This window comes from Cupressus sempervirens, chromosome 6 (assembly GCF_028749045.1).
Source record: "Cupressus sempervirens isolate cs-2001-9-10 chromosome 6, ASM2874904v1, whole genome shotgun sequence".
Lineage (NCBI taxonomy): Eukaryota > Viridiplantae > Streptophyta > Pinopsida > Cupressales > Cupressaceae > Cupressus > Cupressus sempervirens.
Window position 1 is genome coordinate 278,413,641 of NC_143123.1, and position 144,179 is coordinate 278,557,819.

At 36.4% G+C, this 144,179-nt stretch overlaps 1 protein-coding gene across 1 annotated transcript; it reads left to right on the plus strand.

Annotated features, from left to right (window-relative positions):
* Positions 1 to 1,478: 1,478 nt before the first annotated feature.
* LOC149552308 (ubiquitin family protein) lies at positions 1,479 to 97,714 on the plus strand. Its single transcript, XM_089787829.1, has 6 exons — positions 1,479 to 1,775; positions 60,543 to 60,687; positions 96,370 to 96,484; positions 96,565 to 96,628; positions 96,807 to 96,972; positions 97,076 to 97,714. The coding sequence occupies exons 1-6, from the start codon at positions 1,513 to 1,515 to the stop codon at positions 97,316 to 97,318; spliced, it is 996 nt and encodes a 331-aa protein (XP_089643955.1). The 5' UTR covers positions 1,479 to 1,512; the 3' UTR covers positions 97,319 to 97,714.
* The last annotated feature ends 46,465 nt before the right edge of the window (positions 97,715 to 144,179 follow it).

Here is a 144,179-nt window from a genome sequence, read left to right on the forward strand (position 1 = left end):
AGCTAAGAACCAACTCTCACCAACTTTATTGTGAGACTGGGCGTTGGAAGAGGCCAAAGGAGGCTTGGGAAGAGAGAATTTGCAGATTCTGCAATTCTGGGAAAGTGGAAACTGAACAACACTTTATTATGGAATGTGAGGCCTACAAGGATAGTAGAGATAAATTTGTGGATACTATATGTGACAATTTTTGGCATAACCTATTCAACAAAGAGTACATTAAGCAATTGGGTGGACTCATCATCATCCTACACAAGAAGCGAACAGTGCTACTTAAGTTTGCTTGAGTTGTCTTGCTGTCCCATAGGCTATTTTTAGCCTCGTGGACATTAAATTTTTATCTATCTATCTTTCCTTTATGGTTGGTACACATGTTTCCAGAATGCTAATTTGATGGATGATAATACCCTACATTAAGGAATGAATTTTTGGTCCATTCACAGAAGTTAAAATTTTCAATTCCACACCCTATCCATTTAAAATTTGTAGAAATTACAAACTTTTTGCATTGCATCTAGCGTGCCTCTGAATGGGAGTTGCTGATTATAACAGTGTTCATGAATTTTCAGGAAAAGAAGTCCTCTTGTTGACGGTTAATCCCACTCTTTGTTGACCAATTTTTATCTTCTAATGTTCGCATCATCACAACAAATTGTTTGAAGAGAGGTGTTGATGACTGTCACGCTTTCCTCAGATTTTTCATTCTTAATTAACATTTGTTTATCTCCATTGGTAGGACAATTAACCTTCCGATAAGAATTTGTAACATGCAAATCCTCGTATAGTTTCGAGGCGTTACCTACAATAGTTGAGCAAGTGTGATTTTCCAACAATCTTTTATCATTGCAAGTTTAAATGTGCTTGTTGGAGATATTAACCCTTCGTTGTATTCACAGTTGAAAACTACTCAATGAATCCTGTACTCTAAAGTTTACGAAAATGATTCCAAAAATTTTGACATCTTTGGGGCCCTATCGAGCTTATGAATTTTTGTAGGTTGAGCAACTACAGTTTTCTAAAGTCAGTGTCTGCTTAGGCTACGAGATCACACATAGTTATTAGCAGTTGGCCAACATGCATGACGATACCCGCTACAATGCAATTTAATGTTGTGCCCAGTCTTGCCCGTGCCCGGCTCCCGACTGGTTTGCCATGATGGAAGGGGAATGAGGAAATGTGATGTGACGGATATGCCACTGTCATTTATTTCGCTCTTTGCAATTGTTAAACACTTAATTCATGTGTACCATAGAAAGATTTTTACTTTCTTAATTTAAATTTAAAATACCTAAAATCTAAAAAAAATTAGTATCAACCAATGAAAAATTTAGAATTAGTATATAATATTGAGATTTTTTTAATATTGTCTTTCAAACTTTACAATATGATTTATGTATTGTAGGCAAAAATAAATTGAGGGTGCAAAAGAAAACGTTAGTTCCCTCCCTTTTAAAGGGCAGGGACTAATAATACAAGAGAGTTGTGTGCATTGGAGCCCTGATCGTTTGGTGGATGGTAAATATGGAGGGAAGTAGTAGCGGCAGCTCGTCAAGCGCATCGGAAGAGGAATTGACAGTGGTGGTTAAATGGAGTGGAAGAGAGTACAGAGTGCGGATGAGCCGGGACGAGAGCGTTGTGGAGTTGAAGAGGCGTATATGCGAACTCACTACTGTCCTCCCTAAGCGCCAGAAGCTTCTTTCCCCTCACAAATTCACCGATGTCACTCTCCTCTCTTCCCTTCCTATCAAATCCTCCCTTAAAATCACCATGATGGGGTCAGCACTTGCCTCCTCCTTTTCGCGCTTTTATTCTCTTTTCTGCCTCGACAACATATCAAATATTAATGCAATCAGAAAATAGATGTTTTAGCAGGTTATTGCAGAACTTTAGCAAAATAGTATTTCAATATTTGATGGCAGAACAACAATTGTTCCAAGTTAATGAAATTTTAATATTATGAACATGAGGTTTTCACCGTCCATGGTACGGAGCGAGAAACATTTCTAGGTATGAATATGTTATTTTTATTTAGACCAGCGTACAGATCATCCGCATTATCAAATGAAGAAGCAAAGATGGAAGATTCAAATAAAACAAAACTTTGATAGAAACGAAGCATACACAGTCATATTCATAAGCATTTCTTACATTAATTTAATTACTAATCATTTATTATTTTCAACAAGTTAAGTTTTTTAATGAACGCGCAATTTGTTGGGATTTTTGCCCTGGACGATCTCACAGCCTCCATATCGTTGAGTGTTGAGTCGCTATTGCCCTCGGAGGGATTGGAAGTGTGGTCTCGCTCGCTGAACTATATTATATGTCCAATGAGTTTACATTTAAAAAGAAGGTGAGAGATGTTGGTACTTTTTGAAATATTTAGTACGAAGAGTACATTGACATTTTGTAGCTATGCATTGGCAAGACACCTACAGATGAGATTAGTTGCTTTTGTAGCGGTATCAATTACAGTACCACTGTGAATGATTTCCTCATCGTTTGTATCTGCTGTATCCATAGTCATAAAGCACATTTATACATTCAAAAAGGCTGTCTCTTTGAATTTAATTGCTCTGACATACATCATAATCTGTGCCATTTATTACTTAATTGTTGGTCCTTCCTGGACAGAAGTCCAAAGTTGCCATGAAGCTCAACTTTGGTTTTGGCTCAGTTTGATTTCAATAGTTTTTCTTTTCTTCAAGAAAACAAAATACGTGAGCTTAACTCCCTCTTAGAGGCGGAGGAAATGTCGTTTGCAAGGACACTTACGCGATAAAGATGATGGAGGAAGTGGGTAGTGTGTAAAATGCAAATTTCAAATTAATCCGGGCCATAAAGAGGTTGTTATTCAAGATAGTTTAATGGTATTATCATTTGGGTATACTCTGAGAGAACGATAATATTGATGTAGATTTTCATTTTCACTCATAATTTAAGCCTTTATTTGAATTTTGACCAACAGAAATGGTTAGCAAGTGAAGTTCCTCTTCTTCCAAATTTATTTAGGGTCATCTACCTACATGGTTTGTATCTAGTAAGGGTATGCATGGTGGAGTCTGGTGAATATTTGTGACACATTGCCAAGTGAAAGTATCCTCGGGGTTTCAGTCAATGGCTTCCTCTCATGTAGAGGCTCTAAGTTGTCTTGATCCTTTAGTTTTTAGTTTGGTCATGTAACAAATTCTTTGACAAGATCATTAGGTTTTATTATTCAATTGTTATTTTGTTGACATTATATAACCTACTGACTGCTGTGCTCTTTTATGTTTGTTTTCTAGAGGCTATTGCTTGTTATATTTCCCTAATAGAGATGACAAACGGTTGTGTATAACAGTGTTCAAACTTTTGATATGGAAGCAAAGGAGCATCTTAGCTTAGTGGTAGATAGCATCCTTCAACTTTGAGGATTGTGTTTTGGTTATAAGTCACGTGATAAGTTTATTAGCAAGATCATTATGTTTTTTTCAATTCCATTGTTAGTCTGTTGGAGTTATACAACCTTTTGGCTTCTGTACCTTTTTAATGTTTATTCTTCAGAGGCCATTGCTTTCCCTAACAGATCACTATGGTTAGTGTCTAACAATGTTTCAGCTTTTTGTTTTGAAGCAAAGGAAGATCTTAGTTTAATGGTAGATGACATCCTTAAACTTCGGGGATTGCTTTTTGTTTATCACTCCTGTAACAAGTCATTACATATTATAATTGCGTTGGTAGCTTGTGTAGTATCTTGATCTGGATATTTACTGATTTTTCCTTTTCCTGATATAATCAGCAATAAAACTTTGCAGATAATTTCCAGCACAATTGTAAACAGTAGAAATACCAACCGACACTTATCCAGCCTCTTCTTGAATACAATATCAGACTCAAATATAAAAAAATGTAATACGAGATATTCAATTAAACCAGAAGCTTCCCCACAGGTAATATTCCGTTATTTCCAAAATAACACTCAAGATTTGAACACATAACCATGTGTTACAAACCAGAAAGATTAAACCAGCAAACTCTTATAACTCCTTAAAATACATTATTGCATTTTACAACAGCAATACTATAACCAGTACAAAAAAACCAATCCTAAATATAGATTTAACAGTCAGATTGGAATGCTAGAATAAGAACCTGTAAGTGCAAATGAAACCCCTGAAATGATATTGCCTGGGATAATGGGTTTGTGTCCACTGTCTGCCAGCATGAGGGGCTACGTTCTCAAACTAGCTGAAAGCTAAAGCTTTCTGAAAACTCTCACAAGAGAGAAAACTGAACTGAATAATAAAATCAAGCATGCCCAACAATGAGCCAGTCCCCCTTTAATACACAAACCAAGACTCTTCGGCTCCTCTCTGGTTTTCGTCCTATTCCCTCGCGGCTCTTCAACTTCCCTAAGGTATTTCGTCTTGTTCCTCCTTGACCCTTGTCCTTTCTATAACATTAAATTGACCTTTTTAATATTTTGTGTCTATGTCTCAGTGTCAATTTTAATATTATATAGAATAAGACTTCAATATTTCTAATGTCCCTAAATGAAACATTACAGCTTGTAGGAGTTACATAACTCGCTGATTCCTGTGCCTTGTATGTTTAGTTTGTAGAGGTTATTGCTTGACATATTTCCCCACTAGAGATAATGAATGGATGGTGTATGACAGACTATTTCAAATTATGTATGGATGCAAAGAAGCATCTTAGTACATGGTCTTTTTAAACTGTGGGGATTACTTTTTGTTTATAATTCATGTTACATATGTTTTGTCTTTGATGCATGTTTTTAAAATTCTAACAGGAAACTTGTTAATAATGAAGACGAACATGTCAATATGATATCAGGATCTACTTCTTTTCGGCAGTGAATTAAGGTCTTTCTTTGTATATTGTTTTTTGGCTGGTTGCAAAAGAATTATATCATAGCAATCTATCCAACCAAGATAAAATGATTTCAAATTTTTATGGAAATACTTATTATAACAAGAAAAGTCTATTACAGCTTGAAAACCTTGCTTCGTCTAAGGTGAGAGGGGATAGTCTTCCTGCAGACTGACCTTACATGTTGACTTCTATATGAAGCTAATAGAAGTTGACCAAATTGTGCCTTAAAAACTTGCTGCCATCCATGATCATCTCAATGGGTAGAGTGCCTAAAAGCCGACTTCCTTTTTGGTTTAGGAAGTTTAGTGAGCTAAAATAAAGTTTAAAAATCAGATATGGTAGAAATGTAGTGTCGTGAGCGATAAGCAACATATTGTACTCGTGTCAAAGTCTGGGAAGAGCTATGTTTGTTTAAGACAGAAAATTAACAAATTGAGGTGACACAGAGCAAATAAGTTATAACAACATATCTATCACATTTCTTGGGATTGGGTTTTACCGAAGTCCTCCTAAAGTCCGTTTAAATACCCCGAAAAGACTTTAGTCACTTTTTTGTTGGAGGTACAGGAGGGGAGTGGAATAGCTGATCCCAAGGATAGGGCCTTTCCATACTAGGGAACTGATTAAGTAACCGAATTCAACTTGAAGTTATTGAGTGAAAAATGGCATGACATCTTCTAAAGACAGTTTCATCAATTTAGTTCTACCAAAAAAAATGCATAAATAATAATCTATAGCATTGAATTGACAGGAGGACATCATCAAGAGACATGATCAACACTTTTGTTTCTGCAAAAAAAGATGCTTAAACTGTAATATACAGTATTGAATTTTTTAAAGATTTCTCTTAAACAACTGGCTTGTGGTGGGGTATTAACCAACCGAAAACTTTGTGCATGACAGAATATTATGATCTCCAAATGAATTGGGATCTCCTTTGGTAGCAAACTTTATGAACTCTCATCCTCGACCTGCTTTCAATCATGAGGCAATAAATGCGGTGTGTTTTACTGATTCTTTTCGATCCTTTTTCACATAATTATAGAAAGCCTTCTCATATCCTTATTTGGATCTCTTGAGAAAGGTATTGACCCTTGGAGTTGCACAATGCAAAGATGACTTCTAGAAATTATTCTACCAAAATCTTGAGAAGCATGTCGGTCTATTTTTTAATAACCTCCAACAGAGCAACCTTTGGTCAATTTTCTATCAATAAACAGAACTAAGAGACCAACTTGAGATTCTGAAAGCAAAACATTCAAATTTCTAAGAAGCTATTTCCTAAGCATCAGATGGCCCGTTAGAGTGCCATTGAAGAAAGTTGGACATTATATTTCAAACAGCTCATGCTCTTATAAATCGAGTTGAACTTGAAAGTTTGGATACCATAGCACAGCCAATAATGTTTCTAAGCTAAAAGGGAAATTTGAAACCTTATTTTTACCAAATAGGTTTGGATTGGATGGAAAAAATGGCATGTGGAATTATTCTCTACCATTTTCACTACAACTTCTTAGAAGAGGCAGTGCTTTAGCTCTTACACTGGGGAGTGCCAAAATGTACGATCACATGCCTTAACAAATCTGTTTCACTACTCGTTGTTTGTCCCAAATGAAGCTCACGAGTGCCCCCTCCAGAATTTAACAGGCTGATAAAGAGTGAAAAAGAAAAGAGGAAATAGATGTGCCTTGTTGCCTCAATTTTATCAACATTTGTAACTATCTTGACAAGCCGGAGATTGAGAACAATTCAAGCTGAGTGGGGGATTGCTAAAATTGTATGTTCACATGCCATAAAGGAATCTGTTTGGCTCCGCCTGTCTGTCCCAAAGAGATCTCATGAGCACCCTCTCCAGGATTTAATAGGCTGTTAGAGAGAGAAACAGAAAATATGACAAATAGACATGCCTTGTTGCCACAACTTTATTAACATTTGTAACTTTCTTGGTAAGCAAGAGATTGAGAATATCCAAGCTTGACTATTTTTACTAAACCAAGTGCGGGAGTTTCCTCTTTGAAGTTCCTTACATTTACCTAGTCACAAGAATGTGATAGCAAATAGCTGAATCATTCTCCAAAGAGGGTGTTGGCTATACCTAATCATCCAATGTTCACCCAAAAGAAAAAGCGAGTTAAAACAACTAAGAGAGAAGGGAATTCAAAAACAAGTTAAATTCAGAGAGAAGGGAAATCAAAAGCAAGTTAAATTCAGCTAAAACCTTTTCCATTTTATTTTTCCAGCTGGGTAATAATTTAAGATACATGTCTGATTGACTGCATATTTCCACAATAAGTTCATCAGAAGTTAAATTTACCAATTAATGGAGTATAGATTTGACTTGTGGACCTTTATGAGCTTGTCACCATCCCAAATTCTTGAATTGGACAGCAAAAATCATACGTAACCAAGGTGCATGTGGGTAGTCCTAGTGGATTAGCCTGCACAAATGTTTAAAATCTGAACGCAATCCATTTACATCTTTGCTTATGGAAAAAAGCAAGTCCTATATTCCAACCATTCCAACAATTAAGTCTTATTGGCTCCTACCGTAGTTTTGCTAAAATCTATCATGACTTTGATGCATGGGCTGTAACATAACTTTACATTTTACACCTTATACAGGCTCAAAATTGTAAGAAGAAATGAAAGATGACAATTTGAATTTGCATTTTAACCAACTGCCTGATTTAGCTTTAATCAAACAACTATTCAAAGGTAAAATAAGCTAAAGTGTCCTATTATTTATCTGAATTCAATCATATACTTGTGAGCATTGAAGACTTCGTTTTTACTAAGTTTATCAAGAATGATCCCACTCTTGGTAAATCTAATTTGCTCTTTTATGAATATCTATGTGCGGAGAAGGGAATTCACCACCCTTGAGATTGATAAAATTTCAAGGGACAAATCAACCCATGTGCCACCTCACTTAACTAGTGCTCTGGTGAGCTAGGGTGATCGATCAACTTAGTTACAATTCAACCTTTAATGTGAATGCAAAACGTCTAAAACGAAAATAACTTGATGCTACTGAAAGATACAAATATTTAGTCTACTAGAAACAAAAGAGCTATTGATCAAGACTATTTGGTGGATTCTGCTAAATCACTGTCCTAGATGCCTGTGCGAGTCTAGGACTATAACTTGGATAAAGGACAAGATCAACAAGTACAAAATGAATAACCAAACTAATAGATTTAATATTGCAATTGACTTAAATAACAAAAAAGTAATCTTTAAATCGAAAACAACTATTCTAAAATAAGAAAAGGGAGAAGAAATGTCTTACAACCCAGAGGTAGAAGAATCCCAAGAAGTCAGCCATTTCCTCCTTCAATCTTGCACACACGATGACAGGAGAAACGTTGGTTTGTTTGCTTTAGAGGCCTATTGAAGTCGGACCCTTGTTTTGGTGCTTTCATCTCCATGCACAACCAAGATATGATATATGATAAACCGATAAATGATAACGATAATCAACAAAGAGAGACAATACTCAAAATTCAATGATAATAAAATGAAAGCAAGTGGATTTGAGATAACTCCTATTTGAAGCCAAGAAGCCAAAGCTTGGTGGATTGAAGGTGAGAATACTCGTGTGCATGATGGAGAGTGCTAGAGTAGTGATACAACAAGAGCAACAAGCTGTAGAAACTATCCCAATGGTGAAGAAGTTTCAAAGATAGCTCATGAGAGTGATTTAAATAGCCAAGAGTGTTCAAGAGAGGGAAAATGAGGCAAAAGATGAAGTTAAAATCAGCTAGGAAGAATCCCAACGTTGGTGGCTTTCTAAGAGAGGTGTTACACTAGCAAAATCAACAAGTGTAACATCTCAAAGACCACCTTTGGCTTGCAGATCCATGGGACAAGTGTGTGCTACACAAATGTCTTTGCAACACACATATGCGCTGAACCAAACAGACCACATGGTTGAGAATTCAAGCAAGAGGAGATGACGTGGCAAGTGGTATAAGATGGAGGCTTGGGTAGAAATTTGATTTCTGGCTAAAGTAAAGGCATTATGCAATGAAGAATTGGTACAATTTATGACATTACATTTTGCCCCAATTTAGTGAGCGGTGCCATTAATGGAATGTGAGCAATAGTAGAGAAAGAGAGATTTTACTAAGGTGCAAAGGGGAAGCAAAGTCCTCAATCAACTTAGAGTTGACCCCATGGAAACAACTTGAACCTTTATTCAGCTACATCGTAACATGTAGACAAGCATGTTTGAAGAAAGAGATGAAGATGATTAGATATAGAGCATAAGATAGTGATAACTGAGATTATATTGGTATGGTTGCAAGTTGTGCAATGCTAGATATGATAGGGCCATTTTAGATTGCGCTAGTATGAGTAGCAAGTTGTTTTATGCTAGGTAGTTGTATGATAGAGCAACTCCAGATCTCGTACGTACAAGATATGTTATGCTAGATAGTTGTAACAAGGGGACAAAAGATTTCAATAGTGGTTTGTTCCCAATGAAAACATATACCATAGATAGTGGATTGGCCCCCACGAACGCAGATACAATAGATTATTTTTTTAATTTGTTTTGGAAATGCAAGTAATGTAGATATAATACTCCCCTCCTTAGAATGGAATGTGTTGCATAGATTGTGGTATGGTTCATTCTAAGGAGACAAAAGATATTGTTGCATGTGAACATAGTGAAATGTTTCAATGGAATGTCACCCCACAACAGGTGACACATAATATTCATAACATTTACAAAACAAGAATAGATAGGCAGATTTGATTATTTAGTGTTAGAACCGAAGTAATTAATTTTTTTAAGTATATAGCTGCATATGGGTATTTCATCACAGTGTCAAAGTTTTCAGATCTAGAGAAGATCACATGAAGATAGATAAAATAAAATTTGGGTCAACATGGAAGAAAGCTTAAATGCCCCCAATGCTTTTCATCATACCCCAACATTGAAAACCAAGATATGACAAATAGAAGGAAAATGTAACATGGATGAAGTGTAAGACAAATAACCCTTTATTTTCAAGTACCAATATAGTAACTTGGGTCCTTTAGAGAGGAACACCATTAAAAGACAAGTATTAGGGAACACAATTTGTCATGCTCTAATCTACAAATAAAGGAGGGAATTGCCTTAATGATCCTCCACCAATAGGTCCTTGTTCTCCCAATCTTGATCCTATGGGGAGAGAGGCCAAGGTTGAAGAGGAATAACTGCTACGGCAGCCCTGGGTGCCTCATCGACAACCAAAACCAAGGATGAGGCTCCCTCACTGTTCTCATGCTAAAGCTCCACTGAGAAAGGGTGAGGGATCATGTAAAGATCACTGCCAATGTCAGAATATCCTTAAGTGAATCAAACATACAAGTCTCATAGGATACAAATGACTCGAGGTTAGATAGGAGGAGCCACATCGTTGACCTTTGTTAAAGGGCAGTGCAAAATTCAAGAGAAGACGAGGCCTTCTTCACAACAAGCACACATGCATATATTGGATGGAGGAGGTACCTTCTTATCCACTATAGTGGGTCTAAGAACCTTAGGATAGATAGGATGAGGATCGACAGATGGCATAGGCTAGGCGGACATAAATGCATTGGGCACCACCTACATATGCAACATGTTAATTGGTTGAGGAAATAGAGGGATATCGGGCATTAAGGCAATGACCAGTGGATGGTGAGATGAAGAGATGAAGAGTTGGACCCATTTAGGGTAAGGCCCATTAGCAATCCCTAGAGTAGTAGGACGTAAAACAACATATGAAGTAAGATTAGATATTGAAACAATAGGAGTAGCGATAGGTGCAAATGCAATCGACACACACATAGGACTAGTAACTCACTCTTCATCACTTGTGGCACCTTGCGCTCCAAGGCTCTTGCATTGCTGATGATGCTTACGCTTGTGTACTAGTTGGTTTAAGCGAAGGTGTAGATTGGAATGAGAAGTGTGTGAAGGCTCGATAGTATCTTGATCCATTGGGAGTGGTCAATGCCATGAGCGACAAAGAGCAAGGCCCCCGTAATGAAGTTGGGGGTGCTATTGATGCGGCACTTATAAACTTAGTTGAGGATGCCCTTCCTCGTTTTGCTCTAAGAGTAGTAAGAGGAACAGAGGGTGCTCTCAGAGGCTAAGAGATAGGTGCCAAGAGAGATGGATGAGCACGTGGTGAACTCTTATTCTTACCATAAACGACAGAATGAGGGATGTTTGCAAGGATGGGAAGCTTGAATTAAGGGCGAGCCTTGGACTTATGCAGCTTTTGTGCCTTTCCTTTGTTTTTGTTAGGCACACTTCCAAGAAAGGAGGCACTTCTAGAGAGAGAGCAAGGTCTTTGGGAGATGAAGAGATTTACTGTGAGGAACATGCTTTCCTTTAGCCCTTGTTGAAGAGGGAACGAGGGATGAAACATGTTACAGAGTAGGGGTAGGGTGAGATATAGGGATGAAGACAAGAGGGGCCATGAATTCTACAAATTTGTATGAAAGTTTCTTGGGTTTATATATGTTATATGCTTTGAATGATAGATCCTTTTAGGGAAGAAAGGGCCCTACCAAAGTAGGCCAAAAATAATTTAACATAAAGCTCCCACAAGATACAAAGGGCCAGTATTGAGTATTTTGGATAGTGTGCACAACATCCTTGTTGGAAAACTATAAGCATTTGTGAACCATCGAAGGGATTGCTCCCATAGATACCAACATACCTAGCTTTTCTCAAAAGAGGTATGACTTGGGAATGACATTGCCTTGGGTTCACAAGGACTATCAAGGTAGTTGATTCTAAAGAGAGAAGGCATAGCCCATTGGGTGTTTAGATGGTGCCCTTGCACTCATCGTATCTTGTATGATGCAACCCATTAATAAAGAGGACTTTCTTTGTAATGACATTGACTCTGTATGTGATCAACCATAACACCTCTTACGACATTTTCATTGGTTTGTGTAGGGATGTATAGTAGAGAAGGCTCTTTGTAGTAGGGGGTATCTAGAGGTGTAAATGATATGTTGATGTTACATTACCTTTGGTTATGGGGTGAGATAGGAGTGATAGTCACTGTGTTAATGAATCGATTATCACTCGATAGAGGGGGAGAAGATAGTGATGCAAAAATATAGTTTTGATTTTGGTTCATATCCGCCAAAATGTGAAGTGAATTTGCCACCCATGAGATTGTTAAAATCTCAAGGGATGAATCAACCCTTGTGCCGCTTCACTCAACTAGCACTCTGGTGAGCTAGGGAGATCAATTAATTTAATTGAGCTTTAATGTGAATGCAAAACATTTAAAATGAAAGTAACTTTTATGCTATTGAAAGATAAAAGTATTTAGTCTTTTGGAAAAGAAAGAGCTTTTGATCAAGACTATCTGATGGATTTTGCCAATTCCTTTCTTGGATCTTGTATGAGCCCGAAACTACAACATGGATTTAGGATACCATTGCAGCATGTGTGTGTCTTGTACGAACATGGTACAAGAACCAAGACCAACATTTACAAAATCAGCCAGAATACAAAACCAAAAGGGCAATGAACTTAAAGAATAGAAAGCAATCTATAGAGCAAAAGAATCAGTATTCTAAAGTAAGGAAAGGGAGAAGGAAGAGCTTAAAAACTGGAGGTAGAATAATCCCTTAGTAATCAAGAGATATGTCTCCAGCCCTTTGAGACATGTCTCGGAGATGGAGACGCATCTTTGAGACTTGACATGTACTTAAAGGCGTAAAAAAGGGGCAAAAACTTCATCTCAAAGTCTCTAGCCATACCCAAGTCTCTCACCATGCCATTCTCCACCCCTTTGAAAGATTTCTTGAAGATGGAGACGTGCCTTTGAGACTTGACATGCACCCAGTGTTGGAGTTTGTAGCTGTGATAGAAATCTTCATCTTTGGATGTTAATTCCGTTATAGTCACCTTCAGCTGAAAAGGACATTATGATAATTGTAATATTAAATATAAAGACATGTGTCATTTTACATTCGTTAAGGCATGGAAATTCGTAGAGTTGTATTTGTAATAAAGAGTTATGTTTAGGAAATTGAAGAGACCTTCGGGTGGGATGTGAAGAGTCTCTCTTTAAGATATATATTGCATCAAGCGATAGGCATTTTACACTTGAACTTTTATGATCAATAAAATGATATTTTTTGTTGTATGGCTGGGTTTTTCCCTTCATTCTAGAAGGGCTTTCCCAGGATATTTCTAGTGTTTATTGTTTCAGTCTTGGCTCTTTCTTATTGTTGTTTAATCATCTTATTTTCTGGGCTCAAAATCTAACACCCAAAGACATAAACAATGGGCAGAGACTTCATCTCAAAATCCCTAGCCATACCCAAGTCTCCCACCATGTCATTGAAATAGGACACCCTAGATATGATTTGGACCAAGTCTGATTTTTGCTTGGTATTTTTCTTTTCTGGCATTTTTTGAGGTTTTATATTTTTTTCGTTTTTGATGATAATGTGCAAGGAAAGATAATCTAAAAAAAGAAATATTGGAAACTACACAATCTCCTAATTTCTGACACTTAACAGGAACCAACCAATTTTTTTTCCGTTTATTTTCAATTCCTTCAAACAGTACACTGCGAAACCATACAGGGGAAATATCTGATGTCATATGCTAGCAACCTTGGCAAATTTATTCAATATTCATTTTCAGAAATTGCTGGTAATGATGAAATGCTGAAGCCGCCTGATTATTCGACTGATTTCATGCTGCTGTGTGCTGACTAGGTCTGATACGCCCTTGCTAAGTCTGATATAATGCTGTACAGCCTGCTACAGTCTTTCTGCGATCAACAAACCACTGCAAAATCACTGTTGAGCCTTTGCTAAGGGTTTACTTGCAGTAGCATTAAGAAATTATACAAAATCTGCCCAATTCACTGCTAGGTATCCAAGCTGTGAGCAAACAAATTGATTCTTTGGTGTTGTACGCCTTAGCCAGTAAGTGAAACATGATAGATGATGTTCCAGTAACTCTGATCTGCTAAAATTCACTGATATCTGCCTCTCTTTAACTCAGTTTTGAACATTTTCTTCACAATTTTGGCCGGTTATAAATATCCTACATGTAACAGTTTTCGTTTAGAATCCCTTAGGTTATTCGATAGATCCCACACTTGTAGGCTTCCAAATCTCTAAGGGTTTTCGTTTTCAGATACAAATCAACTGGAAAACACCTTCAGAGAGCTCTCCGCAATTGTTGTGGTGTAAAAAACGATTTCTCGATAATAGATATTAAAAACAGCTCTCCAACATTTTATAAATTTTGATTTTTTCCTCCAAATGCAATTCCGAGATTAGGCTTTTTTATTCACCCTTTTAATCATAAAGATGTTTTGTTTCATTTAATCCCCTACCTAGGGATTCAAACTTCATGAGAGGTCATATCCATTGCTCAAAGTCCCCTTTCAAAGTTATAATATAAGTTATGTGTGTAGGAAATGGTGTCAAGCCAACTACTTTATTATAATCACTTATTATTATTATTTAATCAAGTCAAACATAGGAAATAATTAAATTATTGCTACAATTATTTGTAGCTCGCTCATCATGGAATCTGATTTGAATTTTGTCTAATGCCCTTGTTCATTGATATTGTCTAATCAACGCGGGCTAAGTGTCCTAAAAAACAGGTCATGTGTCAGAAGTGTCCAAGATGATCTCGAAGGTCTTCTATTGTGTCCCCACTCCCAATTCATCCCCCAAAATTGGGATTCCTCATAAAATCTAGGAGAGTACCCAAGATCAGTCAAATAGGCTCTCTAAGCCCTGTTATGTTGTCACAAGCCCCTAAAATTGTTCCCTATCCATTTCATTGGCCTACAAGGCCCCACTAATAGGCCAATTCTTCTAGCTAGTACTAATATTAAGGGAAGCATAAAAATGGGGACATTAGAGTTTGCTCTCCTTGAAGATTGCTTGTCCTTGAGCAAAGCCAATACAATCTCCAACCCATAAAGTGATCCAAATTGGAATCAAGAATCTCCCATGGTCCCAAATTATCTCCAGGAAAAAACCACCACTCTAACACTCTATCACTTTGATCATAATTGAAATGTCATGTCGCCAAGCCAACATACCTCCATGCTCGAGTTCACTCACATCAATTTATAACAAATGTCCGCGAAGAAAGACCAACAAAGGAATGTGATGAACTCTTGTTGGCCAATAAGTCAACACATAAAGTCTCCTAGTACTGTTGTCATAACCTTGGCTAGTAAAACAAAAGGTGCCAAAGGTGTCATCATACTAGTGCAAATCACAAGAATCCATCTCATATTCATATAACTTGAATACTCATACCCTTACTCTATCCAAAATTGGTCCTGGATGCACAAGAAGCCTTCACTGCATCACCCCACTAATGCTATCAACCAGACTCCACCTAAAGCTGAATCGTGCCATATGATCCTATTGAATATTGCCAAAAGTACAAAATCCATCAACTCTTTGTTACTAGTATGACAGGTGTTGACAACCTGTAGACTACAAGTCATGTTGTAGGGCTTAAACTTGGCCCTAGTTTAAACCAAACAATTGTCAATAACGCGTTGGGATCTGAAGAACTAATAGGTGGCAGTCAACCAATATCTATAACTAGCTTAAGATGAGCTGCAATATCATCATATGCCAATGACCTTTGTAACCTACAGGGCATATCAACTGGAAACAATACCATTGCAAAATGTCTATCATGCAGGAATACAATACTCACAACAACAAGTGCTTCTTCAGGAGGCATAGAGCTTCTTATGGATGTTTAAACAAAGTCCTCTGCACATGTTGCCAAAGACAAAAGTAGTGCCTAACAATGAGAATGTTCTCACAAGTGTATATCAACAGACTCTCAAATCCTTATGGCTAGTGGCCTCCATGATCGAAAACACCCATGCACCAAGGACTCTCTGGGCGACTAGCAAACACATATTCTCCCACTACCAAGTCATAAGTCACAATTTGCTTGCAATGAACACATCAATGCCCTTAAATCATCAACCATGGCAACATCTTGTTGAAACCTTTTCACACCATTACTCCATTGGAAATGGGGACCCCCTCTATTGCTCGTTATTGTTAGGTTCAACAAATTTTGGCATTGCTCTGCGCAATTTAGAGCTTTAAAAGATTGAAGAATGTTTCAAAAAAACCAAATGGCCAAGGTGTGATTTTAAAGTGAGAATGTTAAAATTGAAGTTTGTTGGGGTCATGTTATAATGGTTTGAACATAAAATCCTAAGTGTATTTAAATTTTGGCTAGTCAATTTGTTCGAAATAACATGTGAAGGCATATTTTATGCTCAAGGGTCAGGGTCCTAAAAATTCTTATAAAAATTGATTTTTATGTTCAAAATAGCCAAAACCCTAAGGAAAATCATTTTTTCTTTATAAAAATACACAATTTTTTTGGACTATACATCAATTTCCCTTCATATTTTGATCAAACTTTGAACTCAACATCCATTTTCCCCTTCATATTTTGATATTTTCAAAAACAAATTAAGTATTGGAGGTCAAAATCCAAGCATACGATGAATTTCCACGACTTTGGATAATGTTTGCTTGAAATTTTTTGAAGTCTTTGAAAAATCCAAAAAAGGGGTGATTCTCCCCAAAATGTGAGCTTTAAAATTTTGTGTAGTCTGGAAATTGTCCAAACTAGAGTCGTTTTTTCGTGGAGGAAGTTTGGAACCTGAAACTTTTTCCTAAAGTTTGGGATTTGACTAGAAAGGGGTCATTTTTCCCCCAAGACCAATAGTGGAATATGATTTTATTTCTAAGTCTAGGAATTGTCTAGAGTAGGGTTGTTTTTCCCTAGGTGGCAAGTATAGATTCCAAATAATATTTGAAGTGCCAAATTTGTCCTAACGTGAGTTGATTTTCCCTTGGAACCAAGTATGGAATGTGAAATTTTTTCTAAGAGTTGGAGATGTCTGGACTAGGATGCTTTCTCCCTAAAGAGGAGTTTGGAATGTGTGATTTTTTTTCGAAGTGTTGGAAATGTTTGAACTAGGGCATTTTTCTCCCTCAAGAGGAGTTTGGAGTGTGGAATTTTTTCTAGTGTTGGAAATGTTTGGACTAGAGTGATTTTTCCCCCAAGAGGAGTTTGGAATGTGGAATTTTTGTATGTATGAGAATTATTTGGACTAGGGACGTATTTTCCCTTTAAGGTTGAGATGTAAGGATTTTTTTTAAGTGTGGAACTTGTCCCAGCTAGGGCCAAATTTCCCTCAAAAACTATTTTGTGAAATTTTTCTCATTACTAAGGTTGTCCCAACTTGGACCAATTTTCCCCTTTGAAGTGTTAGTGTAGTTTATTACACTGTTAATAATGTAGTACAGTGATTAGGTTAAATAATTGGAGACACAGTCTGACACAGTTAAACTGTTTAACTTATTTCTGCCATTTCCACCACTTCATTTAAATACCTATCAAATGTAATACCATACACATTAAAAATAAAAGAATATTATATCTATATTCATAACAATTGGTATCAGAGCGGTCTTCGGTCTCCTTCAACGCTGTGACTAATCAATAAATATCTGTGTATTTAAATTGATTATTTCTTCTTTTGTTTACATTTGCAAAAAGAAATTGCAGTTTAGCAACAAGTATTAAATTTTAGTGGAGTTATTAGAAGAAATAAAAAATATATTTTCTTAAGGAGATTGTGGTTGGCACATTAGATAAATATTCTGGTTTTAGTTTTCATACATGGAAAATGAAAATTCAATTGCAATTGATGAATAAAAATTAATGGGGAATAGTTATTGGAAAAGAAGGTCCACTTATAGATGCAAGTAAGTTATTAGATTGGAGTAGCAGAGATGATAAAGCCAAGGCTATAATTGGTCTAGCACTTTTTGAGTCTGAGTTGCATCACATAGACTTGGACAAAATATCAAGTGAAATTTGGGAGGATTTGAATAAGTTGTTTGGAACAAAAGCACTTAAATGCAAAATTTTCTTTAAAGCTTCAACTATTCAGATTTAAAATGGAAGACGAAATAACAATGGAAAATCACATAAGTGATTTGAGGTCTCTTCTCAGACAACTAGCCAAAGTCAAGGCTCAAGTAGATGATGACGATGCTAAAGCTATATTGTTAAATAGTCTGTCTGCAAAATATAATAATGTTGCTTTTACCCTTAGCCAAATAACTTCTCATAAATTAGAAAATATGATTTTAGCACTTTTAGTAGAAGAAACAAGAACAAATGCAAATGATTCAGAAGGTGTTTCTCAAGTAGAAAATGTTTAATATGCTAAAAAATATAACAAAAGATCAAACACAAGAAATTAGGAAATTAAGTGTTATTATTGTAAGCAAAATGGTCACATAGCTTGGTCTTGCAAAATCTATGCTAGAGATGTTCTTAATGGAAACATTCAAGATGAAGGTAATATTACTTGTGTTGAAAATGAGGACTCATCAAATGATGAAGCCAAGCTATGATTTTTTTAGCAACATTGGAGAAGTATTATAAACCTTCATTCTCGGAGGTTGATGTCACATGAGGATGGAGGATTTTTAGTCATCTCAAGTTCGCTTCTCATTTTGAGATTGTATTTTTCTTAGGAAGCATTTTTAGTTTTCTTGTTTTAGTCTATTCCTATTATGGATGACATATTTGAAGATACATGTTTTGCGAAGTTTTATTTCTGGAGGCAGGTAAGGGGTTTTCTGTAGAGTTCAATAAGGATGGTTGTCCAGTAGCTTGTGAGGCTTTGTTTCAGGAGGTATGAAGGGAGAACTGGGGAATCTTAGATAGGGGCCACACCTTTATGAGGGTTATGAGATAATTTGATGGAACTCCTCTTGATTCAGGATTTGTTTCTTCAAATTTTTTTTTGACAAAGATGTGTATACATTTTGCATTTTGCAAATTTTAAATTGTAAAATTTAAGGATGGGTTTCTCAAAAGATAAATCATGTGATACAGTTGTAGGAACAATGCAATAAGGTGGAGCGGGCGGGGGGAGGGGGGGGGCGCGGTGGTGGGGGAACTGTTAGTGTAGTTTATTACATTGATGATAATGTATTACAGTGATTAGGATAAATAGTTGGAGAGACAATTTTACACAATTAAACTGTTTAACTTATTTCTGCTGTCTCCACCACTTCATTTAAATAACTATCAAATGTAATACCATACACATTGAAAATAAAAGAATATTATATCTATTTTCATAATATTAAGGTATGAGATGAACATAATTGTTTCTAAGAATGACTACTTGCCCTTACTCTGATCGATTTTCCCACATTGCATGGATGCATTTAAAATGTGAATGAGTGTTTGGATGAATGAAGATTATGGACTTGGCCAAATTTGGAGAGTCCCATCATGGATCAATTTTCCTCTATTGAAAATTATTTCATTATTTAGTTAGAATGTGTGAGGGAAACTAATAAAATAAAGTTAGAAGCTTCTAGAGAGGAGACTTTCTTTTATTCCACATGCTTATGGGAAGCAAAGAAGAGGTAAAAACAAGTATAAAAGGAAGGGTGCTGCTGTTATAGACCAAAGAGCCAAAAATCAGAATTGGCGAGGCTTACTCGAATCGTGAATTGCCTATGAATCGACAAAGTGAAAAAAACCCTTGAAATTTAAAGATATTAACGATTTAAAACTTATTTAGTGCACCCTTTATTGAATATAACTTAAAAACACTATAACATCATCAAGTAGAAGATAACATATATAAACAAGAAACCTAATTGATAAATCCATCACATACGTAAAATGTAAATTATAGCTTAAGTAAATAGAAATCATAGGATCATAATGAGTCATGACATAGATGTATAGAAATATAAATGTTGTCAAATCATAAATGTATGTAAGATGAAGATCCATAAAACCAATGACATCAAATCATAAACGTATGTAAGATGAAGATCCATGAAACGTATGTCTATTTGTAAACAAAATGAAAAAACAAGGCTCTAGCTCAAGTCTCATCATCATCTTCAGGCTCGATTGTAGCCTTAGCCTCAACCTCTGAGTACCCTGTATGCCTTCTACAAAGGTGTCTAAGGTAGGTCCTAGAGGACCAATGAGCCATAGCCCCTTGCATGTGAGATGGGTGCATGAACATCACTAGGGCCCGTGTTTGTGGCGTGCTCTGTGCATGCACGTGTGGGTTTGCCAATGCCCGAACATGCTTTAGCCTCCTCTTTTGCCACGACCACAGCCTCAACCTCTCAATCGACTTGGTCAACCCACTCATGGTCTTCCTTAGTGAAGATTGCTGCATCTGTAGCCTTAGTGAGCCACTCTGACTCTAGATCAATCTCCTTTAGAATGATCGGAGAGGAGTCAACGACCAAAATCTGTTTGGTCCTAAGGCGGAGTTTGTAATGAACAAATACAAGATCATTCAACCTCTACACAGACAACCCGTTTCGCTTCTTCGAGTGGATATGTTTGAACATGGAACAACTGTGCTCACATCCAGAAGCACAACTAAGCTGACTCAAAATACAGATGACAATCTTATGAAGATATGGGTTGATTGCCCAAACATTTGCCACCATCTATCTGAAATAAGGGAAAAGGAAAACAATTATTCTTATTTACAAGCGCAACTTTAAGGCTAAATTACAAAATAAAAAATTAAAATGCACAAGTTGTAATAATTAACTTTAAGAATATATTATTTTTACCTGACTGTAATAATGTGTGAGCCTCTATGGCTATCTTGCTAGAGAAAAGCGCCCTCCTTATTATTGAATTTTTTCAGCCCAATGGTTGCAGCTGAGGCACTGCCATTAGTACTCAACCTCTGCATTACTGTGTATAGGCTGGTTAGAACCTCCTCAGCTGCCCTGAAGTCAGGAAGGAAACAATATGTTGGATTAAGGTAATAGGTAGTTGCATGGATGGGCTTATGGAGCTGATTCTGCCATCTCCTATCAATAATGTCCCAAATGGGGCCATACTTCTTTGACACTCTTGCATACTGAGCTCGAATGGCCTCCTTGGCCCTATCCATGCCCTCATATATGTAGCATATAGAGGGCTTCTCCTTATTAGCAGTTCGTAGGAGAGATACAAGGGGCTCACTGATTTGCATATAATGTAAAAAAATATTTGAGTCAAAACTAAATTATAAAACTAAATTAATAATACTAAATGTTAAATTGTAAGAAATTTACCTTGATTATTTCTTGAGTAGGTGCCCAAAAACCATCCTCATTAAAGAGGTATTTCCCCACATCTATCCCCGCGGTGGTCATAGCATAGGAAGAGGAAACAAACTCCTCCCCAACAATCATGCGTCTCAATTCGTCCCTTGATGTCATCAAACACTTCAGTGTGATAAAAATTTGAGGCAAACCTCGTGATGCCCAGACAAGCTAACTCTCTATTTTTTGTGTATTTCCTCATTGTGGCGAGGACAAATGCATGATTGTATATAAACTTGCATATATTTTTGGCCCTTTCCACGCATGATTTAATCCATTCAATCTTTACAATGTCCTCCAACACGAGGTCAAGACAATGTGCGACACAAAGAGTCCAAAATATTGTGGGGTGCCTCTCCATCAATAGTTTACTTGTAACAATTTTAATTTAAGTAGAATTTCACACATGTTACGAAACTTAGAATTAGAAAAGTTCGAAATTTGATAAGTCACCACTTGCATCACATGTTCCTCAATAACTCACACGAACGTGACGTTTTTGACATGAGAAGAAGCATCAATAGATTTGATGAACATGGTGGATCCTACAAAATTTAAAGAGTGAAACATTAAATTATTATGGACCATCAACAAATCAGCAATCAATAAATCAAAATTTAATTTATTCAATCATAATTCACAATGCATGTAGGAAAGTAGAATGATCAATCACCTCCATAAGAAACAAGAAAATTGAGGAATGTTCTTCCCCTCCCATTTGTCCAATCATTAGTCATGATGGTGCAATCTTTTACGGTCCATTTCTTTTGGTGGTCCACTAGCTCAAATTTCATGTCCTCTACCATTTCATCTAAGAGGTAGCCACTCAACTCAGCCTTAGTAGGGGCTTTAAAGTTTGGACCACAAATAGTTACGACATTTATCATGCCTTGCCAATAAGGACTCTTGTCACAAATACATTATGATTAGAAATTTAGAGGACAAGTCATTATGTAATATCAAATATGAATCATTGATTACAACTTACACAAGTACAAATAATTAAAAAAGAGAACAAATAAAAAAGAGTTAATTAATAACTACCTCACTGCAATAAATGCAATGTTGCAAAAGTACCAAAACTTGCACAAATTTGTTTCCTGGCAGCATCATGAATCTCCTTGTTCAAACTACCCATGCTCTCAAGTGAGGGTTGTGAGCCAGGAGTAGTGCGTGGCACAAAGTAACTATCCAATCTAGACCTCCGCACTCTAGGCTAAAATATAATAGGCCTAGGCTCAATATATGAATGACTCCCACTAGGACAAGAACTAGCACTACCACTATGACAAAAGGGAGGCCTAGAAGAACCCTCTCCAACACAACCTACGGATGCGGATGCGGATGTGGGAGCATGGGAGCCAATAGCACCTAACTGGTCAAGTTGTCTTTTCTTATTTAACTTATCTTGTTCCAATGCCTCTAATGCCATATAACATTTTTGTTTTGCCTTAGTAGTTTGTTTAGTGCACACAGGAATATCATGTCCAGGTATGGTTGCAATATGGTATTTGAATCTATAGATGCCACCCAAGTTTATTTCTTTACAAAAGCAACATTTTGTTTGATATTCTGTTCTTCCTAAAAATTCTTCGGTATAGATCCAAGCCTCATTCTTTTTAGGCATTGTGGAAAATGAAAGTTAAGGCTGCTGCAATAATAGAAATCCATTAAAAACTTAAACTAAAAAAAAACAGCAAACCCTACATTATTTTTGAGCAGATTGTACAATGTAAAATTAAATAGATGTTTGCAAATTTGTTATAAAAACATTATAGGGTTTGCAAGATTGCACTTGCAATTTAGTCAAAAAACATGTAACAACTATAACACATTCAAAATTTATAAATGATTGTTTTTTTTGACAAAAGAACAAAAAATACACTAACATACAAAAAAAAATCAACACTTACCTCTTGCAAATGAGTTGAGTATTGGTATTGGTTCCTTAATGCTCCCAATGCAATCTTATGGCCTCCCAAATTGATTTTTGATCTTCTCGATGCTCTTCTTTCTTGCTATTTGCAACCCTATGGTTTCTCTTTTCTCTTCTTCGCTCTCACTTTTCCTCTCTTCTTCTCATGCTAAACAATTAGAAGGCCCTTTAGGGTTATAAGAAAGAGGAAAGAAAAAATTTTATTTTATAAAAATATCTATTTTTTATGTTTTTAGTCATCCCATTCCCTAGTTGCAGCCGATTTCATGTGCCGATTCAGGTGTTTTTTGACAATTTTTGCCTGAATCAGTGATTTAGGTGATTCATGCGATTTTTGACCCAAAATCCGCTGATCCAATTTACTGACTTACCAGAAATTGCCCAGCTTTGCTTGGATTGTGGAATTGGAACAATCACCTGAATCACGACAATTCTTGTTACTCTGTTATAGACAAAAATATTTCTGGAAGACAAAGGCAAGACAAGCTGAATTCTGAAGCAAGATTCCACAAAGGGTACTTTCTTCCTTGAATTGTCCCACTTCCTCCAACTTCTTCTTCCATCCATGGTTTTTGGTGATATGAAGGCAACTCTTCATAAGATATTGGAAGACATTGAAGGGAACAAGAACAAGGATTTTTCAGACAAAATATGCAGACTCCTGAAGGTGGACAATTTTTTTGGAAAAGCATAGAAATTCATTAAGTGCCCAAACTGCCATGCACTTGTTCTAATCAATTCCCCATCCTTAGACATCGATTTGGAAACAATTTGAGGGTCAGATGTGAGGTATGCAATCCCAGATCTGCAAATTACACATACAGGAGCAATTTTGTTTGAAAATGCTTGTCTGCAGATAGTTCAGTGACCAAATGCCACTCTTTCCAATCATTTTCAGTCACTAAGGCATTAAGGTGAGAGTGCTACGAATAAATTTCTGAGGACTATGTCTTAGATTTACTTTTTTTGCATGTAAAACTGGGTTTGTCTATGTTTACAATCTGATCCAAAAGTTATTGCAGACCTTTTCCATCTTTCTCAATATCACTTTGCAGCCATAAAATGACTCAAATAGGGGCAATTTTCAAAAAAATCATATAAATTAACTAAGCGCCCAAATCATTCCAAACTTGTTTGCAGATCAATCCACACACCAAAACCTGCCATTTCCAATTGGTTTCAGTTACTTGGGGTCTCAGGTAAAGCTGCTACATGCGAAAGTCTGAGGACTAGGTCTGAAAATCGAATTTCTCCACCTAAAAATGGGTTTGTTTTGTGATGGTCATTTGATTTAAAATTGTTGCAGACTTTATGGTGGCATCTTCAGGCTCATTTCGAGCCGTTTTGAAGTCTGAAAACCTTGAGTTGCAAATCCAGTTCTGCAGTTATAAAGAACAGGGGCGATTTCCTTTAAGATTCACAGTAAATTCCCAGTCCTTCCAACTCATAAATTTGACATTGCTGGGTATTTCTGAGGTTATTAGGCATCAAAACACTAAGTTTGATACTTGGGTTCATTCACAAAGGAACAATTGTAGGTATGTCGTCATCCATTTCATGGTTGGCTTTAATGGTGAACATGGTTTTAACGCATGATCAATTGGTTCATTATGCACTAATGAATCCATGGACATGAAGTATGATTAGTTTTAAGCTCTGAGATCATCTTAAGAAGGATTGAATCAAAATTACATACTTGTCTTCAAAAGTTTAAACTTTCCAAATAACTACTTCGTTGACATGATTGGATTGTTGTTTGTTTTCAAGGTCATAAGGGAGTCCCGTCATAAGGGAGTCCCAAGTCATCACTAGGAATTAATTTCACAAGATAATATTATAGATCTAAGGACATTAGCATAACTAGTTTTGCAATGTCCTCATTTTTGAGTTGTGGCAGAGTTGATGGATTTAGTCTATCATTAGGTCCTTGTAGGCTGAAACTGGTGACCTTGTTGTAGAGTTATTAGGCTCTCCAGTGGCCAATGGTGGGTTTTGGCTCCATTTTGAGGGACTTACTATTTATAGTAAGTCAACACATGGTTCCAAAGAGCTTAGATGAGTTAGAAAAGTTGAGTGATGCTCTTAGTTTTTATTTTTGGCTTCTAGTTTGGGCTCCAAGAATCTTGGAGGGAGCGTAGATTTTTAGTAAGTCACCCCATCATGTTCAATCATCATTTTTCTTCATCAGGATCACTCTTGTGCTGTTAGATTTCAATTCTAATGCTTCTACATTCATTTTTGCAAGAGGGGTGAATTATGATTATTATTTAATTAAATACACTAAGGTTGTTATTTTTGTTGGTATTGTATATTGGGTCACCTTAGTGTCATAGCTCGTTGGAACTGGGTTGAAAAGCTTTAAATCTTGGGCACAAGAAACAATGGCCCTGTGTGTCAAACACTTGAGTCCCAATATAACTGACACTCACATTTAGTTGCATTGCAAAGATAGTAACAGCCATAGGTGTTGGTGACACAACCATCTCCATCCTCTGTTGAGTTGTCCTAGTTGTGTCGATACTCTAACTGATCTAACTTGTAGTTGCTAATCCCATTTGCAAAAGATGGTGCTAACCCATCCAACAACAAATGGTATGATCTCGAAGTTGATCCACATCAATGAATCAATAAGTCATCCGGGTGTGAATTAAAGGAGAAATGATGAGCATTCACTACTAATAACTTGTGAAAAAATGTTCCAATCTCTGTTAGTGGTTCATCACTGACAACTCGAGAATCAAAAGATGGCTCCAATCTTTGACCCCGAAGAATTGGTCAGGCAGGATCCTAGATAACCCTCTCAACAAACCCAACCACAAAATACCCGTAGGGAAGCATTGTAGCCAAGGTCTGTACAATGTTTCCCACCAGATGTCGAATACCGCAAGAACCTTAAATGAGTGTACCCTCAAAAGTTTTGTATGGTCCCTCCTACAATTTCGAACTCACAAGCAAATACTCCAAAAATGACTGTGTGCTGTAGAAATTATATGAAGAAGCATCAACTTGCTCCCTTGCAATCCACAACTGATCCCTCTGAAATTGTGGCACCACCGTCTATTGCTATAAGCTGTATGAGATGAAGTAATAGATTGGCTTTTGGCAAAAGGAAACAAATCCCCATGAGAGTTTTTCTCCAAATTAGATGATACCGTGCCCAAGTCTTGTGAAGTAGGAGTAGTTTTAGGAACTGGGATAAAACTCTCTGAGGAATCTACTATAAGACTCTCAATAACTTGTCTTGTATCATCTGTCAGTGTGCTAGCTACTGGGGGAACTGGTACAACAAGAAGCTCTTTGTAGTCCTCCTCTAATGCACTCATCTCATTTGTAACTACTGCACTAATATCAAGGATGGATGTAATTGGATCCTCATTAAATACATCATCCCTATCCATAGAAGTCAACTCACCACCATCCACCTCTATATCTAGCTGAATTGGATCTAGGGCTGGCGTAGACTGTACACTCTTTAACTCCATAATCACCTCTCTCAACTGCAGCTGCAACTCCTGGAGAGCCAATTGGGTGCTCTCCAACACCCCATAAGTCACCTTAAGCTCATTGATGAGCTCAACCACCTCCTCCTTTTTCCTAGCAATTCCTCATAACAAGTGCTACCTCAATCAAGAAGGTAATCCTTTTTAGCTACCAACTGTGAATAATTATGCTCAAGATCCAACCTCTTGAAGTAAATGAACCTTTGCTAGGGAAAAGAAACTACCATTGTGCTCATCTGACATAGGAGCACCCCAACCAAATACAACTTACATTTGTCGGATAGGATCATAACGCGTAAGAGCCGAAAAGATAACACTATTGCTCACCTTTAGTTGTTTGGTCACACGATGTCTCTGCATACCTTTGTTCCTATGTAAGCTTTTTGATTGACTAACTGCTCTGTAATAGGAATCTATATCCTCACTAGCCACCTCATGATCACTCTCCTCATGTGCACTAACAACCTCGCATATGTTGATCAATAAGTTACAACCATTGGGCACCTCTACCAATACCTCCTCTAAAGAAGTGGAAGCCATTGATGTATCGAACTCCTCATATGTCTTTGCGCCCCCTTATTTGTAAGTCCCTGTTAATCATGATCGTAAGTCCTATCATCATTTAATAACCACTCTGAGTCATCATCCAACATCTGATATGATATACCGAACTCACTACAGCATGGATCATCATTAAGTGAAACATTAGAGGTCCCACATCACTAGTATCAACACTATCCAACTGAGACTCCTCTATTGTTGCCTGCTGCTGCATACATGACTCAATGTCATCATGCGAATCAACAACAGTAGGGCATAAAATATTCATCATTTGATTTCCCCGCAACAGTCAAATGATGAGTGTCATCATTGGATAGCTCCATGTCCTCATTCTTCCCACTTGAGAAGATTGGTGTTTCTTGTATTGACTCAACACTATGACAACTGCCATAAAAATCAAAGTTGTCAGTGCTCATATCCTCCTTACAGTCTTAAAAAACAACACACTTATTAAGAGAGTCTAAACTAATGGTGGTATCAACTGCCTCTTCCGCATTTGCCCTAGTAGAAACACTATCAAGATGATCAAATAAGAGTCCACTGTTTGGAGAATCAGACCCTATGTTAATGACATTTGCACAACCACTAACTAGAGTGAGGCTGCCAACAATGGTAGTGAACATGCCATCATTATTTACTTGTTCACTGACTCTGATCTCATCAAGATACTGAGACTCAATGTGGCTGTCTCGTGGCAAATCGGTCATAACTACGTGTCTTTGTGAAGAGTCATCAACATCATGTACGCAAGATGGACTAGTGGCTGCCCCACTAAGCACATGATCATCTTCACCATGATCACTAGCCGTTGAAAACTCACGATGAAGACTTCTAGATGTCTCACCTATGAAAATCTCTAGTTTCTCTTCTTGCATTTTCAGTGAGGGAGACTTTATAAGAATAGAAGCTATATACCTTGCCCAATTATCTCGAGTTGCCGGATTCGAGAGTACTGCACCCATCCTTTTCTGATTTTGTCTAAGTTTTTCCATAGCTTCCATTAGGGTATTTGTTTGCTTCCTGAGATTACCCTTGCTATTCAATTGGTTTCCATATTTTTTAGATTTCTTGTATTTGTCCATAACTGAAATAACTGCAAGAGTGTTGGTCAGTCAAATAACAAGAAGAAGACCAAAATAGTAATTTTTTTCTCTACCGCATTGGATGGCAAGAAACCACTTTGATACCACTCTAATGAGCCCTGCTGGCTAACTCCAAAACTATGCCGAAGAATGAACTTTGTTTTTTGTTTTTTGAGCTTTTGAAATTCACAATTCTTTTGTTTTTGGGGATATATGCTTTTTGTTTTTTTAGATATATAGAAATGCTCATAAAACTACACAAAATTAAAACTGATATGAAATGCCAACACATTAATATCAATTGCAATGACCCAAGTTTGCAATTATTACAATGCAAAACACATAAGAAATTCAATTTAATTAAAGAACCTGATTCCAAATGATTGACAATGCAAATTTGGAGATCACAGTTTCTTAAACTTCAAACGGCAATAGCAGAAGTCTGATTGCAGCCCAAGGAAGTGGTAATTGCTGCAAGCATAGCATACCTTGAGTTTTGTTGCCACTTTGAAGAGCTATAATGTGGCACCAATCTGCTTTTCATAGTTGTGATTTCTTTCCTTTGATTTGCATTCCAAGTTGTTGCATTTGGTTTGCTGGTAGCATTTACCACGTCCTTGGGATGCGATCAGATTTCAGCTATTGGCGTTTGGAGTTTAAGAGACTGATCTCCAAATCTGCAACGTTAATCATTTGGAATCAGGTTCTTCAATTTAATTGAATTTTTTATGTGTCTTGTGTTGTAATAATTGCAAACTTGGATCATTGCAATTGAAATTAATGTGTTGGCATTTCATATCAGATTAATCTTGTGTTTAATTTTATGAGTATTTCTATATATCCAAAAAAAAAAAGCATATATCTCCAAAAACAAAAGAACTGCATATTTGAAAAACTCATAACACAAAAAAAGCCATTCTTTAGCATAGTTTTGGAGTGAGCCAGCAGGGCTCATTACAGGTCTGAATCAGAATCCGTAAATTTGACTAAATATCAAAGATCCTTGGCACCTTGATGTTCTTGCTTGCATATTGCTCATTTATATCTTGGATTAGCATGGTAAGACAACATATGGAATTCCTTATCTATGAAATTTTGTGATCTAAAAACTTACTATTTCTTAAGTCTTTAATCCTTGCCAACTTAAAGCTTCATACAGGAATGGCAAAGCCAAAAGGATTTGCAACAAGGACAATGCTAGTCAAAAAGCTATCCAAGGGCTTCTATCCAGAGTCCTAAATGGTATCCAAGTGGGTAAAGGTCATAGATACAAACAGGGAACACCTTGATTTGAAGAAGTTAAAGAAGAGAATGAATGGACACAAAGATTATTTGCCTTCATGCTGGGAGTAAATATAGTGAAGAATGGCCTTTACTAGGCAATTGGATTTCCTCTAGCCATCTAATTAAGTGAGCTCATGGTTGAATGTGCAAAAGACTATGATACGAACACTAGGAGAATCCAGGCTTGAGGGGAAGGGTGCTTGCATTCTCGAGTGAAGAGGCAATAAGAAAGACTTTTGGAGTCCCCTATCACTCTGGGATGTAGATAAGGACTAAGGAAGAGACTAAGAAGCTATTTGAAGAAAGACCAGATGCCTGCAAGGATATCATAAATAAGAAGTGGTTCAGTGAACCAAAGAAGTATCATTCCAAACTACCGAAGAAGTTGGTGAGTTAAGGCTTCAAAGATGAATACAATGACATGGTGTTCATGTTGAACAAAATTATGGATCACCTTAGGGAGCTTTCTTTGAAACTCGAATGTTCTACTTCATAGAGGAGATAGCCACAGGTGAAGTAGTCATAAATTGGTCTAGGACGATAACTATAAGTGTCAACATAGATGCACAATTGCAAGACTTAAGGAAAACAAAGTAGTTTTATACGAGTTCTTACATAGTCTACCTAATTGCAAGGAACGAAAATTATCCAGGCTTTATATGTTGGGGTTAGGTTGGGAATTAGAAAGGTCAATGCAAGACCTATGATTGCCATCCTGAGTTACAATTACATGGAGGAGTGAATCACAAAAGGATAAATGACATCTTTAGTATGAACATCACTCACACACTTTAATGAGAAACACATATGGGATTATTTAAGGAGGCAATTGAATTGATTCAACGATATTGAAATTGGTATATCCAATTCCATACCTTCACTTATATTAGGATCCAGGGATTTTCCTTTGAAGCATACTGGCTCCTACCAACAAAATAGTCTTGTTGGAGGTAGTCAGGCAACTTTCAGAATTCAATATTACATAGAAGGTGAGGCACAAACAAGGGGTGCTTTCATCCATTACTCTAGGAAGAATGCTTGAGTCTTGCCCTTCATTACAGGTAGCAGGGACGGTGAGTACAGAGTTACAATTTTATTAGTTAGGAACATATCATGCAAGGAAGGATTTTCATCTATTCCGATAAATCCAAACTCATAAAGGCTTGACATACAAGCACAAGGTAGACATATAGGATTATCGGACAAATCTTATGGATGTAGAGGCTGTGAGGAGGAAGAGGCAGTTTAGAATGTCATTCGATTTCATGAGGAAATGTGGGGTCTTTCCTATTCCAGACCAAGTTAAAGATGAATGAAACATACTTCACTCTGTCTATGAATATGAGAAGTGCAAAGCAATTGGGTCACCTAATTGGTCACAAAGGGACGAACCCTTGGATATGAGGATGTTGATGCAAGAATAGTGAATAAATCAAGGGCATGGGTAGACAAGCAAGTAAACGATTTGATGAGACAAGATATCACCTTCACCTATACAAAGATGCAAAAGGAACTATTAGCACTTAAATATTTTGTATCCAAGATGCAAGACATGTTTCAAAGGGAAAGAATAAGGTGGTAGAGGCATCACAAGCATCAAGTGTCGAGACCATCAATAGGGAATCCAAGAGCCAAAGGCGCAAGCTGATCACACCTACTCCTATTCCTAGTTCTTCATCAACTAGGGAGATAGAGACATATTTTAGATGATGGTTTAGTGTAGGACAAAGATACAAAGACATTACCTTGGGACAGCCAAGAGGTAGCCTCATCCGTGCATCTAGTTCAACAAGATACATAGATATTGCCATCCTCCCCAATATTGTAGTTGGTAGTGGAATTGGGTGATGACACATGGTCGCCTAATCCAACATTTAGGAGGTGGAAGATGAGGTAATCTCAACATTGAGAGGATTTGATGAGACTAAGCAGATGAATGACAATATGGACTTGTCCAAGGTTCTCGAGTGGCTAAAAGAAGGCATTAAGAAAAGATGAAGCGATGAAAAGGTTCCTCCTATTGAAGATATTGACACATTTTTGAGCAGGATAAAAAGAAAACAAGGGAATTTGAACCAACAAAGAAGATTCATAGAATCACTAGGGATGAGACAGGGCCTTGCATTGTGCATTTGGTTGTTCCAATAGGAGACAAGAATGGGGATGAGATCACTCCTAACGATTACGATATTTCCTCATTATTCTTGAGATTCAAGATGGTATTATTGTTCGCCCTGCTTATCTCTATCGGCGCTGGAATCATACCTTACAGTTTTCTTTAGGCTCATTTAGAGTCGGTTCTCACTGCCTTAGGGCTCGGATCGATCACCATATGGATCGGGCTGATCGGGTTTGTCAGCTGTGTACTTTGGAAGAGGTTGAGACTGAGATCCACTTGATTTTTCAATGTCCTCTTTACTATGAGATCAAAGGGAGATTTTACTACCTTTTTAGAGATTGTTCTTCTCTTCCAATGTTCTTCAGCTATATTGATCAGCGGTGTCTTGCACTTTATCTTCAGGAGTCCGCCCACCTTCGTGAGATTACCCTACAGTCTTTTTTACCTCAGAGGCATACTTCAGATCAGCTCATTACTGCCTTTTTCTCTCCCTTGTCTTTGCCACGAGGTTTGAAAAGGCCTTCCAGTACTTCTCATTCCAAATCGGTTAGACGCTGCACTAGTCTCTCCAGACAGCAACAATCCTACAACGGCTCTACATGGCATTCTAAGACTATGGACCGTCCATTGGTTTACCCCTCTATTACTGATTTCTTTGTGACAAGGAAGGACCCTTAGTTCCTTACCTTGTCTTCTTTCTTGTTTTGTTTCTTGCTTTTGTTTCTTCTCAGTCACCGTTTGGTGCTTCTGCTTGGCTGGCTCTTTAGTTTTTATGCTCCGTCCCATAAACCTTGTTGGTTTCTCGTGGATATTAATATTATTATCTTATCTTATCCTATCATTCGATATTGGACTAACAACTACAAAGCAAGAGTTTGAGGACTGAGGGACAATATAGATGCAATAGAAGAAATAATGCGTAAACCAACAAAAGAAAATGATGAGTTGGAAACAAAAAACTTGATGCTGAAAGAGGTCATAAACAAATATGCGAATCTAGTGACGCACGAGGACACAACACTTGTCTCATATGTTCTTACTTACCAGGGTTCTCATTGTGCTTGCGACATAGTAAAGAAATGGGCATGAGATATTAGAGGGAAAAATGGTTTGAGCACATGGAAAGACCACCATAATTATAGAAAAGACATAGGGATTAGAATAAATGTGGAATGAATTTGAGCCTGTCAAACATAAGATTATTCCTTGTCTCAAGGCATTAAAAGCTATCCACACATCGGTCTAGATACAAGAGTGAGTTATTGATTGGGGGAGAACCAATGACTTTGGCTTTTCCAAGAAGATTACATATCAGAATGCTTGCACATAGTGCAGTAATATTGAGGATATGTTTGAAGGTCCTTATTGCAATCAAGGAGCTGCCTGATCTTGATTTTGATGTTGCTAGTGAGTTAGATTTGGAAAAGTTAATGGAGAGTTTGGAATCAGTTTATTTCATAGGCATGGATTTGCTTGAGGATAACACTCATGTTCCCTATTAGTGATCTACAATGACATTCTTTAGATTGGGATAACTCACTAGATGCATACATGGAATAGATGGAGGTTATGGAGATGCAACATTAAAACCTTCATGGTAATGAGATGGAGGAACTTAATAAATTTTTGCTTAAGTTCCTTGATTTTGTTATAAGGGAACAGTAGAAGGAAGTATGCATCTTGGATGATGACTAAGCGGCTTCCTTGCTTCTTATTGGTCTCCAAGCCTTTGAATTTTTTCTTTGGCTTATTTTGTGGTGCTTATTTTCTATTGGCTACTTTTGGTTGCCCAAATTAGGGTTTGCAATACATTAATTTGGTCCATTGATTTCAAATCAATCTTGGCCATTCACCTATATAACACCCCCCCGTTTGGAGATATTGCTAATATAATGCAAAATTTGCTCTACTTTCATTGTTATGTCTTGCATTATTGCATGGTAATCTACATCCCTCATTGAGCATAGATTTTCATTCCAAGTTGTTCGATCAGATTTTGTTTCAAGTTGTTAGAATAGATTTTGCTTTTAGTTTATGTGGATGGAAGGAATTGTGGATGTTCACTTGTTCGACTCAAACAAATTTGGGCCACTAGCTGCTTATGGATTGTAAGAATTACCTTGTGTGGTAAGCTAATGATCAAAACACATAACTGCAACTGATGTTGAATATTTACTTTGCATTCATTTGATGGGACTAAAGCTGAAATATTGATTTGAAAACTTTTAGTATCTACTATAGAATCTTGCACTAGGTGGCTGGAGTCGTTGGCGAGATTGCACCTAGTAGAGTCCAAGTCCTTCAATATTTCCTTTTGCATTCATTGTTAGAGGTAAACATAGTAGCATAAGTAATGTTTGAGTCAAGAGTTGAAAATCAAACAATATCTTCATTGCACATTATAAAGCCCAATTTTTAGAGTCAAGTTGGCAAGTCTTGAATGAACTAGCATAAGTCCCCTTGATGATCCAACAAATCACATCATTTCCATTGAGCGAGAGTCTACAATAGAGAGAACCTTGAAGTCACCTTGTGATCTTACTTTGCAGGCTTAGCATAAGAAATGACTTTATACCAAGAGAGGATTGAGTATTTGGTGTTTCACTTTGAAACATAAAGTGTTTGATTCTACATGTTGTAGTGGACCAAAACTCACATCAACACATTCCCATACCTAGACTTATGAGTCAACCAAGTCTCCAAAGTATGCCAGCCAAATGTAGGATTCTCCATGGTTTGTAAACTCAAGCTATGGAATAGAGCAGCTACATATTCTATGGATGAGTCATCAACTAGGTGAGACTTGACACCTAGAGACTTAACAAATGCTCCTTGAACATCCAGGGACCAAGGCAAACTTGTATTACTTACATCAATCTCTGCGTGTGTATTTATAACTCTAGGGGCTGATTCTACCAAGCGTATTCTTCATAAAACCCTCCAGTTCCATGTAGTGAACTTCCAAGCACCTCACCACTAGCAGTGACACCATATCCTCATAACGAAAGTCATATGAACCCACAAAGAATGATCAAGCACTCTGATTGCATTGTTAGCTTGGCCGCCAACTCATGAGTGCTACCAACTCACGAGTGCTAACAAGATAAATCTCATACTAGTATCATCCTCCTAGTATATGGCTGCTCTGAATGAAGGAACAACACTGCTATCATAAGCCAAAGTATTAAATCTGCTATTATGTCTCAGCGTGCTATCCTCAAAAACATCCTCTTCCATAACATGTGCTCTTGCAAGTGTAGCTCCAAAGGGTAGCATCGCTCCTGTGTTTTCATGTAAATCGAAAGGTATGAAACTGCTGTATTTAGCCAAAAATTTAGGGTGATCATACCCTTTCTTCCATTTACTTGTGATCCTTGAAAGCTGATGTATTTTTCACTCCCACCCAACACCAGGGTGTAATATAAGTATAATAGCTGCACCAATGGAGTCTTCAAAACTCAGCATGAATGTTAAGCATTGCAATTATCAAAGTTGCCTAAAGAGTGGCTGGAAAAAACATCCACGAATTCTGAAACTGTTAAGTTTCATTGCCTGAACCAAGAAGAACTTGTCCACCCTCCGGTATAAGGTCAAACCACGAAATGCTATAATGGGTCTGCAACCAATCAACAAACTTACAACTAAACATATGGGCTTTTTTTGTCTTGGAACACTCTCTAGTGTGACAATCTTATCAATACACGAATCCTCATTAAGTACTTGCTCAAATCTACTTGTAGATGAAACCCATGTAACACATATTAACAAGTAAGAAGTTGAGCAACACCTGTAAGTCTGAAAATCTGATCCTCATAATGCCAAGGGTCATCTCTATGACTCCCAACTGCCTCCATGGCTTCATGTTGAGAATCTCTGACATGGATATTAAACCAAGATTGATCCCCAAGGACCAATGCATCACATAAAGAAACCACATTCCGAAGTGCCGTAAAATGCTCTATGCACTTTGGATATACCTCTTCATCTGCTTGTATCACATCTATTGGTCTCCCCAGTGAGTAACCAGTCATCTCATGACGTGAAGTAGGATCACCCTCAAATTGGGAATCACATGCCAACCCATGGCCCGTGTCATTTATAAAGCCCATACCATATTATTGTTTCCGTGTGCAATACTAGAACCAAATGGTATTCCACATCCCATCTCATACAACGGGTTGTCATATGACTCAACATCCATCTCGAACAATGGGTTACAAAAGAGTTCCTAGCTCTGAATTTGTGGATATGGCTGTCTTCTGCTATGGTAAGGGTATAAACCAGAATTGTCATCGCTGACATAAATGACTCTAATGTTGCTTTAACTCTCTTGTACGTCTTCATCATTGCTTCCAATGATGTATTTTGGGAAGTTATTAAAGTCAACATCCTCATGCTCGTGATCAGCTGCAACAAAAGATACATCAGGTTCCCTCTTAGGAATAGAAACAATTTTATCTGTACTAGCCTGTCCGCTGTGTCATGCTCATGAGTGAACTCAACACTAGCACTAGCTCTATAAGAAACATCAAGGAACTCATCAATGGTGGGTGGATGCTTGTCATCAGAATCATAATTAACATTATCAAACTCTTCATTCGTAATTTTTTTATCCTTTACATAAGCCAATGGATCCAGAGCTATCATATAATAATCTCTCTTCACAAATTCTTCGATGGTGGCTCATGAAACCATTGAAAGGTAACTCTTCCTTAATAGCTTGGAGAAGTGTGTCATATTCCTCAAGCATGCTAAGAATTTCTTCCCTCTTCTGCCACTTATATGAACCCATTATCAAATTCTGAATTTCAACAGAAAGCACTGGATGGCAAGAATATCTGTGCTTAGATAACACTGAAAGAGGACACCCCGGATATGATGTGGACCAAGTCTAATTTTTGCAGGCAGTCTGATTTGTTTTTTTGTATTTTTTGTTTTTGGTATTTTTTGAGGTTATATATATATATATATATATATATTTTGATGATCATGTGCAAAGAAAGATAAGTTGAAAATTAAAAATATTGGAAACTGCACATTCTCCTAATTTCAAACTTCTAACTGGAAGTAAGCAAAATATTCTGTTTGTTTTCAATTCCTTCAAACAATGCACTAAAAATCTGCACCAGGGAAATATCTGACAGTCATATGCTATCAACCTTTGCAAATTTATTCAATATTCATTTTCAGAATTTTCTGATAATGATGAAATGCTGAAGCCACCTGATTATTGGACTGATTTTATGGTGCTGTGCACTGATTGGGTTCCATGCACCCTTGATAAGTCTGTTCCTAGTTTGATACAATGCTGTATGGCTTGCTACAGTCCTTCCACTATTAACAAATCACTGAAAATCACTGTTAAACCTCTGCTAAGGACCAATCTGCAGTAACATTAGGAAATTATTCAAAATCTGCTTAATTCAGTGCTTGGCATCCAAGCTGGGAGCTGCCAAGTTGATTCTTCGATGCTGTAGGGCTCAACTAGTTATAGACATATGATAAATGATGTTCTAATAAGTTTGATCTGCCAACGATTCATGGATATCTGCCTTTCTCCAACTCAGATCAGAAGATTTGCTTCATAACTTTGACAAATATGAATATCCTACCTGTCATACTTTGCCTGTAGAAACCCTTTGGTGATCTTCCACACTTGCAGGCTTCCAAATCTTTGAGAGGTTTTGTTCTCAGAACAAAGCTGAAAACTCCTTCAGAGAGCTCTCCACAATATAGTTGGTGTAAAAAATGATTTCTTGATATGGAAAATGACTGTCCAACTTCTTTTTGTTCATTTTTATTTTTCTCTCCAAATGTGATTTCAAAATTATGATTTTTTATTCACCCTTTTAATAATAAAATAATGTTTTACTATATTTAATCGCCTACCTAGGGATTCGAGCTTCATGAGGGGTTCATATCCATGGCTCAACATCCCTTTTTTAAGTCAGATGCCTAGGGAATGGTGTCAAGCTAGCAACTTATTATAATATATTAGTATATTCTAAAGTGATTAAAATAATCATTTATTATTATTATTTAATTAAGCCAAACACAAGATATAATTAAAGTATACCCTAAATTATTTGTAACTCGCTCATCTAGACTCTGATTTGAATTTTGTTTGTGCCTCTTATCCACTGATGTTGTTCAACCACTGCAATCTATTGGCAGTTCCTAAAATTTAGGAACTCTCCTAAAAAATAGGAATTGTGCCAGGAGTGTCGAGGATGATTCTGAAGGTCTTCTAGTGAGTTCTTGTTAACTTCTAGGGTCTGTTTGGTTCATGGAATTAGACCGCAATTGGCTTTTGCAAAAAACTCGACTTGGAAAATTTTGGGTTTGTGTCTAAAATTTCAAAATAGAATTAGAATTGTAGAAATCTAATTTTACCTCTAAATCAGTTTATCAGACTTCCAACTAGCTACCTGGAATTGAAAATCAAAACCTGTTTACACTTTTTTTTAGGAATGTAAAAAATCACATTTTATTATTTTTTCATGTCCGTTTGTGTTGTGCGTTGAGTTGCTCTGAGCGTTGGCATGGTCATGGTACCACATGTTACCTGGATGCTGAACATTATTGTAATGGTATGTAGGCTTCTTCCAGGTCGGGCCAGTTTTGTTAAACCCTGCTGTAAACCAGGCGGGTGAGTTTTCGTCGCTCTCAGATTCGTAAATTCTGCTGTGAAGGTGCACAACTGTTGGAATTCCGCCATTTTTAGAAATAGCACTCATAATGGAAGCACTCCGGGGAAGAATATGCTGAGAAGGCAAATAATTCTCCCAGGTTACAAGTGTCTCTACGCCTTGCAGGGCTTGGATTGTGGGACCTCTCACTGTGGCACTAGATTTCAATATTTCTGTCAACAAAAGAGAGTGCGAAGAATTTTTAGAAGGTCTGAAACGAAAACATGTACAATGAGCACTTAAGAGGGAAAGTGTTCGAGGTGTGTTAATTTACCCATTTTTTCTCAAATATGCCAATGCGAAGTGCTGTAGGCTTGAAATCTTGGTCCTAGAGGACAAATCCTTTGAGCCTTGGCATGATCTATGTGTTGTTTTACCCATGGTTCTTAATAATAATAAAAATCCGAATCCTAATTCCAATTTTAATTTGAGGAACCAAAAGTAGAAATGTATCTTCCCACTCATCTCTAGGTGAACTAAACAGTTCTACTAAAATTGCAGAAACCCTTTTTAAGATTTGCGAATCCTTGATTTGGCTAAATTGAGATTTGTAGAAATTTTGATTTTTATAATTCCATGAACCAAATGGACCTAGTTCATCCTCAAAATAGGGATTCCTCCTAAATTGTAGGAGATTGTTCAAGAGCGGTCAAATTGGCTCTCTAAGCTCTGATATGTAGTCACAAGCCCCTAAAAGGGTTCCCTATCCATCTCATTGGCCTACGGGACCCTGCTGATAGGCCAATCCTGATAGCTAGTATTGATGTTAAGGGAGGTGTAGAAATGGGGACAATATAGTTAAATGTTGTCTCTTGTGCGTCTCTAGGTGATAAAGGCATGTCATTGGCCTATGGGACCCTGCTGATAGGCCAATCTTGATAGCTAGTATTGATGTTAAGGGAGGTGTAGAAATGGGGACAATATAGTTTAATGTTGTCTCTTGTGCGTCTCTAGGTGATAAAGGCATGTTAAAAACAAATATTATTTTTACTATCATTTATCCTTGTTGGAAGGCAGATGTTGTTGTTTGAAGCCCTAGTTGATCGAATCCATGCATTGCACATACAAACAAATCATGTTTGGGGAATTGAATTTTATTTAGATATTTTTGAAGTTCAATATGTAATAATATTAACTTGATATGATCATATGTGATACTTGTTGATGTTTAAAGATTGTATCTTGCAAATGTACTAACATTGCCATTGTTACAGATGTATTCCAAATATAGATTTGGATCTCATATAAATATGAGAGGATGAGACATGTCTCTATGGTTTAATCATCATATAATTAATAATAATATATTAACAAAAATAATAATATGCATAACAATATATATATATATATATATATATATATATGATTATAATATAATTTTAACATGGATAAGTATATATAAGAAATGATGATTTACCAATAACAATAATGTATCTTAGATCGAATCAATCCGATCGAAGCTACAACCTTAATACTCCCTCTTAGCTAGGGAGGATTGTAGAACATAATATGTTCTCAAGTATATGAAGATATATCATCTTAGTATGATATTCCTAGAATGACATATTTAAGGATATCAACATAAATCGATCAACTTAGATGTTATCTTTCAATATAATCCGAAGTGTGATTCAACAAGAAATATGAATCATATGATATTCATCATTAGTATATTCTTTTGATATGTGCACTGGCATCAAATCCTTGACGCTTACCAAAAGAATATGATATATTCTAGAAGGATATGAATTATCTGATTTCCGGCACTCCGGGACAACTTAACAAGAACTCACATTGTCATGGTCTCTATCATGACAAGTATCATGATCTCCAGCACTTCGGGACAACAACTTAATGAAGTTTGATCATGATATGTTCATTATCATGACTTCTAGCGCTCTGGGACAACAACTTAATGAAGTCTGTCATGATAACAAGTCTACCATTTATAAGATCGTCACCTTACAATGGTTACCTTTTGTTTATATATGTCAATGAAAGATCATCACTTTTCATTACATATCATATGCGAAATAGTAACCACCATGAACCAAGTCAGAGGGTGGTACAAGGGCTTTCACCTTAATTCTCTCTCACAGAGAAGAATGCATTACAAGGAATTTCACTTCAAACTTTTCCTTTATAAAGAAGAGATCACACTTCAACTTTCTCCCTCTGAACAGCAATCCTGGGAAGTCAAGTCCTTTAGTTAGTCCCTTAGAGCTCTCTTCGCCTAAGGATGCATGTTGAACTCCCTCTAAATCTGATATCAATCTTCCTGATTTTCTAGTGATAAGTCATTATTTCTTCATGTACATAGTGGTAGGCCCATCAAAATTATGCAGTTACACATGTATTTTTAGACTCCCTTTAATTATCAATCTTCTAAGCTCCTACGTTGCCGTTGAAGAAGTGTCAGACTCCCTCTTAATATAGAAGGATATTCATAATCTCAATCATCACGGCTATTTGCTTTAGGAGCCTCACTTTATCCGGCCTAATCACCAAATGACTAATGAATTCTAGATCACAACTTCTTTGGAACTATTGTCATAAGATTGAGTGTGTACAATATGCCTAATATACCATTCTTCTTTTCCTGCAAAATCATCTTCGGATACAAAGGAAAAGATCAAGGGAAATAGCTCATATAGTACATATAGAAATACAATTAAGAGAGACACTATAATGAATAGATAAATGTAATACTTAAGAATAAATGCTTATCTATACATCAACATCCTTTATACTAATTGCTCCAATGAAGATCCATATGTATCAAATTGGAAAATGCCTCCAATGTAAACAATGGGAATGGAACATTGATTATTATTCCCCCCTGCAATGTAAGATTCCCATTCTTATATCGTTGAACAATTTCATTTCAACCTTCTTTTTGCTTAATAGATCTCAAAACCTTGGAGAGGCACTGTATACTTAAGTCTTTTGGTCAGTAGAAGGGATGCCAACTGCTAATGATGTATAGATGTCCTTACTGCTACTAGGCTCAACTGCTTGCAATGGTCCTTATGTATACAACCAGGGAACAATAAAATATGGTTAGTCTTCAATTAGCAGCACTAGTAAAGTTTAATCCACATTATGTATTCTTCAAACCTCCTATATTGTTTAAACCAAGGTTAATGGAGTGGACAACAAATTTTTCCAACTCTAAAGCCATTTCCTATTCCTGGTAACAAATATTTGTTTATGGCACAAATAATTCTCAGTTATGAGTGAGCTGGTATTCTGATTGCAAGCCGAATATGTAATGTTCCATCTAATATCAACAAGACAGAATATCTTGAATTCTTGTTTGCACTATGATTATCCCACAAATTCTTTTTGCCTACTCTGATTTACAATATCTGATACACTGTGTACACTCATGTTGGATGAGTGTTGAATTACATCTCTACTGGTGCCAAATCATAACTCTCCTTGTATTGAAATAATAAGACTGTTATAATTGTAACTTTTGATTAAGAAAAGGTCTGACCCCTCTCTTATGTGCATGTCAATGTATTCATGCAGTCTATGACTCATTATTCATGTTACTGTTTATGGTACTGCTGTGGCTCTTTCATTTATATTCAATTATAAATAAAATCTTCACACTCTTATTGGCTGTTTGGAACTTCTTATTTCCTGATATGGTTCTTATGTTTTATTCACAGATTCTTAGTATTAGTTCTCATTCGATGCTGATCTGTAAAGGATGAAGAAATAGGAAAGAAATACTCTCCATTGCTGATTGTAGCTAATGACTTGCTTATTTGTTGAATCGAGTCTGGTCAATTATGGTCAGAGTTCACTGTAATAAATAGCCCAGTTCAAAGATATCACTTTCTTTATTTATAAATATATATATTTATATATGCTTCTTTGAGATAGCGATTAATGAATGAAGATCCTGTGTTGCCATTTCCTGTTATATCATTCTTATGACGATTGTGGTTGCTTCATAATGACTGGATTCTTTTCCCCTTATCTCTGTCATATTTATTGTGCTTAACGTAGCGTGAGGGAAGCCATGGCCAGAATATGGACATCCATCTAAAGCCAATCTTGGGGAATCTCACCAGATTCCATAGGCGTCTATGATTTGTTGAATGTATTTGCAAAACGTGTAATTACCATTTGGACATCTGAATAGTGACACTTCGGTTTATTTCTGTGCTTCACTTATTTATTCATGATGCTTACACATTTTATTACTCAAAAACTTCGTACTGATTGATATATACTTTTTCATTCGATATTACATGTGGAACATTGAAATGAATATTATATAGGGACAAGGTAGTAGGTAGTTCAAAACAGTTTAAGTCCCTATAAATAAACATATTATTAATGTATATGGGGTCCTGCTCGGGTGCTAGTTAACCCAATGATAAACTTCAAACACAAAGACAAATCCAAACTTGTAACTAGAAGTTACGTGGCTATTTACTACTTGACATCTGGCTGACAATGAACTGAAACTCTTAGTATCAGTTGACGGTTTCATCAAGTGTTTAATCAAAACTTCCCCAACTTCATCATAAAGAACACCAAACAGCTATATACAAATATTATCAAATTTTTGCCTTTTTAGAATGATGCCAAATATACTGGTCTGCAGTGGCAGCTTCCTCAAAAAACTTCTTCAAGTCTGTCTTCAAACACCTGTTCACATGGGAAGAATACTAGACCCAGTAACTTTAGGACATGAGATGATAATTTCTTCACTTGTCTATATGCCCAATATGGTTGCTGTTCCTGTAGCAGTTTTTATTTATCACTTCAATTGTTATGAGTTTAGTCCTTTGTCTTTATCAGGTACTCAAGGGAACACAGTGTTTAATCATCAGAACCTTATTCAAAAATATATAAGTTATGGAATTACTTGCCAATACACACCCTTACTGGGACCTTCTTAGTACCGTGTCTGTTAGTCTGATGAAAGTATTAAAACAATGTTCAAACAATTATGTGCCACGTTAACTACAATAATGTCTCTTCTTTGTTACAGTTAAACACAACAGACTTTTATACATCTGTCCACCGTATATATGTTACTTTGCTTCATACTCCAATTGAAACATTTTCTTCGATATACTGTTGTATGTCTTCCATTACACACTATATTCATTATATCCTTTGGAACGCATTGCTCCTGTCCATTTAAGATTTGAGTTAAAAACCACACTTCTTATTTTTGCCAATTATTGTAGGTGTCGCATTTGGACTAGACTTCCCATTATAATCGTACTCTTATGTTGCTTGAGACTTTCATGATGGATACTTTGAATTTTATCGCTTTTTTGGCACCCACCAGAGGTGAATACGTGTCCTGATATGCACCCACCACTTGAAGAGTCTTCAATGTCAAGTCGCTAATAATTTCAAAAACACGTCCTCTTACATTTGCAGATTTGGCTCTGATAGCATGTTGATCTTTAAAGATCCTATTTTGCAAATGTACTAACATTGCCATTGTTATAGATGTATTCCAAATGCAGATTTCAATCTCATATAAAAATGAGAGGAGACATGTCTCATGAAGAGACACGTCTCTATGGTTTAATCATCATTTAATTAATAATAATATATTAACAAAAATAATAATACGTATAACAATATATATATATATATATATATATATATATATATTATATACATAGATAATATTATATATATTATTTAACATGGATAAGTATATATAAGAAATGATGATTTACGAATAACAATAATGTATCTTAGATTGAATCAATCCGACTGAAGCTACAACCTTAACAATACTCAAAAATCATAAATGTAGTGTGAATTTTGAACTCTTTGACTCTATGACACAATATTCAATGACATTAATATTAGTATTTTATTGATTTGACAGATTTAATATTTTGATTCAATGGTCTTAATGTTCAAACATAAATCTTTCGATTGTTCTTTCTTCAAAGCTCAATGCTATGCTATTTCTTTGAAATTATTAAATTACAATTCAAAAAAATTGCTGTCCCCAATTACTCCCGACTCCTTTTTTGAAAATCAGCTGTACTATTATTGGTACTTGTTTTCAAAGTCTCCAAGTCTTCACGTCTCCAGATGATTGAAGAATCTCAAATTGCCACACTATTTCCTCTTCTTATCCTGTGCAAATGGTGGTAGGAAAAGTGTTGGGCTATTTATTTTAGAGGCTTGTTGAAGCTAGAGCCTTGTTTTGGTGCATCTGCCCCGATGAACAAGCCAAGATATGATGGACATGATATATGATAAACCGATAAAGGATAAGGATAATCAACAAAGAGACTCAATACTCAAGATACATTGATATGCTAATCAAATGAAAGCAAATGGATGTGAGATAACTCCCTTATGAAGCCAAGAAGTTTGAGCTTGGTGGATTGAAGGAAAGAACATGCTTGTGCACTTGATGGAGAGTGTTGGAACAACAATATAATGAGATTAACAAGCTGTGAAAACTGTCTCAATGATGAAGAAGTTGCAGAGATAATTCAAAAGAGTGATTTGAATAGCCAAGATGTCCAAGAAAGGGAAAACGAGGCAAACAATGAGTTCAAATCAGCTAGGGAATGGCGATGATGGTGTCTTGACAGGTGAGGCATTATATTACCAAAAACAGAAATTGGAATGACCCACTAACCACCTTTGGTCTGCAAATTAACAAGATGAGTGCATGTTGTAGACACTTCTATGGCACGCACGTATCTAGAACCAAATAGACCACATGGTCGAGGACTTAGACACAAGGAGATGACAAGGCAAGTGAGATCAGATTGAAGCTTAGGTGGAGATTTGGTTTTCAGTTAAATCGAAGACATTATTCAACAAAGCATATCATGAGGTGCAATTTATGACATTACACTATGCCACAAGCAACTACTCATAGATAACATCCTTTTCGAAGATCTTGTTGGACACGTTGAGAAACATGATAGTCATTCCCCTTTAATGCCTCTAGGTATGACTTTGATGATTGCCATATTTGCCAGTTCAATATATTAGGAGACTGGTTGTAACTGGTCACTTTTCATCTCTTATATTACTTTCAAGTTCTTTCATTTCTAGGAATCAAGGTAGATTCAATGTCTCAAAGCTTCAAATGTTCAAGGAATTGCTTGCTTGACAAAGCCCATAAAAGTGATATACAAAGGATCCTTATATACTTGTTTGATCTGTTAAAAGGGTCTATTTCCAAGTGATGTCTTGCCTCCTTGAGCTTGATGTGAACTTGGTGGTCATTTTCCCTCCTAGATCTTGCAACCCTTTCATCCCAACCTCCCAAGAAACTTTGTTGTATATTGATGAATGTTTCCCCCCTAATGATCAACCCTTTATCTCCAATCAAACTATGCATTAGTCTCCAAGCATAAGCCACAACTATCTTACGTTCTTCTGATCCACCATGGAGATGTTTAATTTGAAGGAAGATTGTATTGCCTTGAAAGTTAGCCCCTAAAATCTAATTTTATCCATATCTATTCGTAAGAACTAAAGTGTAGCATTTGAGAAAAACAAGGAAGCAGATGAACTAGCATAAAATCCAACAATCCTAGCTTGTATTCAGCGGTTTCCTGTGTGATGGTTGGACCAAGTGTAGCTCCTAGCCAATTAAAGTTCTTTTGGCCCCAAGCAATGTCAAAGATCCTAGAATTTGTCCACTATCATTCCAAGCTTGTCTTTGTATGCAAAATGGTAATGTCTGATAGGATAAGTATATAATCACAACATCTAGAGGCTCTCTGGACATTTTACGTCAACATCTTATCTTCACGGGGAAACTTTGCAAAGTTTCTTTCAAGGATTGCAAAAAAGGTTTTAATGCTATAATCAACGGATTGATAATGTCCAAGTGGTTGCTAGCTATCTACATTGGACTTAAGAAGCTTCTATAAAGACCAGAGCTTGAGACATCTCCTCCATTGTAGTTAATCTTCAAAGATGGTCTAGTTGAACACACGCTATATCTCGTGGACCGAATGGAGTCATCGGGTGTGAACGTGAGTGTTGCTTGGACCTCAGAAGGCCTTGCAACACTTCTTCCTTGTTGATCATTAGATGCAACTGTAGTTCATTTCTATAAAAGAGACGATTCCACAATCAAGTCAACCTCAATCATGGTCCTCCATACATTCAATTTCATCTCTAGGGATTTGAGTTGTCGATGGAAAGAAGCAAGAAGTTTGCTCCACGCCTTAGTGTTCTAAAATTGACTTTAATCACATCTACTCCTTGAGATTCTAAGTGATCACACCAATTATCCATAGCCTAAGCTTTCCTTTCAACCCGTACTGCATGCTCTAAAGACTCAACTATTAGAGAAGAGGCCTTCATCTTTTTAATGATGACATGAAGTCTGGCGTTCTCCCCTTTGAGCCCGTTTTTCTCTTCCCACAACTTGTCATTCTTTTGGGCGAGCAAGATGAGAGTATTAGGCGCATCCTGTTGACAAGCCAAGTGAGATTGTTTACCAATTTCAATCATGGTGAACTTGTAATCATTGGTTTGCTTCTCCTCCGTTGGCTTTTCAATGAGAGGCTCAACTACCTCTGCGTATTCAGTGTTATCTTCACCAACTAGGATCCTTGTCACCACTTTTTCTTTTGTGGTCTTAGAACCTTAGTCTTTATAACCAATTCAGAATCATGATCCTCGGGTCAAAGTTCTTTCTTCTTCTTCTTTTGAGTAATTGAATTAAGCCAAGGAGGAAGTGTGAAGGAAGAGGATTCTACAATAGTAGTGGTAATCTAAGTGGATATCGGATCGACTAATGCAACTGTGGTTACAATAGCTAGAGCTTTAGTCATGATTGCTACTGGAGTTGGGCTACTATGTGTGACATTGCTCAAACTGTGCTGGTGAAGTATCCATTAATGCCATGGATGAAACTGGACATTAGGAATAGACATGGTGTAAGCCCAAACACACTTTCAAAGCTGTGATACGGCTCCACTGTCAGAATTGTAGGGGCAACCAAGGAAATAGGCATAGTTGGTGTGATTGGGATCAGATCCACATGAAATGATGCTTGCTCAGGAGGAAAAGTATTTATGGTTGTGTGCAATAGATGAGTCATTGGATTCATTTGAGGTTGGCATAGAATCAAGAATAGTAGCAACTGACACTTCTGGAGGAGGAAGTACCCTTGGAGAGAATTTCCTTGGTGGCGGATGAAGTTCATCATCACTTAAGTCAATGTGAATCTTTTGAGGTTCTGTAGACTTTACCTCAAGCATACGTCCTGTTGCTTTGTCAGCTTTGATGGTAAGCCTTGGAATGACTGTTGCTGAAGATTATGTGCCATCCTTATGTTTGCTTCTCATTTTGACCCTTAAACCAATTGAACCAACAAGATCAAAATCTTCCCTGGGCTTACTATGTAATGCATTTCAGCTCTCTCTTCATTAACCAGATATTTGTATTGGCGAGAATAGGCTGAAAACGATCCCAAATGGAAACACTCTCCTTTGATGACAAGGATGGAGATGGAATAGGTAGCCTATCCACATGATGCCTATTGTATTCCAGATCGAGAATTTGATCATTGTCTTCAACCCTTGTAGGGATCTCTGCAAGGTTGAAGTCTATAATTTGCTTTAGAGTTAACCAACTATAGTTTATCCAACAAATGCCAATCTTTGTGTGCAAATCAACCCAAATTTCTTCAAGATGGTGAACATGGATGTAGTATTTTATTATTTTGTCATTTATGCCCTGCCAATCAGAACAAGCCCTTGACATGAATTTCTTTAAAGCAATCCTTTGAAGCTTGAACTCCATGTTTTTAGCTTTAGGCATCCTATCCAGTGAATAACTGCCAATTTTCAAAGGATTTCTTGATGAAATCACAACACCCGTTCTATGCAAGGAAGATTGGTGTGATTGTACTGCCATTAGTTGCCTTGCCAACTCCATGAGAATAATCTTGTCAGTCGGGTATCTTGGAAAAGCGTATGGCTCATCTCTGGAATAACCACCCTCATATATGTGAAGTTGTCAAATTGAAGGAACAAACAGCCCTATGGATTTATCTTAGCCCAAGCCTCATCAAATACATGGCTCTTTTGAAGTTCTTTGTTGAATAGGCACATGTAATGCCCATAGAAAGGATCTTGCACCCTCTTGTAGTGTATCCAAATGAAACTCAAGGTTAGCTGATCATAATGCTTTGAAATCGGCACTGACATCTAATCACCCTCTGTGGATAGGCTCGAAAATGAACCTATGACAATAAAAATGTATACCAGGTACGAGTTCATGTAGAAGGTCCCAGTTGAAGTGACTTGGGACAGTGGCTCTAACAACAAATCACTGATAATTTGTCCCCAACAGATCTTTTGTTTGGAGCCAATGAGAGAAATGTACTTATACATCCATGGCTCAAGGTGTTGGATCCTTTGAGTCCACCAATGGGACTAAGTAGCGTGATGAGATCGTTGTTCCCTTCCTTGAATTTAGATTGATGCACTCCCTTTGGCCATCTAACAAGATTAGGCCTATTGGTGATCAACCAGTTAGCATTCACGTACCTAATGCATTTTGTGGTGTCACTATTCTATCTCTCTAAGGCTATTATTTTTGAGATATTGATTACCAATGGAGCAGGCGAAACCCAAAAGATTGTGTCAAGGGTTACTGGACCCAAAATGATAATGGTCTTCCCATCTTGGTCTTTGATAGTCCTTGATGGGAGATCAAAGTTCTTTGCACAAGCACACACGGACTCAAGATCATGGACATCCGAAGGGAAAGTAGAAAAAAGGTGAATGCTGCTCTGTTTTATGTGTGATGTCTCACTTGTAGTAGAAACGTCTACTCTCTTCAAAATGTCTTTGACATCCAAGTGCGATATGTCAGAATCTCTAATATGTTCACAATACGAGGTGACTAGTGAAGGAAGTATGGAATTATGATACTGATCATATTGACACTTAATTGTTTTCTTTTCCTTATCTTTTTTGGTACAATTTCCCTTGTCATGGCAATTTTGTCTTCGCAAGCAACAATGGCATGAAAATTCTACAATTACATTTTCAAGAGGGGGATCCATTGCATATTTTTGGGTGGACAAGCATGATTTTGGAACTTTTGCTTATGAGGTATGGCTGGAAACTCTTGGAGCAGTGAGTGAATGTAAGCTTTTGGGCTCAAAACATGTGTTTTTATTGCGGAAAAAAACCCAAAAAAGGGTTTTTAGAGTGTAATTGCATATGCAGACAGCAAGGGTATTGCGTGGAGACTATGGAAATGGATGGTATAACATCTACGTATAATGAATTATTGTGTTCTTATAATTGTATGTGCAAGCAATCACCATCATGAGTTTAAGTCATGTGGCAGCGTTATAGAAAGTGCAGATGAAGTGCGTGTTTATTTTCAAGAACGTTTTTTAATCCCGATTGCATAATGTCATGTCCCCCCACATAAGCTAACCTTTATTAAATCATCTAGCCTACATCATATCCATGTAGGCTAAAGTTTCTTAATAAAGGGATGTTGGGGGACACTAAAGGGAGCATATCAACATTGTTTTAAAATTTTTTGTAAGCCTTTTTCGTGCCCATCTCCACATCGACCCTTGACTGGGTTGATGACATGCCTTCCCACATAGCACTCGCTGGCAAGATTCTCCCAGCATATCTGCAAGTTGAATAACGCTTGCGCAATGGTATTCTGCATACTGAGAATGCGATAACACCCCCATCATGGTTGGGAAGGAGCATAGCAAATGTGTTGAAAGAGGAGGATGAATGGAATGGTGAACAACACAAGAATTTGTAGCAAAACGTAGCCCCTTCAAGACTCCACTGCAGTTGGACCTCCATCTAGCTGTAGCCATGTTTTGAGAAAGTGATGAATAGTAGTTTGGAAGGAGAGAGAGGGACAAATAAAGGTTAAGAGTCTTTATTGTGAACACTTTGGGCAATCGGTGGAGCCTTATAAACAACTACCGAGATCAGTACTGAGGGTGTCATGCATCATAATCTTTGGGAAGTGCTGCCAAGCTTTCCTTGCAAGTCGAGATTACCACAACGGGTGGATAAAGCGCTGGGTTGGAGTCCATCACACAGTGGCATTTTGAACCATTTATACAGGCCATGAGTAGCAGCAGGATATCCTTTTTTGTGGTGCCACAACAAAGTCCACGCAACAACCTTAAACAGTGTTGAGTATCCACCATATCCTGTGTGGGGAAGTTGCTGGGAAACAACTAAATAAGACTGTACATTCCTCAGGTTCTCTCACAATATCGTGCTTGCACTTTTATTCCAGTAATAGAGCAAGTAATGTTTTATGCGCTGTAACTATGAGTTCCTAATGCAACCCGTCTGGGAGACTGAATGTCGTGAATATTGCTGGTTAATACATGCTCTTTCTATATTCCATTTATTTTGCAATTTTGCTATGCAAGTTATATTTTAAATGGAATACATGCAAATCTTTTACGTATAAGGAAAATTCATTAGCCATTCTCTCTCTAAGCAGAATACAGTAAGGAACATTATTAGGAAATCCAAATAGCCCAATAGAGGAAACATTCTTATCATGCCTTGCAACAAAACGTAACTAACAGGGGCATAACAATATACAAGTAAGATGAAGTATTTCCATAAGCAACTTGGAGAAACAAGACGGAAGATAGAAGGACCACATCATTTACATCATGCAAATCTGAAAATGGAAATGAAATGATTTGCAAGAACAAAAGAATAAACATATACACGACATTGCCCTATGAAATTGACAAAGGTCTTACCTCTTTTCCACAAGAAGAAAATGAAATTCTTTGGATTTAGAAAGATTACAGCAATGAGACTTAAATAGATTTCGAATCTTGACTCAATCCTTGAAAAATGAATGCATTTTTGAGTCAAATTATGTTGCTTGACAAGTGTGGGAAGTTAGAGGATAAAAAATGCACACAAATAGCAACCATTTTTGACCAAATTATATGCAATGTGCAATGACAATCCAAAATGGCATCTAGGGCATCAAATGCAAAAAGAAAAGAATGATAAACAAGCTGAAAACAAAATCTAATGCCCTAGAACTTACCTTGAACAATACTTTGGAGATTCAATGAAGAAAAATAGCCAAACATTAGGCATTTTTGAGCAAAACGTGTCCTAAACAGGCAGCTTTGAGAGCACAAGACATTCAAATCTGCAATATTATTGAGCTTGGATTGATCATTGATGGAACTGCAGCCAGAACACCTCTACGGGAGAAGCAAAACTTGAATTGTTGATGATCAATCATGTGCAAATGTCTTCCAAAAATGCATTCAGCAAGAAACGCCCAAGAGAAATGGGTTTGGAACTAAAAAGCATGTGTTATTCCCTTCCAAATTGCCACCCAAGAGACTTAGTCTAAAAATGCATTGAATGGTGAGTATAGATGTGTTTTTAGAAGACCAAAACATGTGCTTATGCCTTCCAAATCGCCACACAAGTCTTAAGCGTTTGGAAGATGAGTATAGAAGTTTTTTTGCCAATGAAAAGCATGTGTTGTTGATGTTTGTAGCTTCAGTCAGATAAAACGAGATAAAATTTGTTGAAAGGCACATATACATTTATACTTAATATATATGAGATATAATATGCATGCACAAACAAATACAATATATCTCTATATTGAAGAAATACAAATCTTAATTGTAAAGAAATTAATATAATAAAGAAAATCATTATATATCTTTATATATATAAAATCTCATGTTAATGTTGACTGACCACATTATTGAATAACCAAATATAACACCGACTGTTCGAATGTTGACTGAGTCGCTTTGTTATTGACATGGGTTGTTAATAATTGTTGGGAGTCACGACCCATGTTGGGTCGCAACTCCTTTATAGGAGTTGTGACCTACTGTGGGTTGTAATCCCATGGAGATATATTTATATGTATCTGTTGCAAACTATGTACTGGTGAGCACAAATAAAACAGTCTTCAAAGGAAATTGGTCTGCAGCAGATCCAATATAATATTAAATTCTTCACGTAATATTGAATACAGTCTCCTGCACATCAAACTTTGAATGGTTAGAATGATTAGTACAGTCTGAAATCAATATTAAATATTGAATCTATTACTGTAGTCTGTCAATCAGATTTATAATAAAGAAATTGACAAGAGTATCAAAGTAATATAGGAAATAATATACATCAAATCTGATCATAAAATTTAAAATGGTATCAGTGCTGGTTTGAGAAATGATTAAAGATAAGATTTTAAATTTATATATATTTCGTTGGAAATCTTGTACCTACAAAATGGTGAATGGAATTAGACTTAAAGACAGACTTGAAGGTGCTTCAAATTTTGAATCTTGGAAACTCCGAATAATGTTAATACTAAGAAAGCACGAGTTAAACAAATCATAGAAAATACTCCTAAATCCAATGAGAATGATGAGAAGAATCAATGGGAAAATGACAATACCAGAGGAATGGATTTCATTTGTAGATAGAGTAAAAGATCATCTACTACCTATTATCACAAATTTAAACTTTGCATATGAAATGTTCAAAGCCTTGTAAAATATGTTTGACATCAAAAACACTAGTAGGATTCTTACTCTTAAAAATCAACTCTACAATATTAAAATGAATAAAGGAGAAATCGTCACCTCATACTTTATGAGGATAACAAAATTAAGAAACCAACTCTCAACAATTGGTCACATCTATGATAGTAAAGAGTTAACTATGATAATTTCGAATGAACTCTCTATTTCATGGGAAAACTTTAGACAAGGAATAAGCACTCGTTCCAAACTCCCCAAATTTGACCAACTAAAAGCTGACTTCATTCAAGAAGAGTGTAATCTACCAACTAGAGGAGTCGGTGTGGACTCCACAAATAAAGACATTCAGATTCTCACCATGAATTTGAAAAGTGAAAAGGGCAAGAACTCAAATGGTAAACAGTGTTCAAGAAACCGAGAGACAATTCTAAAATACAATGTTATAGATGTGGCAACTATCGTCACACTGCAGAAAAATGTCTTAACAAACTCAAACATCAAGCTTCCTTTGCTGAAGTTAGTACTTCAAACTTGGATTCAAAGAAACTTGTATTCTAAAGAACTTCAAAATATCTGAAAATTTGTGAAATGCTAGATTGAGAGGGACTTCACTGTTTTTTACCATCCTCTCAAAACCTCTTTTGGAAATGAACACCTAAGAGGTAAACTTTGTATGTTGTAAGTACTGAGAAGAGTCTCATGATATTTGATTATTGTACGAATGAATTGCTTTACTTTATTAATGAATGTTATTTTAGGACTATATGGGCCCTATGTACATTATGAAGAAGTGACGACTTCCAAATGATTGTCACCTGTATTCGTAGAAGTTATTGAATGGTGACGATCTTACAATGACTTAATTTTTCTATTATGATGGATATCTTATGATGTCTAAGAAGATCATGATAGATTATGTCTTGCATGGTGGATTAATTTCCATAAACAGTCCATGAACATAATGTTCCTATGGTAAGTATTATTGAGGATACATGTGCACATGCCTTATGAACATCTGAATACTTTAGTGAATATCACGTGACTTGATATTCTGAGGCCATTACTCTTGATATAATGAGTTGATATCGAAATGGTGATTATGTTCCGATCAAAGATAGTCTTAAACATGCCATACCTAATGTTGTATTGAGGCATATCTAATTCTATTATCGATCCTCCCTAGCTAAGAGCGAGTGTTGATGTTTGTAGCTTCAGTCAGATAAAATGAGATAAGATTTGTCGAAAGACACACATATTTATACTTAATATATGAGATATAATATGTATGCACAAACAAATACGATATATGTCTAAATTGAAGTAATCCAAATTTTAATTGTAAAGAAATTAATATAATGAAGATAATGCAGTGTTACCCCAGCGCGGGGGTGCGGCGGTTCGGGGGGACGTCGGGACGAGTTTTGGGTGTGGGAAAAAAATGGCCTCAATTTGGGGATGGCGGGGGTGCGGTAGCGGGGCAGCAAGGGGGGGAGGGGGTTGCATAGTATATATATATATATGACTGAAAAAGCTAATTATGAAATGATACTTAAATATATTATATAACATTAACATACCAAATATAGTTGAATACAATGAATAGAGAAAATTGAAATGCGATTCACAAACCATAAATATTTAATAAGTTCAATCTTGAAACTTGAAACTTCATAACCATTATTGATGACCATTTAACAAATTAACTTAGGTCAAGATGCAAGCTTCAAAATTCAATGTTCATTGTCCAAATATGATTCTATGAATATCATATATCATAAAGATGCTCATGATGATAATGAGCCGAATAGCATGAAACAATGAAATAATAATAATGTATCATAGCCATATCAAAGTGAGTACAATCAGCAAAATGACAAAATTTCAATAATGAGAATGGAATCACCATCTATTGGTCTTATTAAACCTTCAAATAGACCACATGGGACCCACACCCAATTAGACTTAGTATGCTTAAAAAACAAAAAACAAAAAAATGCAAAAATACTTTTTATTTTTGACTTTTTTTGGTCATCTTCACAGAGCACCCCGCAAGCACCTCGCGAGCACCTGAGAAGCACCTGCGCACCCGCACACCCGGGAAGCACCCGAGCACCGCGGCCCACCCGGGTGCTTGACGGGTGCAGCGGGGGTGCGGCGGCCGAAAATCTCTCGACGGGGGTTGCATCGGGTGTGCTGGGGTTTTAACTCGGGTGTGCGCACCCGGGTAACACTGAGATATATATATATATATATATATATATATATATATATATATATATATATATATATATATATATATATATATATATATATATATATATATATATATATATATATATATATATATATATATATAAGAGCCTACAACACAACGGTAAATTGTGAGCCTACGTCAGATAAAATGAGATAACATTTGCCGAAAGACATATTTATACTTAATATATGAGATATAATATGTATGCACAAATAAATGCAATATACGACTAAATTGAAGAAATCCAAATTTTAATTGTAAAGAAATTAATATAATAATGATATATATAGGTAAGACCCTACAACACTGGTAAATTGTGAGCCTCTTATCTGAGAGGTCTTGGGTTCTAGTCTACTCGAGCTTAATAGATAATAATAATAATTAATAACTAAGTTACCATATTCGGTCATCCAACTCGAAAAATGATAGTCGATTTGCTGGTAATTCGAATGTGGTTCGTATTCAATTCAAAATTGTTATTTCTTGCTACATTTGGTGCAAAGTCGGTGAAAGGGACCTTGGTCAAATTTGGCATCTTCTGCAGCGAATATTGATTGATCAATGCGCACCTAAAACGAATTCCAGGAAATTTTGGCAAATTTCAAATGTTTGTTGTTTGTAATTTTGTGAACTTTATTAAATTATTTTAAAGTTTTAACTTTTAAGTTTTTAACCTATTCATATCCTACTTTTATTGGGCTCGTGCGAGCTTTCTTCTATTCACGATGCAAAGGTTTTTTTTGGACAAGCACACGCGTTGGTTTTATTGGACAGGCATGCACGTCAGGTTTTCCCTCCACTCACAGGCACGCAAGAATATCTGTGTATGAAACTCAACAGGGAACATCGTCTTCTTCCTCTTCTGTGATTCCTCTCTATGCAAATCAAAGGAAATCATAGTTCGTGAGGATAATAGGGTAAGCTTCCATATAATATTATTTCCTCTCAACTATAGTCTTGAAACTTTCATGATTATAAGATGATGAAACCTATGCAATAAAATAAAGGTATGATAATAATCATGGCCCAAAAGAGTATCCATGGCAAAAAAATTTTTCAGACTCAGAAATGTTTACTTTGGCTTCAGCCTCTTACTGATCCCAAAAAAAGATATATATTTATCATTAAATGTTTTATATATATTAAATCTCATGTTAATGTTGACTGACCACATTATTGAATAACCAATTATAACTGTTGACTGAGTGACTTTGTTATTGGTATGGGTTGTTAATAATTGTGGGGAGTCTTGACTGATGTTGGGTTGCAACTCCTTTATGGGAGTTGTGTCCCACCGTGGGTTGTAACCCCATGGAGATATATTTATATGTATCTCTTGCAAACCATGTACTGGTGAACACAGATAAAACAGTCTTCAAAGGAAATTGGTCTACAGCAGATCCAATATAATATTGAAGTCTTTACGTAATATTTGGTCTACAATCATATTGAGTACAGTCTCCTGCACATCACAGTTTGAAATGGTTAGAATGATTAGTACAGTCTGAAATCAATATTAAATATAGAATTTATTACTGGAGTCTGTCAATGAGACTTATAATAAAGAGAATTATAGTTAAAATTGACAAGAGTGTCAAGGTAATGTAGGAAATTATATACATCAAATCCGATCGTAAAATTTAACAGTTGTGATGCCCAAAATTGCTGCCAAAGTGTCTTTATTGCAAAATGAAAGCAAAAACAGGCCTTTTGTGTGTAAAAGCATGTGCTTTCATTCTCAAAATCGGCACCCAAGTCCTCAATGCTCTTAATGTGGCCTTAAGAAAGGAGTGATGGGTTTTAGAAATGCAAAAGCATGTGCTTTTAAGTTATAAAACTCCACTATATGCATTTGCAAGTCAAAACGCCTCAATAGAAGTATAGATGGGTTTTACAAATGCAATAACATATGCAAGTTAAAATACATGTGTTATTGGGTTCAAATTCCCCAGCATTGTGTTTTAATTCATAACTAAAGTTAAAATATGTGCTAGTGGGCTTTTGGAATGCAATAACATGTGTTATTGGGTTCAAATTTCCCACTAAAAAGCCTTCAAGTCATTAAAGGTATATAATAAGATTTAAATATGCAAAAACACATAAAAACCTCACTTACACATGTCAACTGATATGTTTTAAAATAAAAATGTGCAATTGCATGTAAAAGCCCAGCTTTATGCATTTAGGACTTAGATTTTATTGGAAGTGGGTTTAGAAGATGATTTGCATGTCGCCCTGCAAAAATTTCCACCTTTTCCTTTATAACTTGAGGTAGACAACTCCATTTGAGGCCTAAGTTATCTCGAAATGAGCAGAATTATAAGGGCTATTATCCTAAGGGAAAAACAAGATTAAAAAGTACTAACAAGAAAGGTAAAAACAAAAATTAAACTGGAAAATTGCCAAAAATCAAGTGCTTGCAGTCTTAGTAGAGAAACTTATACTGGCAAGCATTTTTAGGGATTAACTTGATGAAAACTTTCAAAAATAATGCACAAATAAAGTTACATAAAACACAATTCAGGGATGATCAGTTGCTTTCATGACACTTTATTAATACACTAAAACAAAGAGGATGAACCTACAAAGCCATGAGAAAATTCCGTAGGGTTGCCACGATCTTGTTAAGTCAAAATTGAGTACAACATTTTCTTCGTAGAAAAATCACAGCTTCCTTTTTCATAGTGGCTATTATGGGGGTTGCAAATAGACAAATATTTCTCTCCAATATTTGCTGTGCTTGACTTGCTATGGCGTCCAGCAATATTTCTATCAACCACAACTTCTCCTTTCAAATATACAGTGTCCAAATAAATAATGAACAGATGTGGCCTTTTTCATAACTAAGTTGATTCAACTATTCACTAGCAATAGGATTTTAAATGACAGTCATATTCTCTCCATATTAACTTTTAATCATATTTGAACTCTTCCAAAAGATGCTCACACCCTCCAAAAAGTGAGTTGGCTAAGTCACTCAAGTGCTTACACTACCAGAAAACTCCACAATATTACTTGCTTAAAAAATACTTAAAGCTGAGAGGCCTTCTAGAGTGAAAGCATGAGCCTTGGTAAACAAAAAGTTCTGCACGATGAAGTTGATGCTCACATAACTGTTTGAAGAATCACCATGTCTACTCAACTACCTGGCACTACCACAACTTGACGTACATGCTGCAGACATTACAGATTCCTCATTCGAATGACCTTAAACAATAATTTGCTGTCCCTCAATCTTCCTGACCATTCTCCTCCCTTATTCATGCCGGAACTTGAAATGGCTGCTACATGCATGCAACTGACGGTGGACTGAGTAATTGTTTGTAAATTAGAAATTGAATCAGAATGAGGGCGATTTCTGCACATTCCATATTCTTTTAAAAGGTAGGAAACAGAAGGTTCTGTCACGAGAAAGATTTTTGGACATTACAACAGAAGAGCACTGGGGCTTAGATATGGGTCTGAATCGGCTTCTGTTTGTTAAAAGATTGTTCTTTCCTTTCAACAAACAATATTTAATCTGTACTGCATTTACAGTTAGGAGGAAAAGGGGGTCATTAAGTCCAATGCTTATGAGGGGCTGAAATGGATGCCTAATAATGCTTCTAGGAATGTGCATTTGGTGGCTATTGTGTTGTTGCAGCTTATCTGTTAATGTTCCAGCAACCTCTGGAATTACAGTCAATTACTTGCTCACCAGATGTTGTGCAGCTGCCAGATACTCTTGTTAGTTCACGATCTCATTAATTCGCATGAATTCTATCAATTTTCTTCTTTATTTTCTATTAGCTTCAACAAATTCATTGAGTTTACCTTCAAGGGATGATAATTATATGAAGTCTCATAATTCAGAAGTCAAAGTTCCAAAAAGTGCTGGAAATGCAACGTAAGCTTAACTCCATAGTTGATAGTCTTCCTAGAATCTTTGAAAGCATGTAGCATGTCAAAAGGCAGGCTTAGTTTGTTTTTGACTTGCTTTTTTCGTTTAAGATTTTTTTTTTGATTGTCATTGTTGTTTTTCATCAACTGAATTATATTTTATATTTAGAATTAATTTAATATTTTTTGATGTTCCATTTTAAACCATGCTTATTTATGAAGAAATAAAATACCTGCAATAAATTTAGAAATGAATCTGGATAAATAATTGTTATTGATTATGTATACTTGATGGGATCTGAAAGAGGGATGAATATTATATTTGTACCATGGTGGCATAGAGTTTGAGATGGAATCTATTGTGATAAATGATGTAATCAAGTTTCTATCGTACCAATCTCAGCTCTTGGGAAGGTTTTCCATGTAGAATATAAATAACTCTATTACATGAAAGTGGATCCATTGGTGAGGCAATTTTGTTTCACAATGATATCTTTATAAATTTATCTGTAAATGCACTATAAGAAATATCCAAAATGTTATGTATAAAATGCTTTTTAGAGCTTCTGAATAAAACCTCTAACCAACTGAACAATAACGTGCAACAGTGAATTCTGAAATACATCCACACTATATATGGAATTGGGTTTTTGTCCAACCCATTGAACCCAAGGGTTTCCATCCTAGGGCAAAATGAAGCATGTCCTAAATGAGCCTCTCGAGCCTCATTGTCCCTTTATAGCCAACTGGAGAAACTCTTTACATTCTGCTTTTAATTTCTTTCAAATTTCCATCTCTTCTAATTTTTAATATTTCTAACTTGTTTCAGTTTTCATAAATCTCTCTTCTTTTAGTTTCAACTTTACTCTAGGAAATAATTAAAGTGACTGCTAAATGTTCCAGTTGAAATAAGTCAATTTAATCACCTTATTGAAACAAGTTGTCATTTTTATGTTTTGACAAGTAAAATTTTAACCATTTGATTAAGTTCTATGGTCGGAATAAAGGGGACATTACACAAAAATAGAAAATAAACGGAATGAAAGCATGCCCAGTGGCAAAACTTCTCTATCTTTTATCTAAAGATATAAATATTACATATGATAACCTTGTTCAGAAGTTTGACCTAATAGTCATTTGTAAATCCTTTAACTGGGTGACATTCTAATGGAATGGTTTGAAGTCCTCTAACAAGGCTCACTCCTAACAGTGTGATTGAAATCCTCTAGCTAGGTTACATTTAACAGTGTGTATTGTAAGCTTTAATAGGGTTGACCTTTCACAGGTTATCACTTCGGAAGAGTGAGAATCAGTAGCAAGTTACTGGTGGTTTTTCCCAAATTGGGTTTCCAAGTAAAATCCTTGTGTAAAATGTGTTATTGAATCTGTTATGTTTCATGTTTACATTTCTGCAAAGTTGTTTTGACCTAGGATATCTCCTAGTATGTTACAATATTTATGCAAATAAATCCTTATGTACATTTTTTGTCAAATACACAGAGTGAAGTTGTAGCTTATGTGAAATTGCTTTACTTGGACATAATCATTTGGTTTAAATGCATCTTCTTTTCTAGTTCAAATGTAATCTGAAACATGAATGTGATGTAATTGTTGTAAAATTGATTATCAGCACTGTGGAAGACGAAATTATTGCTGATCCAGTGGACAGCCCAGAGATAATCGATGACTTTGAGCTGGGACAAGATGATGCTGCTGAAATAAAGGATAAAGAAGTAAACAAGCAGAAGTTGAGACGCCGCGCTGAGCAATACAAGGTGTGAATATTTACTTTTGTCTCTAAGCACAAATGAGCTTGAAGTAAGTGGTTTTCAGTCCATTTCCTGCTATGAGATTTTTGAAAGCTTTTGCTAGTGAATTTTTGTTTTTCTGATATTTTTCAGAAAACTCATTGCTTTTCAGTTTAAGGAATGCCCTTAAAGGTTAGTTTTATGAATATTGAGAATACATTAGATGACTATGTTTGATGATGTAAAAAAAACATATAACTTTTCAAACTTGCCCGCCATTGTGTTTGGTAACCAGAACTAAATTATTAATCATTTGTGCTACCATAATGCATCTTTACACTTCAATCTCTTCTGTTTGCAATGCTAAATGTTGATTTTATGAGCATGGCTTTTGAACCTTCACAGATACAAAAATGAGGAATTTCTCTCTAGGTACATGATTAATTTCTTTTTATCAGAAATTACATCTTTCTCTCGCTGTTACTAGGATCTAGGCTACAATGCAAGATCACAAATTTAATAAATTTGACATTAGTGGTATTCAATGTGGTTTCAAAATACTCAAATTTTAGCTGCTTATTGTTCTTTACTTCCCAGGTATTTAAGCAAGAAAGAGCTTTATGTTTATTGCTCCAGCGAGTTTCTGGGACAAGGAAAACAGGGAACAACTATTAGAAAACAGGGAATTTTTAAAAACTTAGAGAAATTTCAAATATGCATATGATAACCTTGATAAAACATTTATCATAGACATCATAGAAGCTTAATACATTACATTATACTTAAATTGAGTTTTTTGCTTTTGATTGATAAAGGGCCAAAGCCACAAGAATTTTTATTAAATAATAAAGCGAAATTACATATCTTTAACAGAAAGGCCGAGCATTGCTCAAGACCTTCTGTCAAGCATAACAAGAAGGGCAAGCCTGTCAAACCTTCCCTGTTATCTAAAACCCTGACCACCATTTCTGTACTGCATTTATATCATACTATAAGAGATTCCAAAAAAACCAATAGAGATTCTTCCAATTCTGCCTGAGAGCCAGACCCCCAAATACAAGAGACAAAAGCTGCATTTATCTACCAAAATAGGCATAACTGTGTTTGCTACCTATCATTTAGTCCTAAATGACATATCTATTTCTTCTTAATGCATGTAAGAAAATATAGCAGTTGCCCCATGGCCACTGCTTTCTTTTTGTGGACCGGAAGAGCCATTGTTTGGCTTCCTGCCTCTTGATTGCTTTGTCCTTGCAGATCCACTTCTCCAATGTCCTGAAGTCCATCAGCTCTAAGCTCTACCTTGTCCTATTCATCATTAGAATGGATTCCATCATCTCACATGTATTTGTGGATCCAGTTATCACCTTCATTCCATTTTAGTTCCAGGAGCTTCGTCAGAAACCATACTCTGCATCCTCTGTTGTCAATGCTGCCAGTCTTGGCACTGCTTTCTCATCCTGTATGATTACATAGTAATCCTTGGGGTATGGAATCTTTGGTTCTTCATTAATATTGATCACAACGAAGTCCAATTCTCTAAGAAATTCATCCTTGGAAGCCTTTTGCCTCAGCCTTTTAGGGTTCCTGGATTCTTCCATATGCAAAAGTGTGGCCACAAACATAGTGGGGATATATGTATTAACCCTATATCTTTGGGCAGTATGGAAAAATTCTTTGCCTAAAATCCTCTTAAATTCTGTGATGAACCCAAGCTGGCTCTTCTAGCAATGCTGGAAAAGCTTTGTAGTGCCTCTCCCATTTGACTTCTATAAGTCATCCCGATGGATGCAACCCTGTTGATCTCTCCTTGAGAAGGGATCGTGATTGGGACCATGAGTGGTCTACACCCTTGGGGTGATTTGATTTAGGTTATTGTTTCAGTTGCTTTATTTATGCTTATTACTGATTTTCAAGATTATGATGTGATTTATGGTTTGCTGAGGTTTGTGCTAGTGGTTACTAGGATTGATGTGGTATCATGATGTTATTCCGCGATTACCCTGAGATGTGTGCAAAGATTGCACTGTGTATTATTACCATGCTACACTGGACTAGGTTCTTGTAGCAGTGGTTAGTCATGTTATGACTGTGTTCGCTTATGTGTTTTAAGTGCCTTTTCAAGTTATTTTTACAACCATTATTAAATGCTTAAATGATTAGAAATGGATTGTCCATGTTGGATTTATTGGTTTTGTGCTACGGATATTTACCTTGTAATATTTTGATCCGAGAGATACTTGTTATTCATGATATGATTTACATCTGAGATGACCTGAGGGTCAGATATTATACTTTGAGTTCAATATCATAGATGTTAGACTACTATGCTGTTCAGTTGATCATAATTGCATCATGATTCCATTTTGAGATGACATTATGCTTTATGATGATATTTGGTTATCCGGTATTTGGACATATCTCTGATTAAGTTATGTGATGGATTTAATGCTATGGTTATTTACTTCATTCTTGCTTCATTATGTTATATGTGAACGCAAGTGATGTAAATGGATTGTTTCAGTATAATTAAATAAATGGTTAAATTAGGTATTTAATACATTTATGGCTTCAACTATGTTATTATATGCAATTGCACTTGATCATGTGTTTTAGTGTGTAGGACTTATATCCTTGGTAGTGGCATATGGAGTTAGTGATTCGGCTGTTCATATTTACCAATGTCATCCGTGTATGGTCGACGTATCTTATTTAAATGTTTAAATTAAACCTTCTAGTGATTTGATAAATCCGGACTCATTTGCATTATGTGATTAGACCAGTAAGTGTGTCTGTGCATTTAGAGTTTCGCATTGTCGTAAAAGTTAAGTAAATTTCTGTGTTTTTGGATTTTCAGGCTTTATTTAATTGATTTTTAATTTCTGGCGACTTTGCCATAGCTGAATTCCAATTATTTGGAATAGCTTGTTTCATTTGGGTTGATTCAGGGTTTAACTACGTTGGTTGGTTATTTGTCCCAATTGATTATTCACTTGAAAAGTGAATAAGTATTGAAAGAGGAATTTAATTCCTCACTTCTGACTTTTGAATGAGAAAGTTTGAGAGTAAAACCCAAAACCCTCTTCATGAGGAAATACTGTTTTGTTCATTGTGGGAGCTACAAGCGTGGGATTGTTGTGAGGTTGGTCTCGTCGGATCCAACACGAAGAGGCCTTGGATTGCCACGATTTTCGGCTAGTTATGCAGGATTTTTATTTTATGGTTCAGATTCTCGTTTTGCCCTTTTGGTTGCGAGGTAGGGCTCTACTGTTTTATTGTTTTTGCTTCGTTTCAACTTCTGTTTTTGGTAGCCGTTTGTTAGGAGGTCGAGAACTAGTGTTCCCCTTTGTTTCAGTTTGTTGGTTCTGCCCGGTTGGTCGGTTATGAACATTTTCCCTATTTTCGGGATGGGGGTTTGAGGTTTTGTGGCATTATGCTGGCCATTTTTGCATACGGTGTCTAAACCCAAATTTTATTGGATTTTCGAGGTTTTCGTGCCCAAAGACTAAACGGGTTTGAATTTCAAAATTTTCTAGTTTTTGGGGTTTTTACCTCATTTTACATGCCGGCCTTAGGTTTTTTTGGCATGAGTTTGGTCGTGGACTTGGATCATCCATTTGGATGTTAGTTAGACCATTGTTGCACATTTATGTTTGCATTGGGATTGGATTGTGTACTGAATTCGTACTCCTAACTTTGTGTTCGGTTGAGTGATTTTATACCTGATGTTATTGTTTCTTTTGCACCCTTGTTATTGTTTCGTGGACACTAGGATTTGTGTATAATCCATGCTCTTGGATTGAGGCCAATTGAGTGAGTTCATGATGTTTGGTCTTATTGCATCATTGGGATTCGTGTAGAATCCATACTCTCGGATTGAGGCTGGTTGAGTGAGTTCATGATGTATAGTTTTATTGTTCTTTTGGATTTATATAGAATTTGTCCTCCCGAGTTGTTTTCAGTTGAGTGATATTTTTTCTTGTGTTCTCATCCAATCCTTGTGTTTTGATCTTCATGATGGTGGTGTGCCACACACGAGTACGTGTGCGTACATTTGTTGGGTGACTTGCGAGGCCTGATCTTCCGTGGTACTTTCGGGAGTTATGATCGTTGGGGTTGGGTTGGGAATATGCATGCCTACGGCCACTCATCGTTGGATGAGCATGGGTAGGGTAGGGTAGCACATGGAGGGGCTTCTATCCTGCAACCTGGTGACTATTTCTTGTTATTTGGCAAAAGAAGTTTTATATAAGTGATAACTAAATTAAAACATTGGGTGGTAATAAATATAAGATAACTAAAAAGTTGGGAGGTGTACCTTCTATTGGGAAGAGTTACCACCCGGATTGTGCACCTTCGATTGGGGAGTGCAGCTGCCAAATTGGCTTGGGCTTGTCAATGCCAAGCGACTCTCCATGATGTCAACTCCTACTTAGTAGCCCATTGAGTGTCTAACCAAGACCTGTAGTTTATCCAATGTCTATATTCTTGGTTTTAGTCTTCAGACTGTCTGACGTGAGTGTTAGCCATGTACGTTTGCTTTATGTGTAGTTGTGGTTGGATCATTATCTCCATCAGCACGATGGGAGTGGACCAATGGGTTCTACGTGGTTGGGAGGCATAGCTACCTATAGCACTATTGTTTACTATATAGGGTAAAAAGATACTTATCGCATGTAGCATAGCAAGATATAACACAGAACAAATACTTTATTCATATACGCAATATGCACTCAATGCTTACAATTTGATTACAATGATAATTACAATTGATGATCCAAAGTCCCTTTCGGACGGTGTACATATACTTTCTCGAAAGGGTGACTCAACCGTCACACGCCCGTTCGGATACAATTCTACCTGTCGGCTACAATATAGAATTTACCGACAACATCATCCCCCCCAAAAAGTAAAGTTGTCTTCGGACGACAATTAACAAAACATAATACATTAACTGATTAACTATAGATCTATTTTCGTCACACCACTTTTACATTTGTCCTGTGCCTGCATCAAACTGGTCTCCAAAACACGTTGCATCCGTAGTCTTTTCTAACACAATACTATCACTTTAGCCAATCCGACCTTAATAGCCACCCTTGCCGCATTCTCTACTTCCAACTCCTAGGTACGTTGAGCCAAGTGTCGCTCTACTGCCTCCAACTGGATGATTAGCTCCTCCCAAGCTCACTATGCATCCACCAAGACAGCCTTACGTCCAACACCTACTCTGAGTGCCTCAAAGCGTAGCATCCCTCTTGAAAGGCTTGCTCCAATGCTCTCTCCACTTTGGCAGACAGACAGTCCATGCTTGCAACAGCTTCAGGTCTCATCAACTGGTCACACTTCCCACGATTGATAACTGAACTAACTCGGTGTCTAGGGGGAATCTCCCCCAGCGGGGTTGAGGGGCAGCGCCACCATGGGGTCTTGGGGTAGAGCCCCAGGTGCGCTCCCTGTCACGATACAGGGCGGGGTCGAGGGGCAGCTCCCCCGTTGCCAAGACCAAATGAACACCCTCAAATCCACACAAGTCCATGGAACACACCATTTTTGTGATTTTCTTCCGATCCCATACTCTTTTTGCCAACTGATAATGTTTTACTACTTGTTTATATCTTTCCCTTCCCTTCGGTATCATACGTTATTCATTGTGAACATTTTTGATTTGTTGTCGTTTTTTATATTAAATTTTTAGAACCTCCTATCACCCTTCTGTGTTTGAACGGTGGTCATCTCTTGTATATGAATTGGTGTAAGATATTCTATTGTGTCGAACAATGGTCCCTCGCTGTCAATACCGTATAGTGTATGGCTACACCATACACTGTCGCTGCATAGTATTCCGTACGATGGACCACTGCGATTATCTGCTGACTCTTCACAAGGTTGGGTGGTCTAATATTTCCTTCTGTTGCATTCCATATGTTTGTACGGCCTTGAAGTTTGTCACCCCCTTTCTATTTCCTCCTTCCATACGGTGTTCATCTAAGTGCTTCTTACGTATGTAGGTTCTTATTCCTTGTGGGCCGTATGGTCAAGTCTTTCCCCAACGTTAGTACGGTCCTCTCCAATATGTGGCCATACGGTCAAGGTTCATATGGTCAAGGTTCGTTTTCTCTAGCGTTTGTACGACTTCCTTCACTTTGTGGCCATATGGTGTTTTCCTCTGCTTCTTGTTGGTCAATGCTCCATCTTCCGTACAGGCTGTACGACATTCTTCCTAGGCTTGGAGTGAGTTCTGTACGGTGTTCTGTTCCTAGCTTTGCTGCCTTCCTATCTGCTTGCTTGCTGTACGGTACAAATTGCTTACTGCTTGCTATCCGTACGACGATACTTGAATTGGATTTCACTTGAGCAGTATGGCCGTATAGGGCACCTTGCTTTTCTTCTAGTTGCTCCTCCGTACACCGTACGGTAGTTTCTCCTTTTGCTTGCCTTCTTGTCGTACAAAAGGCTGTACGGTATCATGGTATCTTTTGTAATGTACTTCAGTGTGTCTTCTTTCGTCATCCACTGTGCTCCAAGTGCTGTACAGTGCTGTTCTCTTGTCCACGTTCTTAGCTGGCCCTGCAACACCTCTTCACAATCTTAATTGTTTGTACAGTGATCTTATATGTCTTTTGTGCTTTAAATGTTCTCAAGACTGTACGCTCTAAGTCCATATTTCCTCATTATGCATAGTAATATTTATCTCTTTTCTTTAGCTTACTTATAAAAAATTTAATATTCTATTTTACACTTTATTTTACATATATGCACCAATATTTATTATTTTTAGACTATCTCTCAATCGCTCGTCCATGGAGGTGCATTATTTTTTTCATGATAGATTTTCAGCTTCGACCCATTCACTACATCAGCTACTTCCTTCCTGTCGAGTGTCCATAATTTTATTGCTCTATTATTGCCCACTTCACAGATTTTATATGGCCCAATCCACTTTATTTTAAATTTGCTTGGTTTGATCTTGCTGCGCCCATTATACTTCAGCACTAGTCCCGATTGAAATTTGTTCAACTTCAAGTGCTTGTTGTGCCATGCCTTATGCCTATTCTGTGCAACCTTTGTGGCCTATTGTGCTTGCAATCGTCGCTCATCAAGTTTATTTATATTATACAATTTCTCCCTCAGACTTTCCATATCTCCAAGCTCGTTTTCGATCGTAATCCTCGAACTTGGTACCATGAATTCTGTCGGCTGCCACTCTTTGCCATCAATAATTGTATTTGATTTTAGAACCTTCACTCTGTACTACTAAAGTTTTTATTAAGCCCTTCCTCTTTGTTTCCTGTGCAGACCATACGATGTGTTTTCCTTGTTGCCAGTACCTTTCTATCAAATCCGTGGTGCGGTGTAACATTTTCTTTCTGCACGGTCCGTTCACCGTGTACCGTACAGTTGAATCTTTCCTTTTTCTGAGTTCATACGGTATGTTCTTCCCTTCAGCTTTAGCTGTAACTGCCTTTGCTTCTTCCACTTCTCTATATTCTTTGGATATTCATTTTCCTCTCCTTTTTCACCTTTGTCGACCCTTAACATATTACAGCTCGGAAAGAGCTCATAATCCTCCATCTGCTAGTGGAAAAGGTCGTTCACCGAGTCAAGGTCATCATCATTCGACCCTCCTAATCTCAATACTCCTTCGTTTGGTTCTATTCTCTTCTTTCCTTCATCGTCACCTTCACCTTCACCTTCTAAGTTTGACGACGTTGCCTCCTCTCCTACCATTTGTGTGTGTAGGTCGATTATGAATCTTCTGCCTCATTCCATGGATAGGGTATTTCGTTTCCGGTCATGTTTCACTTTTGCTTGTACCAACCAACTCCGTCCAAGGATAGCGTCATACCCTTTTCTTTTCAGTGGATTGACCACAAAGTCTAATCAAAATAGTTGCGTTCCAATACTTGTCGGCTGTGCCATCAAGGTTCCCAACGGTTTGATTCCGTGCTGATCTGCCGTGAGTAACTGGAATGTAGGTGGCCACAGCGTAGGTTGTACCAACTTTTTCCATATATCTTCAGGCAACACATTCACAGTTGATCCTCCATCTACAATTGTGTCTGTAATTATAGTTCCTAGAATACCCATCTTGACTACTATCAGATGCCTTCTCGTTGTGAGTATCAGTAACATTGGGTTTGCTGTAGTCATTCCACTACCGTCCTTTCCTGTTTCCTCTGTTGCTTTCAGAATCGGTGTCATATTCAGAATCACCGTCCGCAACTAGGGCATTATAAGGTTGTTTAATTTTATCGGAACTTCTGCTTGCATAACCTGCCTTATCATTGTTCAGCCAGGTTCCTTCTCGAGGTATCTACAATGTCTTTTACTTGCAACTTTCCTGTTTTCATCTGTCTTTCCAACTTTGTTCGTGCTTGCTGTAACCTTTCCTTTTCTTCTTCTGCATTAGGGTATTTTGCCTTCTTAGCTTGCTCACGTGCAATGGTTAGTACCTTCTCATCACATGCTTCGATACTTAGCAAATCTACCCCCTGCTTTGGGCATTTTGAATCATTGTGATCTCCCGAACCACACTATTGGCATAAGAGTTGCGGAATCTCCTTCGTGGTACAATCTTTGGGGAAGTGCCCCCAGAGGTTGCACGCACGACACTATATCATTGGTCATCCACTTGCGTCGTATTGAATCCAACTCCAGCCTCCATTATTATTATTTTCGCCGCTTCTGTGTTGATTATTGTTGTGATAACCTCCTGAGGTTGCATCGTTGTTTGTCTTATTTCCGGTGGACACTTCCTGCTTCAGTAACACTTGTTGGTGTCCTTTATATTAAATGGGCACTCCTTTATGGAATGTACCGCCACCTGATAGATATCACAGAATTGTTAATTCGAACATGAACCCTTTGTGTGGCCTTCATCCTTACAATTTGTACACCACAATTCTCCCTTCACCAAGTCCGGATTCTTTTTCAAAATTTCAAATTCTTTCATCATTCGTAGCATATTCTTCTGTAACGCTTGAACTTTTTTGCTTGATTCTTCATTATTGCTGCTACTTTCAGATGATGAATTGTCTGAATCCAACGATTTGTGCTTCTTCTTCTTACTTGTTTTCTGTTCACTTTCTAGATCCATTGCCCTATTATACACATCTGTGTACGATGCTGGAGGCACAATCTTCAATTTCTTCTTTAGAGCTGGCTGTAGCCCCTCCACAAACCATTGTTTTTTCAATCCGTCAGCCAGTTGGCTCTCCATCTTCCCCACCAACTCTTTTAGCTGTCTTGCATAGGCACGGATCGTTTCGTTCTTTCCTTGCTTTGTGCTGTATATCTCTACTACAATTTCATTGTCGTCTCTTAGCAGTCAGAACTCTGCTATGAACTTCTTTCTAACTTCTGCCCATGTAATTAGCTTTTGAGGATCCGCGTCTGCAAACTAATCAATTGCTACGCTCCGTAGGGTTGCTAGAAATTGCCGGACCCAATCATCTTCATCTGTTACACTGTTTGCTGTCCATATTGTTTCACACGCCTTGCGATGTCTAATTGGATCTGCCGTCTCATCTCCATTAAACTTTGGCAATTTCGCCTTTGGTCCTGCCATTGTTACTTTCTTTTGATTTTGAGGTACCTGCTGTATACCCGCGCTGTTCTGCACACTTGCGTTGTTTTGCACACCCGTGTTGCTTTGGACAACCGTCCTACTTCCAACAACCGCGTTACTTGGTGAGAAAAGATCTTCCTCAAGCGAAGTTGTTCAATTCTCTACTTGTATCTGTTCGTCGGGTGTATTGGGAATGAAGAGTTCACTCCACGCTTGTGCTCCTTCGACACTTCGAGCCATGCGAGTTACTTCCCTTCTATTCAAATTTTCTACCCTCGGCGTATACAAGTTAAGGAACTCCTCCCTTGTCTCTTCTACCAAATTTAATCGTTGTTGAGTCTCTTCTATCAATTCTTCAGTACTCCTCGGTCTGCTAGGTGAATGCACTCCCTCCGTCTGTGCCCTATCACCCCCTCGATGTCCATCGGTAATTTGTTGAAGCTTCTATCTGCGCTCTGCCTGTTGTGCTAAAATTAAAACTTCTTCTGCTGTGTGTATTTCATTCCTATCTTTTATCTTATACCTATCTTTATTAAGCAAAATAGGCATTAATCTTCATCAGACTTCCTTCGTTTCAGGTTCGACTGGTAATGGCGCCAAATGTTTACCGTACAGGGTAAAAGGATACTTATCGCATGTAGTATAGCAAGATATAACACAAAACAAATACTTTATTCATATACGCAATATGCACTCAATGCTTACAATCTGATTACAATGATGATTAAAATTGATGATCCAAAGTCCCTTCCGGACGGTACATATACTTTCCCGAAGGGGTGACTCAATCGTCACATGCACGTTCGGATACAATTCTACCAGTCGGCTACAATATAGAATTTACTGACAACAACTGTTGGGGACCGGTGTACAGAGATGGTTTATTGTTCCGGTACGACTGTTGCTGGATGTTTCCACTTAGTACTTTGGGTTTCGGAGTATGCTTCCTCGTGATTTATGCTTTCATTGGAATGCTTGTATGTCATGTCTAGATGATATTAGTTTTGATGCGTTTCCTTGTTATGATATTTAGCATGTGTTAGATGATGAGTTTGATTTGTAGGATCATCTTATGCTTTACTTCTAGCATGTTAGATTTCCTTCTTCTTATGTTGTAGCATGTTTTAGTAGCGATGTCCTCATAAGATAGTACCAACGATCTGGTCAGTAGTTTGGGATGTTACGTGGGGGATGGCTAGGACCCACGATGGTCTTATGATGCTATTACGGTTGGGAAGAACCACGTACTTAGTTTTATTGTTTCAGTTTATTGCGATGTTGTTTGAGTACATTGCAATGTTAGCTTCTGTACTTTCCCTTCACTGCTGTGTTAGATGGTTAGATGTAGTTTTTGTCTTGTAGCTATTGTTTCGAGTGTCTTTGCCTCGACTGTAGATCCATTACTTCCTAGTGTGGAGGTTTGATTTCCTATTTTATCCCTTGTTTTGGTCCTTAGAGTAATTCTTGCTTTCACTGGGCAACCATGCATCAACATTGGGCGATACTTAAAAGTATCGCATGCTCAAAGGAGAAGAATTGTATGGTACTAGAAAGTATTGCACGCCCTTGTAAACTCTTTTGCGCGACACTTTGTTGTATTGCATGCCTCTTGGAGAAAGGTCATACGATACTGGTAAGGTATCGCACGCCTTCTTGAGAAGTGTCGCCCAAACCCTGATTGTATCGCATGCCTTCATTACAAAGGTTGTGCAAGACTAAAAAGTTTCGTACTGTGCTGATTTAAAGTATCGCCTGAGTTTTGGAAAAAGCCTACTCGGGCGGGTGATGGGCACTTTTCAGTTTGTCCGGAAGTTTTTTGGAGGTGTTTGGGATACCCTTAATGGTGTTCTTGAATGCCTTGGAATTGCATTTCAAATTTGGTATGTTTTCGAATTCGTATTTGTTTGTGTCCTTCCGTGGTTAGTCATTTGTTCGGGTAGTGGGGTTTGGAGATTCGTTGGTCACCGGGATGGTGGTTAAGTCTTCCGTTGCGATCTTTGTGATCCCTGTATAATGTTGTGTACACTTGTACTCGTAAATTTTTTATCTTGGCTTATAGTTATCCTTGTTTCCAAGGATCTCCAGGCGGGGCATTACAAGCTTATTGATGTTTTTTTGAATTTTTATGTTTTTCTGATTTCTTGTTTTTTTCTGATTTTTTGAATAGATATATGAAATGATAATACTGAAATTTGCATGAATGACAATACTGAAATGCCACTAATATGCTAAATTCTGAAATATTGACCAACTTACAATTTTTAAATACATCAGAACCCCAATGCTGCAACAGTAATTAATTTTTACAATTTAAATAGGAACCTGGTATTACTCAGGCCAGTGACAATTTGCTGCAGCGTTATGCAATGGCGTGGGCTGTACACAAGAACAAGTAATGCCTAAATTGGCGTTTAAATGCTCAGCCAGAAGGGCATCAAACTCCTACACACACGTCCAGGAAAGCCACACACAGGACAGAATCGGTGGCATTTGGAAATTCAAAGCTATGATGTTCTCAACCCTCCCTTTTGCTATATTGCCCAAATTTAGATGCTGTCCAAACTAATCTGTCCTGTCTGTGCCTGCAAACTACTGCTCTAATCCGTGCAATGTGTTTGCATTGAGCCAAATCATTTGCTGGCAAGGAAACACCATCCATGTTTTTTCGTTTCTAGCAGATGGAAGGACAATTCTCTTCCATCTGTACAGAATCCCTAACTTTTACACCCAAGTCTGTTTGAAGTGATCTTTGATCCTCCTAGTATCCATAATGCCATTAGTGGATGGAAATCCTCCTCAAGTGTCTTCCTAGAATAGCATAGTTCTGCCATCCAAAATATCCCACGAAATATTCTCCCAAATTATCAATCTGCAGCTGAAGATGAAATTCCATACCCTAGAATCCCTTGCAGGGTTAGGGGTACGAAATATCCCACATGCTTATGTATTTTTCGAAGTATTTATTTTGTAGATTTCTTATCCATTTCAAAGTGGTTCTTTATAGATTCTTCAGACTAATTTGGCATCAAGTGCCTTCATCTACTATAATTGTTTCTTCTACCATAATTGGTTTCATTATCCAGCTCCCACCAATTCCTTAGGTCTGCAAATTCTGTTCCAAGATGTCATTGCCATTCTTTTCTTTGCCTCTATATCCTGGCAAAAGAATTTACAATTTTTCTTTGCATTGTCTACTACAATTTTGTATTCATCCTTGCTGTGAGTGCGAGGCAAGAAAGTGGCTATAATGGCAGGGTGGATGTGACAGATTTCTACATGATCAACCTCTTAGCCCAAAATAACTATCCTTCTTTCCATGAGGACAGGCACTTTTCCATTTTTCCTTTTAGTGGATCCCATAGCTTTGAGGATCGCAATCCTTTATCCAAGGGCAGTCCCAAATAGATGCAAGGCAATTTGCCTACTTTGCCTCCCGAAGTATTCAAAATTTTGATCTCTTTCCTAGGCTCTGATGAAAGAAGACCTCAGATTTGTTATGATTGATCTCTTGCCCCAATGCTATTGAATATTGTCTCAGACTTTTTTTGAATTGCAATGCCTCTTTTTTCTTTCCTGATCTGAATAGCATTGTGTCATCAACAAATTGTTGATGGGTAATTGGCAGTAGTGCACTTCAATATTCATTCCTTCTACTAGCAATTCTTTATGAGTTTTCTTGAAAGTTCTCTCAAGAGGCAGCTTTGCCTAGACGATGAAAAGAAAAGTCAAGATGATGAAAAGAAAAGGGAACAAGGGATCCCCATGTCTTAATAATCCTCTTCAAGTTTCAAAATATCCTTCTACGGAACCATTGATAAGAATGGAGACTTTTGGGCTTGAAACATAATATAAGACCCAGTTCGACCATTGTTTGCCAGATCTAAAGGCCTCTAGACACTCACAAAACAATCTCCAACCCACCTTATAATAAGCCTTTCTAATAGCTATCTTAATTATCATACTCAGAAGTTTGTTGGTCTGAATATAATGAATTGCTTCTTGGGCAATCATTATCCAACCAAGACAGATCTGCCTAGAACAAACCATCTCTGTTTATTTGATGTGATGTGTGTGTGGATAAGTTTGAGCCTATCAGCCATTGCTTTTAGCATTATTTTATAAATTGTGTTACATAGTGAAATAACTTTGAATTCATCGAGACTTGTGGCATTCTCTTTCCGAGTAAAAGGAAAACTGAAGTGTTGTTGATCTCATTCAAGAATCTCCCCAAATTTCTTGCTACTTCTATGGCCTCTACAAATTATTTTTCCAGGATATGCTATGTTCTGCCTGTAGGTGAATAGGAAATAGACATATAACTTAACAAAGTATTATTCATTTATCAAATGCTTCCGTACAAGTAATAATATTCAATACCAACATGATGCCAATTACATAAGTGTATGCCATATTTATAACATCTGACACGGTGCCAATGAAGTGACACCGTCGTGCCCATACCCATAACCATCTAACTACCCAGTTCGTCGGACAACATCATCCCCTCCCCCCCAAAAAAAAGAAAAGTCGTCTCCTGGCGACTCAAAATTAACAAAATTAGGAGACAACATACAAATATAGAAACAAACATAGACTAGGGAGGAGGTTGCGTCCCTGAAGTGTTCAGCAGCTGACGCAACTCATAAACCTAATCAATGTGTATACGTGAGTCCTTTTGTGTCCATGTGTTGACCTCCACAACCTCCTTTAGTAGAAGTGCTGCCTCTATAGCTTGAGTCTGAGCTGCCTGCAATCATTTTTCAACCTTTTCCTTGTCTTGCAAGAGCGCTGCTTGCTCTGCTGCCCATGCTGCTTGCTAACTAGCCAATTCAACAGCTAGCTCCTCTTGAGCCTTTGCCTCAACTGCCCTAGACCTCATAGCTGCAACTCTCTCTGCGTCTTTATCTGCCTCTACATGCCGATGAGCATAGTAGAAGTCTTTATACACCCCTACTATCTCATGTGCCAATTTTTCCATAGCAGTGTTGCACTGTCCCAACTCGAGTTCTGTAGTCCAATCAACTAGCATCTGACGTTTCCACAATTGGCCATCCTCTGGCCTCAAAACAAGAGCGGAAACGCTTTGGACAACCCCTCTGGATATAGACTTGGATCAACTGCACTCCCTTCTACGAGTCAAAGCATGTTGTCCAATAACTTGACCTCTCTCCAACACAACCTCCATGGCCTTAATGTATGCCATGGTTTTCTCCTCATACGATCCATAATTCAGCCTATCCTCAGTATATTGACATCCTGTTGCGTATCCATCTCTATCTCCCTCTCTGTCCCTTATATGACAGCCACGTTCACCTCCGGTGTAGCCCCCTCATCTCCCGGCGTATCCCCAGACTATGGTACTCTCGACTCCTGTGGCTCTAGAATGGCTGATTCTCCTGTCAATACCTCTCCCCGCCTTGAGGACTGGATGGAGGGGCCGACATCTACAAGGGTGAGTCGAAACTGTTGTCTTAAGAAGACATTGACTTGGTCTATCACTTCAACACCCTCGTCTTCTAGCTGTGCTGGCTGGGGCACACTTACAGGTTTGGCCAACAAAGATGAAGCTATAGTGGCAACATCCTCTGTGCCAATCACGTCTAGTCAAACTTGAGGCTTTGGCTCTGGTGCCTGGTGCATCTCCACGAGCCTTGTCGATGAAACTAAGACTACTAGATTTGGGGCAACTGAATCCACTGGGACATCCACAACTAGAGTTCTCTCAGGGGTGGCTAGCTGGGATGGCTCCTTGATAATCTCCATCTGAGCCGATACATCTATGGTCTCTGCCATGGCCGTGGGTGGAGTCACAACAACGGGCGCATGTCTTTGGCTATCAAGTGTGCAAAAGTCGGCAATTGAGGAGTGAAAAGTATCTTAGGTGGGGACCCTGCATCTGCCTCATCGTTCCCAACCTCCGCCAAAGTACTATCTCCCTCTGAATCAGTCCCACCACTCTCCGTGGTATCCTCCCGTTCGCTATCAATGTCACCATAGGCATCTAAGCCCTGCAGTACCCTCTTCTGGCTGACCATCGTGTCACCTGTGCCTAAATGCCTCCAGTAGAATACTGAGGGTTCTCCTGCGGCCAATCTTCCTCTCTGTGGGACTTGAAACTCATCTGTTGGAATTTCATGGAGTGCTGCTTTAAGAAACAATTCGATAGCATGGTGCAACATATAGAATGTGTGATGCTGCAATGTCATGAATTCCTCCATTCTATCAGTGAGGATGGTCACCTAATCATATACCATACCATTCATAATGTCATTCATGAAGGTAATATGTGGCAAGGCAATATCTGAAGCCCTACTCGCCCCTGTTAACCTACTCTTTATCACGTCGATGATACACTACCAATGGCCTACCCGAATGAAGTCCTACCGCAGTCCTTGACTCTTAGTACCCTTTATGACAGACTCAAATTCATCTAGCTTGAGGTCATGTCCCACCAACTTCACCCAGTACTCCTTTCGTTCTTACGGAAGTTTGTGGTTCATAGTTACCACTTTGCAGCCTCCTTAGCCAGGAATGCCAAGAACCCTAGTGAAGTCATGGGCTTTAAACGAGACCTTGAGACAATGCTTCTTGTATGTGAATGTACTTGTTTTGCTGTGTTTGTTGTATGTTTCAATCATAGCTCTTAATATCGTCTCAAACAGTGGTATGGAAAACACTAGAAGTTGAATCGCCCAATGTACTTGCACACAGATTAGTATTTGTTTGATGAGGTATGTGTCAGTTGTTTCTTGCCACTGTCTGTAGCACTCACTGCCATTCAACCCTTCAAATTGTACTGTGAGATGAGAAATGTCGGCCTTCTGTGCGGATGGCTCCAGTTTAGGACGCACCTTATGCTTCTTGCTACTCGATGCTCTTAGCCCTGCAACCCAGACTCCTGAGGCCAATACTCTTGCATTCTTGTCCATCTTGGTACTAGTCTCCGTCTACTGATCTTTCCACTATCTCTTTTTCCTTGCAGACTGCATACTCCAATTGATTAACAGTTTCTTGTTTTGTCTTTATTGCAACAAAAATAGTTAGGGTTACTCCATGTTGTTGCTTCGCTTTTACTTTTTTGTGGCACGTCTTGCTTCAACCCCTTTGATACATTTGTCTTTCCCAGCTCCCGTGGCACCTTGTTATCCCAGCTCCCACAATACCTTGTGTTGTAATCAATACCTAAGGAGTGCGTCCTTCTTCCCCTTCCTTGCAGCAATGTCCTTTTTCCCTTGGAGGGCAATGCTTTTTATTTCTTTCTCCTTTCTCGTGGCTAGTGTTTGTTGGCAAAGTTTTTGTTCCCTCTCCTCTCTGTAGCCCACGATGTGTTTTTCTTTGTTCCCTCACATCTCCGTGGTCCACGATGTGTTTCATTTTTCTAATTCTTAATTTTTCCAATCATCTCTCCCTTTTTAATTGCGCGGGAAAGAAGATGACCAATATTCTCCCCTATTTCTTGCCTTGCTTTCGATGAGATGGGACCTTCTCCAATAGACATTTTAAAAAATGCTCTATAGAGGTCATGGCTATAGATTGTGCCAAGTTCCTTGCCATCAAACTCTGTCCTTAGGTGTCCTCCTGGTAACTGATTAAAATCAACAATTGTTCCTGGGGAAAGCGAAATGTCTTACGAAAAATAATCACAAAATGCATTCAATCCATCATCATCAGGCACTCCTTTTATCCAATTCAAAGGTCTTCGCAAGGCGCATTTGAAAGCAATGTTCGTGGGACACTTTTCGTGCTTTTTTTAATATTTTAATTTAATTTATTTTATTTTACAAATTTTTAATTTTATTTTAAAACTTCTTAAGTCTAATTTCCAGCAAGTATTACCCCTTACCTCGCCTTCTTCCCGTTCATGATAGATCTTCATCTTTGATCCATTAATGGCGTCAGGAATTTCTTGCCTGTCCAAGGTCCATAATTTTATATTGCCATTATCACCAACTTCTCTGATTTTATATGGTCCAAGCCATTTGACCTTGAATTTCCCCAGTTTTATCTCAATGCGGCCATTGTACCGAAGCACTAGTTGGCTTGGCTGGAACCTCGTCCTTTTCAAATGTTTATCGTGCCATGCCTTGCTACGAGTTTGTGCCACCTTCGTCACCCATTGCATCGTTAAGCTTTGTTCATCCAATTTGTTCAGTTGATATAGGTAATCTTGCAGGCTTTCCATATCTCCAAGTCTTTTCAATTGCAATCCAGAGGCTCGGAACCATGAATTCATCTGGTACCATGGCCTCTTGCCCAAACATTAATTGGAATGGCATTTGTCCAGTATTGACTTTGAACGTTGTGCGGTATGCCCATAATGTCGAAGGCAACTTTTCCTCCCAATTTGCCTATTCTACCCCGCATGATTTATATATGATAGTTACGAGGATTTTGTTTGTCGCTTCTACCTAGCCATTGGCTCTTGGGTAATATGGACTCGACAGCGAATGAAAAATCTTGAATTCAGTTATTAGTAATCTGATCATGTGATTCACAAAGTGACCTCTGTCACTTGTCAACTAGATGGGTATGCCGTACCGCATGATGATCTGCTCATATAAAAACTTTGCGGTGCTTATTGCAGAGTTGTTTGGTAGTGCCTGTGCCTCTACCCACTTTGTTAAATATTTAGTGGCCACTACCATGTATCGGCAACGTCAGGGCTTACTTGCCTTCAGCAGACCCACGAAGTCCAATCCCTATGTTCAAACAATTTCTAAGCGTGGGAAGGGTTTAATGGCATCAAGTCCCACTTGGTTTGCCGACTCTCTGGCATGTATCATAGCTTAACACCCATTCCAATGTGTCATTGTAAAGTGTGGGCCACCATAATCCGACAAGCAGGACCTTCCGTGCAGTTGTGTCGGGTCCCATGTGGTCCCCTGCTAGACCTTCATGTGCCTCCCTCAAAACACTCTGTACTAATGGAATCCATTTATGCCTAGGTTTTATCTAAATGTAGCTGATCTAATGCAGCCTTTATATCTTCTTTAGTGAACTTTTGCCTTGGCATATTATTTTGCTCCTTTGTCACTATTCTAGGGATGTTTGCAATAAAGTTGTGTTGATTACTTCAGTAAGATTCCTCCCAATTTTTTAGGCGATCTTGAAAGTAGGATATCGTATATTGAGCTATCTCCACCGGGTCCTTTGTTATTGATCCATCCTATTTTTTGGATTTATTTATTCTATTATATATCTTCTTTGTTTAGTTACATTATGAAAGAAATTGGGATTTTTGTCACCCTCTGGCAACCAAGTTTTTTTAGATTTCTATCTCCAAAAGATTTCCTTTTTGTCTAAAATATTTTAATATCTTGTAAGTAGTTCTTTCTCTTTATGATATTTTTCTTGGTCCATCCCTTTCTCCATTACCTGCAAATTCAAGGCTTCCAATTCCTCATCTATTTCCTTCATAGTTGTGGAAATATCCTTGAAATTGTCTCAATTCTACTTTAGAAGTTTTTGCTTAATGGATTTTAGCTCTGCTACAAAGCAAAAAAAACTAGAACCCGAAAATTTGCTCCTCTCCCTACTAGCATTCTTTCACATTGAAAAAAAATGTGTCCATCCACATATTTCCAAATTTAAAGGGACACATATTGGTTTTTTGTCACCTAGTATCATCAATTGCACTAGATAATGATAATTGAGCTTGGAAGGATGGAGTCCTTGAGGCCAAGGTGGAAGGTAGAAAGATCCCCTTGGAAGAAAAATCTATCGAGTTTCTTAGCAATATGGCTGAAGCCTAAACGTCTATTGTTCCATGTTTACAGCCCATTTTCTGATTCAATTTTTAACAAATTACTTCTGTTGACCCATTCTATAAAGACTATTAGTGATTGGTTAACTCTTTGCATCCCACCTCTTTTATCTACCGAACTATGTCCCTTCACTTAATGTGTCCCCTTTTGTGTGCAATCTAGCTCCCTCAATTTTATCAGCTTGAGTAACTTTTTTCAACCTTTCACCCCTTGACCACCTATCGACAAAAGTTGACCATAGACTCTAGTATATCCGTCTTTATAGTTTGGGGCAATAATGGCACTCCCATACTTGCCCATCCCTTGATTTTTTCCCTCTTTTTTATCAATTCTTGTAGCAAATTGTATGTAGGTCTTTTGGGGTTGAATGAGCCTTTTGCATAGGTTTTAAGTGTAAAGATTCTGCAAATTCTGTATCCTTTGGATCAGATTTTAATTTCAGTCCTTGGTTGCTGAGAATGGTCTTCTTTATAATCTGAATATTGAAGAAGTTGTCACTTATATTTCTGATTTGAATGTTATAGATTTATGCAATAGATGGGTAGGATGATATTGCTTGAAGAAACAGACTTAATTGTGTAATGTGTGTCCTTCAAACTACAATACTAACCTTCCTATATACCCGACTAAAGGACATGATACTTGAATGGGCATGTCTCTTGTCTCAGTCGGCCCATATGCCTCTTCCATAAATCGACGATTTACATGGTTGGTTATCATTAATTACTAACACACATAGTGTTTTAAATTAGTTTCAATAACATATAACCTTCTAGGAAGTTGCTGTCTCATGAGAGGAAAGATACATATAAAGTCATATGTATTATATAGGATGAGAAGGTCAAGTGCGGTCTGCACTTTCAGACTTGTATGTTATCTTGGTTATATACTTAACACTCCCTCTTAACCTGATAATCATACAGAGAGATATCATATCTAGCAACATCAATACAAATGAATCAGCAAGAACTAATACTCTATATTTGTTTGAATCTTCTTAGTATGTGGTATCATATAACACATGATATAGTGTCATATTAGTAAACCTGTGCTATGCCAGAGGATAAATTTGAAGAGTAATTTAATTTCTTCATTTATCCAAGTTGTGACTCATAGAAACTGTTATTTTTGTATCACAACACGATCTTGAGTTTAAGATTTACCAGAATACAGGATAAACCTGGAGAATAATAAAATTCTTCCTTTATCCAATCTGTGACTCATAGACATAGCAATGTCTACATCACAATACGATCTTAAACTCATCTAGATCTTACATTAGAACTCTACTGTTTAGCACATTATTTAAGAGATCGTCACCTCTTAAATAATGAATAGAAATGGTGGAGCCGTAACAGTCAATAGCCTGACAAAATAAAATAAAATAATTTTATTAATAATTAAAAGAGTACAAATGGATTACAACTCAACCATACCAAGTCTCCTCCTGAAGTGTTCTATCTTCACTCTAGATAGAGGTTTGGTGAGTATGTTTGTTGTTTGATCTGCAGTGCAAATGTATTGATGCAGGAGCATCCAGAGGTATAAGGGCAATCCTGTGTCACCAAAAAAAAAAAAGTACTTAGACTTAGTTTCTGTTTTATGTCTTTACATTTTTGGATACCCATTTGGCTCAAATAAAGGTTCCAACTCTCATAGTTCAACTATCAGTGCATTTGAAAATCCCGAAAAAATAGGAGCATGCAATTTGGCCATCATTTTGGTGACCTAGAAGGTGTGACTTGGCTAGATGAAGGTAATTAAGATTTAGAGCATTCCAGAAAAAGAATCAGGTCAAAAGGCCCCACGGTTTGAAAGTTATTGCAGTTTTTCGGGTTTTGGAGACCTCCTAAGAATGCTTCAAAGTCAGGTTTGGGGCATTAAATGACCTCGAAAAGGGTCAAAAAATGGGGGACGAGCGAAGCTGGTCCATAGGGCTATAGAGCGCTTCGAGAGCTTTCCGAAAATGTAAACGGTTCGTCAATCGGAGTTACGGTTCAAAAGTTATGCCTCCCGGAAGTTCGGCTACCGTTTCTGGATTCTTCTAGAATTGCACCGACTTCTAACGCAGCTTCCGAAACCTTCTATTTTGTCGGTAGATGCCTACTAGCACTTTCTAGAATGTACTCCTAGTCCTTAACCCTCCAGGGTCTATTTAAGGAGATTTCTGGCATTGTAAAAGGCAGTTCGGATTGGAGCTTGAGAGGAGGTGCTAAAAGGAGAAATATTCTCCAGATTTATGCTATTGTAAGCCCGCAGGGCATGTTTTGAGTTTATTTTCTCTGCACTGTTTGTACCAGCTTATTTTCTCAGTTAATATAATTCCCCCTTTCTATTGTGTCTATTCTGGTTTTTGGGTTGTGTCCCCATCAAGTGCTCTGCATGTTTTGAGTTTATTTTCTCTGCACTGTTTGTACCAGCTTATTTTCTCAGTTAATATAATTTCCCCTTTCTATTGTGTCTATTCTGGTTTTTGGGTTGTGTCCCCATCAAGTGGTATCAGAGCCGGTTTTCTTGAGTGTGTAGACAGAGCGCCGACTGTGAGGCAGTTTGCACCAGGACTGTGTGGTTGTGGGTTCGAGTTAGAAGATGCCTCCACGAAGAGAGCGTGGTGGAAGGGCCAGAGCTGTTGATCCTGAGGAGGTTAGAGCCCTCCAGAGACAGGTACAAGCATTGCAAGAGGAGCTTCGTAGAGGAGCAAATATTGCCGCAGATGACAATAGTGAGGATGACAATGAAGAGGAAGTAATGGAAGTTGACGGGGAAGTTCTGAATCCTGTAGAGGAAAGGCTTTTTAGGGCCATTTCTAGGTTTGGGAAAAGACCTACAATTGAAGTGGGTATATTTTCGGGAAATTTGAAACCAGATGAGTTGATCGATTGGATCAATGAACTGGACGAATACTTTGAGTATGAGGATATAAGGGACCCAGATAGGGTTAAGTTTGCAAAGGCCAAACTAAAAGGCCATGCCAAAATCTAGTGGCAAGAGGTTCAACTGGAAAGACTTAGAAGAGGAAAGGAGAAGATCACAAGATGGGATCGCATGGTGGACAAATTGAAGAAGCAGTTCATTCCTGTGGACTACGAGCTTGATCTGTTTAAGAAGATGCATGGGTTAAAACAAGCAGGAAGATCAGTCCAAGAATATACAGAGGAGTTTTACCGACTCCTGATTAGAGCGGGGCATGCAGAAGCAAATAAGGAGAAGGTTGCTCGTTATATCAGTGGGTTGCGACCTAGCATCCAGGAGGAATTAAGTCTGGTAAGAATGACCAGCGTTGAAGAAGCATACCAGTTTGCCCTACGAGTTGAAGAGAAGCTGAGTAAAAGGTTTGAAGGAAGACAAAGAGGGCGTGGTCAAGGAGGAAGGGGAAGCGGTAGATCATCTGGAGGCCGCAATGAAACTCAAAAGAAAAATGAAGATGAGGGTACTAGCAGGAACCAGAGGAATGAGAGTTTCAATCGCTCCCGTGATCAAGATTTTGGAAATCAAAGAGGAAGAGGTAGAGGACGTGGGCAAGGAAGAGGAGGCTTCCGTGGTACCTATTTCCATTGCAATGAAGAAGGCCATCGTGCCTTTGAATGCCCTCAACGACAAGGAAGGACAGATAGGAGAGCTGAGGGCCAAGCTAGGGTTGCTCATGTGGATGAGGATGCACAATCATCACATTCAGAGGATGCAGAAAGAGGAGAGGCCTTGGTAAATGAAAGAGTCCTACTAAGTGGTGAGAATGAACCAGGGCAACGGAGGAGTTTGTTCCGTACCAGATGCAAGTGTGAGGATAAATGTTGTGATGTGATCATTGATGGTGGTAGCACTGATAACCTGGTATCAGAAGAGATGGTCTCTAAGCTGAAGCTCAAGAGGGAGAAACATCCCCAGCCCTATCGGATTTCTTGGGTAAAAGATGATCATAAGGTCCTGGTAAGTGAACAATGTTTAGTAAAATTCAAAATTGGGAGTTACCATGATGAAGTTCTTTGTGATGTTATTTCGATGGATGTTTGCCATCTATTGTTGGGTAGACCATGGCAGTTTGATAGACATGCAATACATGATGGACATGCAAACACATACTCTCTGACAAAGGATGGAGTTCGCCACAAATTGAAGCCCATGAAAAAGGAAGGTGAAAAGGTATGTAGCAGTGCTAGGATTTGTCTTGTTGATGGAAGGAAGTTTTTAGATGGCATGAAACATCAGCGTATGTGCTATGCTTTGATTCCTAGGAAAGATAAAGAAGGTAGTAGTGAAATACCATTTGAAGTTTCAGATTTACTAGGGAAATTTGGAGATATTATCTCTGATAACGTTCCAGATGGATTGCCACCAGTAAGGCAAATCAGTCATCAGATAGATCTGATTCCAGGAGCTAGTTTGCCTAACAAGGCTGCTCACAGGATGACTCCTACTGAAACAGAGGAGCTAAATAGACAGGTTCAGGAGCTGTTGAGGAAGGGCTTGATTCGAGAGAGCCTGAGTCCATGTGCAGTACCTGCAGTACTCGCACCAAAAAAGGATGGAGAGTGGAGGATGTGTACAGATTCTCGAGCTATAAATAGGATAACCATCAAGTACCGATTTCCTTTGCCAAGGATGGATGATCTTATGGACTGCTTGAGTGGAGCTGAGTACTTCACAAAGATAGATTTGAAGAGTGGCTATCATCAGATACGGATTCGAGAAGGAGATGAGTGGAAAACAACCTTCAAGACCAAGGAGGGTCTTTATGAGTGGTTAGTCATGCCCTTTGGATTGACGAACGCCCCAAGCACCTTCATGCGGCTCATGAATGAGGTACTTAAGAAGTTCTTGGGAAAATTTGTTATTGTCTATTTGGATGATATTTTAATTTTCAGCAAGACTTTGGAAGAACATTTACTGCATATTCGTAGTGTCCTTGAAAGGCTAAGGGAAGAGAAACTGTTAATTAATCTAAAGAAGTGTGTCTTTGCAAAAAGGGAGTTAGTCTATTTGGGATTTGTTATATCACCTGAAGGTCTCAAAATGGATCCAGAGAAGGTAAAAGCCATCTTGGAATGGCCTACTCCAAGGTCTGCTACTGAGGTAAGATCATTTCATGGTCTGGTTAGTTTTTACAGGAAGTTTATTAAGAATTTCAGTGGCATATGTGCACCTCTAACTGATACAATAAGAGGGGATAGAAAAGAGTTCAAATGGACTGCAACAGCTGCGAGAAGTTTTGAATTGCTGAAGAAGAAGGTGACTGAACACCCTGTGTTGGCACTTCCAGATTTCAGAAAAGTATTCCAGGTGGATTGTGATGCTAGTGGTAGCGCTATTGGGGCTGTATTAAGCCAAGAAGGTAAGCCTATTGCATATTTTAGTGAAAAATTGAATGATGCAAAGAAGAAGTATTCTGTTTATGATCAAGAGTTCTATGCGATAGTTCAGGCCTTAAACAAATGGAGGCATTATTTATTGCCAAAGGAATTTGTTTTGTATACTGATCATCAGGCATTACAATACCTAAATAGCCAAGGTAAATTGAATCAGAGGCATATGAAGTGGGTAGAATTCTTGCAGAGTTATACATTTGTGTTGAAGCATAGAAGTGGAAAATCTAACAGGGTTGCAGATGCATTAAGTAGGAGACAGTCGTTGCTTACAACAATGCAAGTTGAAGTAGTTGGGTTTGATGAACTCAAGAATTTGTACCCCGAGGATCCTGATTTTGCTGAAGCATGGAAAGCTTGTAAAGAACCTGTGGCTATAGATAGAACCAAGTGGTTAGACTATTTGATTCAGGATGGCATGTTGTTCAAAGGTAGTCAATTGTGCATTCCAAGGAGTTCCATGAGGGAAAATCTGATTAAGGAGAAACACAGTGGAGGGATGGCAGGACATTTTGGTCGGGATAAGACCATTGCCATTCTTAGAGAACATTATTTTTGGCCTCAAATTACACAGGATGTGAAGAAGTTTGTACAGAGTTGCCAGGTTTGTCAAGTTGCCAAGGGGTTTAGTCAAAATACTGGCCTATATCAGCCATTGCCTGTTCCATCAAGGCCATGGGAGGACATAAGTATGGATTTTGTTCTTGGATTGCCAAGGACACAAAGGGGTAATGACTCAGTATTCGTGGTGGTTGATAGGTTCTCCAAAATGGCACATTTCATTCCATGCCACAAAACTCATGATGCTGTCCATATTGCAGACTTGTTTTTCAAAGAGGTGGTAAGACTACATGGTCTTCCAAGGAGTATAGTTTCTGACCGAGATACTAAATTTGTGGGGTATTTCTGGAGGACATTATGGAAGAAGTTGAGAACAGACTTGAAATTCAGTTCCATGCATCACCCACAGACTGATGGCCAAACAGAAGTGGTAAATAGAAGTCTGGGCAATTTGTTGAGATGTTTAGTTGGAGATAAGCCCAAGGGATGGGATTTGATTCTACCACAGGTAGAGTTTGCTTATAATAACTCTGTAAATAGGAGTACTGGAAAATCACCATTTCAAATTGTATATGGGAATAGCCCAAGGACTGCACCAGAATTGAGGAAGATAGAACAAGGGGAGAGAACAAGTGCTGAAGCTGAGGAATTTGCTGAACACATCAAGCGTCTACATGAGGAGGTTCAAGCACACATTATCAAGATGAATCAAGAGTATAAAGCTAGGGCTGATGCAAGGAGAAGACATAAGGAATTCCAAGTAGGGGATCTTGTCATGGTGCACTTACGAAAAGAAAGATTTCCAGTTGGTACTTACAACAAGCTGAAAATGAAGAAATTTGGCCCCTGCAAAATTTTGAAGAAACATAACTCAGGAAATGCATATGAGGTGGAGCTGCTAGATGGTATTCACATTTCTCCCATTTTCAACATTGCAGATTTGACAGAGTATCATGATGATGGTGCTGATGAGGAGCTGGTTTTAGAGCCATGTCCAATTCCTGCTTCTAAGAAGGAGGAGATAGAAGACATTCTAGATCAACGTGTGGGTAGGACTACCAGAAACAGGCAGTATGAAGAGTATTTGGTAAAATGGAAAGGACGGCCGATCGAGGACTCAACTTGGATTTCAGCAGCTGAGGTTTCCCATTTGGGATTTCCTCTACCATCCATAAAGTGACAGGGTCACTTTTCAATCTACCCTGGGTGTTTGATGCAGGAGCATCCAGAGGTATAAGGGCAATCCTGTGTCACCCAAAAAAAAAATGTACTTAGACTTAGTTTCTGTTTTATGTCTTTACATTTTTGGATACCCATTTGGCTCAAATAAAGGTTCCAACTCTCATAGTTCAACTATCAGTGCATTTGAAAATCCCGAAAAAATAGGAGCATGCAATTTGGCCATCATTTTGGTGACCTAGAAGGTGTGACTTGGCTAGATGAAGGTAATTAAGATTTAGAGCATTCCAGAAAAAGAATCAGGTCAAAAGGCCCCACGATTTGAAAGTTATTGCAGTTTTTCGGGTTTTGGAGACCTCCTAAGAATGCTTCAAAGTCAGGTTTGGGGCATTAAATGACCTCGAAAAGGGTCAAAAAATGGGGGACGAGCGAAGCTTGTCCATAGGGCTATAGAGCGCTTCGAGAGCTTTCCGAAAATGTAAACGGTTCGTCAATCGGAGTTACGGTTCAAAAGTTATGCCTCTCGGAAGTTCGGCTACCGTTTCTGGATTCTTCTAGAATTGCACCGACTTCTAACGCAGCTTCCGGAACCTTCTATTTTGTCGGTGGATGCCTACTAGCACTTTCTAGAATGTACTCCTAGTCCTTAACCCTCCAAGGTCTATTTAAGGAGATTTCTGACATTGTAAAAGGCAGTTCGGATTGGAGCTTGAGAGGAGGTGCTAAAAGGAGAAATATTCTCCAGATTTATGCTATTGTAAGCCCGCAGGGCATGTTTTGAGTTTATTTTCTCTGCACTGTTTGTACCAGCATATTTTCTCAGTTAATATAATTCCCCCTTTCTATTGTGTCTATTCTGGTTTTTGGGTTGTGTCCCCATCATGTATTCTAATTTTATAGAACTCCTATCTACCATATCTCTTACATAATGGTAAGGAATTTCAGTATGCTTGGACCTATCATGAGAAACTGGATTCACTGAAAGCTTGATGGAACTCTGATTATCACAATGAATAATCGTAGGATTCATGGCTTGCCCAAATAATCCCACAAGTAACTTCCTTAGCCAGACTGCTTTTTGAGAGGCGGCTTCTGTGGAGCTCTGAGCTACTGAAGACTGCTTTCTGCATATCCAAGATATCATAGCTGATCCTAAACTGAAACAACATCCTGAAGTACTTTTTCTGTCTTTAACACTTCCATCCCAGTCTGAGTCGGTGAATCCATGCAAATCTAAAGCAACCTTCTCGTATTTGAGTCCAAAATTTAGAGCGCCTTGTAAGTATCTCATAATGTGCTTAACTGCAACTAGTTGAATCTCCGTTGGCTCACACATAAACTGACTTAAGGCATTAATTGCATAGCAAATATCCGGTCTTGTATTTACTAAGTACATAAGGGACCCAATCATCTGTTTGTAAAGAGTAGAATCTATGGAAGGTGATTCTGCTGCTACTTCCTTAAGTTTATGTAGATTAGTCTCCATTGGAGAAGACATAGGTTTGCAATTCCACATTCCAAATCTCTTCAAAATGTTTGATGTATACTTCCCTTGATTAAGTATGATACTGTCAGAATTATGCCATACTTCCAGTCATAGGAAGTAATGAAGAAGTCCCAAATCTTTCATTTCAAATTCTCTAGTTAGATATTTCTTGTGTTGATCTATGAGATGATCATCATCTGTTATTAGTAAATCATCAACATACAGTATTAGAATTACCATATCATCTTTATCTCTTATATAATATAGATTTGGATCAACATCATTTGTTGGAGAATCCTAAGCTGGTGAGATACTTATCAATTCTTTCATACTAGGCCCCGAGAGCCTGTTTAAGCCCATAGAGAGCTTTCTTGAGCCTGCAAAAAAAAGTGTTAGGATCATGAGTTTCAAATCCTTCAGGTTGCTCCAGATATACTTCTTCTGTAATCTTTCCATTTAGGAATGCTATTTTTACATTCATCTGATGTACTTTCCATCCCTTCGATGCTGCAATTGCTAAGACTGCTCTTACGGAGGTATATCTGGCAACAGGAGCAAAGGTTTCTTCATAATCAATCCCTTTCTTCTGAGAAAATCCTCTGGCTTCAAATCTAGCTTTATACTTTTCAATGCTACCGTTAGTAGCATGCTTTATTTTAAATATCCACTTGGAAGAAACAACAGATTTTCCCTTAGGTCTTGGAACAATTTCCCAAACATCATTTTTCATAATAGATTGCTATTCTTTTGTCATAGCTTCTTTCCAAGCTATCTGTTTAATAGCATCAGAAGGATTGGTTGGTTCTGTTTTGGAAGGTGCAGCAAAGTCTTGAGCTACCTCGATTGTTTTAATAGCCCAAAGTGGTCTTTTCTTTGAATTTTGAGTTTCTTCAAGGTTTAGATTGTGAATTTCATCTTCAATTTCTTCTAAGTTCTCCCGCTAGGACCCAGATTCATTATTTCTTTTAGAACTAGATAAAGGAGAAGGTTCTTCAGAACTTAGGGCTCTTTTGAATGCAAGATCTTCTTCAAAAATTACATTCCTACTAAGTTCGATACTTTTTTGTCCAGGTATGAAAATCCTATATGCCTTATGTGTTTCGCTATACCCTACAAAAATACTTTTCCTCCCAGAGGGTTCCAACTTGGTTCTCTTTTCTTTTGGAACATGGATATATACGAGATACCCAAAAATTCTAAGATGACTTATATTGGGTTTTACCTTAGTAAATGCTTCTTCAGGAGTTTTATCTTTAAGATAGGAGTGAGGGCTTCTGTTTTGAATATATGCAATAGTACAAGAGGCTTCTGTCCAAATATAATATTCTAGATTTTGATCAAAATCATAGCTCTAGCAGCTTCTATAATTGTCCTATTATTTCTTTTTGCTACCCCGTTTTGTTCTAGATTATAAGGAACAATGTCCTCCCTCTTAATCTCTGATTCTTTACAAAACCTTTTAAACAAGTCTGAGGTATATTCTCCTCCGTTATCAGTTCTAAGGGTTTTAATTTTATGCTCTGAAAAGTTTTCATTTAATGTTTTGAATTCCTTAAATCTCTTTAGGATTTCTTCTGATTCTTTGCATTTTAAGAAGTAAATCCATGTTTTTGTAGAGAAGTCATCTATGAACAAAATATAATACCAGATTCCTCCAAGAGAAGGAACAAACATAGGTCCACATAAATTTGAATGAATCAATTCCAAAACATTATTTGTTTTCCTAGTACTATCATGAAATGGACTTTTGGTGTTCTTACCCAGAGCGCACCCTTCGCATATGCTTGAGTGGTCTTTATTTAGTTTAGGTAATCCAGTAACCATCTTCTCCATAGTTCATAAGGTTTTGAAATTTAGATGCCTCAATCTTTTGTGCCATATTTCATTTACGTATGCAGCTTCATGAACTAAGGCTTAAATAGGTCGACTAGATTCTGTATTCAATTCATACAAGTATCCTTTTCTCTAACCAATCAACTTCGCTTTCTTGATTGAGGAGTTCTTTGCCCAAGTTAATACTTTGCCATCTATGAATGCAACATTATGCCCATCATCTTCAAGTGCTGTAATTGAGATTATATTTCTTTTAATCCCTGGTATGTAGAGTACACCTTTGAGAGGAAGAGTATTTCTTGTTTTTTAGTTTCAAGGTGCAATTTCCAATTCCTTCAATGGAGTGTGCAAAATTATCACCAATGGTAACTTCACCGTTCACCTTCTCTGATAAAGAGTCTAGTGTTTCTTTGTATCCCGTTATGTCTAGAAGAGTCACTATCAATTACCCATGCTTTATTTGAAATTTCATTTGATAGTGAGGAGTACAAAACACGGTTCTCAGGATCATAGTATCTTCTTCCCTACTGACATTTGTATAGTTTGCTTCTTGTTTAGAATTTTCAAGACAATTTGATCTGTAGTGTCTGAATTTCTCACATTTGAATCACTTTTTTTAGATAGATCTTTCTTGGGTTTCCCATTCTTTTGATTTCCCTTTTTCTTCTTGAAATGCTTCTTTTTGCCTTTATAGGAGTTTGTATTAAGAACATGAAGTTCTTCATCTTTTGTTTTCAGTTTCCCTCCTTTCTTTAGCTTTCTGGATTCTTTTTGAAGACACTTGTTCTTAAGTCTATTGAAGTCCGAAAGATTATCTTTGGCACTTATTCCTTGTGCAAATGTCTCCCATGAATCTGGGAATCCATCTATAGCCATTAGTATTAATTCTGTATCACTAATGATGGTTCCTATACTTGATAGTTCATCTCTAATGCTGGCAACCCTTAGGAAGTAAGAATTTATTGATTCTTCTTTCTTTATCTGAATGTGATTTAGTTGTCTTTTCAGTGTGAGAACCCTAGTTGCATTGTTTACCTCATATGCATTTCGTAATGTATTCATCATATCAAATGCAGTTTGATGTTTTGTAAGCATGGGTAAGATATCATTTTTTACTCCATCTAAAATGATTTGAATGGCTTTTCTATTTCCTCTGCTCTAGATAGATTTGTGAGGTTCAAATGGAGGTTGTTTGGATGCTCCATCAACAAATTGTTTTACATCATTCTCTTCAAGAATCATCATGATTTTGAATTTCCAGGGATCAAAGTGTTCTTTCCCATCAAACTTGTCCTTGAGTGTGATTGTGCATGCCATTGAAGATAGAAGATAGTTGCTAGATATTAATGAAGTCTGATAACTGAATTTTGCAGAGCCTAGGTTCGACTACTAGAGCTCTAATACCATGTAAAGATTCTGTAAATTCTGTATCCTTTGAATCAGACTTTAATTTCAGTCCTTGGTTGCTGAGAGTGGTCTTCTTAATAATCTGAATATTGAAGAAGTTGTCACTTATACTTCTAATCAGAATGTTATATATTTATGCAATAGATCAGTGGGATGATATTGCTTGAAGAAACAAACTTAATTGTGTAATGTGTGTCCTTCAAACTCTATTACTAACCTTCCTATATACCTGACTAAAGGACATGATACTTGAATGGGCATGTCTCTTGCCTAAGTTGGCCCATATGCCTCTTCCATAAATCGGCGATTTACATGGTTGGTTATCATTAATTACTAACACACACATAGTGTTTTAAATTAGTTTCAATAACATATAACCTTCTAGGAAGTCATTGTCTCATGAGAGGAAGGATACATATAAAGTCATATGTATTATATAGGATGAGAAGGTCAAGTGTGGTCTGCACTTTCAGACCTGTATCTTATCTTGGTTATATGCTTAACATTAAGGAATTTGGAAGGACATCCAAATGGGTTTGAGCTTGTTGCCCTTGCTACACTCACACTCCCTGAAGACCCTCTATGGCTTCCATACTTCTAGTTCTTGTTCTTTGAGTTTTTTTCTTCCAACTTTAATCCCTGCTATCAGTACTCCCACCATTCCCATTGTTGTTCATGACTTTATATTTATAAGAATGTCAAAGAGAGCTGCGATTTCAAAAGTAAAAGAAATAAACCCGTGCTGCCCTCCCTATGTGCTGGAAAACATGAAAAAATCCGAAACAAATACAAAATGAAAAACTTACCTCTAGTGGTGTGGATTTGATGCCCTAACCTCCTCTTTCAACTTTTGTTCACTCCTTGTGTTATCCTTAGATAAGATATAATTTATTTATGCCCAATGATTGACCACAAATGGGTCAAAGGGACTAGAGGAATAACAAAGGAAGAACAATCAAAAGTACCACTGAATGGTGACTAGGAACAGAGAGAGAGAGAGAGAGAGAGAGAGAGAGAGAGAGAGAGAGAGAACAAACCAAAACCTCAACAACCTAGAGGGGTGGGGGCTGGGTGGAAAGGGCAAGATGGTAACCCACCACGCCAAACATAGCTAATAAGCTGAAAAGACTAAGAAATACCTCCTAACATAAGGATACTATGTAGATGTAGTAGTGGTAGTGGGGTGATGCCGACTGTCTGTTGCCTCTGAAGGTGTCTCGAGATGGAAGAGGGAGTGGATTTGAGTCTCTATCTTTGTAAATAAGATCTCCGGGGTCTTACAGATCTAGGCTGACAAAGCAAGTCCAAGTGGCTTTTGGTGTTGCAAACTATATCCGGAAAGAAAGAGTTAATGAGTTGATATGATAAGGAGTGCTAGAAAGAGTGGTCCCACAAGCAAACAACCTCTTGAAAATAAAGAGCCACACAATGCTGACCCATGTACCTAAAGAAGGGCAAAATGGTACAAGACTTTGTGAAGAGACAATAGAGCATGTCATTGATCTCATACTAGATAGGACAATTGAAGATAAAATGCTCTACAAACTCCACGTCACCAAGAGTGCAAAGTTGACAAATCCTGTCGCCCCTCACCAACAAATGATTAGTCTCGATATAGAGATGATGGGAGCCAACTCTAAAAGACCCAAGATAAATCTTGAGGGAATACTATTAGTGACGGGAAGTATACGAAGAGTAGACAACGATACTGTCCTAAATCTCAAGGAAGTACTCAACATGAAAAGCTATCTTCGGTTGAAGCCCCCCATGAGGGCTGACCTAAGTAGTGTGAATGTACTATCTATAGATGTCATCTTTGATGCATTTGTTGAGGTTTTGCTTGGTAAGGAGAAGGTAGAGAGGGGCATTCAAAGAGTACTGAAACAGGGGAAGGTGGTCGATCAAAATCCCAATAGTACTTAGGAGGGAAGAGGCCACAACCAACCACTTGCGAGACTGATTGGAAGGAGCAGCAAAGAGAGCAAGGGGCTCAGACAAATAGTAGGTGAGGTATGGATATCATAGGCGACCCTTCTCGAAGTCAGCAAAGCCATGAAGACGGTGAAGGAACCAGACAAGGTCAAGCATGAAAGGGTGTGCTCCAAACTCAGCAAGAACAATATTGTGAGGTGTGGATTGTCTGCATCTGATAAACTGCTAGACAAGAAGGATCTAGACCCGCTCAATAGAGGCCCTATCAAACTCCAGAAGAGAAGGCTCCCAAACCACAAAACCATAAAGAACTGTGAGACGCACAAGAGTGTCAAGAAGTGTCATCTTGGACAAGATGTCCTAGAAGCGATGTCTGAAGCATTGGCTGTCAAGAAGAGCAGTGGAATTGAACCCTTTGTAGATAGACAACTTCAAAGCAGGCCTCAAGCTGAAATGAGGACTAGAGAACTTGACCCCTAAGTAGGTATAAGCTGAATCAATCTCAATCTCGAAACTCTTAGAAGTGAAGTGAAGATGGGAATTCTCAAGGCAATTAAATACCATTACCTTCGTCTGGTGATCCTCAATGATAGTGCGAAGAGTGAAGATGTGGTCCATAGTCTGGTGATCCTATCTGAAACTTGTGCCCTTTGGCTCTAGCCTTCCACTAATCAAGCTTGCTAGAAAGAAGGATACGAAGGGTCGTAGTATACAACTTTGGGAAAGTGTGGCCGGTTAGAATAGTTCTGTAGTTACCAGGATTTAGAGGTCAGGCCCGCCTTATGGATCAGATGGATCATATGATAGGACCAAGAGGGAGGGCACCCCAAACAAACCGTATGATCAAATTCAGTGACTATTGACCCATGTAAAGTAGAAGTAGAAGATAAGACAAAAAACATTTAGGATAAATATGCATAATATAAAAATAAGCATACAAAATCACAATGACCATGATTTTGATGTCATAAAGATTGGAAATCTTGGTGCACTACAGGGTTACAACTTACATGGAAACATCAGACTGATGTTTTTATGTAGCCAAGGGTTTTTGTACAACTTGACAGAATGATAAAATGTTATGAAGGTGATAAAACGTTATGAAGACAAAGATGAGCTACACAAAATACCTTCTCTCTTCTAGTAATGAGACTTTGAAAAAATGAAACTATAACATTGACAGACTCATCAAGAAAGTAAAGATATGAGAGCCTAAATCAGCATTAAATTCAAACCATTTAGCCAAGAAAACAGATTATTTCTTTCCATATAACTACTTTACAAGGCTATCACTGGAGAAAAAGATACAGACCATCAGATGTTCTTTGGACAAAATAACTAACCAGACTTCACAATGATAATTTCGTTGTGCAGACAAGTAGACAAAAAATTAAACCATGATAATGTAGATATAGAATATGAACTATACACAAGCAGCAAAGATATAAGCTCAAAATATAGACCATTTACCAGTCATAACAGTAATATAATCTAGTTGGATGTAAGCCTCACCAAAACAAATTAAGGTTTGATATTGTTAATCTTGTTAATTTTAACTGAAAGATTGCAGATTAGAAATTTTAGCATTTGACATCAAGTAGACAAAAAATAAAACCATGTGTGACAGTGTATTGACATTATTTACAGAAATGGTAGCATCTAATATAGATAGCATTCAACCATTTTAAAATAGACGCAAAATTTGAACATCAAGTGAAGATATAGCCTCGAAATATAGACCATTCACTTGTCATAAAATTAAAATACTCTTTGGATGAAAGCCCAATAAAAATGAGATTGTATCTTGTTAAGTTAAATTGAAAGATCCCTGTGATATACACATTGAAAATTTTGTTTATCAATTTATTCATCTTTGTATGCATCGGTGGAGTTTTGTGTAAATACTAATTTATGATGTCACATTATAGAATGTATTTGCAGCAGTTTTACAGCAAAAAATTGTCCATCTTTGACTCAAATGCATCACTTCTCTACTCCTTGCGTATTTGCAACTAGTTGTGCCTTCTATGTGTGTCCCAACAAGCTCCCATTTATAGTTGTGCCCTAAAAATAATCCACAAACACACTATTCATAAAATATTTCACCATTTTGGAAGTTTGAGGTTTCACAAGTTGGCAAGAGATCTCAGATGCAATTTAAATGCAAAGGAAATGATTTAAATTATAATTAACTATTTTGTAAAAAGATGGGATTTTATAATGGAGGAAAAGTTGTCTGTGGCGAAGATTTGTTAAAAAACAGAGTATAATCAGGACTTTTTTGGAGCTTTTTGCTTCTTTGTGTTCAAGGACATATAATGACATCATGATCATTGTCACAACTTTGTAAGACTAGTAATACAGGATTGTTCCTTTTCATTCTATTATGTTCAATAGGAGGATTTCAGTCTGTGTTTCTGCCAATGTACTTTAGTGTAATTATTCATTGATTTTTATTGACACATGAATGTAGTTCTTTGAAACCAGCTAACTTCTTTAGTAGGCAATGTGGTGATTTTGCTTGGCATTGCCAAGTTATTCCCTATTCTTGGATTCATCTGTCCATTTAGGAAATCGATATTTGTTGTAACATTTAAAAAATACATGGGATGACAGATCAAACTACTTAATCCATGTCGTGAAGGCAAGAAGCTACTTGTGTTGGATATTGACTACACATTATTTGATCATCGATCTACAGCTGAAAATCCAATGGAGTTGATGCGTCCTTGTAAGTGAGAATAAGGGTGATGCTATTTGATTTTGTTTAACTTATGAATTGAGGTTTCATTTCATGGATTGTTTTGGCAGATCTCCATGAATTTTTGACATCTGCCTATGCGGAATATGATATAATCATATGGTCTGCAACCAGGTCAGGAATGTTTTTAATTATAGTGCCTCATTAACAAGAACAAGATGTTTATTGGTCTATCGAATTCCCTACATGCAAGTTATGCTCTACTTTTAGATATGTGGGTAGATTTTTGATTTTCTTATTTCATTATTTTCTGTTGTCAAATTGCCAATCATTTATTGTTTTCTGCCTCTAGCATGAAGTGGGTTGAGGTTAAGATGGAGCAGCTTAGGGTACTCAATAACCCCAATTACAAAATTACAGCACTTCTTGATCATCTAGCAATGATTACTGTGCAATCTGATTCACATGGTGTCTTCGATTGCAAGCCTCTTGGACTAATTTGGGCATTGTTTCCCAAGGTGCTATATGTTACATTTTTAGCTCATGTCATATTTGGATTTTATTAGGATTAGTGAACTGGGATTTTAATTTAATCTACTACATATTGCAATGCTTTTGCAGTACTACAATCACCAAAACACTATCATGTTTGATGACCTTAAGCGGAACTTTGTCATGAATCCACAGAATGGGCTTGCAATAAGACCTTTTCGTAAAGCTCATTTGAATCGAGGTACTGATGAAGAATTGGTTAAACTCACACAGTATTTATTGGCTATAGCAGAGTTGGATGATCTGAACCATCTTGATCATAAAAAATGGGAGTCATTCATTGAACAAGTGAAAAGGCCCAGGCATGCATAAGCAATTTGGCATATCAACCACAAATTGAGGAAATGATCTACTAATGCTTATTTGTGATATTTTCATTGACAATATCTGTTGAAATGTAAATTTATTATAATCGCTAATATGCCATTACTTCCAATTATAAATTATTAATGAAAACTTATACAGTATTGCATTACTTCTCATTCTCTCTTTTGGATGAGCTGTGTAATTGGTATCAAGAATATATTGACTGATGCCACAGGTTGATTGTCTTTACTAAATATTCCCTCGAGCTACCAGGAATCAAGGAGTTTGTCAAGACGACAAATTTTAAGCAAGAAAATGATTTGTTTGCACGAGTCTTCAAGTTTATACTAACTGCTAAAAGTAAAGGGTTTTTAATAATTAATACAATACGGTCCTTAAGTATTTGTTTGTTATAGGATTCACTGTTGTTTATTGTCCCTGCAGATCTTTAAATTGATAAATGTAGCTGTAAATCATGGAGTTATTGCATTTGGAATTGATTGAGATGGATTATACCTGATTTATGTTGATGTGATGAGGGGAGAGATTTTACTTACCATATAATTAGGCTACACCAAAAACATAAGAACATATCATTGCAATAATAATTGTTATAATAAGGGTTCATGCCTTTAATTTCAATATCTCATTGTCAAACGTATGAATTCATGATTAGATGCTTTATCCATTGACGATTTCTGTAAATCGGTGATGCTCAAATTGCAAGACATCATTGTCATAACTGGTATATCTAGGCATTTGGCACAGCCATGGCTGATGGTGAGCAAGAAGTATGGCAATTTCATTATTTGTATGTTAATGTCTGTACTTACCTTTAAACTTATTTGTAGCAAGGAACAAGCACTGGAGCTCCTATTTATGAATCTTGTGTGGAAAAATTATTGCATCATTTGCGATGGTTTAAACTGGTTCCTTTACTTCCCACTTGGAAATGTGTAGCAAGGAAGCAAACACTGAAATGCTTATATATGTACCTTTGGTATTTTAGGAAAATTATTTTGTTACAATGGTTTAAATTTCAATCTTTATTGTTAGGAAAATGTTGTCATTGCAATGATTTTAATGGTGTCTTCACTTACCTCTAAACATAATATTTGAAACAAAGAAGCAAGCACTGGAATGTTTACATACAAATCTTTTGCATTATTGGGAAATTATCGAGTCATTGCAATGGTTTAAATATGAATCTTTATTTTGGAATTGTGGCACAACATAGTATTGTATGTTATGACCTGATTTGCCCATTTACTCTATGTATTAGTTTAGTGAGGATGCTGCTAGATTTTGTTCAAATTAGTAAAGGTTTATGTTATAACTTAATAAGTTTCTTTATTTGCAAGTATGAATTGAAATTAGTGAAGGATTATGTGATAATAAGATTCTTTATTTGTAAGTATGATTTGATGATGTACCCTATTATGTAACTTATCGAGTTATTATATGTGACATTTGCCATTGGCTAAATTTGCAGGTCTAAATAGGTGCTTCCATATTTTATATTTCAACATATACCCAAAGCTATATTGTGTAGATTGTTTTCTATATTTTTATGAAGGTTGCAAGTCGGTATTGGGGCTTCCCTTCTTCATCATATATAACAACTTGACACTTTCTTTGAGAGAAAGAGAAAAGTTTCAAGGTGTGAAAATTAACACTATTGTAGTCGCTGATTATTAATCTCCTATCCTAAACGATTTAAACTACTGGAAATAAATTTCCAACTAATATCGAAAAATAATACAATTACAACTTCACCAATAAAAATACGAAAAGAAATTCACAACACAATGAACACTTTCAGACAAATTGTCTTTGGAAAAATCCCCAAGGGAAAACCAATTCTACAGATGAGGAGTGTTATTAAACTTAAACAAATCAAGAGATACAAAATTCTTTGCCTCTCACTGGTAGAACTTTGACAAGCTCATAATTGCTCTCGTTGATATTCCCCATTGCTATTCCCACGTTAACATTGTGCCCTTGTTAACGTTGCAAGACAATTTTTTATCAATGCAAAATGCTTATCCAAAAACTTGTCTATCCAAATGACCTAATGACCCCTTTTTATACTACTTTGTTGGAAAACCAATGGCCAAAATTAAATCAAATCAACGATTAAGATTAAGACAACTCAACAGCCAATAATAGAATTGGTTGCAAGGTGTCCAAAAGGGAATCACTAAATTAGTACATAATTATCCTCACATAACAAACATTTAGTAATTCTCGGCAAGTGGACAAACAACTGTCCAAACTACCCATAACTAATGTCCAAGCTACCCATAAATACTACTGCTATTTTCGAGTTAGAAGTATCAGCTGTCCAACTAACAATAATTAACACTCCCTCTTAGCGAGGAAGCTGTTCTGCATGACACCCATCTTATCTTTGAAGAAGATAAATTTGGCTTTCCCCAAAGCCTTCGTCAGAATGTCTGCTACTTGCTCTTCTGTAGGTATGTATTGTAGCTGAACAATACCTTGTACACAATCTCTGATGAAGTGATATTTGATATCTATATGTTTAGACCTATCATGAAACACTAGATTCTCAGACAACTTGATGCAATTTTGATTGTCACAATGTATCATAGTAGTTTCAACCTTTTGACCAAACAAGGCTACTAACAACTTCTGAAGCCAAATAGCTTTACATGTCACCATGCTAGGTGCTATGTATTCTACTTTTGCTAAACTTAGAGCCACAGATTTTTGCTTTCTGCTAAATCAAGATACAACTCTTGATCCCAAACTAAAACAACATCATGAAATGCTCCTTTTGTCCATTGTACTACCTACCCAATCTGCATCAGTATAGCCTATCAACTTGATACTTTCACCTCAAACATATCTAATCCCATACTCAATTGTACCATGCAAGTAACACAATACATGTTTGGTCATTGTCCAATGCATTCTCTTTGGTTCAACGATGAACTAACTAAGAGTGTTTACTGCAAATGCTATATTTGGCCTAGTGTTGACCAAAAACATAAGCGAACCAATCAACTGCCTATATAAGGTGGGATGTACATCCTTCTCTTTAGATGTATCTACTTTCCTCCACTTCGTGATCATTGGTGTAGACATGGCTTTGCAATCCTCCATCTTAAATCTCTTCAAAATTTCAGTGCAATATTTCCCTTGACCAAGGAAAATCTCTCCATTAGTCTGCCATACCTCCATGCCTAGAAAGTCCCAAATCCTTTATCTCAAACTCTTTATCAAGGTGCCTCTTGCAATCCTCTATGAGCCCTAGTGAACTTGTAAGAAACAAGTTGTCTGCATAAAGAACAAGAATGAGAATCTCACCCCCAACCACCAAGTAGTAGAGGTTAGCATCCACTTCACTCTTCACAAAGCTCATTCCTTGCAACTATGTATCAATGCGCTCATACCATGCTCTATAGAGCCTATTTGAGTCCGTACAAGGCTTTCTTTAATTTGCACACACGGGTCTCTTTACTGTGTGCTATAAAGCCTTCTGGTTGCTCTATGTATACCTCCTCCTTTAACTCACCATTAAGGAATGCTGTCTTGACATCCAGTTGATAGATCTGCCATCCCATCTGTGCTACAAATGAGATCACAACTCTTATAGAAGTATACCTGGCCACTGGAGCAAATGTCTCCTCGTAGTCTATTCCCTCTTGAGAGAACCCCTTGGCCACGAACCTTGCCTTTTATTTCTCGATGCTACCATTTGCACCATGCTTTATTGTATAGATCCAATGTGATCAAACTATTGCTCTATCTATTGGTCTAGGAACTACCTCCCACACATCATTCTACATTATTGAGGAATACTCCTCAACCATAGCATCTCGCCATACTTGATGCTTTGTAGCCTCTTAATAGCTAGAAGGCTCACTATCTACCAACTGACTAACTATGCCACATAGTCATTGAACTTGGCTAGTTGTCTCTGTTGTCTAGTACTCTTCCTAGGAGCTCCCACAAACTTTTAAGTATCCCTTTGTGTATCTGGATCGTCATGGTTTTTGCTGCCAACTGTAGAGGATGAAATGTCAACCTCTAAATCCTCTAGATGCATATCTTGTTGCACCTGCTGCTCCGTACTTTGTGAATATTCACTATCTAGGCCTACACTTGTATTGGTAATTGTACTTTGAGCTTTGCTACCCTTGGCTTGGCCTTGGAGCTTCTGTTGGTTGCTCACTTTGATCATCTGTAGGCAAATCTCTAGATCTCCTGAATGCCTTGTACTCCATGAACTTGACATCATGTCTGACAATAATCCTTTTAGTCCCTGGAATGAAAATCCTATATGCCTTTGAGGTCTCACTGTACCCAACAAAGTACCCCCTCTCTACAGTCTGATCTAACTTCGTATGTGTATCTCCAGTAATATGACAATATGCCAAACTCCTGGAAATCCTAAAGTGACCAACATCTGGCTTCTTCCCTGTGAAAGCCTCCTTTGCTATCATCTTCCCTAACACCTTGTGTGGAACTCTATTTTGAATGTAGACTAGTGTACTACACGCCTCTGCCCATAAGTAACGGGGCATGTCCTTGTCATGCAACATAGCCCTTGCTGCCTCTAATATAGAACTATTCTTCCTCTTAGCAACTCCATTTTGTTGTGGATTGTAAGGAACAATACACTCTCTCTTGATTCCTTTTGTAGTACATAACTCTTGGAAGACATTCCCTTTGTACTCACCTTTACTATCTGACTGAAGAACCTTTCTCTTCCTTCTTGTTGAATTTTCCACAAGAGCCTTGAACTCTTGGAATCAATTGAAAGCCTCATCGTTGGTCTTCAAGAAGTATATCTAGGTCTTCCTGGAGAAATCATCAATAAAAGTAACATAGTACTTGTATCCTCTAGAGATTTCGTTGAATGTACTAGATCAAGAACACCCTCAGATCTTGTGTCACTCCTTGGAAAAGATGTTTTTGCTAAATTCCCCAACACACATCCCTTACATACATCATCATGCTCTGTGCTTACCTCTAGCACACCTGTCACTATCTCACGAAGCAATTTAAGTGCTCCATGATGAATATGGCCCATCCTCCTATGCCATAGCTCTCCAAGATCTCTAGGATTACTGCTACTCATGAGTGCCTTAAGAGTATCAAACTGCAATCTATAAAGGCGACCACTCCTAACTCCAATAGTTATGGGTGATTTCCAATCCTTGTGCTTAATCAACACATTTGTTCCTCTAAAGAGTACATTATACCCACATCCTAAAGAACAAATATAGAAATCAAATTCATACCTAAGCCTAGCACATGGAACACATCATGAAGTGGAATTATCTTTCTATTCTCCCTCTAAAACTGAATAGTCCCTTTCCCAACTGGGTTGAGTTTGGACAAGTTTCCCATTGATATCTGGATGTTGGTGTCCTCCTTGTAACTGATAAGTACTCTCTAACTCTTGTCATATGAAATGATGCCCCACTATCTATATACCAAACACATTGTGAGTTTGAGCTAACCATACAAGCTATGAGTGCAAACTCATCTTCAATTCTACTGGAGAGCTCTTCCAAACTTGTTGAAGTTGCCACCTGCTTCTTACCCTTCTTCCTCCCTGGGCAATCACTAACATAGTGGCCAAACTCATGCATCCAAAGCACTTGACCTTAGAAAGGTCCTTCTTCTCACTTTGTGAATTCGATCCTTTGCTAGATTCCTTCTTTGCTTTCTCTTTACCCGCTAGGGCAATGTTTTCCTATTCCACCTCACTTTTCTGACTCTTGTTGGTCCCATTGACAAGACTTAGTCTAAACTCCTCCTGAGTGAAATCAATCCACAGTCGATCTCAACTCAGTAAAGTATCTCGTCCACTGATAACTTGAACAAAGAAACTCCATTGTTTAGTAAACCAATTTAGGGCTATTCTAACTAGCTTGTCATCACTAGGACTATCTCCAACAGCTGCTAACTCGTCCTTGACAAGTCTAAGCCTGGTGAGGTAACTTGTAACGTCTTCTCCCTGGTTCCTCTGGGTATTCTTTAGCTTCTCTCTTAGAATCATCTTCCTATTAGTTGTAGCATTCTAGTACAAATTTAGAATTGCGTCCCACATTTTATTTGCTGTATCTAGCTTTGAGATATGTGGAACAATATGATCCTTGACACCATCAAGGATGATCCTCCTCGCCTTGGCATCATCCTTTTTATGTGCTACAATATTTTTTGCATCCGTTGGTACAGGTACAACACTGGTAGCATGATCCTGGATACCATTTTCTTCCAACAATAAAGAAATTTTGGCCTTCCAGACACCAAAATTCAAGGCACCATCCAATCTATCCTGATCTCTCAAACTAGCTGAAGCCATCCCAAGGGATTAAATCAATAATAAATCTAAAGAGATCAAAATTTCTTTCTTAGGGAAAAACTCTTCTACCCTACACAATGCTCTGATACTATATGAAAATTAACACTATTGCAGTCACTGATTATTAATCTCCTATCCTAAACAATTATTAAACTGCTGGAAATAAATTCGCAATTAATATCAAAAAATAATACAACAACAACTTCACCAAAAAAAATACGGAAATAAATTCACAACATAATGAACACAATATTTTTAGACAAATTGTCCCTGGAAAAACCCCTAAGGGAAAACTAGTTCTACAGATGAGGAATTATATTAAACTTTAGCAAATCAAGAGATACAAAATTCCTTGCCTCTCACTGGTAGAACTCCAGCAACCTCGTAATTTCTCCCGTTGATATTCCCCACTGCTATTCTCATGCTAACACTGTGCCCTTGCTAACACTGCAAGACAATTTGCTATCACTACAAAATACTTCTCCAAAAACTTGTCTATCCAAATGACCCAATGACCCCTTTTTATACTACTATGTTGGAAAACCAACAACCAAAATCAAATCAAATCAACGACTGAGATTAAGACAACTCAACAACCAATAATAGAATTGGTTGCAAGGTGTCCAAAAGGGAATCACTAAATTAGTAAATAATTATCCTTGCATAACGACCATTTACTAATTCTCGGCAAGTGGACAAACAACTATCCAAACTACCCATAACTAATGCTGTTATTTTTAGGTAGGGACAAATAGCTATCCAAGCTACCCATAAATACTAATGCTATTTTCAGGTCAAAAATATCAATTGTCCAACTAACAATAATTAACACTCCCTCTTAGTGAGAAAGCTATTCTGCATGACACCCATCTTATCTTTGAAGAAGATAAATTTGGCCTTCCTTAAAGCTTTTGTCAGAATGTCCACTACCTGCTCTTCTATAGGTATGTATTGTAGCTGAACAATACCTCGTTGTACAGAATCCCTGATGAAGTGATATATGATATCTATATGTTTAGACCTATCATGAAACACTGAATTCTCATACAACTTGATTCAACTTTGATTGTCACAATGTATTATAGTAGTCTCAACCTTCTGACCAAACAAGGCTACTAACAAATTCTGAAGCCAAATAGCTTTACATGTTGCCATGCTAGGTGCTATGTATTCTGCTTCTCCTGAACTTAGAGCCATAGACTTCTACTTCCTACTAAACCAAGATACAACTCATGATCCCAAATTGAAACAACACCTTGAAGTGCTCCTTTTGTTTGTTGTACTTTCTGCCCAATCTGCATTAGTATAGCCTATCAACCTGATACCTTCATCTCAAACATATTTGATCCCATGCTCAACTGTACCATGCAAGTAACACAATACATGTTTGGCCGTCGTCCAATACATTCTCTTTGGTTCAACCATGAACTGACTAAGCTTATTGCAAATGCTATATTTGGCCTAGTGTTGACCAAAAACATAAGCGAACCAATCAACTGCCTATATAAGGTGGGATGTACATCCTTCTCTTTAGATGTATCTACCTTCCTCCAATTCATGATCATTGGTGTAGACATGGCTTTGCAATCCTCCATCCTAAATCTCTTCAAGATTTCAGTACAATATTTCCCTTGCCCAAGGAAAATCTCTCCATTAGTCTGTCATACCTCCATGCCTAGAAAGTAGTGCATAAGTCCCAAATCTTTCATCTCAAACTCTTTATCAAGGTCCCTCTTGCAATCCTCTATGAGCCCTAGTGAACTTGTAAGAAACAAGTCTTCCACATAAAGAACAAGAATGAGAATCTCACCCCCAACTGCCAAGTAGTAGAGGTTAGCATCCGCTTCACTCTTCACAAAGCCCGTTCCCTGCAAGTATGTATCAATGCGCTCATACCATGCTCTAGGAGCTTGCTTGAGTCCATACAAGGCTTTCTTTAATCTACACACATGGGTCTCTTTGCTGTGTGCTACAAAACCTTCTGGTTACTCAATGTATACCTCCTCTTTTAACTCACCATTAAGGAATGCTGTCTTGACATCCATTTGATAGATCTGCCATCCCATCTATGCTGCAAATGGGATCACAGCTCTTATAGAGGTATACCTAGCAACTAGAGCAAATGTTTCCTCGTAGTCTATTCTCTCCTGAGAGAACCCCTTGGCCATGAACCTTGCCTTGTATTTCTTGAAGCTACCATCTGCATCGTGCTTTATCTTATAGATCCAGCATGATCTAACTACTGCTCTATCTATTGGTCTAGGAACTACCTCCCACACATGATTCTGCATTATTGAGGAATACTCCTCAACCATAGCATCTCGCCATACCTAATGCTCTGCAACCTCCTGATAGAATGCTCAGTATCTACCAACTTACTAACTAATGCCACATAGTTATTGAACTTGGCTTGTTGTCTCCGTTGTCTAGTACTCTTCTTAGGAGCTCCCACAAACTCCTAAGTTTCCCTTTATGTATCTGGAACCTCATGGTTCCTGTTGCCAACTATAGAGGATGAAATTTCAACCTCTAAATCCTCTAGATACATATCTTGTTGCACTCGTTGCTGCATACTCTGTGAATCTTCACTCCCTGAGCCTACACTTGTATTAGTAATTGTACTTGAGCTTTTTTACCCTTGGCCTTGCCTTGGAGCTTCTGTTGGCTGCTCACTTTGATCATCTACAGGAAAATCTCTAGATCTCTTGAATGCCTTGTCCTCCATGAACTTGACATCACGTCTGACAATAATTCTTTTAGTACCTGGAATGAAAATCCTATATGCCTTTGAGGTCTCACTGTACCCAACAAAGTACCCCCTCTCTACAGTCTAATCTAACTTCGTATGTGTATCTCTAGAAAGATGACAATATGCCCAACTCCCAAAAATCCTAAAGTGACCAATATCTGGCTTCTTCCCTATGAAAGCCTCCTTTGGTGTCATCTTCCCTAGCACCTTATGTTGAACTCTATTATGAATGTAGACTGCTGTACTACATGCCTCTGCCTATAAGTAACGGGGCATGTCCTGGTCATGTAGCATAGCCCTTGCTGCCTCCGATATAGAACTGTTCTTCCTCTCAGCAACTGCATTTTGTTGTGGATTGTAAGGAATAATCCACTCTCTCTTGATTCCTTCTCTGGTACATAACTCCTGGAAGACATTTCCTTTGTACTCACCTCCATTGTGTGACCAAAGAACCTATATTTTTCTTCCTATCAAATTTTCCACAAGAGCCCTGAACTCTTGGAATCGATTGAAAACCCCATCCTTGGTCTCCAAGAAATATATCCAGGTCTTTTTGGAGAAATCATCAATAGAAGTAACATAATACTCGTATCCTTTGAGAGATTTCATTGACATCAGTCCACAAATATCTGAATGTACTAGATCAAGAACACCCTCAGATCTCATGTCACTCCTTGGAAAAGATGCTTTTGCTAACTTCCCCAACACACATCCCTTACATACATCATCATGCTCTATGCTCATCTCTGGCACACCTATCACCATCTCATGAAGCAATTTAAGTGCTCCATGATGAATATGGCGCATCCTCCTATGCCATAGCTCTCCAAGATCTCTAGGATTACTGCTGTTCATGAGTGCCTTAGGAGTATCAAACTGCAATCTATAAAGGCGACCACTCCTTACTCCAATAGTTATGGGTGATTTCCAATCCTCATGCTTAATCAACATATTTGTTCCTCTAAAGAGTACATTATACCCCCTATCTTGAAGAATAGATATAGAAATCAAATTCATACCTAAGCTTAGCACATGCAACACAACATGAAGTAAAATTATCTTTCCATTCTCCCTCTGAAACTAAATAGTCCCTTTCCCAACTGGGTTGAGTTTGGACAAGTTTCCCATAGATATTTGGATGTTGGTGTCCTCCTCCTTGTAACTGAGAAGTACTCTCTAACTCCTGTCATATGAAATGACACCCCACTATCTATATACCAAACACACTGTGAGGTTGAGCTATCCATGCAAGCTATGAGTGCAATCTCATCTTCCATTTTACTGGAGAGTTCTTCCGCACTTGCCAAAGCTGCCGCTTGCTTCTTACCCTTCTTCCTCTTTGGAAATCACTGACATAGTGGCTAAACTCATGACATCCAAAGCACTTGACCTTAGAAAGGTCCTTCTTCTTCTTCTTCTTCTTCTTCTCACTTTGTGAATTTGATCCTTTGCTAGATCCCTTCTTTTCTTTCCCTTTACCCGCTAGGGCAACGTTTTCCTATTCGACCTCACTTTTCTGACTCTTGTTGGCCCCATTGACAAGAGTTAGTCTAAACTCCTCCTGAGTGAAATCAATCCATAGTCAATCCCAACTTGATAAAGTATCTTTGTCATGCCCAAAATACGAGGGCAAAAACACACAATTTTTTATAAAATTAATAATAATAATAAGGTTCACAAAAGTTTAAGAGTTGAATTCACAAGTGCCAGAATACTTTTACTACGTACATCTTAAGTTTATAACGATGAGAAGAAATCCATTTCTCTAGTTACTTATTCGTCAATAAATTGGTATCAACTTTTGATTTCGTTATTTCATTAAAGTTACAATGATATTTTGAAATTGTTTAGAAAACAATATACTTAAATAAGACTAGCAAATAAAACAAATCGAATATCAAAAAATCTAATTAACCTTGCCATAATTTATTTAATTAAAACATACTAAAACAAATATAATAATAGAAAACTTATAAGACACTTTTCTTTAACCTCTTGTCCATCACTACTTTAATAAAGCTTAAAACACTAATACTAATATTAAATTTAAATGTTATTAACATAAATTTAAACTAGTCATAAATTACAACTAACATAAATTTTTTTAAATAGATGAAATACTAACTCAAATACTAACTTAATTTTCAACAAATCTAATACTAAAGAATTAAACTAAATCTTCAAGTCATACATTACTACTCCTAATAAAAAAAAACTTAAACTAACTCAAATTAAAGTTAAAAGAAAATAACTAAAACTAAATTAATCAACTAACTAACACATACTAAAACTAATCTAAACTTATTTTAATCCTAACTTAAAACTACCCTACACCCATGTCACATCTCTCTCACCAAACAAAACTTACCTCCACCCCCTATACCTATACTAGGCTTGCACTTTCTAACCTAACTCTCCACATGGTGGCGCCCAAATACCACGCTGGTTTCCTTTATTTCCAAGTTTCTAGCACTTCCCAAGTGTTTTCCAAGATGCACTTTTCCCAAGATGAGATCATGCGCTGACCAAGGTGAAAAGGTGGGGAGAAGGCTTCAATAAGAAAGTCTTAATCACAATCAAGTACAATGCAATCAATAAAAGGATAAGATAAAGCTGCGAGTTCCTATGGAGGGGGTACCAGGGTGATGTCACCTTGAGGATTATTATATTGACTTTGTTTTAAATCCTTTTCAAACCCATTGCAAGAGCTGGCACCTAGTAAGTAGATGGATTAAATGTATAAAGTAAAGTTGGTAAGAATGGATATTTAAGATAGTAAGTTATATAAGTTATGCAATTTCTTGTTATATATATATATATTTTCTTAATTCTAATTTTAAATTTAAGAATATTCTCAAGAATATCCTCTGTTGCAATGTGACAATTAATCCCAAGCCCATACAAAATCCAGAGGGCATTTACACTAGGAATGTATTTTTTTTTTTTTGTGTCATATTTTTTTCTAAGTGTTGAAAATTTTAAGAACAAAGGACATAAAGGCAAATATTTGTCTAAGTATGAAAACCAATTTTATCGATTATTCAAAGGAGGGTATATATATATATATATATATATATATATATATATATATATATATATATTTGCTATTGAATTTTGCTAAAACATAGTTAAGTCAAAAATTGAATAACTTCTTTAAACAACATTGCAAAATTGATTTTTGATTTCAATAATCACGAAAATGAATCTACATTCAACACATAATTTTTGTCTCAACATATATGAAAATTGAATTTTGCCTATAACATCATCATCATTTCATCTTATTTCTGATATGCACCCATATAACCAAAAAAAAAATACAAAAATCTCATGAGGAGCAATAATACTCAATCACCATATTATTGGCAACCTAATTCAAAGGCTCAGCGGGGAAAGAACTGGGAAGAAAACTCGACATTGTTGCTATTACAACAAAGTTTTAAATACAATTTACATGAGATTCCAATCTCGAAATTATAACAATCAAATAAATTTCTTTCATGACCCTTATCAAGGGATCCATATCATTTTCTGCAATACATTGCTAAGATCGTGGAGGGAACAAAATCTGACCAGGTGACAAACAAACATAACAAGGAGACAAAATCAAACATTCATATCCATACTAGGTTTTCAAAAAAGGATTCAACATTGAATCAAAACTAGGGAAAGGTGGATTTTTCCAACAGGAGATGTCAGACACAACACCAAAATAGATGCCCACTTGGGGCTATAATTCAAGAACTTTTGTTCTTCCATTCTTACATGCCAAAACTCATACGAGATTTGTGCTGACAGGTAGGGGGCCATAACACCCTACCCTCTCTCCCTCTTCTCGTCCTGAGAAGAGACTCTACACTGTTAGAGTCCAACTAAAAGGACCTTTCCCGAAATTGACCACTTCTGCCCTCTCCAAGGGTGAGTAATGCCAAAACACCTATACAAGAAAACTTCAAAATTCAAACAAAAATATGAAAGAAAAGCATTCAAGAAAACATGATTTCAGTCCTTCCCAAACACACCCAACTTACATACAAGCATACCAACAAACATCACAATAGAATAAGCATGAAACCAGCATGAACAATCTGAACAAAGGAGATGAAGAACTCCTACCTTCACAAAGAAGTTATTGTAAAATGAACAATGTTGAGAAGAGCTTTTCTTTCTTTGCCTTCAATCTTCCAAGACTCCTCTCTAAAAGTAGAGATTGGGTAACAACCAAAACTACTCCAAAAAGAGCCTCTAAATAAGATCCAAACTCAACCACCAAGAAGGGCAATAACTTTCCCCACTCACCAAAAAATTTAGAAGTTTCTAACTCAACCAAACCTAAGGTTAACCTCTAAGTGGAGTTGAGGTTATTAAACTCATGGTAACAGCTTTCAATTTTCGCACAAAGGCAAAAATAGACTTTTTGAGTGACCTCAAAAATCAACAAAAGGGGCTTAGGGGGTGGAAAATGCCCCCAACCCATACCCATACCCCTTGGGTATAAATATTTCATGATTTAAGGCCCTAGGAATTGATTTGGGACCCAACAAATGCTAGGAATATTTAGGACCATCTAACAACTCCAAAATACAGATTAAGCACTAATCCAGATTAGGGGTGACTAAACTCGATTAAAAACAAATTAGCAAAAAAGGTCACTAACGTAGTATGACTTAGGTCCAAAGGTTACATAGATAACCCTAACTAGCATGTTGAAATGCATATGCAATTTACGAGTGTCAAGTGACACTATAAGAACACAATTACAAAACATTAACATTTACTGATCACAAAAAGATACATTCATACATCTCACAAAATAATTAAGTTACGAACAACAAGGTTTCCACAAAACACATAGGGATTAATTCCATTCCTTCCAGGGAATCACATAAATTAAAACATACATCTATAAATCAATCAAGGTTTCCCTTATCCTATTCATATTCTTAATCATTAAAATCTCTTAATCAAAGTATTAATCCTGTATTTACTTTTTTCATCAACATACATGTTCAAAAAGCATTAAATGACAAACTCAAATATCTGAAAGCAAACATCACATAACATGAAATAACATAACATAATATGTTCAGTGTATTCGATAGTGTCTCGACGTATCGAGTCATAAGTATCAAAATAATAAGGTATCAACCATGCTACAAAGGGTCAGGGTGAGGCCTCACAATCTTGTCCATTGATAACTTGAACAAAGACACTCCATTGTTTAGTAAACCCATTTAGGGCTATTCTGACTAGCTTGTCATCACTGGGACTATCTCCAATAGTTGCTAACTCGTCCTTGACAAGTCTAAGCCTGGTGAGGTAACTTGTAACATCTTCTCGCTGGTTCATCTGGGTATTCTTTAGCTTCTTTATGAGAATCATCTTCCTATTGGTGGTAAAATTCTGGTACAAATTCAGAATGGTGTCCCACATCTTATTCGTCATATTTAGCTCTGAGATATGCAGAACAATATGATCCTTGACACTATCAAGGATAATCCTCCTTACCTTGGCATCATCTTTCTTATGTGCTGCAAGATTTGTTGCATCCATTGGTACAGGTACAACACTGGTAGTATGATCCTTAATACCATTCACTTCCAACAATAAGGAAATTTTGGCCTTCCAGACACAAAAATTTGAGGCACCATCCAATCTTTCCTGATCTGTCAAACTAGCTAAAGCCATCTCAAGGGATTAAAGCAATAATGAATCTAAAGAGATCAAAATTTCTTTCCCAGGGAAAAACTCTTCTAACCCTCAACAATGCTACGATACCATGTGAAAATTAACACTATTGTGGTCATTGATTATTAATCTCCTATCCTAAATGATTATTAAACTACCAGAAATAAAATTCCCAACTAATATCGAGAAATAATACAACTACAACTTCACTAATAAAAATACGGAAAGAAATTCACAAGACAATGAACACAATATTTTCAAACAAATTGTTCCTGGAAAAACCCCTAAGGGAAAACCAGTTCTTTAGTAGGAATTATATTAAACTTCAGCAAATCAAGAGATACAAAATTCCTTGCCTCTCACTGGTAGAACTCCAACAACCTCGTAATTTCTCCCAGTGATATTCCCCAATGCTATTCCCACTATAACACTACACTCTTGCTAACACTGCAAGACAAATTTCTATCACTGCTAAATGATTCTCTAAAAACTTGTCTATCCAAATGACCCAATGACCCCTTTTTATACTACTCTGTTGGAAAACCAACGACCAAGATTAAATCAAATCAACAGTTGAGATTAAGACAACTCAACAACCAATAATAGAATTGGTTGCAAGGTGTCCACAAGGGAATCACTAAATTAGTAAATAATTATCATTGCATAACAACCATTTACTAATTCTTAGCAAGTGGACAAATCGCTGTCCAAACTACCCATAATTAATGCTGCTATTTTTAAGTAAGGACAAACAACTGTCCAAGCTACCCATAAATACTACTACTATTTCCAGGTCAGAAATAACAGCTGTCCAACTAACAATAATTAACACAAGGTCCATCCTTGATCAATAGAAATGTATCTATGATCCTAGTAATGTCTCTTTATATTTGGCGAAATAACATTCTGGAAGCTTTTTTGATTTGCAAATGGAGATCACTAGTAAAGATTTTAGGAGAAAAGTAAAGGCACATACACATGGCCGGATACTGTCAGATTCCTCTTCAAGCTGTGAAGCATCTATTACAATGAGGAGGGACACAAATGGCTCTCAAAAATCTTGAAGGAGCTTTAGCTAGTTTACTTATGCATTTGGTGAGCACATCTGGGATATGAAGTTAGATTAGAGATCAATGAATGTTAATTAATGTGGGTAGGAATGAATCAGTTTGGGAAAAAATTTAGTGCTCTCAATAATGACTTATGCATGGCAGAATTCTTTTGACTCAAAAAGATGGTAGCACTTTCAGAGTTATGTTTGAAAGGTGTCATAAGGAAGAGAAAATGCATTTGCATGGTATCTATACTCATGAGTTAACAAATTTTATTCATGAGGTTCTTTCAAAGTGCAAAAGAGAAAAGAAAAGAAAGTCTAAAACAAATTGTTTTTCAACCAATGCATGGTTTGATGAGGAATGTAAAATGACTAGAGAAAATTTAAGAAAGTTCAATAAAGAAAACCTTATTATGCTTGCTATAGCGAGAAAATACTATCTGTGCTTAACCAATTCTTGATTAGTACCTTAATTCAAATGAACTTTCAAAAAAAAGGTCTTATTGCAAGCCTGTTGGTAAACAAATTTGTGACTGTGATAGTTACATCTGAAAATGACCCTGTTCGCCTTGTGAATAGTGAAAACCATGCCAACAGTTGGAGAGATTGGAATTGATCATTACCATATTACAATGTTCCTCTACATTTGAGAGGGGTAGCTGCCTCGTATGATAGATGTATTTGATTTTTCAATAAAATGTATTCAAACTTAAAGGTTAAAGAGAAAGCTACTGACAACGAATGTACCAAATGACTTCACAACTTTTTTGAATAACTTAAACCGCTAATAAGAATGATCAAGAACTATGCTTGAACGCTAGCATTAGCTTAGTGATGATTTGATCTTTCACTAACATCTACGCCATACTGTGAAAACATTAATTAGAACTAGAATCAACACCAACATATTTTAGACTTTGAAGAAAAGAGAATACAATATGCACGTTCATTTATTTCCTTGCACCAAGAACATAAAAAGAAGCTAATTACAAAGACAACCTCTGTACATACTTTCCAAAAATTGTCTTATCATCAAAAACATAAGTTTTCCCTTATTCCAAAATCCAAAAAAGTCCCCTATTACATTAAGATTTAGGAATTTATAGCCATTCTAGCATGACTAACTTTTCGGGTTCATAACCACTCATAAAGTTAGAGTTTGAACAATTTCGAGGATAGTTCGTAACTAATTCTAACTTTTCCAAACTCTAACTTTCAATGTTTAAAAATAATAGAAAAAATAAAAATTAAGGCATTAAATCAACCCAAAATTAATCCTAAAGTTGACATCTTTACAAAATATACACTCCAAACACTAAAGACAACTTTAGACACTCCCAATTCTAACTTTCAAGTGTGATCATTGATATCTCTTGCTCCTGCTCTTTGATCTGGAAGCTATGCTTGATTTCTCATCAATCCTCGCCCGCCATTTATGTTTGCTCATAAATTTTAAAGCTGTTACAATATACTAGTCTCATAGGGATGTTGCTTCAATAGAGAGATTGTATAGTCCTTAGATTAAGTGGAGAGGATGCCAGTAAAGGTGGAAGTGATACTGTTGTTTGAGTGAGCATTTGTAAGCCATTAGAAAGCCACTAATATGGCATGAGAAAGGAGGATGTTGTAGGCTTCACATTACGTACTTGTATCTGCTTTCAATCATGTTGAAGCATTTTTTTAAATGGTTGCCATGATTGATCCATCCACCTCATGTGCCTTCCCTTTGACTCCACAATTTTCTGACTATCAATTCCACTAAAAGAGAAGCCTTTATTTTATTTTATTGTGTTTCTCCCTCAGCATTCGTTGATACAAAAGTTGTACAAGGAGCACAACCTAATTTCTTCATCTTTCTTGCAAATCTACATAGGAAATTTCTTAATTGATGAGGAGCTCAGTTACTTGTTCCATAGACACTTTGAGAATGACATGCAACTAGACTCAATCTATATTGTTTGTGTCGACCCCTACATAGCCTACTACCAAATCCTTTATTGGGCTATAGATTTTTTCAAACATTTGGCAGACGTCTCCACATTATATAATCCAACAAGTATGCCCACATTAGATTTCTGTCAAACAATTGGGATACAATCTTTCAGTGAACCACAATGACATTTGAAATGATACTCATGTTAGGTATGGCATTGGATAGATTTTCTTTCACACCTTCAAATCGGTATCAACACTTGACAAGAAATCAGTTGTTCCTTGCATGCCCTTGTACAATTCAGAAAGTAACCATCATCACTTTCCTTTTGGAACATCTGTTGTCGACCAATTTTTCAATTCTTCATATCGAGTTCCATTTGGTCAATGCCATGACCATATAGGGGAGCTGTGATTTCCTGCTATGCTAGCAAAGGGGAGAATACAATCAGTTAGACATTCTAGAATCGCATGAATCATTTCATCAAATAGTTCGATAGCCTACCAATAGCCTTTCGCTATGCATATCAAATGCTAAACTCTATAATGAACTTTGCATAGTCTAGAGAAGGAACATGTCCTCTCCAAGACTTCAAAATCATCTAGTGACTGATTTGTAACTTTCATCTTAGGCAACAATAGTATTATGTCAAATAGGTATCATGAACAATCTGGAAACTTGCAACACTGGAAATGCCCAATGATCAAACATCTAACTGTCATGTCAATAGGCATCTACCAAAATGTTACCCTGCTATCTTTGTGCTTGTTCAGGAACCCACCTCTCCAATAGTTCAATGACTTTGCATTTAGAGATTTCTATTCCTAATGGAGCCACAAATTGAAGATCTTTAACTCAACAATCCACATCTCAACTTATGTCTAGCTTTGGTGGAAACATTGAAGCATTTTAATTTTTCTCCATCAAACTATGCAATAAAAATTTTACATGCCTTTTGAAACTATTCATCAACCAATTGCTTCCCCTGCATCATGACTACTATTTTAGTTTCTTGATAGTATAGGAGTTTGGGTTTCCAAGTTAAAATTAGGGCAAAAAGTTAAGGTTTGGGGAGAGGGAAAAACTCTTAGTACGTAGAGACGAGTAGTTTGAGTACATGGAGAGAGTATGTTTACTACTGGGAGAGAGAAGGTTTTAGTATGTGGAGAGAGGTAGTTTTAGTACGTGGAGAGAGGTAGTTTTAATATGTGGAGAGAGGAAAGTACATAGAGAGAGGTATTTTTGAATAGGTGGGAATTAATCTCTCTCTTTCTCTCTCTCTGGAATTAATTTAACTAACTCTCACACTAAAATATCCGGGTAACAAAGCCCATTATGTGGGTTCATGACAAAGTTCTGCATAAAGCCATCAAACATGATAGTGTTTTCTACAAAAACATACAAATATGTGATAGATTAAATTAGATCAAGTAAATTTGACAAATTATAACATACATTTACATCCATAGATTATAAAGGATCTAGGAAGAGGATTTTGAGAAGCAAAGTGTCAAAGTTTTCTAATAGTGTAATATTTTTTTTCCAATAGTGTAATATATTTAAAATTAAGATTAGATGAAATTAGTATGATTAGATTGTATGAATAAAATAGTTTTATATTGAATAAATAATATGCAGTTAATTATTACAAATTAAAGTTTACTTAAACTAGAGTATATAATAATAAAAACAAGTTATATGAAGAAAAATATATTGATAATTGATATTTAAATATATTAAAAGATGATTGATATTTTTTCAACTAAAAATATTTATACTGTTAAAGTTTGATTTTTTATTTTAAGAGGATGGTGTGATAGTTTAATTATAAGTAAACAATATAAATTTATGATAAAGAATTGAAATGTTGGTTGATGCTAGAAATGTTGATAAATCTATCACAATTTAAATATGTTTTTATTATTGTGTTCTTCATTTATGGACTATTGTGCATGTTTCACACTTACATTGTGCTTACAAATCATGCACTTGGATTGATGATAACTATGTACATTAGGAGATTAAATTCATAGGTTTGAATCATGTGTTAATGTAAGGATTGATAATGTCTAATTAAAAATAAGATAGAATAGTGTTCACTTAAAAGGGTGATTGAATGAATTAAAATAGTATGGAATTCCAACTTACAAAGATGGAAGGTTCACCATTAATCTACTTTCAATTGATCAAGGGGAGAGGGCTGAGTACTTGAACACTCTAACTTCACGCTTATCAAAATCTTACTTGGAAATTTTAAATCACTCCCATTTTTTTACACCACTTTACTTGGTTAGTCGTCTATTAATAACTAAGGTTTCAAGTCCACATCATCAATTATAATGCCACATCAACATGCTTTTTGCCAAGTTTTTTCAAAATAGCCCAAATAATGGGTCCATGTAAAGTGTGGACATTTAAAACCACATGAATTAAACCTCCTCTCACATTTTCGTATTTGATTGGAAAGGGAAATAATCATATCTTATTGTATTAGCAAGACATTTAAAACTCTATGTTATAATTCAATTTAAAAAAAAAAAAAAAAAAAAATCCCCCTTAAGCTATATAAATAAACTTGAAAAAAAAAATCCCACCCTTAGAGGAAAATATAGGACTTGTGAAAATTTTACATCCTTGGAGCAAAAAGCTCACTATTTTTTTTTGTATGACGAAGGTTTTTATTCATTTAGAACATAGTATATTCTACAAGATTCCTTTTCAAGAAACCCCTCAATATTGGAATAATTAGATAGAAATTGTAAATCAATATGAAAGCATAAATAATAGTAAATAGATAAAATAAATCCACCTTTATAAGATATCTCAAAAAAAAAATATACATAGACTTTCAAAAGAAACAAGAGAAAAGTTTCAAAAAAAAAAAAAAAAAATTCAAAATAAGCATCTACAGGATGTTGTATTTTGTATGGAGAAAATTTAATCCCCTTTACAATAGAGCATATTTCTAAAGATTATCTTAATATCTTATAAACATTCTTTTAAACATTAATTATAAAATTTATTGAAATTACAAAATAAAATAAAATGATAAATAAAAAATATCCTAAACTCCAACCACTTAACTTTATGCTTATTAAACCTCTTTACCCTGGGCGCAACATGCATTTATATAATGCCAACATTCCCATGTGGATTGGAAGACTCATCATTCAAGCGTGTATCATCAAAGCCCCTCCTTAACTACAGTATAATTTTAACATTATAATAATTAAAGTTTGATATTTGTGTACAAGAAGAGACCGACCTTGGGTACCATCTCTTAGATGGTAGTATTACTGTTGTTGAATGGGCGCATTAAGTCCTAGTGCTAGCGAATGAAATCTCTTTTGTAAGGAAATTTGATTTAAAAGTTCCTTGGTTGCTTTTTAAAAAAGATTTCCCTCCCTCTCCATGCTGGCATGTCACTTCCCCTCTCGAATGTTTGGACGTAGGTCAATGTATTTATTGCAAGAATAAATTTTGGCAAGGGAATTTAATGTTTCATTCCCCTATGCAAGTTGGGCTATGCGCTTTTTTGGAGGAACACTTTGATTTGGAGGGGCGTCAACATGGAAAGATGACACATTTAAAGTGCTAGCATAAGGAACCATTGTGATGAGAGCCAAGACGAGATGATGGACAAGATATGATATCAACCAACTCACATTTGTGGGATACAGTGGTTTGGATTCTACCAGCTGGTTATTGATTCGTCATCACATGTTAGTAGCCAAAGAAAAACATCCTCCCTTATTTTCAAAACTACTGATGAGTTTTGAGATTTGTAAAAGCAGACTGCACAATCATAATGTGCTCACTGCCCTGCGTGCCACTCTTGAAAATGCGAATAGGGTTAAACTATGTCATCACCTTCACAGCTTAAGAGTTCCTAGGAAGGCGCACAACAAGGGAGCTGGTCTAGCAGGTGCCTTAAATGGCTTGGGCAGTGTGCCAAGAATTGGAAAGCACTTCTTTGAAGGTGGGCGACAGTCTTGCTTGGGCAAGCACATTTCAGTGCTAAGGAAAGGAGTGGGGCCCAACCGAAAAAAAGAGAGAGTTTAATCAAATAATTTACATTGACATAGCACATTCGCCTTTCATGAGAAAACATACCTTTGAGATAATTTGTGAGGTATGGCAGGCGACGTGAGTTATGTGGGGCAGTGTGCCCATGTGGGTGGTGGAGTGGGGAGTTAAGTGTTTAGGGGATGGGTAGTTAGGGTTAGGGAGTATGGTTAGGTTTGGGGTTAGTAAGATGTAATGTAGGAATTAGTTAGTGTTTGCTAGTAGTTAAGTTAAATGTTAGTAAATTTTGGTGGGTAGTAAATGTTGGTTTTTAGATATTTAGTTTAATGTTAGTTAAAGTTAGGATATTAGTAATTCTTTTCTTATTTTGTTAGTGTGGTTAATAAAAATAAAAATAAATAAAATTAGTATTAATTGATGTTAGATTTTTGAATAGTGTTAGTTGCAAAGGGTATTTAGTATAATTTAGTTAGAAAGATTTAATGTAGATTATAATTAAGATCAAGTTAGTTTGGTTGTCATTATGGATTAAGAGTTAGTTAGTTGTATCATTTGTTTTATTATTTAGTAAAAGTATATGTAAGTTGTGAGATATGTTTTTAATTTAGTTAGGAGATGTTTTTAAGTTTAAGTTTTAAATTTTGGTGTTACAATATTTTAGTTGTTAGATAATTATTATTAGTATAGTTTAAATTTTTGAATTTATTTTAGTATTAGTTAATAATAAGTAGTGTAAAGATTTGTTATTAAGTTAGATGTTAGAATAATTATGTTAGGATGTTTTTATGTTAGAAATTTGTTGATAGAATTGGTAAATTATTTTTGTTTTAAATGCCATATTAAGTTAAGGGTGTCAATATTTTATTAGTAATTCTTTTGAATGAGATTTTAATGGTTAATAGTTAAAATAGTTAAGGTGTATGGATTATAAGCCTAATTAAAATTAATGTTTGTAGCATGTAAGGGTATCTTTCTTTTAAGTCAAACTCTATGAATTTTTTTTTATGCTTGCTTTTAGAACAAGATTATGGATTTGAGTTTGTATAGTAATGAATTATTATACGATGTCTTGAGGTTAGACATTCGAAAGAGTTTTGGACAAACTTTTATAAATATAAGTAATTAAAGGTGTGAGATTTAAGTTATAAATTGGAAATTAGAAGTTGATTAATGTTTTGAGAATGTTATAGTTATATTAAAGTATATTGTGATCTCATTGAGAAATCAAAATTATTTTGAACACAATCACTTTAAGGGAAAACTAAATTAAGAACCCTAAAACAACTATGTATCACGAAAGTGGAACAAGAAAACAACCTAGAAGTCAAAGAGAAAGTGTTTCTCAAGATCTCTAGCAGAAGTCAGATTTGGTCTAACCCAATCACTCATGGAAGCATTGTAGTTAGTACGTAGGATCAATCATAGTTGAGCGACATGGTCGTTAGACCTCCATCTAATTTCAATTCTTGATCCCTGGGATGTATTTGGAAAACCTAAGATTCCTCATTTTCTCAAAGACCTTGGTATGGTCGCATTATGTTAGCAATTTAAATTTTGTGAGTAATTGGATTTATTTCTTCATTTGCCTTATTTTAGATTATGGTACTCTTAATGTTCTTCCTTGTTGCCATCAGTGTAATGTGGGGCTATTTAGCCAACTGTATTATTGATGATTCTATTTTTCCTCTTAGTTATGTCTTTATTTCTTGATTAAAATTTTACTATTGTGGCCACTATTTATTTCTTGGATTTCAGACTTTTGCATTGGATGTTTCATCCTTGATGTTGAATTTAAATTGTGAGGTACTTTCTTTTAAATTATGTTGGCAAAGTGACATATGATGGGCCTACCAAAAGGGATTCCTGATGATTAAGTAGATGTTTAACATTAGGGTTTGGGGATTACTAGTGTGAGTATTCGTGCCCCACCCTCTCCCAGGACTTGAGAATAGGACTAGTGATATCCGTTGGATGTTATGAGTAATGAAATTGCACCCCAACAAGAATTTGGTTAAGGTTACGGGTTAATTGAAAATACTTCTAGATGGAAATGTGCATGTGTAGTGATGAACTTGTAGAGTATGCTATCAAAAATCAATGCATCGTGGAAATGCTTAAAGGAAAGTATTTAACCATAAATAAAGGGACAAGTTGCTTAATATGAAACCTCTTTTGAGGGAGTCTTGTATAGTTGTTACCTGATGAGTGGCTATGTGAAATTTGGAATATCTTAATTATATTATTATTATTAGAGACTCTATAAGTATCGTATACTAGATATGAATGTTGTTTATATGTGACCAATATATTTTAAGGAGTATTTGATCCTGGAAAAAGTAACCATATTTGAGTCTTGGATTGAACTTTACATTTTGTAATGGTAATTAGGAAAATATGTGATCTCCTTTGAGTATGTATGAGAATTATTAATCATTTTTTTTATAAGAGTAAATTTTGGAGCAAGTCTAGACAAGGTCTAGCATAAGAAGAAAATTTTAGTTGTGTGACTTCCAGGAGGAAGTCAAAGGCTAGTGGGGGAGGATGTAAGGACCTTCCTCATGTGTACTTATAAATTATGAATCCTCTGTTAAAACTGTTATTGGAGATTGTATCGAAAATGAAGTAATGTGTTATGTTGCAAATGTCTTAAAAGAAACTAAGATTAGCTGATTCATTCATGTTTTAGATATTTAGTGATTCAAGAACTACTACATCATCCTGACTGTAAAACATTAAAATTTCACTAATGATGGTATGAGACATTTTCACCTGATGATAAGGGTGTTGATGTTTTTTTGGCATTCTGATGTTTAAGTTTTATGCTTCAGATAGTTCAGTATTCTTTAATTGGTGTTGTAATGATGATTAGGTGTATGCATGCCTAACTATGATTATTCTAATACTTTAATCTGAATTAATGAATGAGTTATGTGGTATTGTTTATGTGATTTAGATGCTTAAATGTGGGTAGAAATGAATTAAATTATTGATTTTTTGAAAGATTCATGTTTTGAATTATGTAACTATACAGATAATTTTTGAATGTATGTATGTGATTTTCTTGAGCTACTAATGTGTGCAATGAGTGTGCAGGATATTTTAGCCGGGAGATCTAACAGAGAAAGGAAACTGAACCCTATGTATCAACTGTGGAAACCAGGGTTAAATTTGAAGAAAGATGCAAACCTCATTGTTCGTATTTTATTTGTGTCATAGATTGAATGAATGTATCATTTTGTAATCTTCAAATGTTAATGTTTCGTAACAGTGTTTTTTTATAGTGTCGCTTGACACTCGTAAATTGTATATGCATTCCAAAAGGATAGTTAGGGTTAACTAAGTGACCTAATGATATAAGTTAGATTAGGCTAGTGACCTTTTTGCTAATTAGTGAGTAATCGAAGTTAATTACTCTAATCTTGATTAGTGAGTAATCTACATTTTTAGTAGGTTGTTAGAAATTTCTAATTTTTTCTAGCATTTGTTAGGTTCCTTATTAATCCTAAAGGCCTTAAAACATGAAATCTAAGTACCCAAAGGGTATGGGTATGGGTTGGGGGCATTTTCCACCCCCTTAGCCCCTTTTGTTGACTTTTTTGGTCACTCAAAAAGTCTATTTTTCCTTTGTTGCGAAAATTGAAGTTCCATCATGAGTTGACAAGATAACTCTACCCTAAAGTTTTCTTTAAGTGGTGAGGTTGAGTTAGAAGTTTCTAGAAACCTGAGTTAAGTGGGGAAGTTATTACTCTTCTTAGGTGGTTGAGTTTTGATTTTATTTAGAGGCTTATTGTGAGAGGTTTTGTTTTTGTTAACCAAGCTCTAGTTTTAGAGAAAAGTTTGAAGATTGAAGGAAAGGAAGGAAAAACTCTTCTCAACTTGTTCATTTTACCATAACCATATTGTGGAGGTAGGAGTTCTTCATCCCCTTTGTTCATGTTGTTCATGTTTCTCATGTTGTTTCATGCTTGGTTCATGCTTATGTTATTTGTGTTGTTCAGTGGTATGCTTGTATGTATGTTGGGTGTGTTTGGAAAGGGTTTGAATCATGTTTTCATGAATGGTTTTCCTTTCATGTTTTGCTTGAATTTCGAAAGGATTTTGTGGGTTTTTTTGGCATTACTCACCCTTGGATAGGGAAGAAGTGGCCATGTATGAGGGAAGGGCTTTAGTTGGACCCCAATAGTGTAGATTCTCTTCTTATGACGAGAAGAGGGAAAGAGGGTAGGGTGTTATGGGCCCCTACTTGTCATCACATACCATGTTTTAAAAATTTAAATTCTTGAAGAAGAGAAGGAATGAAAATCCTTGTTGTACTAGCCTCGAAAGGGCATTTGTGGAAGAACGGAAGTTCTTGAGTTTTAGCCTTGAAAGGGCTATGTTATGGTATGGTGATCGACGTCTCTTATTAGAAAAATCCACCTTCTCCCTAGTCTGGTTCTATGTTGAACCTATTGTACAAATCGGGATGGGAATGCATGCTTGATTGTTCTTCATGATATGCTTGATTTATCTTCGAGTCAATTTTTGTCTTCTCAATGACCGCTGTGATGTATTGAAGATATTGAAAAAGATTCCTTGTTAAGGACTTAGAAGAGAATTTCAAATTAGTATTGCAATACGATGTAAAAATGTATTTAAACTCATGTTGAAGTGGCAAGGATGTCAGGTTTTCTTACTGGTTCTTTCCCGATGGAGCCTTGAAACAAATTGGTTAATAAAAGAGAAAAGATTGAGAAAAAAAAGAAAAAAAGAAAAATTGTTCGTGTGTTTTTGGCCTATATTTTTAGGCATGACAGAGTGCTCATACTTGCACAACTAATGTGGCATCATATCATTGGTTACTTTTTATAGCTAAGGGTACATTTCATTCAATTTTGACACATTGTTGTAAAAAATTGGACATTGTAGTAAGTGTAGGTATCAAGTCAACAACTCCCATTACAACAATTTGAATTCGTACAAGTATTCAGTTCTCTCCTCTAGCTATCTTTGTTTTATTATGAATTTCATCTATTGTTATTTTGGATTTGATTGTGTGTGGTTTCATGTCCAACATTTTGAATTACACTCTATGATCTATTATCACCAAAAAAAAAATGACAAAAGACAAGTCTATCTTTAAAAAAAAGTAAAAAAACCACTTCAATTATTGTAAACATTTTGTTTTTTGATAAAGTAAAATAAGTTTTAACGGGTGCCTAAAATCCAATGGTTTACAAAAGAAACAAACATTAATTCCTAAACCAAAGAAAAAAAAAAAGAAAAAACATGCCATAGAAGGCTAGGAGAGCTTGACAAAAAGGAACAACCTCTAAAAAAGCAGGCGAGCAACAGGTTTTGAAAGGACCCAAAACCTTATTCATTACATATCATCAAGATTTTCATTTTGGTCCCATCTTTTGATATCACAAAGACATATCAAACAAAGATTTGGAGGACTTAACTTTTTTCCTTTACTAATGTCCATCCATCCTCCACCTTCCTAGCAGCCTTCTGCTAATCTGGGCAATCAGCCCTAGAACCAACCCCCAACACCCTTGAAACAGGAGAAAAAACATCTAAAACATCACTAGCAATAGTGTTCTAGACATCAGCAAAAGAAGGGACAACAACACCATGTTGAATTAGATCCACCAAAGGGACAACATTTAAACCAATAGTTCCAACAACAGAAGAGGGGACAACAAAATTCTGAGTCATCGCCTTAGGAACATCATTTGAATCATCAGAGACAACAACATAATCTTCCATCAAAGAAAGATCAATCTGAGAAGAGCTATCCTTCCTATCCACAACTGAGGATACTTTTCGAACTGTGTAATGATCATCCAAAACCCCCAACCACCAAGAAGTGATTTCTTCGATCTAACCTTTTCAAAGGAGCATCGTGTAGAGAGATGATCGGTCTTATGACATTTCCTGCATCTGAAGGGAATTCCCTCATAATCAAGAAGCTGAATCCAAGAACCAAAAGGAGAGGCCAACTTAATCATCTTAGGGAGCCCCTTGGAGACGTCAATCTCCACAAGAATGTGAGCATACATCATCCTATACACATTGGAAGACTCCAAATCAACCAACAAAAAGTCCCCAAGGGCCTCCCCCACAGCCTCTAGGACTGAATCTAGCCACGAGTGAAGGGAAAGATTCAACAACCAAACCCACAGAGGAATCTTATTAAAGGATTCAAAAGTAGGGTCAAAATCCTTATACCAAGGTTTGACCATCAAGGGGAACCTCTCCTCTCAAGAGAAACCATAGCACATGATAGACTTTCTATCTTCAATGTTTGCAAATTTCACTATAAAAAAACCCCTTGCCACAGGGTAAATTTGAACTAAATCCAAACTTATAGGTTCCCAATATTTGGAGATCCAAACATGCAAATTCAAAAGAGAGGGCAAAAAATTCCTAAAACGAAAAATAGCAGAGTAATCCACCTTATATGTGTTGATCTCATCAACAATATTAGAATCTAGGTGAAGCACAAGTGGGTTACTTACAAAAATAGGCACAACCAGACAGGCATCCTCCTTCATAGCAGGACCACCAGTACTAGCCACCCCCCCACAACATGACCACCAATGCTTGCCTCGTAAGCAACTACATCCACATAGGAGATAGCATATTTCTCGACAACAGCCTGAGACCTAGAAACATGGTGAGCAACAAAAACAACAAGGGTAGTGGGAGCAGGAATAACAAGAACAATTTGTGTTGCAATAGGAGGAACATCTAGAGGTGCACCTTGGGAACGAAGAACCTCCCCTGAAGCAACTAGCTGACAATGGGTAGAAGAAGCAAGAGCAGGAGTTTGAAATTCACCATGAGTAGGAACTTTCACAGGAGACATAATTTGTTGCAGTCTTAAAACTTTGGGGGAAAAGTCCAGTCCTATACCCTAGGTCAAAACTGGTAATATTTTGTTATAAATAAGTTCATCTATTAATATATAATTTTTAAAAATATAATATAACAAACTTTGAATTTATAAAATATATAGTGATATAAACATCTAATTAAAAATATATAATAAAATTAGTGTAATAAGATTATAATTTGAAAAGCTAATATTAAAAAGATCAAATTATAAGATTAAACATCATCAACACTTCAATAAAATAAGATAACAAATTTAATCTATAAAAATATATTAATAATTTTTTAAAATTATAATATTTAACAATTATATAAATTCAAAAATAACTGAACAACAATGTACAACGTTTTAAAGTTTGTGTATTTGCAACAAAAATATTTTGCAGTCTTCTATCTTTTGTAATTCAACAAGGAAATGAGGTTTTCTTTCTAGTTCTTTCCCCATGGAGTCATCAAACTAACTTTTATTATTATTATTTATATATTGTGACTCCGTCCACCTTTGCCAAAAAAATAAATAAAAAAAATGTACATATCTAATAAAAACAAATTAAATACAAAATACTTTGAATATTCTTTAAATTAAGGAGATGAACTAAATGTATGTATTTTGGAGGTAGTTGTCTCATTTATGGGAAAGGTATGTCACTTGTCTTTAATAAATTGTAAAAAGTTATTTTAGAAAAGTCATGCAATGGTACATCTGGTGACCTCAATGGGGACGATGGTAGAAATGTACAAATTTTAATGCATATTAGAGCTTATTAATGATTCTGTACAAATTAATTTTTAAAAAGAAAAAGAGATTTTTTCCTTTATTCTTGTTGGTATAAGTTAATAAGAAGATAAATAATTACTATTTTAAAAATTATTAAATACAAATTTAAATAAAACTATAGTAACTTTGTAAAAAAATTTAATTTTTTATTTTGATTGGTAGAATTTATTGAAAAAGTTAAAGTGAATGATTCTATTATTATTCCTCTTTTGACTACCTTTGGGAGAGAGAGAGAGTTTGTTAATGGTATATACTAGATCTCTAGAGGTAGGATTGAGAAAGATAGTGCACGATTATACTTGCATTGATTTATTTGGAGATTACTCATGCTTGTATGTTTCAGTTTACTTACTTTAATGCACATGATGCGATGATTACTTTGGTTTTATTTTTGATGAACAAAATAAATAACTGAGAGGGGTGAATCAATTAAATAACATCCATTTCCCTTTCATGTTGTAAAGCTGAAAAGGATACTTGCACTTAGCTTGTCAATCTCATAGGTTATGCTATTAGCTATTTCATATCTATGTCATCTGCATAAACATAGAAGATTTGAGGCTTTAATCTGCTTTGATAGAAATTTAGATGTATGTTTTAGGGACTGGTACCATATGAATGAATCTAACATATACCCACCTAGGTTTTGCAGAGATTCAATATATCAGGAAGAAAGGCATGAAAAAGTTTGTTACAACAGTGAGGTTATGATGTTTGTTCCATTTCCTTGCTGAAGATTTATGTCTCCCAATATTGTCTTATTCATGACATCAGTGCTTTAAGAGTTGGATGAAAATTGTGTGCTACAACCATAGTAAGTTTATCATCAATCAATTTAGCTGGGTTATGTTTTAAAGTGTCGTAAAATCCAGAGTCAAGAATGATAAAATGTGTTTGTCCTCTTTTCCAAGTGTGTAAATCTCCAAGAGTGGTTTGATGATTTGCAAGTTTATACAAACTATAAGTCTAGTTTAGATTTGTCAAGTAATGAATTATGTTTTAAAATCTTTCTCACAAGTTTGAGTGGCGACTCTTGAAGATCTCTATACTAGTTCCTAATTGATTTCATATTGAAAATTTAAAAGACTTTCAACATTTTGTTGAGCAGATCTGAAGCTTTTGTGAGTGGTTCTTGAAAATAGGAGTTGTAAGTTCTTGATTAATGAGTTAAAGTGTTGTATGTATTTGTTGTTTTATGAAGTTGAAGTGTTAAAAAGTAAATCAACGTAGTGATTTCATTGGCCTCATTCAAGGAGGTGGCAGCTCTACATGGTTTTATATATGATGTGTATAAGTTAATGTTTACACCTGTGCCAAATCAACAGATCTAGTTGTAGCATCAACACTTAAAAGGTATTTTAATTTTGACGAGTTTTTCTTTCCATGAAATTTAAGTGATTAGAATTGGTGCCTCTATTTAGTGATTTTAGCACTAAGGACAGAGGTAGAAATTTTGTTTTAAAATGGATCCAGATTTTAGATATGAAGTTAGTTTACTAAGTTATGAAAGTGTATGTGAAGAAGTTGTTATGTTGAAAAGGGAACTATGTAATCAGATCATTACCTTCATAAGAAATACAGTAGGAAGTATGCTAGGTCTAAATGATATTTGTGTCTACATGAAGTTTAGGTTAGCACTCATGGAGCTTCATATTTCTTTAAGACCTAAGGAATCTTTATGGCCCGTTGTTTTCCTAGAAGTTTTCATGATTGATTCAGTTGATTGGCCAACACATTTAATATAACAAAAGGTTTTGTAAATTAAAGAATATATCAAGAAGATAAAGAATGATTTGTATAACAATAGAATTCATTTTGAATCTTCTAATAGTGATAGTGCATGTGCTGAAAGTCATAGTGAATGTGATGAATCTATAGATAATGGCAATTTATCTTCTAATTTTGAAGAAAATAATTCAATTTTTAGTGAATTAGATGATTGCAATCAACATGAGAAAGAAAAATATATAACTGAAAATGGATCATGTGACATAATGTATTAGAGTGAGGAAAGTTATAGCAGCAATAAGGTTAACTCTTCTTGTGATGAAAATGAGTATGGTGATGTACCTAATGTTGAGGTATTTTGTAGAGAAGAGAAAACACGTTATGATAAGAATTCTTATTTTTTAGATTGCTATAATGATGATACTGTTGTTATAAGTATTTCAAATCATTTGAATTATGATCATAGCCAACGAGAACAGATTTGTGATGAAGTCTTATTGAACACTGATGAAGTTTTAGTCATATTGGCTCGTGACTTTGAAAGGTATGCAAATATTTCTTAGGATGCCCACGTTTCTCCTAGTTATGTTTTCTCTTGTGACGAAGTCCTTCCCCCAAAGTTTGATGTTGAAAGTAATACAAAATCTGAATATTTTGTGTCAAGTTTTGGAGGTGTATATGACAATAGTTCAAATGCCAATACAAATGACAACTTATTTGATGTGGAGAATGCTACTAAGGGGAGATTTAATACTGATTCAAATTCCTCTCATGTTTATGATGCTGCAGTGAGTTTTGATTGTTTGTATGATGAAAAGGAAAGGGATGGAAGTTGTGATTCTAATTTTGAGCTTCCCTTTTGTACTGATGAGTCTTGTAGTGATAAGTTTGATAGATTCAAAGTTCATTCAAATGAGTTGTTGGAAAAAGACAATGACAGTAGTCAACATGTTGTATGTGAACACTTGCATAGTATGTTTTGTAACTTGGTAACTAATCCATTGTTTGAGGAATGTGAAGGAGTTTCAGATAAGGTTAAATATGATTGGATGACAAACAAGATTGCAAATGAGGAGAAATTAGATTTCATATACCTTTCATATCCTGTTACACAAGGTGAGATTCAAATCCATGATATATGTGACTCCTTGAATCAAGTAGAGTACAAGTCCTTTGTGTTTCCATTGGATAGCATGCATAAGTATTTTAATGAAAATGAATTTTAGTCTAATTTTGATATCCAAGAGCATGCTGATCCATACTTTCATAATGAGCAAGTTGTAGGCAATGATTCTAGTTTTAACATGCATTATGAAAGTGAAGATGTAAAGTTTGTTTTGCCAAGAGAATTGATTGAAGATGCTAATCTGATTGGTGGAACTAATGGAAGTGAAGTTTCTAGCTTGCCTTATGAAAGTGGAAATGAAAATCAGGTTTATGATAGAGGTAAGACTTTTTGTTGAAGTTGCAGTGGCTCAGGTCCATCATCTGTACAGTTTAGGAGTAGTTTTCTTGCTTTCAATAAACTTGTTCGAGAGAAAGTTTTGGAGTGGTCTATTTCTTTCATAGATATGAATATTTTCCATGCCCATAAGGGACATGCATCCCCAGATAGAGCCACTGTTGGGACTCAAATTTAAGCACTGAGTTTGAGTACTATTCTGAAAATTGAGTCTAATCAAGCCCCTATAAAAGCTTTTCATACATATGTACCCAATCGTCATTTTGAAGCCTATGATGTGTTTCATTTGTTTAATACAAATCATTTAGTACATGCATGCATTCTATGATGATAGGTTTTCATCTTGAGTCATTTTGTTAAGCGTCATTTTGAGAACTTCTCAAATCTGCATTTTTGCCTAAGTGTCAAATACATTAGGAAGCCTAGTTTGCAATTGAATATTTTGCACCTGGTTAAGTTTCATGTCTCACCACTTTGGAAATGTTTAGTATGTAGATCAAAGAATATATGTTTCAGATTTTGAGTCATTTAGATTTGTTTTGACTAGGTTTTGAATCCCTCAAAGTTGGTTATTTATTGTTGTCATGTTGATGCATATTGCTCAAAATTTCAAATAGCCTTGTTTGACTAGTTATAACTTTGACCTAGTTTACCAAAATCTAAAAATTCTTATTTTGTTCCATTCTATAAGTCACAAACTTGCTATGTTTCAATTTTAAGCCTATGAAAAAATTGTTTGCCTAGTTTTCAAATGTGATTCCAAATGCAACTTCTAAAGTTTTACTGGTAACTAAACGTGTAGATTGATCAAAAGGCATGTTCAGGGTGTTATAACTTTGAAACTATGATAGATGAGACCAAACTAATTGTACTATTATGTTCTACTCTAAAAATACTTAAGTGTGCTTGTTTGCAAGTCTTGACAAATCCATTTGCACACTTTTCCAGGTCCTTCCCGTTTGCAAAAATCATTGTTCTGCTAGTGTTTCCAATTTTGCAATTCCAAATACCCAACTTTGAACACCTAACAAATTTTCCTAGATATTTGTCATAAGCTCAAAATGTGCATTCATAATTTTCATGTGACAGTAAACTAGTGCCCCAAATTTCGTCTTCCCAAGTGGTTGTTTGACAAACTTTCAAAGTCAAATCTGGTTGCATTTTGTTGTTTTCTGACATGTTTACAAGACTAGTTTGAAGTAGGTGACTGTGGCGATTAATATCTTTTGACCTTAATGACGCCATCAAACAAAATTTGACAGGGTAAATGTATGTGGACCAAAGAACATGACTGCAAAGTTTCAGGACTTGGTCAGGTGTTTTAATAAGTTTTTCAGGCTAGTCAAAGGACCCTTTGATACATTATTGACATTTCTCAAAAGGGGTAAGGAATGAATTTAAATGTTTAGTTAGTGATTTGAATTCAATCCAATTAGTAAGAAGGTGGTTTTAAAGCATCAATTTGAGAAGCTAAGTGTTTGAAATGCAATTTTTTTTAATTGGACCCACTTTGGGGTCCGACTAATCTTACCAGATTGATAAGAATTGGTGGGGTTTGAAGATGACTATGAGTGATTTGATATGTGAAATCCAATGTACATATCATCAAGCATAACAAAGTAGATGTGTGGGGTTATACACAAAGTGAACAAGATACACAAAGAGATCCCAGATGTACTTGCATGGAAATGAGCTAACAAATGGCTTGTTGCATGCTCAATTGCCCAAAGTCCAACTAGTTTAGTCTAAATTGCACATTGTGGGAGATGTTGCAACATCTCATATGAATACAAGTAAAAGGATTGTTCTATCCATATTGACAAGGGTTCATGAATGAGGGCAATACATGTAATTTTTAAAGATCATTGGGGTTTCTAGAGGAGCACTTTGATTGAAGTTTCACCAGTGTGATTACCAAATGTGGAAGGTTTAATTTGGAACTAGTACCAAAGTCCGTGGAAATATATGGGACCATTGTTTTAAAGGGAACTTAGTCATCTGCAGTGCCAAATGTGTGAATTGCTTGAAGAGCGTATCAATAATGGGGTGTGATTTTTCAAATTTGTAAAGCCATGCCAGATTGTTCAAATGCCCATTAAGCCATTTGCAATGCCTCGGTCCAAGCTTTTTGTTCTCCATACAAAATTAGGCGTTACTACAAGAGGAGTGCGTGGAGTTTGTTATAAAAGTTTTTAGAGACATCGGTCAGAGCAGAATACATAAGGAATATCTACGCAAGATTAACCAAAGAGATGCATTTTGATATTCTCAGAGTCATGGTTGGAGCTTTTTCAATGTTGGATTCTCCTCTGAATGCGCTCATGCTCACACCAAAGACTCTCCAATTGAGGGTAAATTTGAAATAGGGACAATGCTGTTGTTGCGTGCCAGTCAGGGACATGAAATGGAATACTTAAAAATGATGGGTTCTCTAAATATTACACCTTGAAACTCATGTATGTATGCATCCCAAACTTCTCATCCCCAATCCATTCACGCTACCGTATGGTGCTCCCTCATTGCAGTTATGATTGACTGCGTTGAAATTTTGGTGCATTTGAAACACAGAAGATGAAATGTGATTTGGGAAACCTGTTACTGAGAATGTGGAGAAAATTATTTTTTTTCCCAACCCAATCGGTGCTTGTTGTTTCCATAAGGCTCATTGTCAATTAAATACTGTGGAGAGATGTCTGGATTTTCATTTGAGTTAATTGCCCATTTGCGATAAGTCAAATAAAGGAGTTTGAGGCAATTTCGGTTGTACGGGATGCTGAATTGCCTCCCAGACAAGATGATTTTCGTATGATGCTAAGATATTTGAAAGTGAGGAAATTTGACGTTGGGAAATCAAACAGATATGGATAGATAAGGAGGGAAGATCAATCTATTTTGAGAGGCTTGGTTTAGCAGATGTGAACAAGCTCATACAGGCTACGGTTATTGAATGATATCTGAAGTATTATGTGCAAGAATTTGAGGAGAGTATTAATACTAAGTTTACTATATGCTCTATTGCGAAAAAAAACCACATTGACTCAACCACAACGAATCTGGATGCACCAACGTTTTGAGAGAGGACTTTGTGTTTCAAGAGTCGTGAATCACGCTGTGTGTTGATAAAAGTTCAATGATTTAGTCCCACATTGGGTAGGAGGAAGATGATTTTAATGTGTTTATATGGGAACATAATATTGCAATTTTTTAAAGAGTTGTGAATCACACAGGGTGTTGATAAAAGTTCAATGATTTAGTCCCACATTGGGTAGGAGTAAGATGATTTTAATGTGTTTATATGGGAACATAATATTATAATGTTTTAAAGACATAAGCCTTTTGAGGTAGACCATGCACGCGTGTGGGTCCCATGCTAGCTCAGGCTAGAAAGAGGATAATTTTGATCAACCAGTGCCTTGATTGGAGATGACAAGGCATACTGACGATCAATGCAAACACACCACGTGGCACATAGTTCAAGGAAGATAAACAACAGTAAGTGCAACAAGTGATACATACCTTGAGGTAGACTCGGTAGTCGTGTTGTTGTGCATCCAGTTGGTGATAAGCAGTAATCAGTTGCGAAGATGCGTGGTGGTTAGGTGGCAGTTAATGCGCGGTTGACAATTAGTGACGTGGTTAGCACAAAACAATTGCAAAATGGCAAAATAGTCAAAGTTGGCAGTTATTGTGCAATCAAAGATTAGTTTAGTGGTTACAAGTTAACGTCACCGACGTCGTGACTAATTGCTAGCGGTTAGTCACATGGTTGCTGGTTAAGCTTGACGATTAATGCTAAAAGTTGCGAAGTTGTAAAAATCTTGACATGTGGCACCAGGGGCCCCACGAGTAGACCAGGTGGCAGTTCATGGGAAAATCAAGTGGTGACATGTGGTGATGATGTGACAAAGTACTATGAGGGATGCTGATGTCATTGTTGAGTGTACAAAAATGGACCAATCTGGGAACACCATGTGGCAAGGCTGGTCAACTAGGTTTGACTCAAAATAAGAAAGAGAGTAAATTTCCAAATGTTTCAAAAATATATATCTTTTAATAGTTTCCTCTGAACGTGCAAACTTCATTTTAAATAAAGTTGGATTTTATCATATAGTTCAAACTTTGGGTTAAAATGAAAATTTTGCAAATGAAATGGTCTATTAATCAATTTTCAACTAGCAACTTCTTTTGGATGCCTTGGGCATGTTTTTGAGGTCAATATAGGCTTATAATATATCGATGGAAAGCTCTCGGAGTCTACTTTCCATCTTTTCCATTAATTTTTGCATAGGTATTAGTGGGTAAAAGTTATATTGGGTTAGATTTTGAATCCAATAGCTTGAAAATTAAGGCACAAAAAATGATGTACCCAAAAAATATGGAGATTGACCCAGTTGAGATCTGCAAAAACCCACCAAGAATTTACATAACGTTTTTCAAAATAACTAGCAACTTCTTTTGGACGCCTTAGGCATGTTTTTGAGGTCAATATAGGCTTATCATATATCAATGGAAAGCTCTTGGAGTCTACTTTCCATCTTTTCCATTAGTTTCTACATATGTATTAGTGGGTAAAAGTTATATTGGGTTTTGTCTAAAGTGCTTCTTATTCAACTACATTCCTAGTATGGGTGGTTCAAAATCGATTTTTGGCCAAATGGTCAAATGATTGTGCACCAAATTTGGAGAGGTTCATTTTAGCAGTATTATTTTTCCTTCAAATTAGTTTGGTAGGGTTTTTGCAACTTTTGACACTAGATCAAATATTTGTTCAGAAAAGGGCCTTTTCTCATCATTTAGAGAGATATTTTTAGAGTTGGTTATGCACAATGACGAGATTTGATCTGATTTTTAGTTGAAGAGAGAAAAAAGAGGTTTAGATTTAGTAGATGGAAGAATTTCAAGTGGAAAAATGGCATCATCAGATCAGATATGGAATTCCTTCCCTCTTCTATATCTCTCTTTCTTCTCTAATTGTACAAAGTTGGTTCCCAAAATTTTGAGAAGGTTCTCAACTAGGTTTCCACTATTCTTTCAACATTTCTCTCTTGTATGAACAAAAAATAATGAAGTATAGAGTATAGTTCTGATCTATTTGGTATTTTATGAGTCTATCATGCATCTTGAATGTACTTGTTTCAAAGTAATGAATACAATGAACAATAAATTACTTAGTTTCATTCTGAGTCTTGTCTCCTATCTTTGTTGTTTGTAACCTTTTGTGGTTTGTGATCAAAGATTATAGATCTAGTTGCATCTCATTTCAGGTTGTATGTCTTAATGTGTTTTTCCTTTGGTTCAAAGGATCATGTAAATGCTTGATACATCTTGGCAAGGTTATGAATTTCACGAAAAGGATATTTGATGAGTATGAGGTTCAATTTGAATATTGATGTCTGATTCTCAAAGTGAGAAGATAGATCATTAATACCTGATGCATGTTATGATTTGTGGGATACCCAATGGATAGGGTGTTGATCAGTCATAGGACCTGCTCATTTCTTGTTGTTGCATGTTTGGGTTTTGCTGATATAAATCAATTAAACAATATCCATTTCCCCTTCATGTTGTAGAGATGGAAAGGATACGTGCACTTAGCTTGTCAATCTCATAGTTATGTTATTAGCTATTTCATATCTATGTCATCTGCATAAGCATGGAAGATTTGGGGTTTTAATATTCTTTGATACAGATTGATATGTCTATTTTAGAGATTGGTAGGATATGAACAAATTTGAGGTCTACCTACGTAGGTTTTGTAGAGCCTGATGAAGAAGGAGTTCAACCTTATAGTTGGCTTAGGTTCTTGACAAATTATGTCCATTAGAGGAGATAGCTTTCCTTAAATGTGATCTTATCTTGGATACTTGGTAGTTAAAATCACTGTTTTAGATTAAGGTAAAAGCAAGTTTTGAAGGGACCTGAAACCCTTAACAACAGAAAAAATATATTCAACTAAGCCCACCAGGAGAACACACTCTTGAAAACCAAAAAAAAAAAACACAAAATCAGGTTTTACAGGGACCTGAAACCACAAAATGTAGCTAGAAAATACAACCAGGTTTTACAAGGACTTGGAACCTACAAGTGACGTAGTTCAAAATGAAAACAAAAAACAAGGAGACAAAGAAATTACTGCAATTCCTTAATAATCTTTGCAACCTCCTTACCCACATCACTTGTACTAAGAATAGTAATAGTAGGGGTAAGACCAGTTCCAATAGCATCCTCAATAGGTAGTTAAAGTCACTGTTAAATCAGGAACCAACAGGTTAAAGTAATGGAGAAATACTTTGAATTTGAGGGTACAAGTAAGGATAAGAAGGTGAAAAATGCTTGCACAAAGTTAAGAGGACCTGTCATTATCGTAGGAACATTTGAAATATGATAGATAAAGAAGAGGAAATGTGAATCTCAAATATTGGGACAAAAATGGTGAATAAGTTAATGGCAAAGTCTTTACCTACTAATAACCAAGTAAATTTATTTAGGAAGTTGCAAAACTTAAAATAGAAGAATCTAGCATAAAAGAGTATACTGAAGAAATCTATAATTTGAACATCATATCAGATATATTGTGGCTAATGTTGAATAAGTTTCAAGGTATCTTGATGTGTTAAGGATGTCTATATAAGATGAGATTAGTTTGATCAAGTTGTAAAGTGTGGAAGAGGCTTATCAATATGCCTTAAAAGTCGAGGAAAAGTTGAACAAAAATATGAGGAAAGAAAAAGAGGAAGGGGAAAAAGATATCATAGAGGTAGATATTTTTTTCTAGAGGAGGTAGATAATATGTAGATTAGAAAAAGCTAAGGAAAAAGTAAAAGAAGATAAATCACATCAAAGGGATGATAGAAACTATCATAGGAATGGTGGAAAAATGGTTATAGGAGAGATGATATGAGGATGTTTAGAGGAACTTGTTTAAAATTGTGGTGGACAAGGACATCGATATTTGAGTGCATTGAAGGGAATTCAAATAAGAGGTTAGAGAATAATGAAAGAAATTTTTTTGCTAAGGATAAACCTACTAGATCCCTAAACCAAGTTGAAGATGGAGCAACTTTGATGATAAGGAAAGACTTATGCCAAAACAAGATGGGTCAAGAACCATTGTAGATGAAGAGTTTGTTCAAGAAAAGATGTAAGATTGAAGACAAATGTTGCAAATTGATCACTGATAGTGGTATTTAAAATAACCTATTTATGGAGTAGTTGGTGAACAAGTTAAAGTTGTAGAGATTGAAGCATAGTAAGCTCCATCATATAGATTGGATTTATGACGATCATAAGTTATTGGTAAGTCAACAATGTTTTTTTAAAATTTAATATTGGATCTTATCGTGGTGAAGTACTATGTGATATTATACCTATGGATGCATGTCATATCTTGTTGGGTAGACTGGTCATGATAATATAATAAAAAAATATCGGATGATGGTAGAAAGAATATATATTCTATTGTTGCAAATGGGATGAAACAAGTGTTGTCTTTGGAAGAGACTCCTCATAGTGAAGTTTGAACTAGTGCTAGGGTTTGTTTGGTTGAAGGAAGGAAATTGTTGAATAGTTTGAGAAATAAAATTGTGTTGTACTTCAATTCCTAGGAAGTCTAATTTGGAATAATAAGAGGGACAACTAGAAGAGATAAATAAGTTGTTGACAAAATATGAGAACATAATTTTAGATAATGTACTTAATGGATTACCACCTATGGAAAGTATCAATCATTGCATGGACTGTGATTGTGGGAGATGGTTTTTAAACTAAAGTAGTACACCAAAGAATGCCTAAAAATAATGAATAGATGGAAAGACAAGTCCAAGAATTGTTAAGGGTTTGATTAGTGAAAGTTTGAGTCCTTTTGCAATACCTACAATATTAGCATCTAAGAAGAATGAAGAGTGGAGAATGTGTATTGATTCAAGATTTATTAACTGAATCATAACGAAGTATAGGTTTCCTTTACCTATGACCGATGGCATAATGGATTGTTTTAGTAGAGCTAGATATTTTACAAATATAGACTTGAAGAGTGGATATCATCAGATCTAAATCATAGAATGTGAGTGGAAGATTGCATTGAATACAAATGAAGGATTGTATAAATAGTTAGTGATATCTTTTAGATTGACCAATGTATTAAATAATTTCATGAGGTTGAGGAATGAGGTGTTAAAGAAGTTCTTGGGTTAGTTTATGACTATATATTTGGATGAAATTTCAATTTTTAGCAAAAGAACAAGGAACATGTCTCATATCTTAGACAAGTATCGTAGAGGATAAGAGTAGGGAAGTTGTTGATAAAAATTAAGAAGTGTAGCTTCATGAAGGAAGAACTAGTGTACTTGGGATTTGTGATACCTTTGGAAGAATTGAAGATGGATACTTAGAAGGTAAGAGAAATTGTTGAATGTTCCACACTTGAAAGTGTTAAAGAAGTAAGATCATTTCATGGATTAAATAGTTTCTACCAAAATATCATCAAGAATTTCCATTTAGTTTGTAGTCCTATGACTAAGAAAATGAGAGGTGATAAGAAGGATTTCAAGTGGAAAAGTGGACTAGATAAAATCTTTGATCTATTGAAATGAATGGTGATTCAAGAACCTATGTTACCCCTACCTAATTCTAGTCAAGTATTTCAAGTGGATTTTGATGGAAGTGGGAATACAATTGGTGTAGTGTTGAGTCACGAAGGAAAACCTATTACATATCTCAGTGAGAATTTGAATGATATAAAGAGAAGATATTCACTTTATGATCAAGAGTTCTATGTCATACTTCAAGCCTTGATTAAATAGAAACATTATTTTTATCTTAAGGAATTTTTGTTGTATAAATATCATCAAGAATTACAATATTTAAAAAGTGAAGTTAAGTTGAACTAGAGACATATGAGATGCGTATGATTTATACAAAGTTATACTTTTGTTTTTATAAGCCATAGGAGTGATAAGTCAAATAGAGTTGTTATTTCTTTGAGTAGGAGAAGGAATTTACTGACAAAGATGAGATTTAAAGTATTAGGATCTGATGAATTGAAGACCTTGTATAGAGAAGACCTTGTTTTTTTTGGGCCTTGGAAAGCTTGTAAATAACCCATCATTGTGGACCAGAGCAAGTGATTGGATTATTTTATTCAAGACAAGATTCTATTTAGGGGAACCCAACTATGTGTGCCTAGGAGTTACATGAGAGATAATATGATCAAGGAAAAATATTATGGAGGCTTAGCACAACACTTTGGTATTGAAAAGACAATGGCTTTTTAATGTGAAAATTACCTTTAGACTCATATTCATAAGGATGTAATGATTTTTTTAAAGAATTGTAGAGTTTGTGAATTTGTAAAAGGGAGTAGTCATAATTTGGGTTTGTATAAACTTTTCTAGTACCAAATAGACCTTAGAACGATACAAGCATGTATTTCATTCTTGGATTCACGAAAATGAAGAAAGGGAATAACTATGTATTTGTGGTAGTAGTTAGATTTTTCAAAATGGAATATTTCATACCTTTTTAGGAGACAACAAATGTAGTACATGTAGCAAACCTATTTTCCAAGGAGGTCTTGAGATCGCAAGGGTTATCTAAGGGTACTATTTCAAATAGAGATACTAAGTATGTTGATTGTTTGTGGAGGACACTATGGAAGAAATGAAGAATGAGTTGGAGTTAAGTTCTACATTTCACATATAAATAGATGGAGCAATAGAGAAATTGAACAAAGTTTTGGGAATTTGTTGGAGTGTTTGGCTTGAGAGAAAGATGGGAGTTAGGTTTTGATGCTTTCTAAAAAAAATGATATGATAATTTACTAAATATGATAAATACACAAACCACTTAACATTTTAATAGGCATGAATGCTAAGGGTATATTATAATTGATATTTAGTCATGAGGATAAAAGGAGTGCAAACATAGAAGAATTTGCAAAAAACATGAATTCATTGCCTAATTAGGTGAAAGAACATTTAGAAGACATAAACCAAAAGTGTAAGGATAAGGAAGATGAGAAGAATAATTTTGTACTACATATGTGGTACTGGTATATTTAAGAAAAGGAAGATTTCTAGTTGGAACATACAAGTTGAAGATGAAGAAGTTTTGACCTTGTAAGATCTTGAAGAAACTTGATTGAGATAATGCATATGAAGTTGAGTTACTATATACTATGAGTGAATAACCTATATTCAATATTTCACATTTATATTAGTCACGAGGTAGAATTTAGTGATGAAAATGGGTCAAATTTAGAGCAACAATTTTTTAAGAAGCAATTGAATGGGATTGAAGATATTGAGGATCACAAAGTTCGTAGCAGTAGGCATTGTAGACAATACTTGGAATATCTTAAAAAGTGGAAGAACAAACTAGTTGATTACAATTACACATTTAAAAGTGTGAACCTTGTTGCATGTTTCTCACATCATGTTAGATCATTCCCATCTCAGTATATTTCTTCTCGATGGAGATCTCTTGGATTCTTGGATGGACCTATATATTTATTTTTTTATTTTTCACGACTAGTTAGATTTTTCAAATCTTTAAAAGAGTTTCCTTGATTGTTAAAGGCTCATGACTCATTTCATGATGTTATTATACTCTTGTCCATCCTCACTATCAGATCACACTTCAATTCAAATATCGTTGGAGGAGTTATTCATGATTTGTGTCTTGACTTGTATTTGGTATTACATTTTTCTCACCTTGGAGAATGCGATCTTTGATGGCTAACTTATTGCATGCAAACAATCTATATATTAATGTAATTAATCTTTATGAAATTAGTTCTTAGAATAATGAACCCTTGAGCTTCAAATTGAAAGATATATATGGAATTTAATCTATTGTTAGGTCTATATGCCTCCTCTTTAAATTTCCTTGTTACTAGCCAATCTCAATCAAATTCATGGATCTATGATATTGTAAAGGTTTGATCTTGCACTCTCTCAATTTATTATTATTGTTTCTATTGTGTGGCTCTTGCTACATTGTCTGAATAGTTCTCCTTGAGCACCCTCCTACTGTGACTATATCAATTAGGAACACCTAGAAGAATAATGTAAGCATAGAAATCAAAAGGTCTCGACAGAAAATTCCATTCAACTCTAGGAACTGAAAGAATACAACTATACCAGATGGTGTAATTGAGTAAAATAAAATACAGTTCTCACTAAACATCTAAAATGCATGTACTAAACCTTTTTGTGTTTATACAAAAATATTGATACTTTGCTAATAAAAAATAGGTATCTAATTGAAAATTTCAACAACCAATCAGCAATGAAAAGATGTTGGTATGAAGGTTTTTACATCAATGAAAACAATGGCCACAACATCTTAATATGAATGTTGAAGATCCCCTCTTGATGACAAGCTCCACTATCACCAACAAAAGAAGCTAGATCTTGAAAGATTATGGCATGAACATGGAAGATAGATGGTGAGTCCCTAAATGAAATCCTTTTAATCTCTTTGAATTCAAGAGATATCCTCTCCAATAGGTTGTAAAAGGATCTCCTCAAATGCACTTAGAGATGGATTGAATGCTCAAATGGTTGAATGTGTGTGGATTGTGTATGCTTGATGTCTTGATGTATGTGGGTGGATAGATATAGAGATGAATGATCTATTTGTGTAAATGTAAAATGAGGTAAATGAGATTCTTATAAAGGATTTAGAATAATATTTCTCTCATTGACTAATTGGGAAATCAAAATGAGTCTTTAGAATAACCCTAACATAAGGGCTAAGAAAGGGACCTAAAATAGGCCCCATCTGAGGGATGCATTGCATACTTGAATTGGGAAAAGACACACTACATCCCTAAATTGGGGTAGAGATGAACTGCATCCATGACCTTAGGGCCCAAAAAGCTCCAAGATTTCCTTGAGATTGTAGAATAGGCATTAATTTTAGGAAATTTTGTGCAGATCTCAAGAAAATCTCTATTTTGGTGTAGAAAAGAGATTTGGGTGATTGGAAGAAGGAAAATGAGGACACTAAGAGAATAGGTCCTACCTCAATATTTACACCATGGAATAAGAATACCAAGGAGGATGTATTAAATCCTACCCCAATTTCCTATAGGAATAATTAACAAAGATAAAAAGAAACAAGAGAATGCAAATTAAATGAAATTTATGATGTAATCTTGTTAAATAGGTGCTAAACCCTAACTAAATTGAAGTTCTTCCAAATTTAACATGATCCACTTATCCTCGACTTAAATGAAAGTATGGGCTCAAACCAAACTCTTGGTAAAGTAAAACATAAGGCATAAGATGGTCTTATCATAGTCAAGGAGAAAAAGAATCCACCAAGGCCCCAAGGGCTTGAGTTTCTACTAACTTTAAGATCATAATAAGAGAGCAATCACTAACGGGGGGAAGTAAAGAAAAAAGTGTGTGATTAGCTAACCCAATAAGAAGTGTACATCTCATTGTGAATCATGCAAAAATAAAGAAAGAAAAATGTGTTACTCGTGTATGGGACTTAGCATGGAAAGTTTGAATTTTTGAACGTGTTACCTATATATGGGATTTAGAATAATTAATTTGAATGCATTACCTGTGTATGATATTTAGTGTATTGAAAGTGCAAAAAAAGGAGAGAACCAATCCCAAGGATACCCTCACCTTTGTGGGATCAAAGGTGTGCATAGAGAATCCATTCTTTAGGATTGTGCGTAATCCATAAAGGGGTTCATAAGTGTATGTCTAGGCTATCTAGGCTAGCAAGTAAGTGTGTGTGTGCAAAAGTTAGTAGAGTACATGTCCCCACATAGAATTCACTTCTAACACTGTAACAAGAGTAATGGCTTTAATGGACTATACATACATCCACTTAGAGATGTTTTCACTATGAAATTCTCCTAAGAGAAGAAAAATCAAGGGAAATGGTCAAATAGAATATAGAGGGCACACAAGGGATCAACTAAATTTGGGGTTAATATGATCATGAGATTGTATATATATATAATTACAAATGAAATTTCATCAACCCCCAAAGGAAGTAGAACTACAACACAATGGAAGAAAGACACATAAGAGTTACAAAGAAGAGTCTTTTTGGACTATCACACTAATACATTTGACTTGAAAATCTAATGAAAGGTTTTGATGAAGTCCCTTTTTTATCTCGTTTTTTGGGTAGGAAGCATGAAATTGTCAGATTTTAGAAAATTTCCCTTGATGTTCATCAAAATTGTGATGAACTTGACTATTGTTGATGGCATTGCCAAGGTTCATCAAAGATAATATTTCTTGCAAAAATTTCATGTTTTTTATTTAAGTATTGTAGGGTACAATAGTGTTTTCCCATGTACTTTGATTGAAATAATCAAACCGAAGATCAAAAAAGTCATTTTTGGAGATATTTTTCCAAATAGTTCTATATCAAACTTCTCATCACTCCTACCAAAGAGTTTTAAGAATTACCATTCTATTGTTCAGGTTGCAAGATTGTATTTTGTTCAAGTGGTATGTAAAATTGAATTCTTTATTTTATAGATTTCTTTCCACCGTTTTTGCTCAATTTCAAATTTCATGCCCTTGTTCTTAATCTATTTAAAACTCATATATGAAGAGGTTTAAGTCCAAATTGTTGGAATGATAACTATTGATCACATTAGGTCAGAAATTACACTCTCTTGAAAAGAGAATTGCACCGCATTAATTTACCCAAATTAAAGTAAAGATGATTTAAAAAAAACACTCTCTTGAAAAGAGAATTGCATCTCATTAATTTACCCAAATTAAAGTAAGGATGATTTAAAAAAAAAAAAATTCAAAAAAATTACCCAAATGGGGGATGTAGCATTGCCACTTACCAAAATGAAGGGATGTACCATTGCCATTCTCTTTTACACACACACACACACACACACACACACACACACACACACACACACACACACACACACACACACACACACACACACACACACACACACACACACACACACACACACACACACACACACACACACACACACACACACACACACACACAAACACACACACACACACACACACACACACATTTGATATCAGATCTTAAACCTTTGAAGTGGCAAGCTTGACAACTTGAGGGATGATCAAATGGTAGCCACTAGACTTTAGATCATAAAAACTTGATGATTCTCTAGACAATACCGAGGACTTGAAGGAAAAAATTAGAGAGTCATTGGCTAAGAAGAAAAAGCTCATGAGGAAACTGATAA

What these genes read in the sequence shown, in the direction of transcription:
- LOC149552308 (XM_089787829.1), top strand. Translation starts at nt 1,513, where the DNA reads ATGGTAAATATGGAGGGAAGTAGTAGCGGCAGCTCGTCAAGCGCATCG. An exon ending in AATGGAGTTGATGCGTCCTT is followed by an intron (nt 96,485 to 96,564) that starts GTAAGTGAGAAT and finishes TTGTTTTGGCAG; the next exon opens with ATCTCCATGAATTTTTGACA. An exon ending in TTTGGGCATTGTTTCCCAAG is followed by an intron (nt 96,973 to 97,075) that starts GTGCTATATGTT and finishes ATGCTTTTGCAG; the next exon opens with TACTACAATCACCAAAACAC.